This window comes from Orcinus orca, chromosome 11 (assembly GCF_937001465.1).
Source record: "Orcinus orca chromosome 11, mOrcOrc1.1, whole genome shotgun sequence".
Classification (NCBI taxonomy): Eukaryota; Metazoa; Chordata; class Mammalia; order Artiodactyla; family Delphinidae; genus Orcinus; species Orcinus orca.
In genome coordinates, this window is record NC_064569.1 from 4,424,035 (window position 1) to 4,568,213 (window position 144,179).

At 47.6% G+C, this 144,179-nt stretch overlaps 2 long non-coding RNA genes across 3 annotated transcripts; one reads left to right on the forward strand and one right to left on the reverse strand.

The window, feature by feature from the left end:
- Window positions 1-51,382: 51,382 nt before the first annotated feature.
- Window positions 51,383-114,103, reverse strand: LOC125960522 (uncharacterized). 2 transcript variants are annotated; one of them, XR_007470264.1, is made up of 4 exons: window positions 113,832-114,103; window positions 112,787-112,862; window positions 99,086-99,189; window positions 51,383-51,880 (listed from the first exon to the last, which is right to left on the reverse strand). It is a non-coding gene; the product is annotated as an uncharacterized LOC125960522 (long non-coding RNA). The 2 variants fall into 2 exon arrangements; XR_007470265.1 differs by lacking the exon at window positions 51,383-51,880 and adding an exon at window positions 75,329-75,369.
- Window positions 114,104-116,160: 2,057 nt separating this feature from the next.
- Window positions 116,161-122,015, forward strand: LOC125960525 (uncharacterized). Its single transcript, XR_007470268.1, has 3 exons — window positions 116,161-116,344; window positions 117,801-117,866; window positions 121,815-122,015. It is a non-coding gene; the product is annotated as an uncharacterized LOC125960525 (long non-coding RNA).
- Window positions 122,016-144,179: the final 22,164 nt, after the last annotated feature.

Genomic DNA, 144,179 nt, shown 5'->3' on the forward strand with positions numbered 1-144,179 from the left:
AAAGCTTTGTGGATTCTTCCACCCAGCACCCTCAGTCCACAGCCAGGTTTATGATGGTTTCCTGGGGTCTCCTGCCCCACAGTGAGAATAAGAACATTGCAGAGTCACTCACAGAACCTGGATCAGTTCCTTGTTGGGAGCCTGGGTCCCACTTCCCTCATCCTACACCTTCTGGGTGAGTCAGACCCTGTCTTCGGACAGTTAGCCTGCTTCCACCATCCTTTGCGTGGACACTTAGCTTCTGTTACCCCAAAAGAGCCAGGCTCCTTTCTGCTGTGGCTTGCAAGGCCATGGCTTCATCCCTCCTCACTGATTTGAGTGATCCATAAGATATTTTTTCTTCTTTTTGAGTTTGGCGATATCTTTTTAGGCTTGTTTTTTCTTTTTATACTTTGTCTTTCATTGCTTTGTGCTTAGAGCACAGGGAATATGGAGAAATATGAGATGAAGGGGAGCCTACTTGACTGGAGGTCCATTTCATATCATCTGTTTCTTAAAAAGTAAAATATAAACTCCTTGGGCTGGCACTCAAGGCCTTTTGCAATCCAGGTGCAGCCCACTCCACTGCGGGCATCCTGGCCTCTCTCACTTGAAGCTAAGTGCTGCCCCCTGAACATAGCATGTGCTCTCATTCTTCCGTGTATTTATATGTGCTGTTTCTTCTGTCAGGATGGCCATTCTGCCACACGTGTAATCTCCAAGACTTTGATCAAAAACTTTTCGCCTGGGAAGTTAGCTTCAGATCCTCTAGGGTTAAGTTATTTCTTCTCCATACAATGCACTCAACACATGTGTACTGAGTGAATGGACGAATGAACGAATCAATCATATGGTGTAAAAGATTGAGCAGACACAAGTACATGTGGTTTACAGCCATAACGTTACCTCCATGGTCAATTGTTTATCTAAAGGTCTGCTCTGATCAACTGTAGTGTATCATATCGATCAAGTGCATTTAGAAATAAGGGGAAAAGAGTGGAGACAGTTTTTCCATGAAGCTTGTCTTATATCATGGCCATTATGCTAACTCTGCATGAAGCTGGTTAAGATAACCCATATCCCTTTTGTAAAAGTGTGACTTTTACAACTATTAAGGCAACGCGATTAGGGACCAACTGTCTCATTTCCTTCCTCAATAACAGGGTATCCTTTTAAAGAACAGATGTTACCCTGAGCTCTATTTTTTTATTTTTAGAAAAGTTTAAAATATGATGGAAAAAGCTTAATGACTTCAAGCTCTAGTATGCTTAACTGTTGTAACATTATAAAAACCCGATTATATCTTTCTATTCATTATGATTTCATCTCAGGAGAAGGGTTCCTTTTTTTTTTGCTCCCTTTTTGACAGGGGAAAGAATTTATCAAGGAAAGTGGCACCAAATGGCATGTTTTTTGAGGAAAAATATTTACCTAATTGTCCAGCTTTTCGGGAATCCTTCAGGATACTATTTCTTCCTCAGGAACAGAATGAAGGCTCTGTGACATGCGAGCAACAAAAAGGGTTTCAGTCTGGTGGGAGTTCCTCGCGCTTTCTTTTCCTCCAGCTTGGTTGCACAGCTACAGCAAAAACAGAAGATTCAAAAATGAGTAACAGGGCTTCCCCGGTGGCGCAGTGGTTGAGAGTCCGCCTGCCGATGCAGGGGACACGGGTTCGTGCCCCGGTCCGGGAAGATCCCACATGCCGCGGAGCGGCTGGAAAAAAGCACACAAATGACAGCAATTCAAAGTAAGAAGCAATCGCCACAGTAGATATTAAAACAACTCTGAATGTTTAGAGGAGAAATAAATTACCATGTTTGGAAAATCAGACAATCTTCAAGAACAGGGGCTGTTTGAATTGGGCTTTGAAGCACTGAATAGATTTATAGGCATCTTGATAGAAAATGTAGGTGAATATTCCTGGTGGAAAATCTAACATGATCAAAGTTATGAAGAGTGGAGAACATATAAAATGAACAGTATATACTAAATTAGCTTGTCAGTTACTGGTAAAGATTCAATGAATAACAGAAGTTAAAAAAAAATGAGTAACATTTTTGTTCTAAAAACATCTAAAATTCATCTCAAACCTGTACCTCTTCTGGGCAAAGAAATGCAATCCATTCTAACAAGTAATTAAACAAACAAACAAACAAATGCCTAAAACCACAGTCTCCTCTGGCACCTGTCTACACCTGCTTCTTGCCTGTACCTCTTCCCCCAAATCCCAGCTACGGTGATCCCCTCTCCCACAAGCCCACCTTCCCCTGGTCCAGCACCCTCACGGCAGGGCTCCTGTGTCTGGCCCAGGCACGTGTTGGGTAAAACTACATATGCAAAACATGGGGAAGAGAATTCGGAAGCGAAGGTGAACTTATCATTCCATTTAACTCCAGAACTTTGCTCCCTGTTGCCAGGAGTCGTCACAGACTTCTGAAAACCTGAAATTTAATTTATGTGAGATTTTCTTCTTCTTCCTAGTGATTCAGAAAAAAAAGAAACGCTAAATTTTTCCCCAGATTGCTATTTCCTCTGCATTCCTAATCTGACCTCAAAGCTTTATTCATTTAACGTTATTTAACAGAAGACGGTTAACTACTTACTCTGCTCCTTGCACTATTTCTCATAGATACTTTGAAGCCGTCGTGGGGCTTCAAAGGGAAGGATTTGGAGTTTTGACAACTGAGAATTCTGAATCGATTTCAACGTCTACAGAAAGGATCGAAATTCGATAAACTGTCTTTTCTCCTTGTATAACCAGCCATCTCACTGTACTTGAGAGGTCGTAGTCCCTCCCAGAGAAGGGGATGAGGGGGTGGGACGTGGGGATTTTTTCCATTTAAAGAAAAAATATCTGGAAATATCTTTTTGCTTATTGGCTTGATCTTCTGTGCTAAGCAACTATGATTTTTTTTTTTTTTTTTTTGCGGTACGCGGACCTCTCGCTGTCGTGGCCTCTCCCGTTGCGGAGCACAGGCTCCGGACGCGCAGGCCCAGCAGCCACGACTCACGGGCCCAGCTGCTCCGCGGCATGCGGGATCCTCCCGGACCGGGGCACGAACCTGCATCCCCTGCATCGGCAGGCGGACTCTCAACCACTGCGCCACCAGGGAAGCCCGCAACTATGAATTTTTGAAGAGGAGAACAAAATTCACAATATCTGACGTCCAACCATTATGTTGTGCACCTTCAACTTACACAGTGATGCATGTCAATTATATCTCAATAAAACTCTGGGGGAGAAAAGGACAGAGGAGAGCAAACAATAGCCACGAAGAAAAAGCAGCACTGTCTAAAGAGGACGCAGCAGTCAGCTCTGAGCCAGGTAACTGTGGTACATTTCATTTCAAATCACATTTACGGGCATCTGCTAAGTGCCAGGAGCTGAGCTGAGTTCTAGACCCGTGCCGTCCAATAGAGATATAACGCAAGCCACGTATGTAATTTGGAAGTTTCTAGTAGCCACATTAAAATGATTAAAAGGAAATAAGTTTTGCAAATTTTCAAATATTGGAAAAAATATAAAGATTAAAAAAGGGCTTCCCTTGGTGGCGCAGTGGTTGAGAGTCTGCCTGCCGACGCAGGGGACACGGGTTTGTGCCCTGGTCCGGGAGGATCCCACATGCCGTGGAGTGGCTGGGCCCGTGAGCCATGGCCGCTGAGCCTGTGCTCTGCAACGGGAGAGGCCGCAACAGTGAGAGGCCCGCGTGACGCAAAAAAAAAAAAAAAAAAGATTAAAAAATAACATTTCAAACTTTGGAAAGATTTATTAAAAAAAAAAAGAAATAGGTGAATGTGGTCTGGCCCTGCTGCCCTCCCCCCCAGCCCACTGCTCCCAGCCCCTTTCCTGAACTTCGGCCTTCCTGGCCTTCCAGGGCCTCCCACAAACCAGTCTTTTCCCCTGGGATCTTCTACAGCTCAGGTCTCTCCTGGTGTCCCCTCCCCATCTCTGCCACTGCTTCTTGTCGTTTGGTAAAGAGAATCCAGTGATAGATGGCCGACAGGAGCTGACGGGTACCCAGTATCTGGGGGTGTTCACACTTGATGAAGTGGGGAACGATGCTTTCATCCAGGTACGTAGAATGGATCCTCGTGATGGGATTTTGGACTCCATGACGATAGGAGTTTCATTTACGATTGTGTAGATTGTTGTTGACGTAGAACTTGAAGCTGAGGGGTGAGTGAGACGGTAACCCCATCTGCACTCTGCTCACCAAGCCACGCCCCCTGGCACAGAGCCGTGTCCTCCTGAAGGAAGGGCCGACTTTTCTCCTTTTCACAAAGCCACTGACCTAGCCAGGGGCAGCTTTGTGCTGAAGGGGGATTTGGGGGCTGGGGAGAGGTCTTGCCAGCCCCTCTTAAGATGCGTCTCACAAGTGGCCCCCCTGCACTGTCTTTGTGTAAGTTCTGTGGAGTTGAGGAGATACATATTTGTGTATTTGTGATCGTTCATGGGTCTTGACCTTGAGATTCTCTCAGGGAGAAACAGAAAAGTCAATCATTTCAATAAATCTTATTTTGGGCCCAACATGAATCATCTCTCCTCAAGACTCTGGTTCCCTGGAATCCAGATGGGGTTTCCATGACAACAGGGGACATGAGAGTCTCAGACTCTCTCAGAGGGAGTATTACTAAGAATTAGGGGAGGACAGAGTCCCATCCAGATGAAGGAGGCCTTCTGGAGAAAGGTCCGAGGGACATAGCCATTGGATATCACTGTCCTGATGGTATAAAACCTCCCCTACGATATCATACCCACTGTAGGTATAAACTCACCCACTGTATGTATCATACCCACTGGTGTATAAACGCACACCATTCATTTAAAAACCGCTACCCGTTTAAGCAACATTAGAAAATTTCCAAAACATCCCCTTCCCTTCTTCCTTCTTCACATCTGCCGGTAATCAACCATTAAAAAAAAAAAAAAAAAATTAGTGCCTGCTACGTGCCAGCAGGTACAAGGGGCCACGGTCAGTCTCTGGTCTCATAGATCTAAACAGAAGTTTCCGAGGTGGTTTCTCCAAACAGAAGATTTTAGGTCTGAGATGATCTTTAGGAATTTGATGCTCCGATTTCCAGAATCCCCGGATCCCCCTTCACGCTGTTAATGTGTTGCCAAATGCTGAAGGCACTTAGTTCTAAGTCGCTAATTACGTGTCAAGGAGAACAAGGTGCCCAGCCCCTCCCCAAAAAGGATGAAGCTACTTCTTCCCTGGGCTCGCTCACCACTTGGGAAGTGCATGCAGATTTCCCAAACGCCAAGTCGGTGACACTGGCCTCCAGGACAGGACTCCTCTCCAGGCCTCGGTTTTCTTCACTCACTCTCCTTCATCGAAGCGTTTAGGCCACCTGTAGCCTCCTATTTATTGCTTTAATGTCAGACGTTGGTTGAGCTTCTGTGTTAATTTTGCAATAAGTTTGGATAAAGAACAAAAATGATAAGACACAATCCCTACCACGTTTGAACTCATGGGCCAGTTGGGGAGGAAGAAAGTATGTAAACCATTTCAGTTCAGGGTGATAAAAGCCACAGCAAATCCTACAGAAAGACAGAAACATAGCTCTTAACTTTAGCTGATGAAACTGGGGAGGCTTCGTGGAGCGGTCATTTTGAGCTGAATCTTAGAGTACAAATAGGAATTAACCAGGCCGGGAGGTGAGGGAAGACAAGTCTAGGCAGAGGGAACAGTGTGTGCAAAGTGCCAAGGAGGTTGTGCTGGACGGTCCAAGGAGACACACCCTCCCTCCAGGGCAGTCTTCTCTATCTGAGCACCCGGGAACTAACGAGACAAGTTACCTGCCCTCTCCCCTACACCCAACACACAGTGGTGGGACGGGCATGGAATAACCACTAGAGACACTCCCATTCAAAAAGGGGGGAAACAGGAGACATACAGGAGTCCCTGGTCTAAAGCAACTCTGAAATCTGATGGGAACGTGTGGTCTGTTCCCTGATTAGAGACCAAGCCCTGGAAATTACCTGCTGCGGTCTTGGTTCTGTCCCAAAGCCATTCTTCCTTTTCCTGAAAAGGTAACCTATACTTGCAGCTGAGACATTTTCTCAGACTATTTTCAGCCTGTAAAAGTTTGGGGGTCCAAAGACCTTTTTCTTTTTCTTTTTTTTGGTATGTTCTCTGTCTCTTTCAGCCCAAGCTAGTGGTGTTTCTGCTTGTACAATTTTCTTAAAACCTTTGGAAACCTCCTATGAATCTTACTGCGGTTCATGCCATTAGAAAAATAAAAAGTCACATCCACAAACCTCTTGGGGATAAATCATTCTCTCCCTTTGGCTTCTGCCAAAGCTACCAAGGATTCTTAAAAGTCCTGGATTTTGTTTTTGTTTTCGTTTTTGGTTTTGAATGAACAAAGTGCTCTGAGGCATTACATTAAACTTTTCCAAGGGCTTATCAAAGGACTTTACAGTCATACTCTCAATTTTGTCATTACACCATGTTTTTCTGCCCATTCCCTGAATTTTATTTTTTTCCGGAAGCTATTCTTGATTTCACATTGATTTCCATCTGGAGAAGCAGGAGACCTTCCAAACTGCTGTGCAGAGTCTGTGTCCTTTATATTTAACTTTTTTGTTCCCTTGAGCTTCTCTCTCTCCTCTCAAATTTTACAGCAAGAAGACGTCAGGGTGACCTTTAACCCTGCCTGGAAATCTTAGCTATAGATCACCCAACTCAAAGGGTGCGCTTTCTGTTCTCCCCATTACTGCAGACAAGAGTGTTGCTCAACTTTCCGCCTCTGCATAATGGATCCTCTTCTGTCTAGTTGCCAATAACAGTTCCCTCATTTTTCTTTAATCCTGATGGCTAGCTTTCTCGAGGGACACCAGGCTTCTGCGAACAGCCTCTTTGAGACCCTTTAGATTTGTACTAATACTGTCCTCAAGGTCTTTCCAGCTGCCGTCCTCCACTGTCCCAAAGCCACTCTCATATTTTTAGGTGTTTGGTGACAGCAGCCACTCCACTTGTCTCTCACCTTCTGCACACTGACTTTGGACTCCCTTGTCTATTTCCACCTCCGGCTGCCGCCCATGAAGCCTGCTTCCAATCCCCCTCCATGCAGTGGGTAGACAATTTTCTTCCAGAACTTCGACTCCTTCTGAAGGTCCTGGGAAATCCTTCCAACATATCCTTCCAAAGATCGGTTCCCCAGAGGAGCTGTCTTGGGAAAAAGCTGAAAGACAGGCTTAGTCAAAGTTTTTATTGGAGGCTGTCTTCAAAAAACAAACAAACAAATACCTTTTCAGGGTACCAAATATTTCATCTGGAGAAAAGCATCAAAATTCTGTGGGAAACATTTTTAATTCTCTGTTTGAAAGCAAAACCCAGACAGTGAGATCCATTTCTAACATCTCAGGAGAGAGAAAGAAAAAATGTGGGCTTAAATTTATGTTAGGCTAAGGTAGGTTGTTATTGGTTTACTTTTATTTTCAAACATTAGCTTGACAGTAGAAGCAGTGCATGGCCAAGTGGGGAAGGCTGAGGACTCATGCAGACCTGGGCAAGTTTCCTAAGGCCACAAACCTCAGTTTCTCCATCTTTAAAGTGGAATTATAGTTACACTTACCTCCAAAGGTTGATGTGAGGGTTAGAGGAGATACAAAGTATGTGAAGTAGCAGAGCAGAACATCCAGCAGCTGATCACTCACCTCCTCTGCCCTCGTTAATAGGAGACTACAAAAGTGACTCCTCATGGCTCCTCTGAAACCTCCACTGGTCGTTCCTGAAGCTTCCGGAATCAGGAGTCTATGTTTCCACTCCCCGGGGAGGATGCTTTGCTGGGGAGGAGTTGAGGGAAGGCAGTTTCCCTCTTGCCCTCTTAGGAATTAGGATCTCTCCCATACTAAAAAAAAATCCCAAGTTTAGGACTATGGAATGTGGACATCTCCATGGACCACATTGAATCTGTTCCCAAAGGACTATTTCAGGGAAGAAACAAGACCCATTTAGTTTTATGTCTGCCTTAAATCCACCCTTGATGTCATCTTTCTGGGTTTCTCTCCTCCACAGCCCAAATCTCCTCCATGCTGCTTCCCAGGAGAAGCCTTCAACTCTGTCTCTCAAGCAGCCCTGAAGCAAGAGGCTGGAAGCCAGTCTAGCCCCTGCGACCAGCAGCAGGTCCCGGCTCCCACTGTGGCAGCAAGCTGGGAAAAGCATGGGATTGGGAAAAGGAGAGAATGACAAAGGTGAAAATGAGATTCAGAGAAGGAATTTTAGGAGAGCAGAGAGGAAACATTGTTTGGAAGCACGATGATGTACCCAGGTGGGAGGAAGTTCTTGGGGGGAGATGTGAACAAAAGCAGAGACACAGGAGAGGAATCTGAAGGGGAGGAGTATGAAGTACACTCGAGGGAAAAGCTGCGGAAGGCGGGAGTTGGACGGGGGGTTAGTTAGACTGGCTGGGATTCTGACAGGTTCCTCTCCCTGCTTCTCCCCACCTTCCTCTGGGTGGTTCCACCTTTTTAGACACTCTGTCTTCTTTGCCCCCTTCTGGCTTTAGCTCAGCTCAGGTTGTCTCTCTCTGCAGATGACGCAGCCTCTTGGCCAACTGGTCCCTCCCCACGCCCCGGCCCCTACCCATGCAGCTCACAGCCCCAGTGGCCTCTCTTTAGTCTGATCTAGTCCCTTTGGTGGATCCCGCACCTCCAGGATCGGAGGTGGATCCCACACCCTCAGGATCAGGGCCGAGCCCCTCATCATGGTACATCAGTCTTTTGTAAACTGACCTCCCAGCCTCACCTCTCTCCATCGTCTGCTCCAGCCTCTCTGGGGAGTCCATCACCCAGAGCCTGCCTGGCCCCCCTCCCCTGTCCTGCATTGGTTCTGCCTCTCACTCTGTCCTTTCTCTCTCTCTGGCCAACTTACATGCATTTGAGCACACGGGGCGTTTCCCCTTCATGTCAGATCCATTTGCCCTGCTTCCCCAGCGAGTTCCCGTTTGGTTTTCACGTTTCGGCTCAGACACCCTCTTCTCCTTGACGCCTTCCGTGCTGGTACCACCCCTTACCCCCGCCAAAGCTGACCCAGGCACACCCACGCTGGCTTGTTTTCCTGCTTGCTTGGAACTAGCTTGCCTCTGATGCTTCCGGACGGAGACGCTGCCTTATTCTCATCTAGAATGGTTTCTGGAAGGAGTCCCACACTAACAGAGTGAACGGATGGATGGACGCTCACCTGGTGGCAAAGAGGAGGTGGTCGGTGGGGAAAGAAAAGGTGGTGGGGGGAGCCAGTGAAGGAAGGAGGTTTGGTGAGGAGGAAGGTGAGAGGAAATACAGAGAAGAAAACAAAGGGTTTGGGCAAAAGCAACACATGTATTTTTGCGGGGGCTGGTAACGCCTATTTTAGGGGAGAAAAGTCCTGCATCCAAACGGCACCTTGGGCTATTTCTGCTGCTTCTAAATGAAGGATGAGGCTGGGAGGGGGTCCCAGACCCTAGAACCAGCACCACTTAGGAATCACTTGCCTCCCCCTTCAGGCCTCACTTCCTGGGCCTCCAGGTGCCTGACTTCCTTCCCTTGGTACTAACGCTGTCCCTGCCCTGCCCTTCACTGCACCCCCAAACCATCACACCCCACCAGGGACAAACCCCCCAGTCTTCTCTCTTACTCAGGGTCCCCACCTTCCTCCTCTACTTCCTCCTGACTTACTTCCCACGCTGATCCCTCCCCCAGTTCATCTCCCTTTTCCACACCCTAGGAGCGCACGTCATTCATCCATTGGTCCGAATCCCCAACCAAAGGCGTGCTGCCTCAACTGCTCAGTTTCTTAAAAGCCCCCCAAGTTCTGTTAAGAGAATAGGAACATTTAGGGACAGTCATTTTTTAAAACCTCCAAGGCACTCCATTGCCTCTGCTCAAGATACCACTTGACTCAATGTCTTGGACGTTGCAGGGCCTGGCCCGTGGCTGAAGATTAATGTCTCTGCACATCCAGGGTCAATGGCTCGTGGGGTTTTATCAGCGTCGGCAGAGTGGGAAAGGTAATGGAGAACCAGTTCAAGGGACCCCACTCCCCCGACGTCCGACCCTCATTCCTTTGGTGCAAACGCTGTCTACAGAGCCTGTGCACCACGGTTTATTTTTATCTGTTGATTTTGCAATTAACAAAGAGAAGTTGCCTCTTTCTGATGCGCTGGTTCAGGGGTTCAAAGCGTCTAGCTACCTTGACCTCCTTACCAGCCTCCGACGTCGCGGTGTGGCTGCCCAACTGGGAAAGATTTATACTTATTTTTCTATAATGGAAAACTCATTGCCGGACATCGAGTTACTCACTTTGATTTGTTTTCTTTGGAAGAAGCGGCCGGCGGCGGCGGCAGCAGTACCCCAAGCTGGGTCATTAATATGGCAGCAACAGCAACAAAGACCTTTACAGCCGCTGCCTGTAAACCGTGGATAAAGTTCAAGCATTTATTCTGTCTGAGGCCTCCCAGTGTCTATAAAAGCCCAGCACGATTATATGATCAGTGTCAAGACCCACTTTCCTTCTTTGTGCTCCGGGGTGCTTTTCCTTGCCCTGTCCCTCCGTGTTGCCACCGCAGCTGCTCTGGTGCTAATAGCAACCCAAGGCACAGACGACTGGAGTGTTCCTTGGGCTTTGTTTTAAACATGGTGTTTGCTTGTGTTAACTACCGCCTGGCTCTCTGACACCCGTGAATGGAGCTATGCGGAGCTGTCAATCAACAACAATAATAATGCCATCTGGGTTTGAATAATACTAACGAGAAGAAGAAGAAGACGGATACTGTGTATTAACACAGTACCTTTGTCCCAGAAGCTCAGAGGGCGTTTGGGATAATAATTCTTTCATGCTCGGAGCACTGCTTGGCGGTAGATATTATGATCCCACCACGGGGGACTGAGACACAGAGAGGGCAAGTGGCTGGCCCCGAGGTCACACAGTAAGTCAGGGGTGGCATAGGACTTAGCTGCTGCGAGTCCCCCAGAGCACGGGCCCTGCGGGATCACACTGATCGACGCCTCTGTGCCTCTGGTTTTAAGCTCTAGTTATACGAGGAGCTATAAGACTTGGTTTTTGCATCCCTTATGGGATGAAGGAAAGGAAGAAGTGAAAAGAATGTTCTAGGGTGGAGGACGCCTCAAAGACCCTCAGCGTTTTAAGAGAGCCCATCCAAGCCAGGGGCAAGGAGGGGAGGGTGACCGGATGTAGGGGTACCACGCCGAGAGACATCTAGGATTTCCGAAGGGGTGGGAGGATGGTGGAAGGATGTTAAAGTGAGATGGATAAAGAGAAAGAGAGATTTCCCAAGTAGGGGAAAAGGTGAGCTCAGCACAGAGCCAGAAAGCTCTCAGAGAGCCAAACAAGGAGCAATAACCGGCCAGAGGGAAGGATAAGGCTGGAGATGCCGAGAATTTCCTGGTTTGGTCTAAAATCCCATTCTGCACTTTGCAGGTCCCACCGAGGTCCCTCCCTTCCCAAACCCCTTAGCACCCACGGGGTTCAAACCTGTCACTTTAAATCAGTAGATTCTCTCCTAACTTCTCTGTGCCTCAGTTTCCACCTCTGTAAAACCGGTTAATAACATTGTCCCATTGGGTTGCCTAGCACAACGCAATAACTTCCAAATCAATTTCTCCGACTCCAACCTCTCTCCGATCCCTGTCATCGGGTCGTGATGAGGATGCAATAAGCTAATATATAAAATGCGGAGGACAGTGCGTGACACATAGTGGTGTCTTATAAACGTCAGCTGCTCTTATCACAAGCGGTAATAGGACTGTGACTGTCACCATAATCATCTTCCTCTGGTCTGCTGGCCTCTTCCTCCTGGACAGCTAAGGAATGGAAAAAGCACCATGGAGAAAGTGTCCAGCCATATAAGGCCATATGATGAAAGCGTCCGGGGCCTCCTCCCTCGGCTGTGCTCTGTCGCTTTCAGGAACAACACTCTGCAGACCGGCACTGCGCTATCCTCACGCGCCGTGTGCTTTAATCCTGTCTCCTCTGATAGACTCTGAACCACGCACGGTAACACATCTAATTCTCCTCCATTCCCCAGGGCACCCAACGCCGGTTGACAGGCAGCCTTTGCTTGGAAGACACATGTCACTTTTCCATGATTTCTTGACCACCTGCCATGCGCCGGCCTCCGAGCGGATGTACTAGGGAGGCTCTTCCCCCGGGAGATCAACTTCCTTGGTAGAAGAGATAAGCCATATAAGGAATAATTCACAAACCTTAGGGGCCTCAGAATTCCTTGGACGGCTTGTTAAAAAGAATCTCAAGTGACTTCGAATGCATCGAAATGTTATTTTTATTCTTTTTCAGTGGAACTTGTGAAAGTTTGTAACAAAAGAAATGACGAGATCAAAGAGATAGCCCAGAAAATCAACCTTGCAATGCTGTAGAGCGTGGATGAGACCAAGGAGAGATTGAAGCTGGGGAAATCGATTCGGGAGTAGCTGTCGTATTCTAGGGAGGTGCGAAACGTGCCGAAGAAATAACGAACTGATGGGTTGGTTTCGAAGCCTTCTTAAACCGCTCATCAAATCCTTACTCTCCTGGTTCCCTCTCCCTTGCAGAGCTGGAGCTGACACCTTCTGCCCTATAAGTTCGTTATTTATGGTCTCGTCTGTCCTTTGCTTTTGTCCCTGACCCAGTTTAGAGACGCTTTACCACTGGGACTGCCTCTGCGGCCCTCTAGTTTCCAAGGCAAGCATTCTTGGCAATCAATAAACAGATTTACAATTCCTCCCCAGACTTTCCAGGCAGAAAGCCCCTGTGTCACATGTCTCCAGGGCGGAGGCAAGTCCTCCTCCCTCTTCTCCATCCCTCACGCCATGTGAGGACTTTGACCTTGAGTGGATTTGGGCTCCCGTTTTCTCTTTTCCTCTAGACTCTGAGCTCCTTGAGGACAGACCCCAACCTCTATCCTGCATTCCTTTTCAGTGTAGCGGCTGCCATAGTGTAGGTGCTGGAGAAATCTGTCTTGAAAATAATTAAGGACACATTTTATTAAAACTATCTGTCACTTTTTGTGTATTAGATATGGAATGCCACATCCCCTGTAGATATCCTTGTGAAAGCATATGGCTTACGGGATTTCTGTTTCAGACAGAATTTGTTAGATCCACACAAGAAGGCAGTGTCTGTGAGGACGGACTTCAAGAACAAGAAATCACCTCCGTAACAGAGGAGTCTTCACAAAAATATATGACTTCTTCCCTCCTTCCCTCCATCCTTCCCTCTCTCCCTTCCCTCTTCCCTCCCTCCCTCCCTTCCATCCTTCCTCCCTCCCTCCCTTCCTTCCTTCCTTCCAGCAACACACGGTGACTGTGTGAGCTTCTTACACAAGGCACTGTGGGAGGCTGGTTCCTGCCCTTAAGAAGTTCAAAATCCAATGAAACACACACACCCACTCATCTTTTTATTGGATAAACTGAATTTTATTTTAAACCAAGGCACAAACCACACGGGTCCGCCTGTGCAGGAAGGAGAAACAGGATCGCGGTGCTGGAGCTAGAATCTGGGGCGCCAGCTGCACTGCTGGGCTGCTTCTCCACAGAGGAGCTGTAGGCACAGCCTGGTGGGGTGCGGCCCAGGGAGCCAGAACCGCAGCGATGATGTGGCAGGTGAGCTGCGAGGGGATGGAGAAAGATATTGATGGACCTAAATGAGCCGCAGTGAGGACACGGGGTCCTACTCACAGGCAAGGACAGGGATGGAAGCTTTGGGAACAGTGACACGGACCCCAAGTCCAATAGCGCTGGCCCTGGTGGTCAGCCGGCCTTGGCCCTGTGTCTTGAGGCTGCGGTGCTTTCTACACTTTCCCCCGCGGCTGCAGGACACGCTGGACACTCCCCTCTGGGGCCTGGGCCGGGGATTCATCTGGCCTGGGGCTGGAACTGTCTGTCCTTGGAGCGTTTTTCTTGAGAACCTTCACTCCCTTCCCTCTCCTCAACCAGGCCATGGTCTTGACCTTCAGCCTGAGACGGTGCTCTCAAGATGAAGCTCTCAGTCTTTGAAGCTCTGTGCTCCCCCCAGGAGATAGACCACCACGATGGGCAAAGGGCCCCCGGGCGCCGGCCCCCTGCTCTGGCCGCCCAGCCTTCACCACGTCACGGATTTTCCTGGAGGGAAACAGAGGAACCCACACGCTCCCGGCTTGAAAAGATTCCATATGCCGTCTGCACAAACAGAGCCTAGCGTCTCCCGGAACTGCCCTGCTCTCACCTCACCCCCAGAAAGGCTCCCTTCCCAGCCCTCGCAGGCAGGCTGTGAACTGCGGCTCTGATTGCTACACACTGATGTACTATGGGGCTGAGGCTTGGGGTTTCTGCCTTAAAAAAAATAATAAATCTCTGCATTTCCTCTCTGCATTGGTCATGCTTGTCTCTGAGGACCTTTGCTTCCCAGGCAGCCCTGAGCAGCACAGACAAGGGGATTCTTGGGAGGGGCCTGACCTCACTGCAGGCACCAGGCATCGCTGTGTGGTCTGCAAGCATGGTCAGCCGACGTCCACCAGAGCCGCAAACACGGTGAATGTCCGATGCTTTTAGCTTTAAGGGCGCTCATACTGGTCACATTGGGAAGACCTCCCCGCCTCCCACGTAGAAAGAGCCTGGCTTCGCCCTTCACTGTGCTCTTTGGAGGTGCCTCGGTGACAGTGCTGAGGAAGCTGATTTATGGCTGTCTGTTTAGAGATCACTTCCCCAGCTAGACTATGAGCTACCCGGGCGAGGCCCTCAGGAGACAGTTGTACAGGTTGTGCACTGTTCAACCCTCTGGGGTGCCACTCCCATTGCAGTCTAAGTATATCCTGCGCAGTTCTAAGCAGCATCTGGGCTCGCTGGATCGTATTGTTAACAGGTCCTGGCACACAACAAAAGTTTCCTTATTCAACCTAACGTAAGGCCTCTGCTCAGATTTTTTTTTTTCTTTTTTTTTTTTTTGCGGTACGCGGGCCTCTCACCGCTGTGGCCTCTCCCGTCACGGAACACAGGCTCCGGACGCGCAGGCTCAGCGGCCATGGCTCACGGTCCCAGCCGCTCCGTGGCACGTGGGATCCTCCCGGACCGGGGCACGATCCCGCGTCCCCTGCATCGGCAGGCGGACTCTCAACCACTGCGCCACCAGGGAAGCCCTCTGCTCAGATTTTTACTCCTCCTGCCCTGGTCCCATAAAAGATGAAAGAAACCCGAGTTAGCCAATAGCCTCACAGTGAGAAAATGTCCAGTTCCCCTTGGAGACAGAACATTAGTTATAGATCTAGGAAGATACTCAAGACCTCAATAAGGCCTTCAAACAGCTAATGGCTGGTCCAGGGGTATCAAAGGGGGTTTCAGCTCATGGGCCAAATGCGATTAGGAGACAGTGACTCCCTAAAGCATTAAACTGACAAGTCTGCTGAGTCAGCATCCAGGCTCAGTGGGCAGGAAGGCCCCGTGGATTTGTGAAGTCTGTCCTGGAGGAGGGATGGGAAATGCGGGCTTGTGTGCCACGTGGCTGCCCCCCTTCCCAGTCTGGTCCTGGACGAGTGACAGTGAGAAGTCAGACAGTATAACGGGAGTCACTGTCCTGTCCTGCCCTGATGTGCTCAGGGTCCTATGACTGCTACATGAATCTTTGTCCCAGTGCCTCAGTTTCCCATTTATGTAATGAGATATCCTTCTTTTAGGGTTTTGGAGGGTCAAAGGGTAGCTTCTAATCCCGTCCCCGCCTCCAGTAAAAGAAAAAGACTCTATGGGATACAGAGAGGCCCAGAACACCTTTCAGCTCATCAGGCAATATGGGATCCGCCCCCATCCTCACTCTGACACCCATTTATTTTCTGGGCGGCCCCCCCTACCCCTGTATCCTGAGATTACGAGAAAATGAAGATGGGAGGGTAGGAAAGGCAGTTATAATATTAACAACGATTCTCACTACTTGAAATGCAGTAGACAGACATCAGTGGCTAGGGCAAGGGTTCTGGTTCGCCCTCTATCACTGAAGGAAGGGCCAGAGGGTCGTGATCAGGACCCCAGGCTCCGGGACCCCCTCGCCTGGGCTCAGCTCCGGGTCCTGATACTAGTCAGCGATGTGACGCTGAGCAGTTTGCTTCACTTGACACTCCAGTTTCCTTGGCTGTGAAAGGAGGCTGACGTCGCACGTAGCTCACAGGGTCGTGAGGATTAAGTGACCTGAGAAACATGTGGTGCTTAGAGCAGAGCCTGGTTCACGGTGAGTTTCCAGCGTTACTGTTACTTTTGCGGTTGCTGTTACCATACGGTGCTGCCCTCCCAGCCCAACGAGGAAGGGGCCATGGACATAGACAACGTGACAGGAGCACTTGAGGATGGACCGGGGGCCACCCAGTAGACCAGCAATGACCCACTCCCACTGCTTCCACCCCACCTCCGCCCCCATTATCATTCTAGCTTTCACGGCCTCAGCTCAAGCTGTCCTCACCTCCCACCGCATCCTTTTCTCAGGTGGTCTGTGCATGAGCGAACGACCACCTGCCCCCAGCGTGCTCAGCTCCCTGCCAGGAATGTCAGAGCTCAGACACTGTCTTGAGTGCCAACCATTTAACAAAAGACCCTATGGACACTGGTACCTACAGGGTTTGCAAATGCCCTGGACCATGCTGTGGCTTGCTCCACTACTTCTAAGCTCATTCGTTTATTTATTATTCTCTTATTATATGCTAAGTTGACTATGAGAGCCAGATCTTGGAGGAAACAAGAGGGATGCTTGCCCAGCCCTGGTGCATTTCCTGTGGGTCAGGGTGTAGAATGCCCGGGCCTCCCCTGTCTACCTGGCAAACGCTTCTCCATCCTCTCACGCTCAGCACAACCACGACCTCCTCTGGGAAGGCTTCCTGATCATCCCCTAACCTCTGAGCAGACCTGGTAGCTCTTCTGTGAATTCTTTTTGCCTATAATTTATAAGAGACGTTCTGACGTTATGCTTCAATTGCTTATTACATCCTGAGAGTCCTGTAGGCAGGAAAATCCTAATTTACCTCTGACTGCCTGGCGCCTGACAGGGCCTGGTGCACTGGAGGAGCTCACCATGTTTGTAGTGACACCTCTGCCCACAAAACCTCGCTGGGGCCACGCATTTTCAAAGTTTAAGGCTTGCTTTCAGGTATGACTCCCAGGCTGCCAGAAGGATTCAAAGCAAATATGAGGGAAGATATGTTGACAGTTATGGTCATAAAACTCCAGAAAAACTTACCAGAAATTCTGGAATCTTTTTCTTGGGCTTTCCAAATGAGGGAGGATAATTTGGTCCTGATCCTGTTTGGTGGTGGGGACAGACCTGGTTCTCCACTGGCCTTCAGCTCCAGGAGTCTTTAAGATGGCTTCTGGGCATATGTGGGTGCCCGTGGGCAAGAGGCTCACCCACTTCCACCTCTCCCTCGCCCTGTCACACTGTGTAGGGTGCCCAGCCCTGCCTTTCTGCCCAAGTTACAGCCTTCTTTCCAGTCAGGTCAAGGCCCACCTTCCCTGCAAAGCCTCTTCTCATCAGCGCCATCCGAAGGGAACTCCTTCCTCTGGGCTCTGGGCAGCATGACACTGACCAGGCCTCCGGTTGGTTCAGAGATGTCACATGGGAAACTTCTCTGAAAGAAAACATTATTTCTCTTAGGCCTCTGTTTCGCTCCTCAGCGCTGAGCACAGTTTGGGATCCTGGTGTGTGTGTGTGCGTGTGCCTGTGTGTGTGTGTGCGTGTGTGCGTGCGTGTGCGCGTGTGTGTGTGTGTGTGTTGGCATGGCAACATAATATGTATAATCCGATTCGGAGATCCTGGTGTCACATCTGGAACAAAACAAACGCATTTCTAACATCTTGCAGGGTGCATGATGTCTCTGCCACACTAAGGTCTCAGAGAAACAAAGCAGCCCCCAAACAGGGTGGAGAGCTGACATTCCTTCCCTGTCTGCTGGCCTGCCCTCCCCCTGCCCACCACCCCAGATACAGAATGGAAACTTTCAGGGGAAAAGAATTCTGAACAGCTGTGCGAGAGACCACACAGACTCCCCACATCTGCTAGCATCCAGGCGGTGAGCTCATTTCCCCGGGGGCTGCCGTCTGAGTCTGTGGGGTCCACGTCAGTCTACCTCGGGAGGGGCTGCGGAGGAAGGAGGAAGTGGCTCCAGGTGGAAGGAGACCTTTCTCACGTCAGAAAGCTCTGGAGACAGGCTGAAGGGCGAGGGGGCCCACGGACGCCTGCCTTGACGAAGAGAGTCTGCTTTCGAGAAAGTCCCTTTGTCCGTTATGGTTGAAAGGAGGTATTATCAAATGTACAATGGATTTTTTTTTTTTTTTGCGGTACGCGGGACTCTCACTGCTGTGGCCTCTCCCGTTGCGGAGCACAGGCTCCGGATGCGCAGGCTCAGCGGCCATGGCTCACGGGCCCAGCCGCTCCGCGGCATGTGGGATCCTCCCGGACCAGGGCACGAACCCGCGTCCCCTGCATCGGCAGGCGGACTCTCAACCGCTGCACCACCAGGGAAGCCCTACACAATGGATTTTAAAAAGAAACTTCACTCCCATCAGTCCTCCTTCTCCCTCCCCAAAGTCAAAGTCAAGAAGCGACTGCTGGTTAGAAAATATCCTACAAAGGAACATGGTCCTGGACCACGACAGCTTTCTAGGGTTAAAAATGATGTTTTCACGTGTACACGCCCTATAGTCCACAAAGAGCTTTCACCGTTTCCCTTGTGGCCTCTGACCCCCAGGTGGCCGTCTGGGAGGGGTGGGCAGATGGCGCTGACCTCGTGTTGGTACCAGGATAGGTACTGATGTGGATACTGATGTGGATACTGACGTGGGCAGAGCGTCCACCCTGATTCTCTAACGTGGAAGCTGAGACTTACAGAGGCTTCCTGGATCGCCCAAGCTCACAAACCAGCACAGAGGACTCGGGCTCTTGCGTGTGACTTGTAAACCCACGTACTTTTCCTTTTGCAAAACCGTGCCGTGTTCTCTCAAGCTGGCTTTTCCTTCTTGCCCCACTTCTCGAGGCCCCTGTCTCACAAACCCGGCCAAGCCCTGGGATTCTCGGGTAGGACACAGTCTCTTCGCAAGTTGGGTCTGGGGTCCACGCCCCAGCAGGGCGGCGGAGGGGGGTTTCAGCCACACTCTCCGACCCCTTTGGAAGCCCACCGTGATCCTCTGGTTGCGTGGCTATGGCCCCAACGCGTGGGGAACCAGGCTTGTGGGAGATCTGGGTACCCAGGCAGCCTGGCATCTCCTGTCCAGCTGTAGGGCCTCACCTAGCCTGGGCCTGGCCGTTGTCACCTGTAAATTAAGCGGGCGGGGCCAGTGATTTCCAGAGACACTCCCAGCTCCCCGGCTTCCAGGGTTCCATGATGGACAGGGGACAAGGGTGGAGAATTTCCCTGGAGGGAGCCTGTGCCTCTGAGACCCTTCCCTCCAAGCTTGTCCTGCTGTCAGCCTGGAGCTGGGCCGGCCCTGCCTGGCTTGGGGACCCCTTTGTGCAGCATCGGTTGAAGGCTGGGTGAGGGCGGGCTGGGGCCAGCAGGGGGGAGACCCACTGGGGTATTTTTTTCAGATGCATATGTCCCCTCTCAGGCAGCCCTTTCAGCGCTTGGGACAATGTGCTCTTTTTGTCCCCAGCTCTTTCAGCCGCCTGTTCATTCTCTTTGCATCTGCTGTCACACAGGACATCCCGGCTGGCAGGCGACCATGGGGACACATTGTGCTCCCTTAATGAAGCATGGGGCTGGGGATATGGGGGTGGTTGGGGGCCTGTGAGGGCTAGGGGTGAGCCAGGGGCACCCCATCTTTCCACTCCAGGCTCCTCTAGAGGAAAAGGACCCTCAGCCCCTCTTTTACCTCTCACTGCCCAGATGGATGTGACTAGTTCCACATCAGAGGCTTTGGAGATGGGATGCTTGGTTTCGGGGGGTGGATGTGAGCCGGAAGACAGAGGGTGCCGCTTCCCCTCAAGGAAACTGAGGCACAGCTGGGCAGGTAGGAGGGAGGTCCTGGGAGAAGGGGGGTTCCACCAGGAGCACGGGGCCTCCATCCTTCCCACAAAGAGATTCCCTGCGCCATCCAACATCCGAGCAGGCAAGACAGGACGCTGGGCGCCCTCTTTCATTCTTTCAACCCACCTGGGGTTAGTTTCCGAGGGGTAAGCTTTGAAGCCAGGGTGGTCAGGGGGATGCTCTCTTGGGGTCCCCTCAGGCCCTCGTGTGTTAGAGTTGGAGGGCTTCTCCATCCAGGTGAAGAAGGAAAAGCGGGATGGCTACAGAGTTTGCAGGAAGTGGCCAAGGGCCGTACAACGTACAGTAGCACACAAGTGGGCAGCTGGGGGAGATGGCAAGGTCGTGCATGGGCCTTCCCCTCACCCCCAATGTTCTTTCAGAAGGTCCTGTCATCGTGCTCCGCACCCCCCAACAGTAAAGAAAAATGAAATCGCTGGAACCCTGGGGGAAGACAGGCTTTTCTCCCTTTGTGGCTTGTAGACACACATCTGTGATCTCTGCACCAGAGATGATGATGCTACCAGAGCCTGCGGCTGTCTGCACGGTGGGCGTGGCCAAGGCACCTCCCCGTCTCCCATCCTGGTGCCAGTGGGCAAGGCAGCCCCGACGTTTCCAGACAGGGCTGCCCTTGGTCGTCTGTGGCTCTCCGGGCCAGCAGAAGTCCCTTTCCCCAAAAGGGAGCCCCTCACTCCAGGCCCTGCCCTACTTGCTAGAGTCACCTTGCGTACGCCAGGCTTCGCTACGACGTTCTGGCCTGTGCAGATGGCTTCCGGAGGGTTCCTGCAACTTCAGAGTTGGTCTTTCTGGTGTGTTTCCCGCCCCAGTCCACCCCTCACTCCTCCTGGCCTGCTTCCCCGCCGCCCACCACCCTAAAGAAAAAAGCCTGGGCCTTGTCCAACAAGGCCCCCTGTCCCCTTTAACAAGCAGAGTGTGCTGGCATTGCGATTGGTGGTCTTCTCCCTGAAGGTCGTTAATTGGTACAGAATGTAGACTTCAGTTGTCTTGCCAGCCCCGATGAAAACGCAGCTGGCAGGTAGCCGAGACAGAGGAATTTGTCATAGGTTAGATCAGCCCAAGCTCTAAGAACCAAGTGTACGGCTTATGCAAATAGTTTTGCTTAGCATGGATCCTGTGTTCCTCTCCCCCTTCGCTCCCCCCGGCAACGTTTTTCCAACCGAGGGTGGGAGGGGTACAGGGGAAGGAGCAGAGCAAGGACTTACTTGCCAGATCTCATTCTACATCAGAAAGGAGCAAATTGCTTTCCCTAAAAAAAGAAAAAGGCAGGGGGAAAAGAAGACAAAACACCCATCCTTTGGGCTAATGTACAGAGCCGTTTGAAAGCTGAATGGCTCAGTAAGAAGGGCCAGCAGTGGGTGTATTTGGAGAGAGACTATTATCCCCCATCAAAACCCATTCACGCTCTCTGGGAGGCCTGCAGAGCACCTGGGTGGGGACTTGGAACATGGGGACCTCTTCTTCCCTTGGCCACGATGATGTCACCTCCTCAACCCAGATGCTGACGCCAGCCTCATTTGGCCAGAGCATCTGGGCACCTGCAAATCCCAGCAGAGAGAAGGGTTGCAGTGGCTACTCTCAGCATGTGTATCCAGCAGATAAGCCAATTCCAAGCTGTGTGATTTGGGATACATCACTTAACCTCTCTGAGCTTCAGCTTTCCCATCTGCAAATACAGGGGTAGATCCCTTCCCACATATTGAAGTACTACACCTGGCACATAGTAAGGGCTCAGTTAATATCTAATGAGAATGAATAAAGCAAGATAACAAGAGGAAGTAATGAGCTCGCTGTCCTATAAGCCATAAACAGTAAAATGTTGGCTGAATCGTGACTGGCTCCTAAGGCTGGTGAAAAGACCAAAAAATAATCAAGAGAAAAGTTGAATTTCAAGGCATCAAGTTGGTTCAACCCTGGTTGTATTGAAGATGGGGGCGTGGGGTGTGATTGGGGAAGAAAACTGCGAGGTTAATCTAGGACAGGGCTTCCCAGCCTCAGCTACTGACATCTGGGGCTGCATGGTTCTTTGTTAAGGGGGGGTGCTATCTTGTGCCATTAGGATGGTTAGTGTTCTCTACCACCTAGAAGCCTGTAGCAGCTTCCCCGGTTGTAACAACCAAAAGGGTCTCCAGACATTTCTAAACGTTCCCTGGAGGACAAAATCTCTGTCGGTTGAGAACTACCACTGGTCTAAGAGAATCTCCCCCAGGCAAGCAGATTAGTGACCTGGGGAGCCCCTCGGACGTGGCCATGTGATGCTTACACTTCTGCTGCTACCTGACACTACAGCAGAGAGAGCAGTTCCTTGGTTAAGGACCACCATGAAGGTCAAGGAGGGTGTGAACTGGATTTCTGTGCCTGCCAAGGATGGAGAGGGTATCGTCGACTCCCAGTATCTAGTCTGTCCTGGAAAGAGCTTGGAAGTCGTCACTCCATCCTGCCAACAAGTGGAAAGCTGAACAAACTGAACAACGAACAAATCTTAGATCCATCAGAGAGGTGAAGTCAGAAGGCAAAGCACTGCCCCCCAAACTGGAGAGACAGACAAGTGAGTACAGAAGAGCACAACTTAGAGGACTAGAAACGCTCCAGCCAGGGCAGGAAAACCTAAACTGTAACTGACGGATGCCAGAGCCTCAGGATGGACAAGTCTGAGACTCCGGGGGGAGCCCCTCCCCATTTTTGTCAGTTCTACCTCCAGGATCTCTACCAGGTTCTCACGGTGATTATTGAGGTAGGGGGGAGGGAAAAGGAAGAGTGTTCTGCTCTTCTTAACAAGGCCTGGACTCAAGAGAAACTAGTTTACTGGAATCTGTCCTACTGGGGTCTGATCACAGCCCAACAAGTGGGGGAAGGGAAATACCTACAGCCCACTCTAGACATCGTATCCCCCCTAAACCATGGAGGTAGAGGACTGAGAGGTGCTTGTGGAGCTCACATTCCAGGGACACAAGCTCACTAAAGGACTCAGACCTATTAGAGGACCATAGAAGGCTTCCTCTCCCCCTAGCCTCACCACTACATCCCTAAAGTCTTTGCACCCAGGATATCATGTCCACTCAGCCAGAACAAATTACAAGGCACACTAAAAGGCAAAGACAAAGTTTGAAGAGGTGGAGTAAGCATCAGAACCAGACTGGTATGTGGCAGGGATGTTAGAACGATCAGACTAGGAATTTAAAACAACCACGATTAATAACCTAAGGGCTCTAATGGATAACATAGATGGGCAATGTAAGCAGAGAGGTGGAAATTCTAAGAAAGAATCTAAAAGAAAGGCTAGAGATAGAAAGCACTGTCACAGAAATGAAGGATGCCTTTGATGGGCACATTAGATCACATACAGCTGAGGAAAGGATCTCTCAATAAGCAACAAGGTCCCAGCACAACAAGGTATAGGATGGGGAGCTGTATTCAATACCTTGTAATAACTTACAATGGAAAAGAATTGGAAAAAGAATCTCTATCTTTCTCTATATATCTCAACTTGAGGATATTTCAATAGAAATTTCAAAACTGAAAAACAAGGAGAGAAAAAGACAGAGGAAGAAGAAGAAGAAGGAGAAGGAGAAGGAGGGGGAAGGGAGAGGGGGGGAGGAGGAGGGGGAGAGGAGGGGGAGGGGGAGGGGGAAGAAAAGTGGCTAAGACCTGTGCGACAACTACAAAAGGTGTAATGCCTGTGTAATGGGAATACCAGAAGGAGAAGAAAGAAAGAAAGAACAGAAGAAATATTTGAAGTAATAATGACTGAGAATTTCCCCAAATTAATATCAGACACTAAATCACAGATGCAGGAATCTCAGAGAATATCAAGCAGGATAAATGCCACAAAACTATACCTACACAGACCATATTCAAACTGCAGAACATCAAAAATAAAGAAAAAATCTGGAAAGAAGCCAGAGGGGGGCAAAAAAAAAACCCCTCATCTATTCTATAAAGAAACAAGGATAAGAATTACATCCAGGGCTTCCCTGGTGGCGCAGTGGTTGAGAGTCCGCCTGCCGATGCAGGGGACACGGGTTCGTGCCCTGGTCCGGGAAGATCCCACATGCCGCGGAGTGGCTGGGCCCGTGAGCCATGGCCGCTGAGCCTGCGCGTCCGGAGCCTGTGCTCCGCAGCGGGAGAGGCCACAACGGTGAGAGGGCCCGCGTACCGCAAAAAAAAAAAAAAAAAAAAAAAAAAAAGAATTACATCCAACTTCTCAAAAAAACATGCTAGCAAGAAGACAGTGGAGTAAAAGCATTTCAAGTGTTGAGGAAAAAACTCACTAACTTAGAATTCTGTATCCATCAAAATTATCCTTCAAAAGTGAAGGATAAATAAAAACTTTCTCAGACAAACATTAAGGGAATTCATTGCCAGCGTCTCTGCCTTGGAAGAAATGTTAGAAGAAGTTCTTCAGAGAGAAGAAAAACAATATCAGTCAGAAACTCGGATCTGCATAAAAAGAGGAAGAGCATTAAAGAAGGAATAAGTGTTCTTAATTCATCTAAAAGATAACAGTTCGTTCGAATTAATAGCAAGAATATATTCTATTATGTATGCTTATATATATATATATATATATGCTTATATATAAGTGAAATGAAGGACAGCAAAGATACAAGGTATGGGAGGGAGGAATTAGGATTATTTTGTTAGTATAAAGTACTTATACATGAAGCACTACAGTGTTATTTGAAAGTGGACTTGGATCAGTTGTAAATATATATTGCAAACTCTAGGGCAACCAATAGACGAGTTTTTTAAAAAAGAAGTATTACTGATACACTAAAAAACTATAGAAAATAGAATCATTGTAAAATGCTCAATTAAGCCCACAAAGGCAGTGGATATTACACTGAGATCACAGGAAATAAAAGCAAAAACTGAGAAACAGAACTACATCAAACTTCAGCAGAACAAAGGGGCTCATTAGCAGAATTCAAAGGCAATCTATAGGATGGGAGAAAATATTTGCAAACCATATATATGATAAGGTATTAATATCCCCCAAAAAAAGAAACTCCTAAAACTCAGTAGCAAAAAAAAATTTTTTTACCTGATTTAAAAATGGGCAAAAGACTTCCATAAGCATTTTTTCAAAGAAAGCATGAAAATGGTGAATAAGTACATGAAAAGATGCACCACGTCCCTTATCGCCAGGGAAATGCAAATCAAAAACCACAGTGAGAACACCTCACACCCATTAGGATGGCTACTAGTTTTAAAAAACACGCACAGAAAGTAACAAGTGTGGTGCCGAAGGTAAAGGAATGGTAACCCTTGTGCACTGTTGGTGGGAATCGAAAATGGTGCAACTGCTATTGAAAACGGTATGGAGGTTCCTCAAAAAATAAGAATAGAACTCCCGTATGATCCAGTGACCCTACTTCTGGATATTTACCCAAAGGAATTGAAGGCACAGTCTTCTCTTTCTTTTTTTTTTAATTGGAGTACAACTGCTTTACAATGTTGTGTTAGTTTCTGCTGTACAATGAAGTGAATCAGCTATCTGTACACATATATCTCCTCCCTCTTGAACCTCCCTCCCACCCACCCCCGTCCCACTCACTTAGGTGATCACAGAGCACAGAGCTGAGCTTCCGGTACTTTATAGCAGGTTCCCACTAGCTATCTATTTTACACATGGTATTGTATAAGTCTTGAAGAAGTATCTGCACTCCCACGTTCACTGCAGCACTATTCAGAATAGGTCAGAGGAGGAGACAGTTTAAGCAGCCACCAACAGACGAAGAGACAGAGAAAATGTGGTATATACGCACAGCATAATATCAGCCTCAGAAAAGAGACTCCTGTCGTAAGCTACGACATGAATGAACTCTGAGACGTTATGCATGGTGGAAAAAGCCAATCACAGAAGAACAAATACGGCACGATCCCGTGTAGATGAGGTGTCTCAATTAGTCAAACGCACAGAAGCAGAGAGTAGAAGAGTGGTAGCCAGGGGCTGGAGGGAGGCAGATACAAGGAGCTGTTGGTCAATAAGTATAAGCTTTCAGTCATGCAAGATGAAAAAGTTCCAGAACAGTTTGCATACAGTTAACACTTTCGTACTGTACACTTAAAATGGCTAGGATGGTAAACTTTATGTTATGTATTTTTTACCACAGTAAGACACACACATTCACACACCATAAAAGAGAGTGGAAAACAAAAATAGGAACAAAGAATAAAGACAAGGGATAGAAAACAGTAACATATATGGTAGGTTTTTTTTTGTTTTTTTGTTTTTTTTTGGGTTCACGGGCTCTCACTGTTGTGGCCTCTCCTGCTGCGGAGCACAGGCTCCGCGGCCATGGCTCACGGGCCCAGCTGCTCCGTGGCATGTGGGATCTTCCCGGACTGGGGCACGAACCCGTGTCCCCTGCATCGGCAGGCGGACTCTCAACCACTGCGCCACCAGGGAAGCCATATGGTAGATATTAATCCAACTATATCTATAAGCACTTTAAATGTCAGTGGTCTAAATATACCAATTAAAGACAGAGATTGTCAGAGAGGATAAAAAAGAAGACCCAACTATACGTTATCTACAAGAAAACCATTTTAGGGGCTTCCCTGGTGGCGCAGTGGTTGAGAGTCCGCCTGCTGATGCAGGGGACACGGGTTCGTGCCCCGCTCCGGGAAGATCCCACATGCCGCGGAGTGGCTGGGCCCGTAAGCCATGGCCGCTGAGCCTGTGCGTCCGGAGCCTGTGCTCTGCAACGGGAGAGGCCACAACAGTGAGAGGCCCGCGTACCGCAAAAAAAAAGAAAACCATTTTAAATACAAAGACACATATAGATTAAAAGTAAAGGGATAGAGAAAGATATACCATGCTAACAGTAATCAAAAGAAAGTGGTGCAGCTATATTAATTTCAGACAGAGCAGATTTCAGAGCAAGATAGGTTATCAGGGATAAGGAGGGGCATTACATAATGATAAAGGGGCCAGTCCTTCAAGACGACATAACAATCCTAAATGTCTATGCACCTAACAACAGAGCGTCATACTGTGAGGCAAAAGATTGAAAGAACGGCAAGGAGAAGTAGATGAGTCCACTACTATAGCTGGAAACGTCAACACCCCTCTATCGGAAATGGGTTGATTGAGCAGAAAGAAAATTAGCAAGGACAAATTGAAATCAATGGCACCATCAATCAACTGACTATGATTGATATCTATCAACTATTTATCCAACAGTAGCAGAAGGCATATTCTTCTCAAGCTCACAGGCAGTGCTCACGAAGATTACCACATCCTGGGCCATAAAACACGTACTAACGTATCTTAAAATCCAATGTCTGCTCTCAGACCACAGTGGAATTAAACTAGAAATCTGTAACAGAAAGGTAGGTGGAAAATCCCCAAATACTTAGAGAGCAAACAACACAGTTCTAAATAACAGAAGGATCAAAGAAGAAATCTCAAGGGAAATTTAAAAAAAAATTTTTAACTAAATGAAAATGAAAATACAACTTGTCAAAATTTGTGAGATGCAACAAAAACCATGCTTAGAGGGAAATTTATAGCAGCAGATACATATATTAGAAAAAAAAAGATCTAAAATCAGTCATCTAAACTTCCATCTTAAGAAACTAGAAAAAGAAGAGCAAATTACCACCACCCCCCAAAAAAAACAGAATAAAAGAAACAAGAAAAATTAGAGCCTAAATCAATACAATTGAAAACAGGAGATCAATAGATAAAAACTTGTAAGCCTACAGGCAAAGCAACTGCACATAAGCACCGTACTCCAGCTGATAAAGTTATTTCCTATGGGGGTATGAGTAAACAATATGATTCTACTATAACTGTGTCCTGGAAATGGACAATTAAGTAAATGGAAGGTGGGGAGTGGGGGCCAATTGTTCATTGTTGGAGTGAGAGATTACAGATAAGCAAGGGGTGGAGGCTAGAATAAACCATGTGGTAATGGATTAGAGTTGAAGACGTTAGCATGAACTCATGTTCCCACATGGTTACACCTAGAAATCTTTACTGATATGTGTACATACGTGAGATAGTGTACACACATTTATCGCCTTGCTTTGCCAGCTGAAAGAGCCTGAAAGCAATGGCACTCCAGTAGCAATGAGCACAGCTAGTACCCAGATCTTGGTTTCTAACACCAGCCTCCAGTGAAAGGGACCAGGCTTCTCAAAGAAATAGCTGATTCAAAGACTGGGTCAGGAAATACACAAAACAAGTCTGGAGCACCTTGCATTTCCAGAAAGTAAGGAAGTCCTCAAAAAGTAAAGTGAGTGAGAATTAAAGTGAGATAATATATATGAAAGCAGTTTATACAGCATTATGGCTTTTAAGAATTGTATGTCAGTAAGAACAAATGGATCTGAGTAAGGTCTGTGAGTTGCAGTGCATGGGCAGTATGATATCTGCTTTGACTGCTCTGAAGGTTTCCTGGTTCTAGGATGTTGAAGTTGTAGAATAGGCAAGTCTGAATAGAAGAGATATCACTGTATTTAGAGAACAGGTCCTTGTTTTTGTAAATATCTTAGTACACAAATTATCCCATTCCCAGTTCACATAGAGATAAATAGCTGCTTCTCTTACATGTGCATGTTTTAGATTTATCAGGGCTGTGAAGCCTGAATCGTAAACTCTAAAAAGCCTGGAACCTTCAGCAAATATCTAAGAGGGGCGTCCTGCATTCTAAGCACCGTGGTATTTTCTTTCTTGACAAGGAAGCCAATTCATTGCCCTCAGTGTCCCCCATCTAATCCTGCTCCACAAAGATCGACATGAAAAGGTACATTCTGTTTTCTTGTCTAAAACGCTATACAGTAAGCCCCCTACATACAAACGAGCTCCCTTCCGAGAGCGTGTTCGTAAGTCCAATTTGTTCACAAGTCCAACAAAGTTAGCCTAGGTGCCCAACTAACACAATCGGCTATATAGTACCGTACTGTAATAGGTTTATAATATTTTTCACACAAATAATACATAAAGAAACACAAAAAGAAAACTTTTAATCTTACAGTACAGTCCCTTGGAAAGTACAGCAGTACGGTACAACAGCTGGCACACAGGGGCTGGCATCGAGGGAAAAGCCAAGAAGAGTTACTGCCTGGAGGAGGGAGAGGAGGTGGGCGATGGTAGAGCTGAAGGGTCGCCAGCAACAGGAGATGGAGAACAAGCTGCAGTTTCACTCACGCCTGACATTGATGGCGCGGGTTCTGGTTCCTTGCTGGATTCGCCCTTGGAATTTATCTACCCTCTTGAAAAAACGATCCAGTGATGTCTGGGTAGTAGCTCTTTTTTTCTCATCATAGATGACGCGGTAGCCCTGGATTGCATTCTGAATGGCTGCTGCAACCTTCGTGCACCGTTCTACGTTCGGGTCCTGTGCCTCAAAACCTAACAGTGTCTCCTCAAATAAAGAAAATCCCCTTGCCATTTCCTGCATCATGAATCTCTTCAGTTCTTCAGTTACTTCTTGTTCCTCTTGTCTCTCTTCGTCCTTTTCTCTGGGCCTCCAATTCCATCAGGTCTTCGTTACTCAGCTCCTCGTGTTGCATGGCAAGGAGTTCAATGAAGTCCTCCTCCTGCAGATCTAGCTTGAAATAAAGACACTGTACTACGGTACTCTACACAGTACTGTACAGTAAAGTACACAAAAGCACAACCACTTGTAGAGGATGCACGCACGTGACAATGTACGTCAGACACGTGAACTAACTTACGTGATTGGACATGCGAACGCACGTTTGCATGTTTGAAAGTTCGAAACTTGAAGGTTCGTATGTAGGGGACTTACTGTAATGGCTCCTTGTGGTCAAAAGAAGTGCTTTTCTAGACATTCCTTTGAACAGCAGCACAGTTTTTCCACATGAAATATTCACTAACCCATTAAATATAATGAGTAACAGCTGGAAACAACCTGACCCACCACCCCCTTGATACTAGTAACTGCTCTTAAGGTACCTCCAAAGGATCACTGGCTTCACATGATAGACCTTGAGAAACAATGGGCTAACAGACAAGATGCCAACTCCTTAGCATGACACAGAATGCCCTTCACAATCTGGCCCCAAGATTTCCAGCCTTCTACTGTGCTACATCTCATACCCTCCCTCCACACATGTGAGCATCTGTGTTTCCTCATCATTAAAATGGGGATGATAAAACTCAAATGGCTGTTGGGAGACTCAGTTCAGTTCCTACACTTAAAGTGATCAGACAGTGCTTGGTACTTAGTAAGCACTCAATAAATATTAGTCTCTATTAATTTTTTACATTAACCTTTGACACAGCCCTACAGAACTTCTTATTGTCTCCAAACAAATAGTGTTTTTTTAGAGCATCTGTATTTTGCATATGTATTCCTCTACCTAAAACCTCTTGTCTCCTTTCTTTCCTTTACGGCCTAGCAAACTCTTACTCATCCTTCAAAACCCATCCCAAATATTTCATTTGGGATGCTCTTCTAGTTTTCAAGGCAAGAGTCAAGTTGTCATCTTTTGTTCTCCATAGCACCCAATACATACCTCCACCATGGCCTTGCCACACAGTACTGAGGGTCAATCCAGGCCAGGAGTGACATATGCATCCACTAACCATGAGTTCTGACATCCAGCAATCATGCAAGAAACTTTTACTGGGGAGAAATGCAGTGATAAAGGCAAAATGGGGCTTCCCTAGTGGCGCAATGGTTAAGAATCCGCCTGCCAATGCAGGGCACACGGTTTCGAGCCCTGGTTTGGGAAGATCCCACATGCCACGTAGCAACTAAGCCCATGAGCCACAACTACTGAGCCTGTGCTCTAGAGCTTACGACCCACAACTACTGAGCCCATGTGCCACAACTACTGAAGCCCGTGCACTGCAACAAGAGAAACCACCACAAGGAGAAGCCTGTGCACCGCAACAAAGAGTAGCCCCCGCTCACCACAACTAGAGAAAGCCCGCGTGAAGCAACAAAGACCCAACACAGCCAAAAATAAATAAATAAATAAATTAATTAAAAAAAAATAAATAAAAGCAAAATGGCCTGGTCACAAACTGGGAAAGGATTAACTTTAGATTTTATTGTAAAAATATGCCCACAAGAGGGCAAGAGGTGCTTAAGAATGATTTTTTTAAAAGCAGCTTTGAGGACTTCCCTGGTGGCACAGTGGTTGAGAGTCCGCCTGCCGATGCAGGGGATGCGGGTTCGTGCCCCGGTCCGGGAAGATCCCACATGCCGCGGAGCGGCTGGGCCCGTGAGCCATGGCCGCTGGGTCTGTGCGTCCGGAGCCTGTGCTCCACAACGGGAGAGGCCACAGTAGTGAGAGGCCCGCGTACCGCAAAAAAAAAAAGCGGCTTTGAGGGCTTAGCTAAAAGGGCAAAACTGAATGTTTTAGCGCTGGAATTATGACCCAATGGCAGCTTAGCAAGGATGCTACTCCCACTGGCTCAGAAAAGCCCTCAAATCAGTAATTTGGGGTCCACTGCCTTCCCTCCTGGAATGTCTCTCAGCTGTTTGGATGACCTTGGACACCCAATGCCCACATTCCACTGCGTGCTCATGGAACCCTCTGCTCGAGACCTACCTCCTCAATAATGCTCTGACTTGGACCCTTCTCTGTCTGCTACTCATCAAAACTTGTTGTCTGATACCCCATCTATTCAGAGACTTTGAAAGATCTAACCGTAGTTTTTTTTTAAACAACGTTACTGAGATAACTCTGGCATATAAAAATTGCATATGTTTAAAGTGTACAACTTGATGTCTTGATATATGTGTTCACATCCACAGAAAAGTTTAAGAGGAGGAGGGTGTGGAGCAGGTAGACAGGACCACGGGCAGCCCTTTGCCGGCACGGGCTCCTCTTGTGCTCTTCTGTCCGTGTACTGGCCTCACCCATCCTGCAGGACACCCTACTTCAGGAAAGCTTAGAAAGACTGCATGACAGTGGCTTCTCCATATCCCCACTCCTAAGCTAAGATGTGACTAAGCACTCAGATGCTGACCATCTTGCTGTTAGTAGCCTAGTCAGTCCCGGCCAGGATCTGACCACCAGTTCTGGTCAGACACGTCTTACTTACATGTCCATTGATGGAAAACCGTATTGGACCCCAGAACGGCAGGGCCTGTGGACTCATTCGCATCCTCAAAGACTTCTCAATCTTCTGTTCTCTTCTCTGAGTACTTCTGGTGTCTTTCTTCCCAAATCCCATGTTCTGCCATTTGGTCATTTCCAGAGCTTTCTTCTAGATCTTTACACCCTCACCCTTGCATGTAGTTGCCACCCCTTCCACTGCCTTAGGACAAGCATTCCATCCATTCATCACCACACTGCCTACTGCCCCCTCTCGGCTCCTCTGCTGATAACCTATCGAAATCATCAACAGAAGTTTAACATCTTTATTAGAGTATAATTGCTTTACAGTTGTGTGTTAGTTTCTGCTGTATAACAAAGAAGTAGGTTATCCACTCTGGGAATCTGTTTTCTTTGACTCTAATCACCCTGGTTGACTTCTCCTTCTCTGACACTACAAGACTTTCTCCTTTCTCTCACAGCCATCAATCGATTTGCCATCACTGATGCAGAATAATTCTTCTATGAGTCTAGACAGAACGTGCATGCACACAGACAATTCTTGCCAACATGACACTTAATAATAATAATAATGACAACAACATCACCAAATGGTGCCGCCTGGACTTTTTTTTTGTGGTAGGCGGGCCTCTCACTGTTGTGGCCTCTCCTGTTGCGGAGCACAGGCTCCAGACGCGCAGGCTCAGCGGCCATGGCTCACGGGCCCAGCCGCTCCGTGGCATGTGGGATCTTCCTGGACCGGGGCATGAACCTGCGTCCCCTGCATGGGCAGGCGGACTCTCAACCACTGCGCCACCAGGGCAGCCCTGGACTTCTTTTTTATGAGGAGGGAGAGACAAAAGTAAGCAGCTGATATCATAGAGTATTTAGAGTAGACAGAGGGCTTTTATCTATTTCAGTAGAAGCCTTCTGTGAGCGCTCACTCCGTAGTCTGTCTGCTCCCAAAGTAAAACGGTTCTGTGTATTCCAGTGCCTGAGAGAGGGCCTCGAGGCAGATGATTTAAGACGACAGAGCCAGACCCAAAGGTGCCGGAGCAGGAACTGGTTCCCCTTATGCTGTCTCTCTTCCTTGGGGGAGAAGCTGACAGTGGCTGACCCTAGTTGCGACCCAGGAAGAAAGGCTGAGCAGAGGAAGTGTTGCTTCCTCTCGAGGTCTCCTTCCTTGGACCAGATGGAGCAGATTCCTTTGCCTGTTGTTTTCCCTTGGAGCCCCGCAGAAAGAACACCCCAAGTGTGAATGCTTGGGTAGGAGGGACCCAGGCCTATTGTGGAAAGTCTGTGGGTGTGGGGAGATGGGGGGGGCGTTGAGGTAGAGGATGGGGTGGGGAGAAGCAGGGTGGAGATTCAGTGGAGATCAAGTGTACAACCACTGCATGGGGTGGTTAGAGAGGAAGTGAAAGGCTCTTTGCCCCAAAATATGGCTTCCCCAAGCCTGAGAAAATAGCTGGAATGCCCTCATTACACACTCTGCTTCTTTAATACAGTAAGAGTTTCTGATAAAATGCAAAGATTTAATCGAAAAGAAGTAGCATCTTTTAAGGCTGAGCCAAGCATAAGGAAGTGAGACAGCAGACAGGTAAGTTCTGACAAGGCAGGAAGGATGGTTCAGGAGAGATGCCCAGCGTGAGGAATTGCCCAAGTGATGGATGCAATGTGATAATAACATGAGCCCAAGTGGGGGGAGATGGTGGCTTTAGGAGAGGTGGAGGGACACCTATGCCAAGACTCACCCATTCCCCTACTTTGCTTCAGCCATCCCAAGCCCGATGTGAATTTCACTGTGCATGTCAGTTACTCAGGGGGACCCCGAGCATGCATCTGGGTCAGGTTCTCCACGCTCACCTATGTTCGGGCACTCATCTCAGACTGTGGCCACACACTCAGTAGGGAGAATGTTGACTAATGTCTCTCTCCCCTGCTGGCCTGTGGCCTCAGGAGAGTTTGGAGGGGGTAGGGGGTGGTCTGGTGTCACTCCTCACTTCATTATCAACATCTGGCATGGGGCTTCCTGCACTGCGATTGAATGAAAGAATAAACAAATATGCCAAAAAAGAACACACAACATGGAGAAGCAATTGCCAAGTGAGAGAAAAGGTAAAACAGCATAGGAATCTGGAAAGGGGAAAATATCTGGAACACTCATACTGTTGTGAAATCATAGAATTACAGAGCTGAAAGCGCCTTGGAGATTGAATGTGCAGCTCAGTATATAACTTATTACGACAAACGCTAGCCCTGTCCATTGTCAGAGAACGTTAATCTTTGGAAACATCCTTCTCAAATTGAGCCAAAGATTGCCCCTTTACTTCTACTTGTTGGTCCCACTTCTACCTTCTGGAGTTAGCCATTTAATAGTAATAGCTAAATGTATTAAAGTTTATGTGTGAGACCTTGTCTTAAGAATTTTGTACACATTACGTCAGTTAGCCTGCAAAATAATCCTATTATTACCTACATATTACAGGTGAGAAACTAAGGCTCAGAGAGGTTAAGTACCACATGCAAGGTCACACAGCTAAGTAAGTGGTAGAGCCAAGATCCAAACCCAAGTCTGACCGATTAGGTCTCTCTCTTACCTTCAACACCTCATTCTGTAAGAGTGATTTCTTTATGTGGCATCCCAAATGTGTGTTGGCAGTTGTGATATCTGTCCTATGACAATTCTAACTATGTCGTCGTTGCTCCATTGTTCACATGTCAGAATAATAACAACAACTTATTTTTGTATTTAATCACATGTCAGGCATTGTAATAAGTTCTTTAATATATTATCTCACAACAAACTGTAGAATAGATATTCTTCTTCTTCTTTCACAGATGAGGCTAAGAGACACAGAGCGATTTACCCAACATGAGACAGATAGTAAATGATAGATTCAGGATTGAAACGTGACTCTCTCTCACACCAAAGGGAAGGTTTTCATTTATTTTTTTAATGTTTCTCCAGTTACCATCTTGACTTGGCCAAAAACTGAGATCCTCTAGGGAACAAATTTTTTAAAACCATAAACTTAATTGATAGACAAGAAATATGATTACTGAAAAGAACAATAAAATAAATATTTTCCAACTATGTTAAAGAAAACTATATTAAATATTTCTAGAAACTTAAGAATGAGAAAAGAAACATAACAAAAGATATACTGATATTTTTTAATTGCGAAAGAATACCATATATAATTTTGTAACAACTTTAACTTAGATGAAATAAATGATTTTCTAGGAGACTTATTCAAAAGATGTAGAAAACCTGACTTAGAGCAATAATGACAGCAAAACTGAAAAGGTAATGAGAGATGTAACTCTTAAAATGGCATCAGGAAATGCTCTAACCTTTTTACTTTCAGTAATGGAAGCTTGTTCCAGCCTGTTTTAGACCAAAGCTGTCCCTGAGAACAAGTAGAAGAGCTGGATTAAAAGTTAAATAAATAAAGAAATAATCTATTCAAGGCACTGGAGAGCCACCAGGGCAGCAAATATTTGTAAGAACAAGATCCCAGAGGGAAGTCCAGATTGGTGAGTTCAACACTCGATGTGGCTCTTCCCTTAGCGACATTTGATCAAAAATTGTGGCTGTGAAGCTGAGAGCACTTTCACCACCTGTCAAGGTTTGGGGAACAAAGTTTGAAGATCAGAACCCCCACAAGAGGAAAAACCTGGTTAGCCTCCCTGGTTTTCCACTGAGATCCCAAAAGACCATACCTTAGGGGTAAGGGTGAACCAGAACCATACTGACCCCCACCAACACGAAAGCCCACTTCAAATCTCTAGTTGGATTATTGATCAGCCCTAATCTAACTGTCTACAGAAACAACAACAACAAAATTCTATGGAAGAGGACACTACATAGAAAATCAAATTAGCTCTCCAATATTTTATATAAAATATCTAGACAAAAAAATATACAATGAAAACACTAACCCAAACAAAACTTGCAGCTGTATTAATATCAGACAAAGTAGATTTTAAAGCAAGAAATATGTCTTTAGTAGAGACGAGGAAGGTATTTTAATATGGTAAAGGAAGTCATTTCACCAGGAAGACATACAACTTGTAAATTCGTATTTACCAAAAACAAAAAAACCAAAAAACCACATACCTTCAAAATGCATAAACAAATATTGACAAAACTTAAAGGTGAAATGGACAAATTCACAACCACAGTGAGAGATATTTAGTGAAATTCTTATCAAAATATAGCATATACAGAAAAGTACAAAAATTGTAAGTGTAATGCTTTATAGTGGGAGATTATAATATGTTTCTTAGGAACTATAGAATAAGCAGACAGAAGTCAGTAAGATTATAAAAGATTTAAACAACATAATTAACAAACTGGACTTAATTTACATATACAATGTATGATACCCAACAAATGCAGAATTCAAGTGCATATAGGCTTGACAAAATATATTTACCAGAACTGACTATATGCTAGTTCGTAAAGCAAGTCTCAAAACATTTCAGATTATGCAGAATATGTCCTCTGATCACGGTAGGTTAAACTAGAAATCAATAATACAAAGATGGCGCTTCCCTGGTGGCGCAGTGGTTGAGAGTCCGCCTGCCGATGCAGGGGACGGGTTCGTGCCCTGGTCCGGGAAGATCCCACATGCCGCGGAGCGGCTGCGCCCGTGAGCCATGGCCGCTGAGCCTGCGCGTCCGGAGTCTGTGCTCCGCAACGGGAGAGGCCACAGCAGTGAGAAGCCCGCGCACCGCAAAAAAAAAAAAAAAAATACAAAGATAACGAGAAAATCTCGATGTAGTTGGAAATTAAGCAACATGCTTCTAAATAACCTGTAGGACAAAGAAGAAATAGTAGATATTTAAAAATTAAATTATTATGAAAATATGACAAATCAAAATATATGGGATACAGCTAATATAGTACTTACAGGGTAAAGTGTATAGTCTTAAGTGCATATATTTGGAGAGCTAAGTTTTTAATCTAGAACTCAATGATCCTACACATAAGGAAAAGACAACTAAGTGGGGAAAAAAATAGGTAAACATCCCAAATAGGCATTCACAAAAGACGATATCCAAATTGCCAAAACATGTAAGAAGATGTGCTCAACTCAGTTATCAGGAGCAGCAAATTTAAACCCACTGAAATACAACTGAACACAGACCACAGTGGCTAAAATAAAATTTAAAAAAAGACTCAATCAAGTGTTGGTAAGGATACTGAGCAACTAAAGTTCTCAGGCGCTACTTCTGGGAATATGAATCTATACACCCACTTTGGAAAGCAGTTGGTGGAACCTAGTAACGGTCGACATATGCACATTCACTGACCCTATTTTTCCACTCCCAGTAGAAATGTGTGAGTGAATGCCGCAAAGACATGTGCAAAAATGTTCAGAGCGGGGTTACTCATAACGCCCTAAAACCGGAAATCATGCAAATGCCCCTCAACAGCAGAATGAATAGATAAATTGTGGCATATTTTATACAGTGAAATACTAGACAACTAAAATGAACGGACTCTTGCTTCACACCGCAGAAGAACACAAGAGTATATACACTGTATGATTCCATTTATATAAAATGCAAAATCAGGCAAAACTCATCCAAGGTGATAGAAGTCAGGGCAGCGATGATGTCTGGGGAGGAAAGTGGGGGGCAGAGGCTGGGAGGAGGCAGGAAGGGGCTTCTTGGGTGTAAGTCATGCTCTATTTCTTGGGTCTAAGTCATGCTCTATTTCTTGGGTCTAAGCCATGCTCTATTTCTTGGGTCTAAGCCATGCTCTATTTCTTGGGTCTAAGTCATGCTCTATTTCTTGGCCTGGGTGGTGGTCCTAGGAGAACGTTAACTCTGGAATAATTCATCAAGCCAAAACTTATGAATTGAGTGCTTATCTCTGTGTATGACATACTTCAATTAGAATGTTTTTAAAAAAATTTAAAGTCACTAGACCCAGATGTATCCATGGATAAACTCTACCTGACCCTAAAAGTTGCAGATAATCTTTGTGATATATAAATTGTTCCAGAGCAGAGAAAAAAGGTGAAGGACACAAAACTCATTTAAAAAGTTTAATGCAATCTCAAAGACAAAGTCTGACAAAGAAATTATAAGCCAGCCTTACATAGATGCAAAAAACCTAAACAAAATATAGGCAAATCAAATTCAGCCATATAATATAAGGATAATAGCTCATGACCAAGTAAGATTTATTTCAGGAATGCAAAGCTGGTTCAACACTAGCGGCATAATTTATATATTAACATCATAAGAAAAAAAATCCCATTTTCAAACTAGGAATACAAGGAAATTTTCTTCAGTGTGTGTGGGTTATCTACCAGGAATGGTGAAAACAGAAGCCTACCCGTCAAAATGAGGGACAAAAAAAGCATACCTCGATTACTGCTGTTACTCAACATTTTACTGGAGATCCAGACAAATTCTGTACACACAAAAATATACACAGAAATAATAAAAAAGACAAAACTGTTATTGTATGCAGACTGCATGGTCATCTACCTTGAAAATCCAAGATTATATATATATATATATATATATATATATATATATATATATATATATATGTAAAATTATCCCTGGAAGTCCAGTGGTTAACACTCTGTACTCCCAATGCAGAGGGCACGGGTTCAATCCCTGGTCGGGGAACTAAGATCCCACATGCCGCGAAGCACGGCCAAAAAAAAAAAAAAATGGAATCAATAGATGTCAGATAGTGCTAAAAATATACAAGAACTAATTGCTTTCCTATAAATCTAATAAATAATAAATCTAATAATAATTAATAATAAATCTAATAGCGTTTACTATAGCAACAAAGTCCTAAAAATAGGCACATACTTAATAAGAAACATATAAGATCTATAAAGTGAAACTATGACACTTTCTTTACTGAACAACATAAAAAAGATTTGAGTAAAAGGAAGCTTCTGTGCCACAGTAAAAATGTTCTATATTATAAAGTTAATTTCCCCAAATTAATTCATGAATTAAAAAAAATCCCAATGAAAATTGCAACAGATTTTTTTAACGTTATCTTGACAAATTAATTGTAAAATTAATCTAGCAGAGAAAATAAACAAATAAAGGCAGGACTTTTTTGATATAGAACAATTTTACAATAAAGGTGTCAATGAATTTTTTAAAAAATAAATTTATTTATTTATTTTTGGCTGTGTTGGGTCTTCGTCGTTGGACCTTCGTTGCTGCACATGGGCTTTCTCTAGTTGCGCGAGCAGGGGCTACTCTTCGTTGTGGTGCGTGGGCCTCTCACTGCAGTGGCTTCTCTTGTTTCAGAGCACAGGCTCTAGGCGCGTGGGCTTAAGTACTTGTGGCTCGCGGGCTCTAGAGCGCAGGCTCAGCAGTTGTGGCGCACAGGCTTAGTTGCTCCGTGGCATGTGGGAGCTTCCCGGACCAGGGATCGAACCCACGTCCCCTGCATCGGCAGTCGGATTCTTAACCACTGCGCCACCAGGGAAGTCCCCCGTCTATGAATTTTAATTAGGCCTGTTAACTGGTTGGTTAATAGTTTTATCGCTTATAGTTTATTGAATCCCCTAATAATTAAATAATGTGGTTTACAATAACAAATACAATTGGCATTCCTAGGTTTGGGAATGGAACTGACTGGTAAGGATACAGTTCAATGGGCAGGAGCTGAATGATTCAGGTGTCCTAGACACCTAAATTCAGTGAGTATTCAGTGTATCACATACTTAGTATACTTAACAGAATGGAAAGGGCAGGTTAATCAGGTAAGTGATCACTTCCTTTAGTGAACTCCTACTGTTCAAAATAATGGTGTTTAAAACACTATGGGACCTCCCCACCCCTTAGGTATGGGCTATGCATAGTAACTGTTTCCAAAGAGATCAATATGGAAAGAGCGGAGAAAAGAGTAAGTTTACAATGAAGAAACCAGAGAAACACTGTTACAGCCAGGTGATCCAGGCCAACGTCAGCAGTTACAGGTAATGTTGATAATATGCACATTGATATGATGTGAGGAAACCGGCACTTTACTTCTGTGATCTTCCTCCCCAAATTTACAACCCCAGCTAAATCATGAGAGAAACATCAAACAAATCCCAATCAAGGGACATTCTACAATATACCTGACTATAGACCCCCCACAAAACTGCCAAGGTCATCAAAAACAAGGGAAGTCTGAGAAATTGTCACAGTCGAGAAAAGCCTGTGTGACATGATGACTAGATGTAACGAGGCTTCCTGGATAGGATCCTGGGGAAAGGACGTTAGGTAAAAAATAAGGACATCTAAATAAACTGTGGACTTTAGTCAACAATGTATCAGTATGGGTTCATTAATTTCAACAAATGTACCACACTAATGTAAGGTGTTAATAATAGGGGAAGTCGGGTAAGGTAGTATATGTGAACTCTCTTTACTATCTTCTCAATTTTTCTGTAAATCTAAAACTGTTCTAAAAGGTAGTCTATTTTAAAAACAAATAAGCAAAAAACAGTATAAACGATATTATTACAAATGACCAGAAACCTCTCCCTGGGTGATGGACTTAAAGAGAAGGTTCAAAAAGCTCTTCTTTGTGTTTTCTGCATATTTAAAAGTTTCCACAATTAACATGCATTACTTTTGTGCATAAAAAATACAATTTAAAGCCAAAGCAAAGCAAACTAGTATCCTTTTGTCTCCTTCCTCCTCGGCTCCCTCATCTCCTCTCAGTTCTTTGCATATTCAGCCTCATCCTAGGCTTTGAATCTGTACCAAACCCCAGCAGAGGGGCCTCGAGTGAGGCAGTAAAAGGGAAAGCTTGGCTGGAGCAGAGGGTTTATCTTACAAAGAAATTGTGCAAACAATGCCCTTCCTTGCATGCTCCTCACAGTGCAATTCACAGTAGCCAAAAGGGGGAAATAACCTAATGCCCACCAATAGATGAACAGATAAACAAAATGTTGTCTATCTATACCATGGAATACTACTAAGCCATGAAAAGGAATGAAGTTCTGATCCATGCTACCGTAAGGATGAACCTCAAAAACATCATGCTCAGTGAAAAAACCAGACACTCTAGGTCACACAGTATAGGATTCCATTTACGTGAGATACCCAGAACAAGTAAATCCACAGCGTCAGAGCAGACTGCTGGTCGCTAGGGGCTGGAGGGAGGGGGAAAGGAGGACTAACTGCTTAATGGGTACTAGTTTCCTTTCTGGGGTGATGCAAATATTTTGGAAGTAGATAGATGTGGTGGTTATACAACACTGTGAAGATACCAAATGTCACTGAATCGTTCACTTTAAAGTTGTTAATTTTATGTTATGTAAATTTCCAGCAAACATTTAAAATTCTCTATAAAATTTTAAAAGAAGTTGTGGAGATGAGCCTCTCTGGGCCCTTTGTTTCCCTGGGGAAGTGGTACCTATTCCGGTTTTGGAAATCCTGGATGCCTCTCTAGGGAATGTGCGTGAAAGGCAGAACTTCTGACTCAGTCTAAGGACTTCACAACCTACCCAGGAGGGAAAGGTGAGTGAATGTAGTGGATGGAGTCGGAACAGCGGGGATGCAGGCCCGTAAAGAGAAGGCTGCAGAGAAGGCTGAGCTAGCTGGAGGGAAGGAGGGTCAGTCCCTGGTAAAAGCATGGGCTCCAGGTTCAGAAAAATCTGTGTTTGTGTCCCAGCCCTGCTCCCAGCTATAGGAATCTCTTTACCTCTCTGAGCAACAGTAACTTAAGAATACTGATATACCACAATCTCTCATCCACAGTCCCCGAATCCCAACAGGAAGGTCTACTGTAAGTTCGGTGCAAACTCATTTGGTTGCAAAACCGGGCTTGACCAGAAGTAAAGCTATTTATAGGCTTTATTTATTCCACTTAATATGAATATTCATACATTTCATTTTAGACATATTAATGCATTTGATTAAAGAATGCTCCCCCCGACCCAGCTGAGGGTGTCTTATTCATGTACAGTGCAGGTACCTCATTACCTTTCTTATATCTGCAAAATTAATTAATAAATTAATTCCAAAACTCATCTGGCCCTGAGGGTTTTGGATAAGCACTGAGGACCTGTAAACGATCAGATGTATTACGTGTTTGTTACATGCTAGTTCAGTGCCTCAGGCTTTGCATAGGTTTTCTCATTTTTTTTTTTTTTAACATCTTTATTGGGGTATAATTACTTTACAATGGTGTGTTAGTTTCTGCTTTATAACAAAGTGAATCAGTTATACATATACATATGTTCCCATATCTCCTCCCTCTTGCGTCTCCCTCCCTCCCACCCTCCCTATCCCACCCCTCCAGGCTGTCACAAAGCACCGAGCCAATATCCCTGTGCCATGCGGCTGCTTCCCACTAGCTATCTACCTTACTACGTTTGTTAGTGTGTATATGTCCATGACTCTCTCTCGCCCCGTCACAGCTCACCCTTCCCCCTCCCCATAACCTCAAGTCCGTTCTCTAGGAGGTCTGCGTCTTTATTCCTGCCTTACCCCTAGGTTCTTCATGACATTTTTTTTTCTTAAATTCCATATATATGTGTTAGCATACTGTATTTGTCTTTTTCTTTCTGACTTACTTCACTGTGTATGACAGACTCTAGGTCTATCCACCTCATTACAAATAGCTCAATTTCGTTTCTTTTTATGGCTGAGTAATATTCCATTGTATATATGTGCCACATCTTCTTTATCCATTCATCCGATGATGGGCACTTAGGTTGTTTCCATCTCCGGGCTATTGTAAATAGAGCTGCGATGAACATTTTGGTACATGACTCTTTTTGAATTTCGGTTTTCTCAGGGTATATGCCCAGTAGTGGGATTGCTGGGTCATATGGTAGTTCTATTTGTAGTTTTTTAAGGAACCTCCATACTGTTCTCCATAGTGGCTGAACCAATTCACATTCCCACCAGCAGTGCAAGAGGGTTCCCTTTTCTCCACACCCTCTCCAGCATTTATTGTTTCTAGATTTTTTGATGATGGCCATTCTGACTGGTGTGAGATGATATCTCATTGTAGTTTTGATTTGCATTTCTCTAATGATTAATGATGTTGAGCATTCTTTCATGTGTTTGTTGGCAGTCTGTATATCTTCCTTGGAGAAATGTCTATTTAGGTCCTCTGCCCATTTTTGGATTGGGTTGTTTGCTTTTTTGTTGTTGAGCTGCATGAGCTGCTTGTAAATTTTGGAGATTAATCCTTTGTCGGTTGCTTCATTTGCAAATATTTTCTCCCATTCTGAGGGTTGTCTTTTGGTCTTGTTTATGGTTTCCTTTGCTGTGCAAAAGCTTTGAAGTTTCATTAGGTCCCATTTGTTTATTTTTGTTTTTATTTCCATTACTCTAGGGGGTGGGTCAGAAAGAATCTTGCTGTGATTTATGTCATAGAGTGTTCTGCCTATGTTTTCCTCTAATAGTTTGATAGTTTCTGGCCTTATATTTAGGTCTTTAATCCATTTTGAGCTTATTTTTGTGTATGGTGTTAGGGAGTGTTCTAATTTCATTCTTTTACATGTACCTGTCCAGTTTTCCCAGCACCACTTATTGAAGAGGCTGTCCTTTTTCCACTGTACATTCCTGCCACCTTTATCAAAGATAAGGTGTCCATATGTGCATGGGTTTATCTCTGGGCTTTCTATCCTGTTCCATTGATCTATCTTTCTGTTTTTGTGCCAGTACCATACCATCTTGATAACTGTAGCTTTGTAGTATAGTCTGAAGTCAGGGAGCCTGATTCCTCCAGTTCCTTTTTTTGTTCTCAAGATTGCTTTGGCTATTCGGGGTCTTTTGTGTTTCCATACAAATTGCGAAATTTTTTGTTCTAGTTCTGTGAAAAATGCCAGTGGTAGTTTGATAGGGATTGCATTGAATCTATAGATTGCTTTGGGTAGTAGAGTCATTTTCACAATGTTGAAGGTTTTCTCATTTGATGCAACAAGTTGGAACTCAATAAATATGAGCTGCTCTTATGCAGTGGCACCAACATGGGAAATCTCCGTAGAAAAAGTGAACTTTAAGGATTTAAAGGTGGCGAGTTGGGAGGGGAATGGTGGATAGCGTGGGAAAGGCTTCTACAAAAGGTGGGAAGAGGGGCTATTTCCATTCTCATTTTTCTCTCATCTCAACCACTGAGAAAACAAAACAGCTGGAGACAGTCAGGAACCCATGGCAAGGAGTTTGTATTTGCTAAGGAAAGGTGGGAGGGTCTGAGGAGGAATGACCATGTATTACGGATTTCATAGTCCAGCTGGAAACTGGATTTCCTTCATTTCCCCTCACTCTAGTGCTTCCACATAAAATCAAATGAAGATAAAATGTAGACACTACCAGGATGTTTTGTGGATGGAGGAAAAACATATGTGGGTAGTTCTTTAAGGATATTGAATTCAACGGCCACGTTCGTGTAAGACGTGTTGCAGAAGGTGTCCTTCCTAAAAACCTGAAAATATTTATACCTTAGCGCTTGACGGAATATCCGTCAAGGTATTCCTGGATAATTGAGCGAGGGCACAAAGAAAAGCAAAATCGGAGTCAAGATTGAGGACCACAGATTCAATTTCCAGCCCAAGGTCACAGGTCTGCCTAGAATAAGGCCAGGGAGGGGACTCAAATATCCTTCCTTTCAACAACAGGTGTATTCACTGCTCTAGGGTGCACTTAGAAATGGTTGAATCAAGGACAGTTCTGGGAAGGATTCATCAGAGAAGCCCCACTCTTAACACCAATCCCTAGCAGCTGTTCTAAGTGTCTTCTTTTGTCATAGGTTACATTATCCAAGTTTAAACCAGACAATGAAAGATCCAGAAAGATCTCAAAGGAGAGCCCACAGAATGATTGGCAATGAAAAGCAAAATGGTTTTGCCTGTCTCCCTGGATTTATGGCATGCGGCAGAGGTAGTGCCCAGCCTAACCCCACCACCAGCCCCTTGGATGTCCTCGGGCAAGACCGCTACCATCAAACAAGAGGATTTAACAACTAATCGCCAAGACCTCTTTCAAAAGTTCTTAAAATGTAACTTCAGATATATAGAAAAGTTGTGAAAACAATACAAAGAATCCATCTACACTCTTCATCCAGATTCCTCAAAGATTAACATCTCACTCTGGTTTATCCTCTTCTGTGTGTGTGTGTGTGTGTGTGTGTGTGTGTGTGTGTGTGTGTGCACTGTGTGAGATTAAATCGCAGACATGAAGCCCCTTTACCCCTATTTACTTCAGACTGTCTTTCCTAAAAGTAAGACATACTCTAATACTACCATAATACAACTCTATAAATCAAGAAATTAGCATTGATAACAATACTACTATCTGAATTACAGACTTGACAAAGATTTCACCAATTGTCCCAATAACGCCCTTTTATTGAAAAAGAAAATCCAGACTCGTACTGTGTTCATTTATCATGTCTCTAATTTAGTCTCCCTTAACCTGGAACAGTTCCTCAGTCTGTCTTTGTGTTTTCATGCTGTAGACATTTTTGAAGAGTAGAGCTCAACTTGTTTGTAAACTGTCCTTCAAATTGGGTTTGTCTAATGTTTCCTGGTGATTAGATTCTACCCATTTGGCAGGAACTCTGTTTCAGACAGCACATAGTCAATGTGTCCCATTATTGCTGACGTTAATTTTGATCACTCATTTAAGGGGGTGTCTGCCAGGTTTCTCCACTGCAAAATGACTATTTCCCCCCTTGTAATTAGTAAGTGTATGATGGGTAGACATTGAGAGTATATAAAATTTGAATAGTCCTCAAACTTTTACCGATCGGTTTTAGCATCCATTGATGTTTCTTGCCTAAATCAATTATTATGATGGTTGCCAAATGGTGATTTTCTAATTCCGTCATTTCTTCTACATTTATTAGTTGGCTTTCCATGATAAGGAAGAGCTTTTCTTTCTTTCTGTTTCTTTCTTTCTTTCTTTCTTTCTCTTTCTTTCTTTCTTTCTTTCTCTCTCTCTCTCTCTCTCTTTCTTTCTTTCTAGTGTAGATTCATGGATTCTTAATTATTCCTTTAGTATTATTATTCATTTTGATGTTCAAGTTGTTCTAGATTCTCTAAGACCTTCTTTAATATTCTATAAGAAGAGAAGGATGAACATTATGTGTTTGTAAACACTCAGTTATTTTTAAGGGTGATGTTTAAATTATAAACCAAATGTTGAACCACAGCCTAAAGTTCACCAAGGAAAGAGATGCCATGGTTGAGTACCCAAGCCTTAAAAAAAAGGATTGAATGCTTTGAACCTAAGTGTTTGTGTGGGGCTGGGAGAGAACAGCTATGGGAAGGGGGCCCTTGAGTACAGTTAAGTCCGTGAACTGTGGAAACCTCTCTGATACAATGGGAGGTTTGAGTTTCCCGTTTCACTCAGGTCATAGCTGAAGGTTATTTACTTAAGCTTTTCCAGGAGCTGAGTCTGATGGGCCATGCAACCCATCCACTCTTGTATTTATTCTGACTGTATCCAGTTGGCTTAATTTCCTCCCACTTCTTCCTCCACACCTGCCCACAACTAGCAGGAAATAGAGCCTCTGGCCATCACCGTGATGCTGAATGAATTATTTGGAAATGGTTTCTTCAAGCACTTGGAATGGCATTTGTAACTTCTGGGTTTGGTTCATGTGAAAAATACGAAAAAACTCACTGGGTAGGAGAACCCAAAGGTAATCTACAGGGCTACAAACTGTGTGCCCCTTGTGTTGGTCAGAACTTGAAAGTGTCATTCACGGTCCACCCTCATCCCACCCCAACTTTAGATAAATCTACATATACGTTGGTTCAGGCTGGAAGGGAACGGTTCTCTTCTCAAACTGGGCTCCACTAGGAAATAACGGCATGCCTGAAAATCACTTGGAAAAAATAAATACCTCTGCCAAAACCCAGTCATCTAAACTGGTTTAACATCTTTGGGCCGGGGCAGAGGATGACTAGTCGTAGGCGCCTAGGTAACCTGCATTTTCTGGACTCTCTGGACAGGATAAAGAGGTGGGGTGCGTGGGTGGGGGCAGCCTCATTCCCTCTTGGTCACCCAGCTTAGTGGCCAGGCAGCACAGGACTCTGCACACGTGCTTTCAGGAGACCAAGGAGCCTGTGCTTCAGTGGTGGCATTTAGATGTTCCTCTGAAATGCTAATAAAGACTCAATTTGGGGATTGCTGACAAAGTTCTCAGACTTGTTAATGGATCACTCCCTCTGAAGGTCAGAGACAGCAGCGTTAAACAAATGGCTCAAAGTACGCAGAAAGGAATTATTGCCTCAGCTGAAAGACTTCCAGGGAAAGACACTTCCTGGTTTTCATGACGGCACGTTCTGCTCACTCAGTTTTCTGGCCGCCAGTATGTTGGCTGCATCTACCCTCCATCTCTCCAGCTGATTTGAACCTAATTCCCAGCTCATCACCCTTCTAAAGAAATATCCAAATGCTCTCTCTCCTTTCATGCTATCTCCCTCTTCTCAGATTAAGGAGAAAAGGAAATTGAGGGGCAGGAAGGACATGGAAACTGAGACAGAGTGCTGCTAGGGTCCGGCTGTTGAGCGGTTCTTGCATTTAATCCTCACAACCAATGAGGTAAAGCTAAGGAAACTGAGACTTGGAGAAAATATGTGATTTGCCAAGAGCTCTGAGATCCAACCCTCTTTCCGGGTGCTGAGCTATGTCTGATGAGTCAGAGGACTAGTCTATGGTCATAGCTTGGCTACAGGTTTTCTGTACAACTTTAAGCAAATCATATAATTTCTCTGAACCTGTTTTCTCAACAATAAAATAGGGATTTGTTTGTATGTATACAAATGTATATATAGAGATAGATATGACTATCCAAATGGATATCCATACATATCTCCACATATATTTGTGTAAATATATCTATATATCTATCTCTCTCTATATCTCTATCTATCCATCCATCCATTCATCCATCCATCCATCCACCCATCATCTATCTATCTAACCATCATCTATCTATCCATTCATCCACCCATCATCTAACCATCCATCCAGCTATCATCTATCCATCCACCCATCCATTATCTACCTATCTATCCATCCATCCATCATCTATCCATCCATCCATCCATCATCTATCTATCTGTCCATGCATCCATCATCTATCCATCCATTATCTATGTGTCCATCCATCATCTATCTATCCATCCATCCATTATCTATCTATTTATCTATCCATCCATCCATCATCTATCCATCCATCCATCCATCATCTATCTATCTGTCCATGCATCCATCATCTATCCATCCATTATCTATGTGTCCATCCATCATCTATCTATCCATCCATCCATTATCTATCTATTTATCTATCCATCCATCCATCATCTATCCATCCATCCATCCATCATCTATCTATCCATCCATTATATATCTATCTGTCCATCCATCCATCATCTATCTATATATCTATCTATCCATCCATCCATCATCTATCTATCCATCCATTATATATCTATCTGTCCATCCATCCCTCATCTATCCATCCATCATCTATCTATCCATCCATTATATATCTATCTGTCCATCCATCCATCATCTATCTATATATCTATCTATCCATCCATCCATCCATCTCTCTATCTCCCTCCTAGAAAGGATCTGCAGAGCCTCCATCTCCTTATCTCCTACTGCCTAATCAACCCACTCCAATTTGCCTTCCTATCCCATCACTCCAGGAAACAGCTTTCTTTAAAGTCATCAGTGACCTCCAGGTTGCTAGTTTCAATGGATATTTACAGTCCTTAGTTTTTCATTATATTAGTTTCATACAACACAATGATTTGATATTTGTGTATACTGAAAAATAATCACCACAAAAAGTCTAGTTAACATCCATCACCGCACACAGTTACAAATATTTTCCCCTGTGGTGAGAACTTTTAAGATTTACTTCCTTAGCAACTTAGCAACAAAATATATAATATGGTATTAACTATAGTCACCATGCTGTACATTACAGCCCCAGGACTTATTTATATCATAACTGGAAGTTTGTGCCTTTTGACACTTTCATCCCTTTTGCCCACCCCCACCCACCACCTCTGACAATTACCGATCTGTTCTCTGTATGTATGGTTTCCGGTTTTTAGGTTTTGTTTGGTTTTTTGGGGTTTTTTTAGATTCCACATATAACTGAGATCATATGGTATTTGTTTTGTCTGTCTCACTTACTTCACTTAGCATAACGCCCTCAAGGTCCATCCATGCTGTCACAAATGGCAAGATTTTCTTCTTTTTTTACAGCTAAATAATATTCTGTTGAATACATATACCACATCTTCTCTAACCATTCATCTGTCAGTGAATACTTAGGTTGCTTTCATGTCTTGGCTATTATAAATAATGTTACAATGAATGTAGGGGGTACATATATCTTTTCAAGTTAGTGTTTTCATTTCCTTTGAATAAATACCCAGTGATGGAATTGTTAAATCATATATGGTAGTTCTATTTCTAATTTTTTGAGGAAGCTCCATACTGTTTTCCGTAGTGGCTTCACCAATGTGCATTCCCAACAACAGTGTACAAGGGTTCCCTTTTCTCCACATCCTTGCCAACACTCGTTATTTCTTGTCTTTTTGAGGATAGCCATTCTAATAGTTGTGAGATGATATCCAACTGTGATTTTGATTTGCATTTTACTGAAGATTATGATGTTGAGCATCTTTTCCTGTGCCTCATGGCCATCTGTATGTCTTCTTTGGAAAAATGTCTATTAAGATACTCTGCCCGTTTTTAAATTTTTTGGTTTTTGTTTTTTGTTTTTTGGATATCAACTCTCTATAAGATATACAATTTGTAAATACTTTTCTCCCACTCAGTAAGTTGCCTTCTCATTCTATTGATGTTTTCTTTTGCTGTACAGAAGCTCTTTAATTTGATGTGGTCCCACTTGTTTATTCTTGCTTTTGTTTTCAAATCCAAAAAATCATTACCAAAACCAATGTCTAGGAGCTTACTGCTTATGTTTTCTTCTAGAAGTTTTATAATTTCAGGTCCTACACTCAAGTCCTTAAGCCATTTTGAGTTAATTTTTGTGAATGGTGTAACATAATGGTCCAGTATGATTCTCTTGCATGTCACTGTCCTGTTTTCCCAACACCATTTGTTGAAGAGACTCTCCTTTCCCCATTGTATATTCTTGGTTCCTTGTCAAAAAAAAATTGATCATATATGCATGGATTTATTTCTGGGCTCTCTATTCTATCCCATTGATTTATATGTCTGTTTTTATGCCAATACCATACTGCTTTGATTACTATAGGCTTGTAATATAGTTTCAATGAATAGTTCAATGAATAGAAACAACATCCACCCCGTTTTACAAGTCAGAAATTAGGTGTCATCCTTGATCAGTCATCACCCTCCCTTCATATCTAATCTATCACCAAGTTCTAAGTATCCTCTTCATGTCCATCATCACAACCCAAGTACACTAACAGCACCTCTTCCCTGGACTACTGCTGATTTTCCAAACCACTCTTGTTCCCCTCCAGTCTGTTCTCCACACTGCGGCCAGAGTGATCTTTATGAACTGGAATCTGATAATGTCATATTTCTTGCTTAAAATCTTTGGTAGCTTTCCTCGCTCCCATTGCAAAACCCATAATCCTTAATATGACCCATAAAGCTTGCCAGGTCTTTCCCTCCTGACTTCTCTGTGCTTCACACCCCACGATTCTCATTCTGTACGCTCCAGCTACACCACCTTCTTTCACGTCTCTGAATCTGCTGTAAACCCATCCTTCCACAGGACCTTTGCACATGCTCTTCCTACAGCCCTGATCGTTCCTCTCTCTTCACCTAGACAACCCCTACCTTTATTTTTATTTTTTTAAGCACTCATCTCAGTCATAACTTCCTCAGGGAGGACTTCTATGACCTCCTTGGCCCAAAGGGAGTTGAATCTCCCTGTTATGTGTTCTCATAGCATTAATAACAGTAGAAATTCATTTAACCAACCTCCCCTTAACTGACTTTCCAGATTCACTAACACTTTCCACCTCTCTGTGTTTGGTACCCATGATACTCTGAATGCTGGAAGCTGGTAGGCCACTCTTTAACGTGATTGAATATTTCTGCTTCTCTCTTGTTTAGAGTTTGCTTATCAAGGGTCATTGGTATTTGTTCCCAAATTGGTTCACGCTAGCTGTGCACGCTATTGTAATTTATGTAACTGAATTAAATATTATGTAAGCCAATGAAATGTGAGTATAAAAAGTATTCATCTGTATGAGAATTCAATTGAATCATTTGGGAAGACTTGATAAAGGTAAGGCACCAAAACTTGCTTAGCAGTGAGTGAAACAACTGTAAAAAATTGGGGAGGGCATTATCAAACTACAGAAGAATTCTGCAGATTTCTTTTCAAGTCTGTCTTTAACTTCTCCCTCCCCTTTCAAGAAATGAAAACAGGAAATCATGGACGATGCATTAAGGGTGTGTTTTATACAAGAAAGATGACAGAAAAGCCATTAGCTCTGAATCAAAAGATTCATGCAGATGTGTGTGTGTGTATGTACACACATATATCTTTCATGTTAAAATACATATTCGTGGTATATATCTTTTCTTAGAATTCCTTCCTCCAGATCAAACCTTCATACAGGTAGTAACACTGGAACATCCCCATCAGGACTCATCATAGAATTCAGAGCCCAGTGTAAATGGAAATATGGGCTCCTCATTCAAAGTGTATTAGGTATTTCAAGATGGTGACAGCACAGCCTTCAACCAAGTGTGGCGCCCTGTGATTCAGCAAAGGTCACATCCCCATGAAATAGGCTCTGGTTCCCATCTCCTAGCACAGAATTTGGCATGTGATAAGTGATTCTTTCACTCAGTAGGTATTTATCGAGGGCCTTCAATGTGCCAGGCACTGCTCTAGACTCTGAAAATATAGTACAGAACAACAGAGAATCAGTGATGTTTGAGCTACAAATTTGGCTCTGAGCTTCCTGGTAACCAAAGCAAAACATGAGATACCATCAATCACATCATTCTTATTATCAGAAAGGAGGAAGCAAACCAACGTCCCAGGGATAAAAAGAGATAGCAGTCTACCTCTTACTCCCTGACAGAACCAAATGAGATGGCAGCTGTGAAAATAACCTGAAGAAACAGAAGGTGCTATGATACACAGGGAGGTATTCGCATTAGAATTCTTTCTTTCTATTTATTTATTTATTTTTGGCTGCGTTGGGTCTTTGCTGCTGCACACGGGCTTTCTCTAGTTGTGGCGAGCGGGGGCTACTCTTTGTTGCAGTGTGCAGGCTTCTCATTGCACTGGCTTCTCTTGTTGCGGAGCATGGGCTCTAGGCACACGGGCTTCAGCAACTGTGGCACGTGGGCTCAGTAGTTGTGGCTCACGGGCTCTAGAGCACAGGCTCAGTAGTTGTGACACATGGGCTTAGTTGCTCTGCAGCATGTGGGATCTTCCTGGACCAGGGCTCGAACCCATATCCCCTGCATTGGCAGGCGGATTCTTAACCGCTGCACCACCAGGGAAGCCCCTAGAATTCTTTCACAGGATGAAAGGGAAAACTTTTCATTGTGACATCTCTGTTTTTCCTGGAAGGGTGCTCGGTAAATTCATCTTCGTAGGCAAAGAAACTTTCAAGTCGGCTAACGTTTTAATGTTGGAATCCAACCATCACTTCAGCCTACAAAAATTTCAACCAGTCTGTACAAGTTTCACCAGTCTCCCTTCCTGACCCTTACAAGAGGAAGAAGGCTGCCCAGTGCCAGGCGGGCAGACATTAAAGATGCCCTGGGTCTCAGTCCTCCCCTCCCCTCCCCCTCCCCCACTCCAGGAGGATGGAGGCTGGAGATGCTGGAGTCTTTTCCTGCTGCTCAACCCTCATAACCCCAAGGCCCCAGTGGGTCCATCCTCAGTGACATAGACAGGACTTGTGAACAGACAGACATGGAGCCAAGACAATGTTGCTAAGGGTAGAGAAAAGGAACCTCTGCCGTCCTCACCTTCCTGCCATTTCACTTCTCTCTTCCTCTCCTCCTGGCTTGCTACCCATTTCTTGGTGTTTCTGTGCTCTCTTCTCACCACCATCACCACCATCATTGACTTAGAGGAAGTCCTATGTAGTCTACATTTCACAGAGACAGACAGTTCGGCAGGACAGACATAGGCAGGCTGGCTTTGCCTTTCTTTGTGGTTGTTACCCTGTGTCTGTGTATCTCTCTCCCACACACAGACAAACCAAATAAAGACCTGTGTGTACTTCAGAGAGAGAGAGAGTTTGATGGGAAACCAATAAATAAAAAATACCAGCTATCTTGACTAATAGACTATCTTTTATCTAGATGGAAAAAAAACAAAACCAAAAACCTCATTAGGTCAGAAACACCTTAGGACCCTAAATGGGGCTCAGAGAAGTTCATTTCGTGACTATTTGAAACGTTAAACAATGAGCCTACAGATTCCCTCAGCCACCTGTTTTAGGCTTTTCAATACCAAACGTCAACCCATAGAGACCAGCTACAGCCAGAGAGAAAAAGATCTGAGCATTTCCACCAAAGATGTCACCAGACTATGAATCTACTGCCCTTTGAAGTCCCCCATAAAATGTGAAAGAGAGAGCATCCTCACCAGCCACTGGTGTCAACAATTGACACGGGCCCCTTCAATGGGTACCCACTCAGGTATCAAAGAGACACCTTTAATGAGAGAAGAGCTTGCTGCGGGATTTCTATTTTAGGTCTCGTGCTAGTAAATATAATTCTGTTTACACAGTCTTGGGTCTGGGACCAGCTCGAGCTGCAAAATGACTGTTTGAAGTGCACCTTAAGTGTGGTCTTTGAAGCTCTGAGCTGTGGTACATGTGGTCGTGTCTCTTTCTTTTTCTCCACCGTGGCAGAATTGTCAACTGTTCTTCAGTGGCTTATATAACATCCATGTGAACAAGGCGAGGACCTGGGGGCTGGGGGCCCAGCCCACTGGAATTGTGGGTGGCTGTCCTTGGCATTGGAAGAGAGCAGCACCCCTGGTCTCCACCCACTAGATGCTTGTAGATCTGCCCATAGTCGTGACAAACGAAGACGTCTCCAGGCGTTGCCAAATGTCCCCGTGAGGAGCAAAACTGTCCCCAGTTGAGGACCACTGCTCACAGCACTTCTTCACGACATCCCTCAAACTTTATGAAGTAGGATTTTAAGTTTTGTTCTAAGGCTCACAGATCTCGAAATCAAACTTACGGTTACCAAAGGGAAAATGTGGGGGAAATGATAAATTAGGAGATTGGGATTAATATATATACACTACTATATATAAAATAGATAACCAATAAGCCCCTACTGTATAGCACAGGGAACTCTACTTAATATTCTCTAATAACCTATATGGAAAAAGAATCTTAAAAAGAATCGAGATATATAGATATAGATATATAGATATATCTGATTCACTTCGCTGTACACCTGAATGAACACAACATTGTAAATCAACTATACTCCAATAAAAATTTAAAAATATATATAAATAATAGATTTTGTTCTAAATATTTGTTCATTGATATTATGCTTTTTTCTTTAACCTATGAATCAATTCGAAAGGTTTTAAATTCTAAACATATCTTGCTTTTTTTTTAGTTACCTTTTGTTGTTCATTTATAACCTAATTAGACTGGGTCGGGAAGGTGGGCTCTACAATCCTTATTCTTTTGCATTTGTGGAGACTTGCTTTGTGGCTGAGTACCTTGTCGGTTTCTGTAACCATCTCTTCTGTGTTTGAAAAATGTGCATTCTTCAACTGTTGGGTACATGATTCTATACAGGTCTGTTAGATCAACTTGTTCATTGTGTTATTCAAACCTTAGACAGTCTTGTCAATTTTTATGCCTCCTGACTTATCAATAACCAGAAAGGTGTATTTTAAAATCTCCTGTAACGATTTGTCAGTTCCTCCCTGAAATTTGGTCAAATTTTTGCTTTTGTACATTTTGAGGGTCTAAAATAGGTAAATACAAATTTGGATGTGTTATACCCTCCTGATGAATTATTCCTTTTATCACTATACAATGACCTTCTTTTTGCCTTAAAGACATTTACTCTGCTGCAGCCTTCTAGTTAGTTTTGTTTTGATTAGTATTTGCCTAGTATACCTCTTTTTATCATTTACTTTCAATTGTTTTGAATCCTTCTGTTTTAGGTATCAATATGTATTTTGAAAGCGGCATAAGTAAGTTTTCTTTCTATTTTTTTCACATCAAACCTGACAACGGTCTTTCAACTCGTGAGTATAATCCACTTAGATTTATTGTGTTTCTTAATATATTTAGATTTATTTCCACCGTTTCTTGCGGGACTTTCTATTTACTCTGCTTTTTAATGCCTTTTCTTCCTCTTTTTCTGTCTTCTTTTGGATCGATCAAGGTTTCCATATTTCTCTCTTTCCCTCAATTAATTTAGAAATTACATGTTCTGTTTCTACTCTTTCAGGGGTTATCCTGAAACTTTTGTCAAGCCAGTTGGACCTAAATTCTAAAGTTACTATTACTACCCTCTTCCTAAATAATATAAGGAATTTAGAATATTTTAACCCATCTTACATATTATTGCTATCCAACATTTTAGATAGTTCCACTTTAGTTTTATACCCTAAGTGTTATTATTTTCATTATTGTTGGCTTTGAGCAAATTAATGCATTTTTTGGCTTTGCCTAGATGTTTATCAGCATCTTTAATAACCATCCCTTCTTGCCTCTGAATCTTTCCCTCTGACTTCAATTTCTTCTTTCCTAAAACACATACTCTAGAAGTCTTTTCCATGAGTGTCCTTGAATCATACATTTTTTTGGTCATTGCTTTAGAATATCTTTATTTCCTTTTTTTTTTCTTTTTTTTTTTTGCGGTACACGGGCCTCTAACTGTTGTGGCCTCTCCCGTTGCGGAGCACAGGCTCTGGACACACAGGCTCAGCGGCCATGGCTCACGGGCCCAGCCACTCCGTGGCATGTGGGATCCCCCTGGACCGGGGCAGGAACCTGTGTCCCCTGCATCGGCAGGCAGACTCTCAACCACTGCGCCACCAGGGAAGCCCCTTTCCTTTTGTTTTTAAATGATAGTTGAAGACGGTAGAAATGAAGACTGACCATTTTTTTTCTCTCAGCACCTTAAAAATATTATTTCATCGACTTCTGGCTCCACTGTTGCTTTTGAGAAGTCAGTTATAAGTCCAATTATGATTTCTTGGTGAGAATCCATATTTCTCTCTTGCCGCTTTTAAGATCTATTTCTTTTTGGTTTTCAAAAGTTTTTCTCTGATGTTATGGGTACAAGTTTCATTCGATCTTTCTTAGGACTCATTTCCTGCCTCTGAAGATTTGTTTCTATCATAGGTTCTGGAAAATTCTCAGCCTTTTTCTCTTTGGTTGTTTTCTTTCCTCCTTCTCTTAATGTTCTCTACCTGAAGTTCTATTACTCATACGTTTCCCCTCTCTCTATCCTCCATGTCTCTTAATCTTGCTTTTATATTTTCTATTTATGTATCTATGCTGCATTTGGGGCAGTTTTCTGAAATCTGCCAGTTCTTAAACTCTTACTTCAGCTATGTGCAACCCATGTCATTTACTGCACTTTGTTTTTCTAGGTTCTATTTGTTTCTTCAAATCTGTCTGGGTTTCTTTTGGTAGTGTCTTAATGATTTTTTTCCCTTTATATATATCTTTAATGATTTAAAGAAAACACTAATTTCTAGTCTGTCTCCAGTAGCTCTATTTTCTGAATGAAGATTCTTGGTGGTCTACACCTATTGTTTGTTGTATATGCCAATGTTTGCCCATGGGGGTTGTGAGACTATAACTTCAGAGTTGAGAATTCACTGCGGTGGGAATGAGAATTCTGAAGGGGCTGCACTGAGCGTGTGTCCTGCAAGGGCCATCTGTGTACAGTTCTCCATGGGATCCCAGCAGCACTGGCCAAAAGATGGCTTCTCGTTATTTTGTTGATTTGAGGGTTCTTGGACCACTCAAGTAATGTCACGTGTAACCCCTGCTCCACATGAAGGTCAGCGTGTAATTATGAGATTACAGGGGACACTTGTTTTCCTTCCACTCATAGCCCAGGCTCAACAGACAAGCTTATACGGCATCTCCCTTTGTAGCTGAGCAGAATGTTTCCTTATAAACCTCTTCCTCGCGTTACGTGAAAGCCTTCATTCCAACTCTCCGTCTGGCACAGACCCAAGGCCTCATATTCAAATTTCTGTGGACCTAAAAACCCAAACTAAATTAGAAAATTTAAAGTCCTAAAAGCCCACAAACCCAATCCTCCCCATACCTGCCCCAGCATGCAGGGTCGCCCCGCATCCGTTCACTCGTTTTCAATTCCTGCTTGTTTTCTCCTGGGGGATCTTTCTTACTTTCTGTGAGCTCATCTTTGCGTGTAGAAAAAACAATTTTTCTATATATATATTTTGTTCAGCATTTCTAGGAGTTTTGAGATAGGAGAGTTTTCAGGTCATCTAATGTACCATATTGTAGAAAATAAGGATCCCCCCCAGACATAACAGTCAAAAGCACTAATCTGATGATTCCCCATTACCCAAACAGTAACTACCCAGCTCATTAGCATGACCTGGAGAAAACAGTCTGGCTCATACGTGCTTCTCCTGTTCCGTTTTCCATCTCTCTCTTCTTTTTAAAAAATTCTTTTTTATTTCTACATAATTTTTAAAGTTTATTTTCCATTTATGGTTACTACAAAATATTGGCTATACTCCCGTGTTGTAGAATACATCCTTGAGCCTGTCTGACACTCAATAGTTTGTATGTCTAAATTCCCCACCCCGATATTGCCCACCACCCCTCCCCACTGGTAACCACTAGTTTGTTCTCTATATCTGTGAGTCTGCTTCTTTTATGTTATAGTCACTAGTTTGTTGTATTTTTTTAGATTCCACATATAAGCGATATCATATGGTGTTTGTCTTTCTCTGTCTGGCTTAGTTCACTTAGCATAATGCCTTCCAAGTCCATCCATGTTGCTGCAAATGGCAAGATTTCGTTCTTTTTTATGTGTAAGTAGTCTACTTCTTTATCCATTCATCCGTTGATGGACACTTAGGTGTCTCCATGTTTTTGCTTATTGTAAATAACACTGCTATGAACAATGGGGTGCATGTATCTTTTTGAATTAGTGTTTTGGTTTTTTTTTTTTTTTTTCCGGATATATACCCAGGTCCATCTCTTCTTAATGCCCTACATTCTAGCCACACAGACAGCTCATGGTTCTACCAACTTCCACACACCTACAACTGCCAGACTTAGGCTCTGCCGCATCCTTCTCTCATTTCACAAACTGCTGTTTTCTGGCTAGAGCAAACCCCAAATATTGGCTCCAACACCCCAAAACATAATTAATCAAGCCCTCCCCGATGCTCCCACTACGTACGTACCTTGTTTAGAATCCTTATCACATAGAACAAAGCATTTTTACATCTTTAGCTAGATTCAGATCTTTTATGGGGCCAAAGCAAGATTTTATCCATCGCCCCCGACATGTAGCACAATACCTGGCACATGGTGGACACGCTAAGATGCTCTAGCAATTGTCTTGAATTATGAGGCTAGAGATATATAACTTGCAATTAGGGTACCTTTGTGTGTCATAAGCAGCCTTATTTTTGAAAATTTCTGCAAAACTGCTAATTGTCACTGGTGCTAGGTTAGTCACAATACAGGGCAGATAGGCTCAGTCTAGCCTCTGCCCATAATCTTTATTAGATATTAGTCCTGACTCATGACGAAATTCCATTTCGATAGCTGAGTGAGGGGTCACTTAGAATCTAGGACAGACAGTACAGCTGCAAGACATGAAAACAACAATACAAAAACAGAACCAGGCTGTCTTACTCACTGTTGTAACCCCACAGCACAGTCACTGACATGGAGCAAGTGTTCAATGAACACACGAATAAACACGAATGAGTGGGCAAGAGATTATGTGATAAAAAAAGAGAAACTTTAGCCAAGTGGCAGACAGAGGAAGTTAGAAGGTATGTCTGACCACTGGACTTATGGCTTGGATCGCATCTTATTCGTCACGGTATGCGTCTCGCATGTACAACACACTGAGTTGAGTGTGGACCGAGCCAACACTTCGTTTGCTTGGGTGGATGAATGAATGAGAAACTTAATTATGTGCAAACTGAATGAATGAGAAACTCCCAGATCTGGAGTTATGGAGAGAGGGAAACCAAAAGGTCAACATGTTGGTTAAGAAGGAAAAAAATAATTTTCATAAACCTTTTGGGTTTGGCCTCATCCACGCATGCTAGCCTTACCTGCTTGACCCTCCTGTCCACCCATCCATCTATCCATCCATCCACTTATCCATTCACTCAAGAAACATTTTCTAAGCACCTACTGTACACCAAGCACCGTGCTTGGGGTTTACAGATTCCAGTTTTGTATTGAGAAAAACTTGCTGATTCTCTAGCAGTAAAATGGTCCCACCGGCATGCTGGGAGCTGATAATTCTCAAAATTTTCATTCATTCCTCCTTCATTCATTCATCCAGCAAAAATCTTTGAGCACATCCTCTCTGCCAGACACTGTGAGGCACCAGGGATTCACTCCTTATTTTATGTATTTATTCATTCAATAAACAATGTGTGAGCGTCTAATGAGTGCCAGCCATAGATGGGGTCTCTGCTTTCAAAGAGCTTAATGTTAATAGTATGAAGACTCAGGCAAGAGACAAGTAAACAAATAAATCAACTAGTTGAGATAATGATAAGGCAAAATAATAATGAATCAGGATGTGCTAGAGAGTGATGGTGTCATATGCATAGGATATAAAATCACTGTGGCCCCTGCCCTCAGAGGCAGAGACTTCTAAGGAAGCAGAGCGCTCACCAGATGCTCTGGGTGCCGCCTACCTGGATCCTGCGGACAGGCAACCCTGATGTGAGCACACGGCGGTGTGACCTGGCCTGGGGGCAGAGAAGCGGGGTCTTGGAGAGAATGGACCACAAGGACGAGCCCCGGTAGAGGCCTCTCTGCCTGCACGGCGTGTCACCAGAGACACAGCTCCTCGCCCCGTGGCCCTGGCCGACCTGCCTGCGCCGTCTTCTGAGAGCATGAACATCTGCCTTCAACCCATTCAAATGAACCACCACGGCCTCCTTGGTCAGGAACTTTGACTCCCGGTGCACCTGGTTTAGAACTAGTGGGTCTGGAGGTGAATGACACCATATCTTGTTACTAATTCCCTATGGCCACCACTTCTTCCTGCCAACCCCTAGCAGGAGGGCTGGGCGGGGACGGGCACAGAAGTTCAGCCAGGGGTCCTGGGCGTATCAGTCCACCCAGCTCCGGCCCCTGCCATCTGGCCTCCTGCTTCCCCCCTCCCCCGGCCCCAGTGCTTTAGCCTGGCCTGACCGCACAGGTTTTGGAAGAGGCCAAGGTCACCGCGGGCCGACCTCCCCAGATGGATGCAGCCCGACACCGCAGCTGTGGTCCAGCCTGACCACGGATGCTCGGGGGCACTTACGCCAGATGAGGGCTGGGCCTCCACCAGTGAGGCTCTGATTAGACCCAGAGACCACGGCTTGATTCCCCTCCTCACACACACCCCCAGTTCCTTCCGGACCCCAATCTCCTTACTTCCCAGCCCTGCTCCTTTTCCTGCCCCTCAAGACACCATCAGCCCTTCTCTGAGGTTGGTGTTCAAGGCAGAGGCCCTCCACCCAGGAACCATCATTGGGCACCATTCCGGGGGATCAGCAAGTGGTCCCCTCAGTTCAAGGGGCCATGGAGGAGCCCGGCCCTCCTGGACTGCAGGCTGGCCAGTCTCCTCCAAGGGGCCAGGCTGCAACGGCTGGAGGCTGAGTCGGGTGGTGGTCTGGACCCCAGAAGCATCAATTCTTGTTCTAATGGGCATATTTGCTCTGTGCTTTGACTGCACCCATACAGCTTGGCCTAAAATACATTCCTTTTTGTAGGGGCTTATGATCCAGGGAAATGGAGGTGCTTCGTCTTTTCTAAAAATTACAGCCTTGACCATCACCCTTTGAATACGTCTGTAAGCGCATGTATCACATTGCACTGAGATATTCCCCTTGTACATCCATTTCCTCCACTAGACCGTGGACTCCTCAAATACGAGGACCCCTTCTTATTGGTCCTTGGCCCTCTCTTTGGTGACTGTGGAAGGAAATGGTGAGGATGACAGCTGCGTCACTAGCCCAGAGCGAATCCAACTTTCATTCCAGGTCTCTTTGGATTTACCTTGGAGTTTATTTCAACTATGGTCATATCCAATGGTTCAGACACTAAAAACAATCTGGCATGAAACAATTAAAATCAACATTTGCTGGAAAGATAGATTAGGGTGTGGTGTCTTAGTTTACAACAAATTAATAAAATGGTGAGACGAACACTGTGTGATATCACTTGCATGTGGAATCTCAAAAATACAACAAACTAGTGAATTTAACAAAAAATAAGCAGACTCACAGATACAGAGAACAAACTATGGTTACCACTGAGGAGAGGGAATGGGAGAGGGGCAACATAGGGGTAGGGGATTCAGAGGCACAAACTACTAGGTATAAAATAAGCTACAAGGATATGTTGTACAACACAGGGAACACAGCCAATATTTTATAGTAACTATAAATGGAACATACCCTTTAAAACTGGTGAGTCACTATGTTGTACACCTGTAACTTCTATAAAATTGTACAGCAACTATACTTCAATTAAAAAATAAAAAATAGGGCTTCCCTGGTGGCGCAGTGGTTGGGAGTCCGCCTGCCGATGCGGGGGACGCGGGTTCGTGCCCCGGTCCGGGAAGATCCCACGTGCCGCAGAGCGGCTGGGCCCGTGAGCCATGGCCACTGAGCCTGCGCGTCCGGAGCCTGTGCTCCGCAACGGGAGAGGCCACAACAGTGAGAGGCCCGCGTACCGCAAAAAAAAAAAGAACGAAAAATAAAGAAAACTATTCTATCAATAACTACACATTTTGTCTGGGAATAAAGATTATCTTTTTTTCAAAAAATAAAATAAAAAATTAAATTGCAGTGAAAAAATAAAATAAAATAAAATGGTGAGCTTCAAAACTGTGTATGATTCTGTTCAGATAAAGTTAACTGTGAGTGAGATTTTCTTCTAAGATGCTCTTCTCCTAAGATGCTCTGCTTCGGATTCCCTTCTACTAAGGTTTCTCTTAGAAATCGGGTCTTTTCTAAACTGAGAGGGGGCATCAAGGCTCCATTGGTATCCCTTTTCTATCTGGTCCCTGGATTTAGAGCGAGAACCACAGCTGGAGAAACAACACGTGACTTCAAAAAAGGGGGCCTCCTGGGGGCCTCTAACCAACCATTTCTCTTTACCTGCCAAGGGCAGATAACCAACCACTGAGTAGGCTGAGTGACGTGGGCTGATCCCACAGCCCTGCTGAGCCAGGGCAAGCCGTCTGCCCCGAGAGGCAGCTTGTGTCTGGGCTGGTGGCAAAGCTGTCCGCTTCTACACCCTCCTAGTGTGGGAGCCGGAATCTAGAAAGGGACTCTGACCGGAGGAGCTTGAGTCAGAACAGCTTCCTTCGACTGGAAGCTTCTGTAAGTCCAGAGATCATCTCCATGCTTATGGACAGGCTATGGCCCTGGTGGCTGGTTGTCTGCTGAGCTGGAGAGCGGATGTTCCTCCCGTGAGTTCGGCTCTAGCTGCTGCTCCCCGCTGCCCTGAGGAAGGATCGTCCTCACCTTCTCCTTACCAGGCACAGTGACTCAGGGGGAGGCTTGGAACCAGACCCCAGGACACCGATTCCCAGCACACAGTCTCACTGGCAGAGGGACCTTGGAGTTTGCTGTGAAAGGCATGGACTTTGGCGTCAGGCAGACCTAGATTCACATCCCAGTTTTGCCGGTTACTGGCTGTGTGACTTTGGGATAGCTATTTGATCCTCTCTGTGCTTTGGTTTACTCATCTGTAAAATGGGCATAATAACAGCTACCTCGTGAGATTGTTGTGAGAATTAGGGATACAATGTTTCTAAAACACTGAATGAGACACCAGAAACACAGTAAATGCTAAATAAATGCTCACTAAGTAATTCCGTGGTGCCGTCTAGCTCCCTGGAGTCCTGAGATCTTTCCCAGGAGTTTAAGAGCCCCTTGGATGGGAAAGGGGGCAGGGAGGAGAGAACAAGTGAGCTGGTTATCAGCCCCCCTTTTGCTAAAGCAAATGCTCTGTTTCTGTTGTCTCTGTCTGTTCCACGTCTAAGTCTGATGCGTCTACTCTAATCCAATCCCCTCACATGGCAGATGAAGAAGCAGAGGCCCAGGGACCGTAGGGATGTCCCTTGGCTGGTCCAACATGAGGCTGGGAAGCAACATCCTGTGGTGTCTAAGAGCACAGGTTCTGCAATGATGCTGCCTGGGTCAGGTGTCTGTTCTATCACTGCCTATCTTTGTAATCTCGAGCTTGTTTTGTGCCTCAATTTCCTCATCTTTAAAATGCCTGCTTCTATGTGGTATACACACACACACGCGCACACACACACACACAACGGAATACTACTCAGCCATAAAAAAAGAGTGAAATAATGTCATCTGCAGCAACATGGATGGACCTAGAGATTATCATACTAAGTGAAGCAAGTCAGACAGAGACAAATATATGATATCACTTACATGGCATCTAAAATATGACACAAATGTACTTATCCACAAAACAGAAACAGACTCACAGACATAGAGAACAGACTTGTGGTTGCCAAGGGGGAGGGGGGTGAGGGAGGGAAGGACTGGGAATTTGGCATGAGCAGATGCAAGCTATTATATGTAGAACGGATGAACAACAAGGTCCTATTGTATAGCACAGGGAACTATATTCAATAGCCTATAATAAACCATAATGCAAAAGAAAAAAAACTGTAAAATGCCTGCTGCTAAGGGTTTTTGTGAAGATTAAGTAAAATTTCATATCTAAAATGCCCAGAATGTCATCTGACATAGTGTTAAGCCTTAGTGATTATTTTTAGAACACCTGACCCTTCTTCACGGTCTAGGAAAATTTAACTGTGAGTCAGATACTGACTTTAATGTGTGCTCATCCTTCATGGCAAACAGGATGCTTCCTGAGGTGAAGAGAGCTTCAGCAGGCTGTGACCAACACAGAGGAGTGTCATGTCTCCTCCAGCCCTGAAGGTTACTGACTTGGGTCAGACACTTTTGCTCAGAGAGTGAGTGGACAGATTTAGTTTAATGAAGAAGGAAAGCCCGCGGAGGGCAAAAAAAGGAGCGGCTGGAAGGACAGAGGCTCTATTCTAAGCAATTTCTTGCTCCACCGTTATCTCTGGGCATAGGTTTGTGAAGTAGGGGCATGTGGGACCATTTCGGTGCTATTTTGACCACTAGAGATCCGTGGCATGTTTGCTATCCTGAGAGGGTGGATTCCCAAGGAGAGGTAATGGCCACAGCAAGATTAGCCATGGTACCACCACCCCCGTTCCCTTGCTGGACCTGGGTTTGGTCTGTTTTCCAGGAATCCAAGTCATCCACTTCTGTTCCCTGGTTCCTTCTGTGACCGGGTAGCATTGGCAAGGCACAGACAGCTCTGGGCCAAGGATGGAGAGAGGCTTTTCTCCTTTAAAGCAGGCTTCCCAAATGTTCAAGACCATAGGTGCCCACATTTTCTAACCAATACAGTCCAAACTCTTCAAAGGCCTCCCGAGGCTGCCTTCCCTGAATTCCATCCTCCCATCCCCAACGTCACATCACTCGATCCTCTCTGCCCACCTTCACTCTTTCTCTGCTCTCTCCTTCCGCATCACACACCCATCCTCAAGATTCTCACCCGTTTTCCAACGCCTGCACTGAACCCCATAATTGGATGAGCTCCATACCGGGTATCCTATAACACACTGTCCCTCTCCTATACCATTTACCACGTACTGCGAGCGAGGAGGTCGGAAATTTAGCCAAGGAGCTTTCTAAGCCAATGTAGAAGCAGCAGCTTGATTCCTCCTGACTCTCTACAGCAAAGAGTGAGGAGAGAGAGAACACGAAGAGAGGATTGTAAGCCAGGAAAAACCCAAAAAACAAAACACAGAACCTGGAAGTCTGGGAGATTCCCAGCCTGTCCATACTGCAAAAAATAAAGTTTGTTCTGAGGAGAACACTGAAGGCGTGGCTGGGCGATGACGCGACAAGGAGATGGTGAGCGTGACTCACAGATTCACCCAGCCTGCTCAGGAGAGGCAGCATCAGAGGTGGGATCATGCCAGCAGATACTCCAGTATGAACCAGAGGGGGCAGAGGAAGAGGCACGGGGTAAACGAAGGCTGTTAGACGTCCTGGATGCTACAGGTTGGGACCATAGAGCTATCTGGCTACACATGTGTGCTATCCTTCCAGAAAAGGGAGGAGGGACCCCAAAGGCAATTCAGAGATGACCAGGGCTGCCACTCCCACCACAAGGCCCAGAGAGCACAGGCCAGGGGCCTGAGGGGAAAGGGGAGGGAGAGGCTATCTCCCCCTCCGTGTCAGAGGAGAGGCCTGTGGCCCTCAGCAGAGACCCACAGTGTGGGCTGTCCCCCCATCCCCCAGACAGCCACCTTACGGACGGGGCCCCACCCGGAGCCCCTGCACCGTTGTGGGGATGATGTTGTCACCGTGATGGGGCTGGAGGGCAGAGCATTGAGTCAAAGAGGATTATTCTTGAAGCCTCGGATCTCATGGAATTTGCCCTGCTAGGTCTGGGACTTGCTTGGGACCCATCACCCCTTCCATCTTTCCTACTTCTCTCTTTGGGAGGGAAGATATCTGTCCTATGCTTGTCCCATCACTGTAGTTTGAAATCACATGTCTTGTGTGGTTTCACAGGTTCACGGCTAGAGAGGAATTTTGCCTCAGGATAAATAACACCTCAAATGTTGTTCATATCTGATTTAGAGGATATTTAGATGAGACTGAACTTGAGACATAGGAGCTGATGGTGGAATGAGCTAAGAATTTAGGGGCTGTCAGGATGGAATGTATGTATTTTGCATGCAAGAAGGACATGATTTGGGGAAAGGGAGCAGAAATCTATGGACTGAATTGTGGTCCCCCATTCATGTGCTGAAGTCCTAACCCCCAAAATGATACTATTTGGAAATGGGGCCTCTGGAAGGTATGAGGTCATGAGGGTGAAGCCCTCATGATGGGATTAGTGTCCTCATGAACGGAGGAAGAGATCAGGGCTCGCTCATGATCTCTCTTGCTCTCTCTCTCTCTCTCTGCCATGTGTGGACCCAGCAAGACTCCGCAACTGTGAGAAGTAAATGTTTGTTGTTTCAGCCATGCCATTGATGACATTTCATTAGAGCAGCCCAAGCACATGAATACAACAGCCAAAAAGGTTTTGCTGGGACCCTCACAAAGAGAACCATGGGCTACAGAACTTACAGTAGAGAAATCAACAAATGACATTCATGGGCGGAAATTCAAGAAAACACATGGAACTTGGAAGAGAAATCAGAAACACAAGTCATGATCTTTATAGGGGTCAGAGATAACCAAGGTATTTCGGTTTTGAAAAAGGGGGGTTAAGTGCCAAGGGATTAGGCATCTCCGATGTTTTTCAAAATCACTTCCTTTGGGAAGTCTTCCCTGGTCTCCTGCTGGTTTCTCCATGAAAGTTTAGCAACTCCTTCCACAGAGATTTCCAGGACAGCATCATCCACCCAGCCCTGTCTGCGCAGAGTGAATGGATGCATATCCTTTTTCGGTCCCCACCGAGTGCCAGGGAGAGCGAAAGCAAGATGCTCCTGTTCACTCATCCGGGGATGCTGTGTCGGCAGCAATAACTGTGAAGTGCTCTTCACAGTTTTTATGACACTTTTTATTATCTTCATCGATCCTCATAACAAACCCTGGAAGGTGGTTGGTGTCATCATCCCATCTCACAGATAAGAAAACTGAGGCTCAGAAAGGTGAAGTAACTTGCCCGAGGTCATTCCATTCATAAATGGAAGAAATGGGTTCCTAGCCCAAAGCATCTGACTCTAGAGATCACACACTCATCACTATGCAGGACCGTCTCTCAGGCATGTGTGTGTGTGTGTGTGTGTGTGTGTGTGTGTGTGTGTGTGTGTACACAGGCACACAAGTGAAAGAAAGGCATGTGGTGGAAGGACACGGGAGTCATTTATTTCTGTCCTTTCAGACTCTTTGTGTGAGAGCTCCACACTTAAGGGGTAGATTGCAATTGCTTATTAATAAAATAAGTTTTATTAATACATGTGTTTATAAAATACTTTTTATTTTGAAAAACTCTTTCTTCCAGAAATGAGGACTGGGGAAGGGGTGTGACACAGAGGCAGCTGGGGTGGTCATGGCCATTCATTCATTCAGAAAATGCTCAGTAAGTCCCTTTCCTGAGCTAAATTCAGTGCAGGTGGCGGAGGCCTCTCTGGACATCAGGCCCTGTCTCTGCTCTGGCCCACTGTGCTCCAGGCCCCGCACTAGGGTCCTCTTCCCGTGATGCTGACTGGTGGTCAGCCTCGGTGGGGTTGCTGGTACCTGTGCAGACAGCCTCTGATGGAGACTCTGCCCAGGCATTCAGCGGCGACAAGGAAGGAATGTGCTTTCATTCTTCGCAGGCTCTACCTGGGTGCGCTGGGGCTGCTGTCACCAGGAGGCTTCTGTAAGTAAAGCTGCCTAATCTCCTTAGCCGGATGGTGGTGTCAGCCGGCGAGAGCCGGCAGGAAAGCAGCATCGTGCCTCGGATTCCCCAAATTGTTGGGAGCGGTGGGTGATCCCACACAATCAGAGGGGCCTGCACTGGCTTGTCCGAGGGAGGGGAGCTGGGTTCAGGGTTTTCTCTCAGTCTGCTGCTCCGGGCATGCTCCGTGGGGCGTCTTCGCCAGCCCAGAGGGGCTGGGCAAATTCCCTGGACGTCAGGCAGCTGGGTGGTTTCCAGAAGCACTAGCACTGCCGCTTCCTCCCACTGGCGAGCTCCCCAGGGGCTTACACGAGAAACCCCAGCTCCCCAGCCCAGCCCTTGAGGCTCATCACCCTATAAAGTACCCAGAGCTATGCATCTGTGGGTCCCTGAGGCTTTTGCAATTTGTGAGGCCCTCTTTAAGAAAAGGGACACCGACCAGATAGCTGGAGCCTCACCAGGTTTGGGGAGGGGTCCACGGCAGCCAGGAGGCCTGAAGCTCCGCTTCATTAGAACCATGGAAAGACCCCCACTGCCCACACTTGCCTTTTCAGCCTCTCTCTCTCGACTCCTCGTGGACCCCTCCCACCCAGCTGACACCTGTGCTCAGCGGGCATCTTCCATATTCTGTCCGGCATCCTCACTCGCGCTTCTGTGAGATGAGTCGACATGTAAACGCCACTTAGCTCCTCGAGATACTAGATTAACGACAATTACGATCAGAGTAACTATGCTTCTGGGTGCGTCGACTTTGCGCTAGATGCTTACATCCCACAAGGCAGGGAGAGATTACAGGCCACTCTGTTCCCAGGAGGCGCCACACCTCAGAGATGTTAAGTCACTTGCCATGGGCCCTATGGCTAGTAAGTAGCCCAAAAAAGGTGTAAGTTAAAAACCCCATCTTTCCGACTTCAAAGTCTAGGCTGTTTTATGCACACCAAACTGCCTTTATTCTGGTCCGTGTTCTCTGTAACGTCCTCCGTGAAGCCCAGTGCCGGACACACAGTAGTATTTTCCAAATCACTTACACCTGGATGAGAATGTTCCTTAGAGGGAAACAGGGCCACATATTTGCAATTGGGTCCCAGAAAAATTCAAGTCTTGGTGTTACCACGATACTAGACTCCTAAGTGTTGACTATTTGATGCTTATTCACTGGCTTTTCCATCAGGTGCCCCATTTCTGCTTTTCACATGCAGACCTCGCCTACATGTACTGAGCAGCTATATCACAATAATGCCGGGGGGGGGGTGGGGAGAATCCCCTGAAATTCAACAGTGTGCAGCTCTAAGCATCTGCTTCTTGCTCTCGCCTCCGTGGCTCAGCTGGGCCTGGCTTGATTTCTGGTCGGCTCCATGTGTCTCTCGTCCTCCTTGGGCCAGTGGTTTCCCAGGGTCAATGCATCTCAGGGCAAAGAAAGGCACACAGAGGACCAGCCCCATCGCTAAAGCACATTCAAGCCTTTGCTCGTGCTACAACCTGTTGACCAAAGACAGTCATATGGCCAAGATCAAGGTCCAGGACAGGGAAGTCCACCCTGCCTACCGTGAGAACACACAAGGGCAGAGATGCCTGACATCACTGCAGGGAGACCAGTGATCAAGGACCTCAGCGCAAAGTCTAAGAGAGAGATGCCCCCAGCTAACCTTCAAGCTGTCAAAATAGGTTTCCAGTCCATTCAAAGGGTGTCAGGATAATTCCTTTCAAAATTCTCCAAATCACTTTAACTTCAAGTGCCAACAGATCTATGCTATGAAGTATTTTGAGAGAAGAGTAGGAAGAAAATGGCAAGCACTGAAAACTCAAAAATGCTGGGTGACCCAGCTTCCAAGAGAGAGCAGCCCACAGAAGTTGAAAACTACCTTTTAGTAGGACTCAAAAGGCACATAACCGGGGAGTAACTCAAGCTCATTTCCAAGTCTCTGGGTCTCGAGTAGGTGGGACCATAGTTAAAGGAGAGCCCCCCACCTCTCCACCTATAAAAGTTTCTGCTGAGGAACTCTTTCAGTCATTTGATATCAAGAAGGGAGGCAATTTTCATTCTTTCCCTGCACCGGGCCGTGATTAAAAGTTTGGTGTCCTACCTGTATTTGAACTAGCAATCTGTCTGTTTAGTTGGACTAACTCTAGCCCGGGGGGGATGGCAGGTAAACAGAGGAAAGCAACTGGAATTCACTCACAATAAAACAAAGGAACAAAAGGTAAAAAAAAGCACTTTGGAATTCGCCAAGAAGAACCCCACACTTAAGTTGTCAGGGACGCATTCTCCTTTCAAACTGTTCTGTCATTGTTCCTGGAAATCAGTGCCAGTGATTACTTTTTAAAAGTAGAGAGGGATAAATTAGGAGGTTGGGATTAACGTACACACACTACTATATATAAAATAGACAACCAACAAGGACCTGCTGTATAGCACAGGGAACTCTGCTCAGTATTCTGAAATAACCGATATGGGAAAACAGTCTGAAAAAGAATACATATATGTATATGTGTAACTGAATCACTGTGCTGTACACCTGAAACTAATACAACATTGTAAATCCACTACAGTTCAATAAAAGAAATAAATAAATAAAATATCTTTTGAGAAATATGTGTAGTAATTATGCATCTTTTAATGCAGAAACAGATGCAGCAAAAATAGTCAGGGGGTTATTTCTATGCATGGAATCATTAAAATAAACATTTATTTATGTAATATATGATGTTATTTCTCCTTTATTTTCTGTTTCTTCTCTATTAGCCATGTGTTAATTATATACTAAAAAGAGGAAAAGGTTAAAATAAGAAAAGGAACAAGCTTACAATTTTTCTTCTTTTGGAAATGGCAAGTCATGGAGAAAATGTGTTTATAATGTGTCCCAAAGTGTGTCCTGCAGACACTGGTTCTTCATGCATTAATGAAGGTCCTTGATAATTAATGGGGTCCTTGATAATTAACTTTGGAAAGATCTGTCTTAGACCAAATTAAAACCTTTAAAAACTGCAAGAGGGAATAGCCAACAAGAGGGCAGAGTAAGCAGCATTCCCAACCCTACCAGACCAATGATCCTTTTTCATCAAGAAGCAGCCCTCCAGAGTAGTGCATCTTGGGAATTACTATTTGAGGCCATCAGTGCCGAAGCATCAGTTCTGGTGTAGAGACAACAAACCATTTAGCAGGACTGGTGGACTGGACCGCTGCTAGCCACGATGCCAAGCAGGTCTGTGTTGCCCTCTCCTGGGTTTAGTGGACCCTACCCTACCCCGCCCCAATCCCATCTCCCGTCTTCTCCATCCTGCACACGCTGCCCTCTGCCCCGCAAAGCTTCAGTATCAGAGCCAGGATGGGAGAGTGGACACGTGAGAACTCTTCCGTCGAGGCGAGATGCCGTCGCTCTGCGCTATCATGGCAACTTGGGCTGTGCTTTTCCATAATGATAATACACCTCATTCAGCCTTTCAACCCCAGTGTTCATTCAAAACCATGGGCTTTACATGAGCAAGATGCTGCACTAGACACTAGGGATGCAGCGGTAAGAAAAACAAACACTCTCTTTACCTTCCTGGAGCTTAAGTTCTGTCGAAGAGAATGAATAAGCAACAAAAGAATCTGTAAGATTGGTCCTGAGTTAATAATTGTTAAAACTGGGTGGTGGATACACAGAGTTATTTTTACTATCCTCTCTACTTCTGTATATGTGTGAAATTTTCCATAAAAAATGTTTTTGAACATAAATAACAGAATCACACAACTAAATGCAAAATTCCATTGGTGACAAGTATTCTGAAGGATGGAGACAGATGGTATGATATGAGCACTTCAGGGAGAGAATCACGGTAGGTGGGGAAGGTTTTCTCAGAGGAAGCAATGAGTGAGCTGATTTCTCTGGAAACCGGGTCACCAAATAGCTACAGGACGGGGGAGGAGACCTCCAGCAGAGGGGACAGCAAGAGCACAGGGCTTGAGTAGAGAGCATCACACACATGGGACCCAAGGAAGCCGAGTGGCTGGAATCCTGGGGTAGAGAGGATGCTGGCGGAGAAGCCAGAGAAGTGGGAGTGGCCTGGCCAGGGCTAGTCTGGGACCACCCAGGAAAGCAATAAGTTCTGCTCATCTCTAGCCCTGCGTAGCCTCTGTGTCTGTGGAACAAGTCTGCAAACGAATAAATAAAGCATGAGTGAAATGACCAGGGTTAGACAGAGGAGGGGCCAGGGCCAGGTGCAGCCGGGTAGTCGAGGTCCCCAGATGTTCTGCCCTTTAGGGACCCACTACCCTGGTCCATCCATTCCCGCCTCTGAGATGAGCCGTGGGTGGAGGAGAGTATCTTCCCGCTCTGACGCTTCCTTCCACCTGGAGCTGTCACTGGCCTCCCTGACACCCCGCCTCTCCACCTCCCCACACCCACTCTGTCCCAGGGAGGTGGAGGGTGTATTTCATTGGCAAATTTGGAAGGAGAAGCTGGGCAGCCCTTTCCTCTCTTCTTCTTTTGGAAGCCGGCTGCCCACACAAGCCTGCGTCCTGCCCGCTACTCTGTGCTCTCAGTTTTCCCAGAGGCCTGGCCCCAGAGAAGGCAGCACAGCCCTGCCGCGGCTGAGCGGACAGTCTGCCCAATGCCGGTGTTTCATAGCGTGAGCCCTCTCGCCCATAGACATAAATCGCTTTCTCCAATTTGTCAATAATGAAAAGGACAGTTCAGCTCCCATCACTTCCTCCTTCGCCTTATTCCCCTGATGGCTCTGAATCAGGATGGGACGGAGGAATGTTATTTACTGAATCAAGGCTCCCACTTTGTCTCCTAAAGAAAGCCACCCCGGGGGGCTCCCGGCATTGGGGGCCACCTGTCCAGGACCCCCAGGCCACAGTCCTTGCTCTCCTGAAGCTTCTGCTTACGCTTCCTGTTTCTTTGCTTGTAGTCCTTGCTGGAAGATCTGACTCTCATTCTTTTATTCATTTATTAAGTAAAGTGGAGAAGGTTCCTTCTCCCATGGGGCTTACAGTCTACTGAGAATCCACAGAAAGAAACGCAATAAAAAGCCAACATAGGGGATTCCCTGGCTGACCAGTGGTTAGGACTTGGTGCTTTCACTGCTGAGGGTCCGGGTTCGATCCCTGGTCGGGGAACTAAGAACCCACAAGCTGCGCGTCATGGCCAAAAGAAAAAAAAAAAAGCCAAGATAATTTCAGAGAGTAACAACCACTATAAAAACAATCTAAGGCAACATGATAGAGTATCTGTGGGCAACTTTAGATCATGTAGCAGGAAGTGGTATTTAAGTGTAAAAGCAAATGACAAGAAGGAAGTAGCCATGCAAACTTCTGGGCAGAGGGAACAGCATCTGCAGATGCCCTGAGGTGGGAATGAGCTTCATGTGTCTGAGGAAGAGAAATAATGATGTTACGGCGCAGGAAAGATGGGGGCAGGATGCAGGCTGAAGGCGGGTTGGCAGGAGCAAGCCACATGGGGTCTCGTGCGCTTTTTTTATAACATATCAGGAAGTACCCTGGGCCTTTCCCACAATTGTCACTGTGTCCATGATGGGTCATCCCTCTTATTCAGTAGAAAATTTAGATTATAAATGAATAAGAGCTCGAAGTCTGAAGCGCCGCCCTTTCAGTCATATCCATGGTTGCTTGTTGGGTTTTTGTTTGTGTTTGTTTTGACTTTTAAGAATTACAGTAAAGGGTCAATGCTTCACCCAAATAAGTGAGTCACTAATAGTAGAATTTCAGGCAGTTCTGGGGAAAAACTTGGAGATTCCTTCAAGTCTCCAGACTAGGGTCATAGGCAGGGACAAACTAGGACTGAAAAAATGCAGTAACAGGGGGAGGAAAAAGCAAAACAGAGTGCCAATTATTTCAGTGAAAAAGTAAAGACACGAGCAGTGCATCCCCCAAAGAGAGAAGCACGTGGTGACACCTCTGGGGAAGTCCCCTCCGTCACCTGCTGAGCGCTTGGAGAAGTACACCTGAAGAGCAGAGGGGAGGGTACCTGTGTAAGCTGCCTTTTGGGGTTCATTGTTCAGAGCCGGTGCTGTTGGGGAAGATGGGCGTGGGGAAGATTCTCACGCTCAGGATGGAAAATATCCCACCCGAACTAAAAGCGCCGTTTTTCTCACTCTGCCCTGCCAAGAACCAATCTCCAGGCGCTGCAGACACACAGGAGAGGGGCGCCCACAGGCAAGCCCCCAACCCTCCAAGCAGCCAGAAAGCAGCCTTGCACCCAGCTAACCTGACGGGCTGTGGAGTCTTCAGACTCACCTGTCACTTCCTGCAGGTGCGGATGAGGTTTTGTTTCTAGTAACCAAGTCTCCCCACCGGGAGAAGCCTTCCGAGGTCACGGTCTGTCTCTATCACAGGACAGTTGGGATTTCCCCCGATCTTAAAAAGTCCCAGCATCCCGGGGGTCTCTAATTCCTACATCTGCAGAGACCTTCAGCGAGGTGCCCTGTACTCTTCTCTGAGCTGCAAACCTGCTAGATTCCCACACTCCCCAAATAGGCAGAAGTTCCCAGCGTGCTTTGGAGCACTCCGTCCTTTGATCTGGGTGCGGCTGTGCTCTCAGGAGCAGAAATCAGGAAGAAGCGCTCTGCTTTGCCACACAGCCAAATGAACGAGCACGAACTCCCCTGGACGGCCCCCTTGGCTTGCGGTGCTGGGGGCGCTGATTAGCAGGGAGCGCAGGAGAGCAGCCTGTTAGCCTGTCTTCTTCCCTCCTTGGTCTCTATCTACAGATTGAAGCCTGAAACCTGCCCTACAGAGAGGGAGAGCGAGCTCACGGGGGAGACCCGCATCAGGCGGGAACCAGCGCCATCAAAAGCGAACAAATCTATTCCGAAAAGCCAGGGCGGCGGCACGCAGGGCTGTCCCCCACTGTTTGAGTTTAGTTCCTCTCTGAGCGTGAGGCCGGAAGGGCTTTCTGAAAACAACCCCCCGCCTCCTTTCCAAGTTCAGTTCATTTCCATCCAGCAAACTTCCACTGAACGTCTGTAATGTTCCAAGCTGACTCTGATACGCTCTCCCCTCCGGGAGCTCCTGGGGAGGTGGAAGGGGCAGCTAGAGTGAGGTTTGCAAACTGGTGCTTCCCGGGCCAACGTGGTCCAAGGCCTGGTTTTACAGGACCCGCCAGCTTCTTACTTGGTTTTGTAAAAATCAAAAGAGGAATTGTATGTGGGGGCATGTGGAAATTGGATGAAATTCAGATCTCAGCGTCCACAGGTAAAGTTTTATTGGGACACAGCCCTGCCCTTGGTTTCCCTGTGGTCCATGGGTGCTTCGGCCCTAAGGTGGCTGCAGTGAGTAGTTGCGACAGAGGCTGCATGGCCTACAAAGCCCAGAGTGGCTGCTCTCTGGCCCTTTACCGAGCCTTTAAGTTTGCTGACCCTTGGGCTAGAGTTCTGTCTCCAGCAGTAATAACGTAAGGTCATTTCCAAAGATAAGAAAATTCCCATGCCGTCGAAGCCTTCTTGGGTCTCTTATTATTTATAACAAATGACTTGATGACTTGGTGAACTGCTGCTCTGCTATGTGAACGTGGGGTTTCTAATAGTCTGGGGGGAAAGGACTCAGCCTCTCCAAAGAAGGTTCTGAAGTGAGATTACAGTAAGTACTGGAGAGGGAAGAGTGTCCTGGGTGACACTCAGAGTCAGACCTCCTGGGCGCCAATCTGAGCCCCACCACTGGCCAGAGGAACCTTGGCCAAGATGCTTAACTTGGCTGCTTCAGTTTCTTGACCTATAAATTGGGCATAAGAAAAGTATTTACCTACTAGGGCTTTCCTAAAGATTAATTAAAAGATATAAAGCATTTAAAAGATTGCCCATGATTATTAGTGAGAAATGTCACAACTCTTGCATTTCTTTAAAGCTTACGTGCTCGTACACTGTCATTTAGTGACTAGTGAAGCTGGCTAACATCTGCTATGCTCTTCTAAGGAAGTTGGTTTGCTTGTTTGTTTTGAAACAATCTTTGGCTGGAGAAAAGGGGCTCCTCGTGCGTCGTTGGTAGTACTGTAAATTGGAACAGCCGCTATGGAAAACACTATGGAGCTTCCTCCAAAAATTAAAAATAAAACTGCCGTATGATCCAGCAATTTCATTTCTGGGTATTTATCCAAAGAAAATGAAAACACATATTTGAAAAGATATATCCACACAAGTGTTCACTGCAGCATTAGATACGGTAGCCAAGATACAGAAGCAACTTAAGCGTCCATTGATAGATGAGTGGATAAAGAAGGTGTGGTGTGTGTGTGCGTGTGTGCGTGTGTGTGTGTAAAGGAAATACTACTCAGCCATACAAAAATGAGCTCTTACCATTTGTGACAATGTGGATGAATCTAGAAGGTGTTACGCTAAGCGAACTGAGAAAGACAAATACAGTAGGATCTCACCTGTGAAATCTCAAAAACAAAACAAACAAAAAAACAAAATGAAAACAGTCTCACAGATACAGAGAAACATCAGTAGTTGCCAGACGGAAGGGGGAAATGGGAGGGCAAAGAAGGTGAAGACGTACAGACCTCTAGAGAGAAAATACACGAGGCACAGGGATGTAATATACCACATAAAGAATACGCTCAATAATATTGTAATACTTTCTATGGGGACGGATGGTTACTACATGTATCGCGGTGACCATTTCATAATGTATGCAAATGTCCAGTCACTATAGTACACCTGAAACTAGCATCATATTGCCAACTATGTTTCAATTAAATAAAAGAATGTAAACAACCTTTAGCAGTAAGTTAAGGGAAGTTAACCAGTTGTACAATGAAGCTGAAAAGTCTCTAGAGAAAAACCGTCACAAAGGAATGACGTAATTTCATTCACTGTAGAGAATAGGGGTCAGCTGAGTGCTAAACCCAGCGCGATAAGCAGGATGTGTTTTTCTGTTGAACATTAAGAGAAGTTTCTTGTGGCAGCAAACTACAGAGCAGAGGGTTACAAGAGGTAAAGACTCATTATCCCTGATAACCAACCACAACAGAACAGAGAAGAGCTAGTTCGTAGCTGTTAAAAATAAATCCGAACGCCCCACTTAGTGAAAACTGTATTCAGAACTGTGTGATGAATGTGAAGTTAGACATATACACACTACTATATATAAAATACATAACGAATAAGGACCTACTGTACAGCACAGGGAACTCTACACTGTGCTCTGTAATGACCTATATGGGAAAAGAATCTGAGAAAGAGTGGATACATATAGATGTATAACATTCACTTTGCTGTAAAAACTGAAACTAACAAACATTATAAATCAACTGCATTCCAATAAAAAATGTTTTAAATGTGAAGTTAACTACAGATACACTTAACGTTTTTCTGTGTGTTGTATCATTTTTGAGCTTTGATCTAATTGGCACAAGCAGACATTAGGGAGTGATTTCAATGGGTGTTAAGACTTTCATAAAGAATGACATTTTTGTAGAAAATTCAAGAACTTTTTAAAGTTATCTTCGACTGTAGGCAAATCTTGAGGCCCAGAGACCCCCAGCAGGCATCATTGTCCTTTGAGGTGGTAACTCCCCCAAGGGCACAGGGACTGCTAGGAAGAACGCACCGCGTCTCCAAGGCTTGCTTCGTGACCCTCAACCTTTTGAGTCACGGTCAATATCCCAGTGTGACAAAGAGGGTAGTGATTCTGGTGAAGGAGCCACGAACATCAGCCCCGTGACCTTCAACAACCCGGTTACCTCTCTGACCTCAGTCTTCTCATCTGACAAAAGCGGGCAGCCGACGGGTTGAACTTTAGGTTTCCTCTGAGTTATTAGCAGCCATGACCTTTAAGTTGCAAACTGGCAGCACGACTTTTGTCATCTCTGCTACTGTATTTGGTCAACGTTGGAGGGTCTATAGCAGGGGCAGGTATGGGGGAAGGGAACGGGTAAAACGATGATTTACAGATATTCTAACACTTATTTTCTCTTTCTGTGAAAGAAACTCGAAAGAAACCGAGAGGGTTGGTTTCAATTTGAACTTTCTGCCTTCTGTTAAACATCTGATGTGGGCTGATCTGAACATGACACAGTCCCTGATGGGAGAATTGCTTATCACCGTGTCCACGTATTTCTGGATTAATTCATAGCAGGATGGCGAGGAAGGAACCAGGAAGAACCTGGGTAATCCCATGAATGCATCCCTTTAGTTAGATAATCTATAGTATTTATGAAATGGGGGAACCACAACTTGGCATGCCCCGTTTCTTTTCCCAGCCTCATCTCTTCCTACTCACCCTCCTGCCTCTTAACTTCAGTCAGGGGAATCTGCTCCTTTCCTTTGCCTCTACTGAGGTCAGACTATTTTCTATAAATCAGGGTATGACACTCAGCCCCGAGGGCAAGAGGGATGACCTTAGCCACCCGCTGCAATGACACTGCTTAAAAAATTTAGGTGTGCCTGGGCCACTTCTGCTACAGTCCTGTTAGAGCTGCACTGCTCAGACTTGGGGGGTCTATAACACACTTACTTTGAAACCAAAAAAAGAAAGTTCAGTGCTTTGGGCGAGTGTCTTAAGTCAGTTCTTCAACAGGCACCCGGAGATGGAGGTTGACAGGGGAGTGACTGTAGGAAAAATACTTATGGGGAAGTAGGACAGTCCCAACAGCCCCAGATGCTCCCACGGGGAATTCTGGAGAATAATTGAGATGCCTTCTAAGAGTTGTCCTGCCCTGAGGAAAGGGGGCCAGGCCTCCATATACCCCCATCCACCTGTCATCGGATGTGGGCTGCCCCTTTGGAGTACATGACCCTGGGTCAGGTGGCTGTCTTCAGCAGAGGGCAATTCCCAGAGATGCACCAGCCCACTACACTTCCAGCATCTGGGAGAATGAGCGCTTCATCCGGAAGGTGGATTCAGGGCAGTTTGTCACCCACACCACAGTGTGCTTTCACTGTGAGTTTGGAGGAGGGAGGGGAGATTTTCGTCACTTGGGTACCACACACAGGAGGTGGCTGCTTGTTTCGCCCTGGGTTCCTCAGTGGCAGCCACGGAAACCAAGGCAGGATCCCTTCATCTACTGATGGGACCAAAAGCATAGGAACCTGCAGAACTAGGTGTGGACGCAGAGGAGAAACCAGGGCTAGCATCACCACAGCTTCTGGAGTCCTCATCCGGCTACCGGCCCGGGAATTAACACCCTCCGGTCTTTGTGGCGATGGTGTTGGTTCATCCTTCCAGCTCTCGGCTCAAGACCTCAAGGACTGGCAAAGAGTCTGATTGGCTTAGTTTAGTTCACGTACCACCACTTAGCTAGGGGCGCACAAAGGATGGTCTCCCCCAAACTGCACACAATGGGGGTGGGATGCCACGAGGAAGGGGATATATATGCTGACACACACACACACACACACACACACACACACACACACACACACACATTCACATATGTACACACAAACCCATAAACGTTTAAAAGTGGCCCATAATTAGCCAGGAGGACGCATCCCTTTTCCCATCCATCCTCAAAAAGGTATGAACAATCATTGTGGCTCAGACATCATTCTGGCACAAAGAGGATGCAGGACACCTTGGTGAGAGTGACATCACACCCCCAGGTCCCCAAAGGAAACGGCATTTCAAAATGAGCAAGATGAAGTTCTAATCATCGAAACAGGTTTCTTTCTTAAAGAAGAAAAACAAAGGCAATGTCTTCTCACTGGGAAGTTTCCCATCAGAATTTTCTAGAGACCGAAACAGCAAAACAGTCTTCAGTAGAGTCAGAAATTAACAGTGGACTTGCCCTGCAGTTGTTTTGCTGCCCTTTCCCCCCTTTATCGCAGGGAGGTTAAGACTAAGGCAGGTGACGCCCAGGAGATGGAGTTTCTATTCACTGCCCGCGGTGCCAGGTGGGCCAAGGTTCACAAAGGGTATCTTTAGGTCACTTCTTGCATGTTGTAAGTTATACAACAGGCAGCTGTTTCCCCGGGGAAACAGGGAGACCTCTTCACTAAGTGTTGCACGGTGCAGGCTCTCAATGTGTGTTGGAAGGAAGGAAGGGAAGGAGGGAGGGAGGGAGGGAAGGGAGGGAGGGAGGGAGGGAGGGAGGGAGGGAAGGGAGGGAGGGAGGGAAACAGAAAGGGGCAAGGAAGCCTACCCTTGACTCATCAGCATCTAGATCACAGGTGGATCACACATCCTACTCAGGCATGACCGTTTCTGACTAGATCCCCTGTGCAGAGATCTAGGATTATTGAGGAACCTCCCCCTCACTAACAAAAGAGTATGGGTTTAAGTCAGGGATAGGAAAGAGGTGTCCTGGAGTTCTGCTGATTGGTGATTTATCTGAAGAACTAATGATGGAGAGGCTAACAGTTCTATAATAGAAATGTGTAAACCCTTCTAATCCAACCGTCTTATTTTACAAATGAAGACACCAAGGGCTAGAGAAATAATGTGGGACTTCTGCTTCCAGCCAAAACGGAGCAGCATTTTGGACCTTATTTATCATGTGACTTAGACCAAAAAAAAAAAAAAAATCTCTCTGGATCTGCATGTCTTTCTTTTCTCTGAAAACCAACTGAGGACCGGAGAGCAGGGCTGGGACTAAGGTGAGGCAAGTGAGGCATTCCTGCCCAGCTCTGAGGGCGAGGGCCACCTCAGTCTGCCCGCTGGGCACTTTGCTTGCCTCCAGGGACAATCGTGTGCGACTGAGGTGAGGGTCCAGGGAAAGGTCTCGGCTGGGAGCTGCATTTCCTGCCTCCTCTTTCATGTGGCTTTGGCTTGGACTCTACCTTTCATAAAGACGTTCACTCCCATCAGCCTCCCTGCCACCTCCACCAAAGCCTCGCCCCACCTGACCCGCCTCCACTCGGCTGCCGGTGGCTTGGGGGGGGTGGTGCCCCAGTGTGGCTGTTGCCTTGAGCCCCGCCCACTGTGCTTGCGGTCACCTCCCCTCCCCCCCCCACCCCCACCCCCCCGAGAGGTCCCTGGAGCACCGGCCACTTGGCGCTTCCTTGGACCTGTCCTGCTCTTTCTCCCCAGCTTTGCGTGTTGTGCTCCTGGCCTGGGTCAGGCCTGGGCAACAGGGACTCCAAGTGGAGAGGAACTCTGAGCAGATTGGACTGGACCAGCCTTGTCCCTTCTTCGGAGACACTGATGCGGGGTGACAGGTGGAGTTTGGGGAGGTGTGGACGGGGGGGAGGATGCCAACAGGCCAGCTGAGTGCCCCTGTCGCTAGAAGGCTCTGTTTCTAGCAGTCGTGGGACAGCGGGCCTGCCCCCTCTCTCTAGAAGTCAAAACAGAACTTGCAAAACCGAGTGCAAACAGCCTTCCCGCATCTCCCAAGGCCCCCGCTGATCTGCTTGGAGCTCGAGCCCTCCACAGATAGCAGTTTCTAGCCGGCACCCTGGGTCACTCCCTACGTGATGGAGGGAGGGGGAGGGAGGATGGATGCTTTCCCTTACCAAAGCCAAGGTCAGCAGTGATAAGAGAATCTTGGGCTGAAAAAGCCCCCTTAAGGGTCATCTCTCGCACCCCCCTCCAGCTAAGGCTTTCCGTCCTCTGCAGATAGACCCCTGGCTGCGGGCCTCCCCTGAACCAGCGCCTGCTTTCACACTCCAGCGACGGGCAGCTCCATGACCATGGCACAGACAGGGAACGACACCTTTTTGCGATCTGGGTTAGATGTCACCTGCTCTAACACAAGACCAGCCCCTCCTGTCTTATCTCTTGCGGAGAAGGGAACAGAGCAGCAGCGCGCTGGAGGAGGAGGGATTGAAGTCAAAACCTAGGCAGCCGAGTCCAAGGCTGAGGACGCTAGGCTCCGTCTAAACCCTGGCTCCTCAGATTGTGGTCCACGGCCCAGGAGCATCTGCTTCCCCTGGGAGCCAAGGAGAAATGCAGAATCTCGGGTCCCACCCCACACCTACTGATTTCGCTTCTGCAATTTTATCAAGATCTCCCAGTGACTCATTTGTCCGTAAAAGTTTGAGAAGCGCTGGGCTAGGGCTCAGTCTTGGGGCAGGAGCCTCGACCCAGAGCCAGATTCCTACACCACACCCTTCCCTGAGCTCCCGAGGGCAGCGGGCTCGGCTCCAAAATCATCCCAGCCATCTACCCCGAGCCGGGTGGGTGCGGTCCTCCAGGCGACGGGTCCCTCCATCGCTGTTCCTACTGGAGAAGCCCGAGCTTCACGCCCAGCTGGGGTCCTGCTGGCTGCAGCCCCACGTCGCCCCGCTTTGGAGCTGTTTTTGCACGCGGTACAGGGCACTCGGTTTTGTGGGGTGGTGAGGGTTTTTTTTCTGTATGTGTGTGTGATTCACTTGGCTTGTTTTTTTTTTTGTTTTGAACAAGGGGTGGGTTTTCTGTCTCTGAATGACACCCTTGTGGCCTGTGTCCCCGCCGGCCTGCTTCGAGGCGAGGCCTCTGTTTTTAAGCATCAGGGCTCTGCCACCCAGACCTGGGGAGGCATACTTAAAGCTGTTTAAATTGACAGACCAGGCAAACAGGATTAACTCTGTGGGCCCAGAAGGGGAGGCAGGGGCCAGAGGGGGCCACAGCACGGCCTACATGGATGAGCAGGGCAGCCAGCCGGGCCGGGCCGAGCCGGCCAAGAATGCTCGATCTGGGAGGTAGGCAGAGAGCTTGCAATCTGCCGCTGATTGGATTAGACATGGTGTGAAATTCGGAGCAGGGCCCCACGGCTGGGGCTGGGGCCCAGGCTGCTGTGCAGCCCCAGACCGCGTGGGGATGCCTGGCCTGCCCCAGCAGGCCTTGGAGACGGCTTGGATGTCACGGCCCTCACAGGCTCCCCAGCGCCTGGCCCGGCATCTTCCCGCCCCACTGAATCTCCCCTGCGTTCTCAGGGAACATGGGGCCCCGGGCCCCTGCTCAGAGCGACCCTCACTCAGCCGTGCTCTCAGCAGAGGCCCAGCTGCCGAGGAGGGAGAGGCCCCATCTATCAGGCCTCTCTCCTGCTACCCTCCCTTTGCCTTTTGCTTTGTCTCTTTTCTGTCTCCCTCCTGCATGGTCTAGTCCGTTCAGAGGGTTCTGCTCCATCTGGATCTGTTCAAGACGCCACTTCGACTTGTGTTTTCCACTTTCTCAGGGGTTGGGAAGTTCTGATGGACACATCTCAGGATTCTGCAACTCCTTCCCGAAGCCTGATCAGGCTGGGGGAGCCGGAGGGGGCGTGGGATTTCTCATCGCTGAGAAGTTGACAAGGTTTAAGCCTTTTTGGCAAAGGCGAGAACACCAGGTGGAGAAAGGGAAAAGAGGGACCAGAGGAGGAGGTTGAGTGGGTGGAACTGGCTTTTAATGGGCATTCCCAGACCCCAGCCAGACCCCAGCTGGGAAAGGGGCTGTTTTAGCCAGAAGAGTCAGCCTCTGGCTGGCGTCGGTGATGCAAGCCAGTGGTCAGAGTATGGACGCCTGGATCCCAGGCAGAGGGCTGACGCCCGTCATCTCCTGCCCTCCCTCTAACTCTTGTCCTAAAAGGCAAATTAAAAAAAAAAATCTCTAAGCCATCCTGCCACGCGGAGAAGTCTCTGATTCTAAGTCTGCCCCTTAGCTGCGGCCCAAGTACAGCGTTGGCCAAAAGTCCTTCCTTATCTGTTTCACTGCGTCTGAAGCAAGAAGGTCAGGGATCACACCCCCTTCATCTGCTTTGAAAAGTCGCCCATCTCTTGCTATAAGAAAGACCTCCACGGTTCAGCTAGTTCTAGAACCACAGCATGTCAGAGCTGGAACAGGGCACAGAAACAAGCTCCCTTACTTTACAGACGATGACACTGAGTCCCTGGGGCCCCGGCGTCACATCAGAGTGTCCAGACATCTCTCCAGCTCCCCTGTTAATGACCAGCCCTGTCACTAGTCAGGGGAGAGCATGCCATGCCCAAGGTCTCCTGCCCCTGGTGCCTCACTTTCCTCTCCTGCTGGCGCCATGACTCCACCTCCAAGGACGCCTGAGCATGGTTCCCAACAAACCACAGGAGGTGTGTTCCCCTGTGGTACCTGGGAAACACCTGTCAGGAGGGCATCTTCCTCCCTCCCCCTGACCTCTCCCCACCCCAGCAGCAGCTAGACTTTCTTTCTTACTTGGGGATTGGGAGTGCCTCTTCAGTGCCTTTCAGAGAGGACAGCCTATATTAGTGTATAGATTTCGAGGCATGCTACACTTCTGATCTGTCTACACTGTCTACCTAGGTTGTGTGTTAACAAGAATCCCAAGGTTTGCTAGGAAGAGTGGTCCGAATGTCTGCTATGGGTGAGGGGGAGAATGGTGACTCAGACTGCAGCCCCTGAATTCGGCATAGAAACAGGCAAGCCAGTGCACCCGGGAAGAACACACGCCCCCAAGCCTGCAGGGCTCCACCCTTAACTCCAAAGACGTGCCCTCCCTTTCTCCAGCCCACGGCAAGCGTGCTCGGGGCTCCCCAGCCCTTGCTTGGCCATCGAGACGAGTGATTTTCCAGTGGAGAGAAAAAGCTTTTTGAACCTTCCAATCCCCAGTATACAAAGAGAAACCAAATTACAGAGACACCAAGAGCCCCCGGGTCTTATTCAAAATGTCCCCCAATTCTGCAGGCTCCTCCTACCTGCAGTTTTCTGTCCACTATTTGTGGATGCCAGTTTCCAGCACCGCCCCCCCAAAACTCTCCCCACCCTGTGCTCGTAGGCATTTCTCCCTGGTGGGGAGATGAAGTCTCTTTCCTTTCCTCTTGATCTGGGCTGGCCTGTGACTGGCTTTGACCTACAGAATTTGCCTAAAGTAACCTGGGACTTCCAAGCCCTGATTTTCAGAGGACTGGGAGCTCCTGCTTCCTCTCTCTTTGGAAGCCAGCAGGGATGGAAAATGCCAGAGAGCCCAAGCCCATGTGCTATGGGGAAGCCCAAGGCAGCCAGAGGAGAAGCCGTGTGCAGGACCCCCAAGGCCCCAGACACAGGACTGAGATCTTGGTTTCCCACCAGCTCAGTGCCAGCAGAATGCAGCCAATGAATGACCCCAGATGCCTCCTCATGGCCAGAACTGCCTGGCCGAGTCCTGCCCAACTTCCTGACCCACAGAATTGTCGCTTTAAGATACTAAGTTTTGGGGTGGTTTGTTACACAGCAGTAAACACACTGAAACACTCTGTGATCGTGTTTGTGGCCCGACACCAGTGAAGCCATGACTTCTTTCGGCCATGTTTCAAAGTCAGTCTACCACTGACTGCTGCATGGGCTGCAAACCACCCATAGGACTGCCTCACTCCTCAGAACGGAAGGAATCACCCACGCATCTTGACACTGTGTAGACAGGACCAGGAGCGCGTTGGAATGCTCTGGTGCAGCTTTGGAAAGGACAAGTGGGTCTCCTACATTTCTTTTAAGTCTGACGGTGTTCCATTCCATCCTCGTTTCTTTGGCCCCTTCACTGCCTGGGCTCCTGTGCCCATCCAAGGACTATACAGTTTCAATTCCCTGCAGGTGATTTGTAGCACATCCCAGGGTCATTGTCTCCATCCATCCGCCCAGAAAGTCCCATCATTCTTCTCCTCGGAGTTCTGGAGTAAAAGTTCTCTTTACCGAGCCAGGTGCCAAGTACGAGCAGACCTTGTCCGAAGGTGTGGCGTTCTGCCCACGGCCATGGAGAGCTTGGTCCCGCAGTCTGCTCTCCTGGGGACATTCGCAGAGCTCTTAGTGTGCAGTTGGCACTCAGAAGTGAGTCCCCAGGCAGTAAACCTCCAATGGTTCAGTAACACTATTTCAAACCGTATTAGATAGTGAAAAGGGTGGGGAGAAGAAGGGAGCAGAAACAGTGTACTAAGATGAGCTCAAACGTACTTATTCTTTAAAAAAAAACCCTCGTTCCCATCAATAGGAGACTGGTTATATAGACCACAATATTCTCACACAATGGAACATTAACAGCTATAAAAAGAATGAGGAAGTTTTAAAAATATATTGATATGGAAAGTTATCCAATGTACACTGTTCTGCAAAAAAAAGTTTCAAAATGTGTACAAAGGGTGCTTCCTTTTTGTCTAGTGGGGAAGGGCAACAATAATGTATATTTACACGTGTTTGCATTTGCATAAAGAAACACGGAGAGAATACACATGAAATTAACAACAATGGTTTCTCCTGGCAGAGGACAGAGGAAAGAGGGACATGAGGGTAGGTGGATGACACAGTGAACTGAAATTTACCATAAGCTTCTTTATTGTTTTGATTTTGGGCCATGTGAATTGCATTACCTAATCCAAAAAAATGTTAGGGGGAAAAAGGAAACGTACTTTGCCTAATTTGATTAAAGAAAAGCACAAAAAGCAAAGCCAGGATCAGAAGCTTTGGATGGAACCATGCCTATTTAAGTTGCCCAGGAAAACCCCAGGATTTACAAAGAGCTTGAAAATCTTAGGAAGGAGGAGAGGCAAAGGCAGCGCTTCATCATGGTTTCCAAGAATCTGAAGCCACACTGGGGTCTGCAGGGCGAAGCGGGAGAAACAGGCTCCCGCACCTGAAGGAGGTGTTAGACTCTGAGAATCGTTAGGAGGGGTTTCCATCTGGACTTAGGAACCTCACACTCTGCTTTGGCTGAGTCTTGAATGAGCTTCCAGACCCACGATTCCAAGATTAATTATTCCAGTCCAGATGTTCCCTGACAGTGAGAAAGAGTTCCTTTCTCCAGCTGTATCCTAATGGCAGGTGAAAACTGGCAGGTCTGAACCTGAGCTCCACGGGTCAGGGGGCTTGTGCCTTGGGTACTAAACCTGGACAAGGTGAAATGACTTGCATTCATTAAATCAGCATTCCTTTCCTCCGTTTAGAAATAGAAGATTATAACTTCCTTGAGAGCAGGGACACACACGCCCTTCCCATTTCTGTTACTACTTGTGGAATGAATGAACGAATGCACTGTCTAAAACCTATGAAATACAGTTTGTTTGCAAGTTGCGTGGAAAATCATGCAATAAGCCATCAAATTATTTTCTGAAGCAACAAAGGTTCCAGGCGGTTTCTAACACTGGGAGAAAGTGATGGCTTTGCCAGTAGAGGGCAGTGGTGACTTGTCAATTAATACGAGAGAGAGAGAGAGAGAGAGAGAGAGAGAGAGAGAGAGAGAGAGAGAGAGAGAGGGAGAGAGAGAGAGAGAGAGTGTGTGTGTGTGTGTGTGTGTGTGTGTGTGAGTGTGAGTGTGTGTGTGAGTGTGTGTGTGTGTCTCTATGAGTGTGTGTGTGTGTCTACGAACTGCCCACACTCTTCTCTATTCCTTCTCTCCAGAGTCAGCTTCTCCTGCTGTTTCTGTCAAGACAGAATGACCTGCCTTCGGTCAATACATACACTTCAGTGATGGACAGTTGAGGTCATAGTCCTTGACCCACAAAACCCCCTTGGCTGGACTTGGCAAACCCACTCTGTGCTGGAATGAACTTGAATTCTACATTAATACCTTCTTAATAACATTCAGAGACCGTGGGGATTGTTTTCTGGGAAAAGAAGATGCCGCCTCCTTCCCTCTTCCCCTGGGGCCTCTGACCCCTCTTTATCTCCTGACAGGCACCATATCTAATCACAGGAATGAGGGGCAGCCCAGCAAGACCTGCGCGCTTTCCGGGTGGAGGGAGCCGGCAGTGACAAGCTCTCAGCCAGGATCCCAGGATCGCAGGCTGCTCAAATATTTAAGGGTACAAAGAAGCAGCTGTCAAGCACTTGTGCATTCGGGAGGGAGAGGGAGTCGGGGCATAATTAGCCTGCACTGGTTCCCCGAAAGGACTTCTCCTCCCCTGGGGCCCCTTGAGCCCAACCGACTGCATGCAAATCAGCACCAGAGGAGGTTGTTTCCCTGCATTCCTTTCCTGCAAAACTCTGGGAAAGAAGACTTTCTCCTCCAGGGTAATAAACGAGTACTCCGCCACAGACCTGGCGGATGTCCTTCACCCCCGACTTTTTCTGGACCTCAGTTATTTCATCTGATAAATGGGAGAACTGAATTCACCAACTCGCCACTTCCAAACTGAGGAGCCACGCGGTACCCAGCAGAATGCAAACAGTGACCCTCTGGGACAAAACTAACTGCAGAAAGTGAGGTGTGTGCAGGCTCAGGCCAGGCCTCACGGGGCTGAGCCTGGTGTGCACTGGAAGCCCTAAGGGCGGGGGTGGGGGAGGGGGGAGGCAGGTGTCATACAGGAAGGGAAAACAATGACAGCCAAGTAATCATCCTTCGATCTGTGTAACTGCTTACAAAGCCCGCTTCCATGCCCGGCACCTCCCTGAAACCTCAGAGCAGGGACGGCCCCATGTTAAAGATGAGACTGGAGCAAACACAGGGTGCGCACCCTCCCCTTGGTTCTCTGGTGAGCTGATGTCACAGCCAGCTCTCCTGTAACAGATGGGTAGAAGGCACTGGTGGAAACAAACAAGGTGCCCGGCTTCCACACAGAGGTGGCAGGAAGCTCAGGATGGGGGATTCGGGCAAGACCTTCTGGGGTGGGAGCTTCCCCGTAGGTAACCCCAAACCACCCCAAACATTGTGGGTGGGAGGGGGCTCACTGGCTGTAAGCTGCTGGGCTTACAGAGCTGCAAGGAAGAGCAAAAAAGGAAGACGCCGTCAGTCTTGGTTTTCAGAGGTACAGACTATAAAGGCTGGTTGGTGCTCAGGGTTGACTTGACTCCAACATGGCAAAAAAATAAAACCCTCTGTGTGCTTAGCCTGAAAGGGGCTACGTCAAGGGATGGATGGCACTGAGTGGTCCAGTGTCCAACTCTCCCCAGCAACGAAGAACGACAGTCTTTATGGGGAGCCTTTAGGGTCATGGCTGGAAGCACGGGTTTGCCTGTGACCTGGGAGAGGGGGAGGGGGAGGTGTGGCCAGGGGCAGAAGCCCTGGTAAATGTAGGTGGAGTCAAGACCCAAAGTTGCGCGTGGCTGGTGCCCATCTCTGTCCTACAGATGTTTTAGAAACACCGTAGGGCACAGTTAGCTGGGTACCTCACTCTTCTCAGGTAGGAAATCACTGAAAATGATCGTAACGATCATTGTCATATTACTATGCCTTGATATAGGTATCACGTTTCCTAGTCTCCGTACACATATTATCTCACTTGATCCCCCCAAACCGGGAACACGTACAAGGCAGGAACCATTACTGTTCTTTTACAGAGGAGGAAGCCGAATCCCAGGAATTGAAATGATTCGGTCAAGGTTACACAGCTGGAACATCACTGAGCTGAAGCTCAAACACAAAACTCCTGACTCCATCTTCCAAGTTGGGAAGAGGAAGAGAGCCAGACCTGGCAGCCTGGCCTCCCAGCCCTTTCCGAGGGCCTTGCTGGGTGCAGCTCCGAGTAAAGGCAGTACAGAGCTATGTGTGCAGTTCCCGTGACCTCAGGAAGCTTGAGTGGCCTTTCCCCACTGGATCAGGAGGAAGAGGGAAGGAAGGATGGGGTGAGGGTGCAGCATAGGAGTGCGGAGGGAAATGAGAGAAAAAGCAATGGACTGGGAATCCACGGCCTTTTTTTTTTTCAATTGAAGTATAACTGACGTACAGTATTATATTAGTTTCAGGTGAACCACATAGTAATTCAATATTTTTATACGTTCCAAAATGGTCACCACGATAAGTCTAGTTACCATCTGTCTCCGTACAAAGTTACTACTACATTATTGGCTATATTCGCTATGCTGTACATTACATCTCTGTGACATTTACATTTTATAACCGGGACTTTGTACCTCATAATCCCTTTGCCTATTTTGCGCATCCCCCCTTCCCTTCCCTCTGGCAATCACCCATTTGTTCTCTGTATCTATGAGTCTGTTTCTGCCTTTCTGTGTGTGTTTGCTCCTTTGGTCTCTTTCTCTTAGGTCCCACATATAAGTGAAATCGCACGGTATTTGCCTTTCTCCGACTTATTTCTCTCAGCACAGTGCCCTCTAGGTCCACGCATGTTGTCGCAAATGGCAAGATGTCATTCTTTTTTGTGGTTGAGTGATATTCCACTGTATAAACATATACCACATCTTCTTTATTCATCTATGGATGGACACTTTGGTGTCCATATCTTTGGTCCACGTCTTCGCTATTGTAAATAGCGCTGCAGTGAACATAGGGGTGCGTGTATCTTTTCAAATTAGTGTTTTCATTTTCTTTGGATAAATACTCAGAAACGGAATTGCTGGATCATATAGTAGTTCTATTTTTAATTTTTTGAGGAACCTCCATACTGTCTTCCACACTGGCTGCACCACTTCACGCCCACCGACAGTGTAGGAGGGCTCCCTTTTCTCTGCACCCTCACCAACACTTGTTATTTCTTGTCTTCTTGATAACAGGCATTCTGACAGGTGGGAGGTGGCATCTCACTGCGGGTTTGATTTGCATTTCCCTGATGATTAGTGGTGCTGACCATCTTTTCAAGTGTCTCTTTGCCATTTGTATATCTTCTTTGGAAAAATGTCTGTTCAGATCCTCTGCCCGTTTTGTAATTAGATTTTTTTTTTGATATTGAGTTGAGTACTTATAAATAACTTTGGATATTAACCCCTTATTGGTTATATTGTTTGCAAATACCTTCTCCCATTCAGTAGGTTGTTAATGATTTCCTTCACTGTACAGAAGATTTTTATTTTTGCTTTTGCTGCCCTTGCCTGAGAGGACAAATTGAAGAAATATACTGCTAAGACTGATGTCAAAGAGCTTACTGCCTATGTTTTCTTCTAGGAGTCTTATGGTTTCGGGTCTAAGACTCTGTGGTCTCGGAGTTTAGTCTGACTGTGCTTTTAGCTGCAACTTGGGGAAGGTCACTGCATCAATCTGAGTCCCAGGCCCACCCTGCGCAAAATAAGATGCTGGAACAAATGATTCTAAAGTCCCTTCTGGCTCTAAAACATTAGGATTAAATATTCATCTGTGTACACACGGACACACACACACACGGACCACTGCACCCAGATTATGAATGTTAACCCTAAATTCATTCATTCATTCATTCAGTAGTTGCTTGTTATATGCAAAGCAATGTTAGTGCTCAGTTATGACTTAGAGATGAGCATAAGCTAGTTGTATATTTGAATTTCAAAGTAAACCAAACTATTTACGCTGGTATTTCAGCCTGTCTGTACCAAGAAGAAGGTTGGAAATTTAGGATGCGTTATCAGTGACTTGAGCTTTGCGGGAGATGATGGGTCCCCACGTTCAAGCTAGCTACGAGTAAGCTCAGAGAGTGTATCTTGCTTAGGAACCGAACCACGTATCCAGCACACAGTGAAGCCGAACGCACAGACTTGATGCACTATTTCACGTGCCAGGTTCCCCAACAAGAGCTGAAATTGCCCTTAAGACACAGATCATCCTAAGAGGTACCACGTCCTGTGGACTTTTTCCCACATTAGTATAGTGAAATAACTGCAGATGGGAAGGGGTTAACCAATGGTGGTATTTTGCTGGGAGAGAGGATGTTATGAGCCCTGGCAGGGTGATCATCTCTCCTGCCCACTTGTGCCTAGTGCCACCGTGGAATGAAACACTTCCTTCTACTTTCCAATTGCATCTGCCCCCCTAAGCTCACCAAGAGGCCGGGGCTGAGGGTGGAAGCCAGGAAGGAGAGACAGCCAGTTCACCAAGACACAGAGAGGTTGAGCCAGTGGTCTCAGCCCACACAGGAAATCAGATGCAGGGGCCCTGGCGCAGCCCTGGAATTCATAAGCTCCAGGCTTCGCTTCTAGACAGATGCTTGTGTTTCCTCCGATGTTTGTTTAATGTCAGAAACATTTCAGTGGAAACCAGAGACCTGGCTTCTCTGAGGCTCACCTGTTGCTTTGGAATGTATTTATTTGTACACGGGGCCCCGTCTCGGCAGACTGTTCCCTTCCTCCAGCCAGAAGGCTGATGTACTAACGTCACGGTCTCCACGGCAACGGACCCTGATATTACAGACGGCAGATTGTGCCTCCAGGTAGATAGAAAGTGACCCCGGCAGGTAAAGTGGGCCAAACAAACTTCCTGGTTCCGGGCAAAGGTCTCAAAGACGAACAGTAAAATGTGCCCTCACTCCCCACGCCTGGACACGCTCTACTCCGGGGCAACAAACACCTCACGGTTTGAGGTCTAGTTTTTTCTCCCATTATTCTTGCGAAGAGAGGCAAAAGCATTTCTGCTTTCCTTACTGATCACCGCCCCTCCCTCAACCCCTCTGCCTCCAGGTACTCATAAAACTAAAGACAAAGACGAAAGAGCCAGCTCCCCTGGGTATGGTCGTGTCTGAGCGCGGACCCTGGGCATGGAGGTGTGCGTCCCAGGCATGGCGGTGGTGAATCTTCATGGGTCTGTGCTGATTCATCCTCGAAAGGAAAGGGAAGGAGAGAAGGGAGGAGAAGAAAAAATAACAGAACACTGGAACTATGGGAAGCCACTCCTCCCGCGGCCAGCACATCTATGTACCACGAAGCCCCGAGCGCCAGGGGTCCCCCTCATGGTTTGCCTGCAGTGTCCCCGACAGCCTGACCATCAGTTCCTACGGCCTCCAGGGCCAGGGGACCTGGCCCTCTTACGGCCTCTCCCAGGCACTTATCTGCTTTGGTGTTTCCCGTGTCCCTAAGCTTGGACACCAGTCCTACACCAGACCATGGTTCTAGGGCCCTGGAGATGGAATGATGGGCTCGGGGGAGGCCCGGCTCCCAGCCCCCTCAAGACCACCTCCCTAGGCTTCTCCTAAGGCCCGCCTCTGAGGCCTGGCCACAGCTGGCGGGGCCATCTCAATCCAAGCCTCCAGTCCTGAGGAGCTCGAGGAACTGAGCTGAGATGGCAGTCGAAGTGTATCTACCTCAGAAACCAAGGGCTGGCCTGGCCCTTCCTCTTTCAGCTTTGGACCATAACGACATCCCCAAGCCACCTGCATCTTATACAGAACACACTCCTGCCCGCAGCGAACAGCTACGGTATCCACAGCCTTGGGAGGGGCTGGTTAGTCATCACACTGCCAGGAAGTGGACATCTTACCAGTGGTCTGGAGAAAGGCAGACCCGGGAGAAGGCACTCTCTGTCCCCACCGGGCCTGCACGTCCAAACCTGACCCACCCTGCAAGACTGCAGACAAAACCCACTCCCAACAAAGCTTCCCTGAAACACGCCTGGCAGGGACCTCCTCATGCTCTGCACGCCCACAGCACCTGATCCAGCCCCTGCCCAGGTGTGTATCACTGTATCTCGTGTTCACAGGTAAGCTACATCCTACCTTCCCTACCAGGCTTCATAAGCTGCATGTGGACAGGGTCTGTGTCTGATCATTGTGTCCTCTTTTGCCTTGAACTTAATAGCTGCTTAATAAACCAGAGTAAACGCATAAATGACTATAATGCAATGGGCCGTGTATGACTTCACTGTCTGGGCTACTTCCACCCACCTCCTCCTTCCACTCCTAAGGGCTCTTACCCCTGCCCCCCTGCCGGCCACACAAAGATGCTACTTCACACCCAGCTGTGGACGTATGTGCTGTAAGGCTCCCCTCCTCGCCTTCCCAATCCTAAGTGCGACACATAGGTTAACGTTACCTAGTCAGCTCCTTTGGGGCAGTGACCTTCCCAAAAAGGCATTTCTTTTTATTTTCCAATCAATAAAAACAGAGCTCCCCTTTTGAAATTTTTCTTTAAGGTTCTAGACCCTGGCCTTGAGCTGTAGGCAAGAGACCACCTCTTCCAAGATGACGAGATCCTTTCTTCTACGCAAATTAAACTATAAGCTTTCCTAATGGAGCAGATCTCTAGAACTGGCTATTTCTTCCAAATGAACCACGTACTGTCTTCTTGGTACAATTAGTTTTAGCTTTGACTGCAAGTGACAGAAATAGTATTGGCTTAAACAAGATGGAAAGTTATTTCTCCCTCCAATAGAAGTCTGGAGGCATTAGTGCAGGGGTGCCAGGGAGGCTTCCTAAGGTCATCAGGGACCTAGGATCCTTCTATGTGGTCTGTTATTCTCAGAGCTTGGCTGCTACCTCATGGCTCAGAATGACTGCTGAGCTCCAGCTCTCAGGCCGGCAGCCCACCTGCCGAGACAAGGAAGCAGTGAAGAGGGACGCACTTCTTCCCTTTAAAGACACTTCCAGGAACTTGCCCACTACACTTCCCCTAAACTCTACTGGCCACAAGGGAAGTCGATAAATGTCATCCTTCTGTTTAGGTTACAGATTGCGATTCTAAGGAAGAAGCAGGTAATAGCTACTAGAGACACTAGCAGACCTAGCTCTACTTTGTCCTGAATAATTATTTTTCCATCTTTGAGAGACCAGTTTTCTCATTCCTCAATGGCCAGGACTGGCAGAATCTCTAGGTCCACCTCTGCTTTTTTTTTTAAACCACTGAATTATACACTTTATTTATTTTTAAATTTTTTTTGGCTGCACCATCGCACAGCATGTGGGATCTTAGCTCCCCGACCAGGGATCGAGCGCGTGCCCCCTGCAGTGGAAGCGAGGAGCTTAACCACTGGATCGCCAGGGAGTCCCCACCTTTGCTTTTCATAAGCCAGGTGTTTAGATGGAGCTGGGGGATCCAAGGTACAGCAGGTCAGGTGGTTTTCTCAAAACACGCAGCCAACTAAAGCCGAGACGGGAGGGACACACGGCGGTCCCGACCCCCGGGCTCACTAGAGGCACAGCTTCAGGAGGCTCAGCTGGGTCTGAGTCAGGAGAGGAGGCTGTCACTGCACAAAGCCCTGGGTGCCGAGGAATGCCAGGACCGGGGGAGACATCGAGGCCTGGCTGAGAGCAACCTCCGGAAGCTGTGGATAAGAAATCTGTGCCCGGAGGCGCCGGGTGCCAGGGGCACAGGGACTGCGGCTCCCTGGTACCATCTTGGCCCTCAGCGCCCCACTCTCCTCCCAGGGCAAGACCTGCAGCGCCTGCTCCAGCAGGGGCAGTCTCCTACCACCTGGCCGGGAGCTTGGGACCCCGAGGGGCAAACCCCACAGCTGCAGCCATTCTTGGGGGCACCGAGTTTCCAGGTGAACACATCCCTGCCTGGGCTGGTAGCTACGTGCAGACTTTCCTGTTATTGTCCTGAATCTGGCCCGGCCCCTCCAGCCCCTGCCTCCCTGAGTGGCACGTGCCGTCCCACTGATGGGTTCTCCTCCCCAGGGCCTCCTCGGGAAAGGTATTTGGGCTCGCGGTTTGCCTGCCCCTTCTCCCTGGGTGCCAGGCCCTCTGAACATCCCACAGACTGTGGGAAGGATGGTTTTGAAAGATCGTAGACACGTAGGCTTACAGTGTCCTACAAGGTGGGGATGTGCCAGGTCCGGACTAGCTTGGGCTGGAAGGCAGGATGCCCGGCTTCTATTCAGGGTTAAGTGGACCCACAAGGGAAGAAAGACACTGTCCTGCTCGAAGTTCCTTTCAGGGGAGAGCAGGGGGGAGCCCATTCAAATGGGGAAATGGAAGCTCTCCAGGCATCCATCCTTCGGAAGTGCAGCCTCCCTGCCTGGGACGGAAGATCACCTCCGACTTCAGGTGAGTAAGTTATTCTCACTCCCCTTTCACAGGGGGAGAACACTGAGGCCCAACCATTAGGATGGGGTATAATTTCCCACTTCATCTGTATCTTGCACAGCTCACAGCCCCTCTCTAAAGAGGTGCCAGGCCACCATCCAGGCATGCCCTCGTGCTGGATCTGCAATGGTGAATCCTCTTTTTTTGAAAACCCCAGTGTAGGAGAGTTAACTCTTTTTTTTTTTTTTTTGCGGTACACGCGCGCGGGCCTCTCACTGTTGTGGCCTCTCCCGTTGCGGAGCACAGGCTCCGGACGCGCAGGCTCAGCGGCCATGGCTCACGGGCCCAGCCGCTCTGCGGCATGTGGGTTCTTCCCGGATGGGGGCACGAACCCGTGTCCCCTGCAACAGCAGGCGGACTCTCAACCACGGCGCCACCAGGGAAGCCCCCTGAGCTCTACTCTTGCATGGTTAGAATTAAGAATTTTCTATGTCCTGTGTTGTCTTCATATGAAATATGAAAGGAGAATAGATCTTATGCCTCCTTGAGACTTCTAAGTTTAAAAGATTCCCATTTTGGAAGGAAGGAGCTAGGAAGGAAAGTAGCAACAGGCATTGGAAACACTGGTCTTCAAATCCACCAACTGTGGTCTTCGGGCAGGTTGTGTTTTTTGCTTTTTTTGTTAATTGGTTGTTTTTTTAACATCTCCAGTTCCTTACCTATCTACTTAATTTTTTCCAGTTTTAATACTGTTTTACTGAAGTATAGTTGACCTACGTGTTAATTTCTGCTGTATAGCAAAGTGATTCAGTTATACATATATATATATTATTTTGTATATTCTTTTCCATTATGGTTTATCATAGGATATTGAATACAGTTCTCTGTGCTATACCATAGGACCTTGTTGTTTATCCCCCATCTACTTTAAAGTAATTAAACGGATCTGAGGATTAAATGAGATGACACTTACAAAAGGAGCTAGTTTGAGACCTGGCACATGATGGGTATTTGGTAAACAGTGCTTTCATAACCAGTCTCACTTTCTTTGAGAGGCATGGTCTTGCCCCAATTAGTTTAATCCAGTGGACATCATGTATTTTTTAAAAAATGAAATTTGGGACTTCCCTGGCGGTCCAGTGGTTAAGACTTCGCCTTCCAATGCAGGGGGTGTGGGTTCGATCCCTGGTCAGGGAGCTAAGATCCCACATGCCTTGGGGCCCAAAAACCAAAACATAAAACAGAAGCAGTATTGTGACAAATTCAATAAAGACTTAAAAAAAATGGTCCACATCAAAAATTCTTTAAAAAATAAAAATAAAAAAAGTGAAATTCTTTCCACACGTCCAGGTTTGTGGACTGTCGACATAACCCCCAATCTTAGTGGCAGGCTGGAAGGTTTTAAAAAAATGTATGTGACAGTGGTCCATTGAGCAAGCACCGAAAATGAAGTGGACAGCTGAGGCGATTTTCTAGATAATCCCCACCCCAAATCGGGGATGCCTGGGGCTGAGTGATCAGCCAGTTGCGCCAGTCCCTGCCCTGTCCTGCCCGGTACAGACTGCTTGTTTCACTGGTCCTTTCCTTAATATATTTATTTAAAAATACAATGTTGATTCACTATTTCAAACTGTATGCAAAGGTTCTTCGGAGGAAACTAAGAGGGTTGTGTCTCTTAGCACCTTAAGTGCTAGTTTTTAACAGACATTAAATCTGGATTAATAATCATCATAGCCTGACTTGCTGTTGCTTTTGGAAAAGCCAGAAACCCAGCCTTGTCTGTTGCCTCGTTGTTTTTTTTTTTAATTAAACTACAGTTGATTTACACTATTGTGTTAGTTTCAGGTGTACAGCTGCAGATTCTTTCCCATTATAGGTTATTAGAAGATATGGAATATAGTTCCCTGTGCTCTACAGTGAATCCTTGTTGTCTACCTAGCCTCCTTTGTTTCCACCATGTCTCCATAAAGGGCCCAAGGTGTCTATGAACACTGCCAATTTGCAAAGAGAAAAGTGAAACTCGGAGAGGTTATGGGACTGGTCCATGGTCACACAGGGAGGCTATGATCACATCTGAACAACAGTCCAAGTCTCCAGATTTCAGGTACATTTGAGAACATTTGAGAAGCCTCCTCCCATCCTGTGGGGAGGGTCCAGCTTCACAAGAGAGAGCTGATGCCCTGACAGCCTGATGCAATTTAAGGAATGCTGGAGGACCAACCAGTCTTCCTCCCTCTCTACCCTCTACACCCAAAAGCATTCCTCCCACTTAGATGCCTGAAGTGATTCATTCCTTGGAGGATTCCCAATCACTGGTCCAAAGATGATCTGGGGCTGGTTGCGCACTGACGCAGTATGCCGGGGGTGGAGAGCAGGGATTCACATTTGTTAAATGCTCCCCTGGTGACCCACAGCCAGGTTTTAGTTCACTTTGATTTGAGTCTTGCTTTCCCAGCTGTCCTAATTTGAAAAGGAAGGACACCTCAGAGGAATGAGCCCAAAGGGCTGGGACCTTAATGCAAAATTATCCTGGTCCTGAGAGATGGCCCTCGATAAAGGGTCTCCCTGATCAAATATGCGTGGCAACGCTAATCACACTTTTTGCTTTCTTGCAGATTTGCTGTTAATATTAGCGTGGTAAAGGCTCTCGAAATTCTTGATAAAACTTGGTCAGCACAGCGTTTCCCAAATGCAGTTGACCCAGAAGCCTCCCCCATTCTTTCCCTAACACCTGTTAGTGTTCCACAGGACACACTTTGGGAAACGCTGACTTTGTGTAAACCACTTCTGCAGCTTTCTCTCTGGATAATCCAGAAAAGTAAAGGGAGATTAACGGGAGCTGGAAAAGTTCCAAAAGGTTAAAAACATGACCAGGTGGGGCTTCCCTGGTGGCGCAGTGGTTAAGAGTCCGCCTGCCAATGCAGGGGACACGGGTTCGAGCCCTGGTCCAGGAAGATCCCACATGCGGCGGAGCAACTAAGCCCGTGTGCCACAACTACTGAGCCTGCACTCTAGAGCCCGCTAGCCACAACTACTGAGCCCACGTGCCACAACTACTGAAGCCCGCGTGCCTAGAGCCTGTGCACCGTAACAAGAGAAGCCCCTGCTCGCCACAACTAGAAATAGCCCGCGCACAGCAACGAAGACCCAACATAGCCAAAAATAAATAAATTTATATATTAAAAAAACCATGACCAAGTAAAAATTTCATGTGTTTCATAGTCGTGCTTGAGACCAGCTCGATTTTAAGGTCTCATGCACATACCGTGCAGGAGATTCCCACAGACTTGGGTGTGAGCTTTCTATATTTTCCCTATGAAGTGAGTTTTTGTACATCAAAATTGTTTTCTACAAATATTGATATTATTTGTAGGTGGTTTTAGAGTTGATGAAGTCCTCAATATGCTGATATAATATATATGACTTGGAGGTGAATATTAATATCTAATTTTACGACAAGAATATTGACATTCTGTAAGCGTAAGCAACTCATTTGAGAGCTGGAAGCGCTCAAAAATAATTTAGTCCAATGTTCCTAAGCCTGATTCCACATCAGAAATACTTAGTGCCTTTGTTAAAATCATGGGCCCTGGAAGTTCTGCTGCAGTACTTCTTGTGTAGGACCCAGGAAGCTGTCCCTTTCATTAACCCAGGTGATGCTGATGCTGTCTGCCTGTGGACCCATGTTTGGGTTTAATCCTCTCTTTTTTTATTAAGAAAACTTAGGGACTTCCCTGGTGGTCCAGTGGCTAAGACTCCATGCTCCCAATGCAGGGGGCGGGGCTTCGATCCTTGGTCAGGGAACTAGAGCCCACACGCTGCAACTAAAGATCCCACATGCAGCAATGGAGATCCCGCGTGCCACAACTAAGACCCGGCACAGCTAGCTCAATAAATTAATTAATTTAAAAAAAAAAAAAAAGAAAACTTAGACCCAGAAAGATAAAGGGAAGGACCCCAAATCACAAAGCCAGGGCTCAAACATGGATTTTTCCTCTTCCAAGTGTACTGTTGTTGCCCCCGAATGCCTGCTGCCTTACCTTGGAGCAGAAGGTGTCAGGGTGGACCGTGGTGGGTGGACCGTGGTGGGTGGATCGTGGTGGGTGAATCGTGGTGGTTCATGTAAGATATTCAATTAGCACATCTGGAGGCAAGAGGGAAAGGCACTTTGGGGGGGTCAGCTAATCTTTATAGGAGTCGTACCTGTGCAAAATCGTTTTCTTAAATGAATAAAATAAGATTTTCACATTCGACATTTAATTATTTTCCCTTTAAAAGTGACTCAGCAAGGATGTAGAGAACAGATTGGTGGTTGCCAAGGGGGCAGGGGCTTGGGGGAGGGATGGAGTGGGAGCAGATGTAGGCTTTTATATACAAAACAGATCAACAACAATGTCCAACTGTACAGCACAGGGAACTGTATTCAATATCCTATGATAAACCATAATGGAAAAGAATATTAAAAGATTTATATATATGTATAACTGGATCATTTTGCTGTAGAGCAGAAATGAATACATCTTATACTTCAATTAAAAAAAATACTAAAACAAAAAAATAAAGAAATACAAGTGATTCAGCCTCTCAAAATCTGTCTCCACACTTCCATCTTTCAGAAATCCTTCCTAGAATTATCCAACCCACAGCCCAGGCTTTGATCTCACCCCTCGTCAGCAGCTGGACATCCTACTACCCTTGAAGATGGACTTCTGCTGATCTGTTGAATGTAAATATTCCTGAGACCTTTTCCTGACCTGCGTCCAGCCAGAGGTGAAATCTCCGTCTTTCCTCACTCTGGGTCCCCGCTGGGTCTATACCAAGTTAAGGAACATCGTCAGCCAGCCGTGGCAGAAAATATAGCTGAGGGTCAGGAAGACTGGGTTGTCATCCCAGTTCTGCCACTAACTGGCTGGTGGCCCTCAGGCAATTCCTTCCTCACCCTGTGCTTCCATTTACCAGGACACGTGGGTCTCTACCGCAGGACGCCTCAGAGCCTTGACCATTCCTCATGCATCTCCACGGTGGGGGAGGGGTGGGATGGGGGGAGGGGGATGGATTGTACAGAACTCTTGCTGGGGAGGCATCCTGCTAGGTTAATGCTCTACTTGGCCAGAGTCTGGGCAGGACTAGCTCCAGGGTCCCTTCCAGGATGAACAGATATGAACAATGGACTAAGAAGTGGGCCAGAAGCCAGGAGACGGGGGTTCAAACCTCCCCACTTACAAGTCGTGTGACGGCCGCTGTCTGAGTCTGTTTCCTCAAGCACACCTCAGAGGGCTGTGCTGAGGTTGTGCACCGCACCTAACACCTGCCTGGCCATGAAACAAATGCTGCAATTCTACTAGGACGTGGCTTTCTCACCGGCTGGCGTTCGAAGTCTGACCTCCCACCCAGGTCTTCGTCAACTGCTCCACTGGATTTCCTTTCTGAAATCGTCTGTGCATCGACCCTAAAACTGCCTCTTTTATTTTATTCTTTTAAATTAATTTTTATTGGAGTATAGTTGCTTTACAATGTTGTGTTAGTTTCTACTGTACAGCAAAATGAATCAGCTATACATATATATATATATATATATCCCCTCTTTTTTGGATTTTCTTCCCATTTAGGTCACCACAGACCACTGAGTAGAGTTCCCTGAGCTACACAGTAGGTTCTCATTAGTTATCTATTTTATACATAGTATCAATAGTGTATATATGCCAATCCCAATCTCCCACCCCAAACTGCCTATTTTAAAGAAGAGTTTGCGATGGTCCTGACCACTGACTCAACCTGCCCCTGGGCATGAGCTCCCTTTCCTTCTCCTGTTCTCTGGAAGGGGGATCCTACAACCAGACCTGGCACTGAACACAGCCAGGTATGCGTTCCAACTCCAGGCTTGAGAATGTGTGCGCCAAGGCCCCTGAAGCTCTTCTAACCGAGCCAGATGGCCTTGGGGAGTTTGCTGGGATGCCCGGCCACCTGATGAAGGGGTCCTAGGCAGTGAGCAGACAGGATTGCTGCTGACACATAGTGTAGCCCACTCAGGCCTCAGGAATGCTGTCACCTGGCCTCCCCGGAAGGCAGGTGTTTGTCTAGGCTGACCCAGGGTCAGCCCGTCTTTCCCCTGGGCTGAGCCTCCACATTCTGACCCGGTCGGGGTCAGGGGTCACAGGAGATAAAGGTCAGGAGGCGCTGATGGTGGTGGGGAGTGGATGTCCAGTGCATCTTGCATTCAGGGAAGACCCAGAAAAAGTTTCTCCATTAACAGGTATATCAGCGTGGCTTGTTGGGAAGCAGGACCTCAGTAACTTAGGATCGAAAGGTGCTGTTCTCAACGCCGATGCTTCCATCAGGGCAGGCGAGCACTGCCGGGCACCGTTCTAAGAGCCTTCCACCTGCTCAGTCCTTCAACCCTCCGCATGCTAGGAGGCACGTTCTATTCTTTTCCTCCTTTGCATATGCACAGAGAGGTTAAGTAACCTGCTTAAGTTTCCACAGCCATTTAGTGGTGAATCTAGGAAGTGGGTTCTAGAACCTGAGATCCCACCCACCTTGCTAGCCTGCCTCTTGAAACTTAACGAGGGGCTCACTCTTTGAAGCCCAAAATGGGGCTGTAAAAAGGCAGGTTTGTTCAAGCTAGTATTTCACAGAGCAAGGCACCGTGACCTTACAAACAGGGCAGGCCAGGAAACCAGAAAATGGGACCCAAGGGTTAGCACCCACGTGAATTCCATTCCGCTAAACTGTCCGCCCATTACTTTACTTCCTGGACTTCCCTCCCCTGGGGCACTGCACCCTCATCCTGCCTGCACCGTCATCACAGGCGGTCAAAATAGGTATTGAAAGCGCTTTAAACTTTGCCTCCTTTCTCCTGGAAATAACTTGGAGAGGTGAGAAGGCCAGCACAGGCGACATGGCCATTTATTTCTTCATTGAGTCAACAGTATTTATAGACACTCAACCAATGCAAGAAAAATGAGATCAGGATCATTCCTGTTAACAGCTCCCAGACTCGTAAAGGGAGAAAACAACGACGCAAGCATGGGACTACAAAACAGAGTCTTAAGTGTCCCAAAAAAAGCTCTACAGGACTTGGGAAGGGAGCACCTGGCTGGGCAATCCCAGAAGGCTTCCTGGAGGAAGTGAGATTGGAACTTCTGCCATCACCAAGCAGCTGTTCTAAGCTCCAGAGCCAGTCACCAGCCCTCCTGGAATTCCTTGCGGGATGCGTCACAAAGTTCCGGCTCCCAGCTGAGAAAGTGCAGCCCCCGGCTGAGGCAGCCCAGAGCCCCACCAGCCACAGGCCCCGTCACAACTCTGAGGGGCCTGTCGGAACTTCCTGAAGAAACAGCTGCTTTAAAGCAGGGGATGAGAAAGAGCTTTGCCAGTTAATCCACCAGCGTTTTGCCCGCCTCTCCTCTGTGTTGCCAGGCCCCGTCCCTAGGAGAGCCTAACTGTGCAGGAAGGCAGAGTGGATGCTGCCTGGAGACAGGACAGCAGAGAGGGAGATCAAGGTGCTCTCTTCGGCCTCACTGTCCTGCGATGACTTGTCCAGTTCACGTCTCCCCCGTCAACCTCTTCTCTTCCCTTCCCTCAACTCTGCTTGCTCTAAAGGCCCCAGAAGGATAGGTGATCATGTTCATAGGAGACTGGCCTGGGAGGCTGCTGAAGGCCTATGTCCCAGGCTGTGTTCGCCTTCTAGCTCTCCTGTAAGATGCGGAGATTGGGGACTGTGGCGCTTCACGCCTCAGATTGGGGGGCAGGCAGGTGGAGGAAGAGAAGGTAAGAGGCATCGCAAAGACCGTACGGCAAGCTGGTACCCAGACCCCTGAAAAGTACCCAAGCCCCAGCAGCTCATATAAGCACTGTTCCCATCGCCGATAGCTAATCTGTCACTCATCCATTTCTCCACCCCATAGAAATATACCCAACACCTAACAAAATACAGATGCTACAACCTAATTACGCTCTGTCAGCGGCTGGAGCTCTTTCTCAAATGTTCATCTCCCTAAAAACTAACCCAACATAAAATAGGAAAGTCTTGCTACTTTTTAAGGCCCAATTCAATTGTTTCAGGGCATGGTTTCCATGTGCCTGGTTCAACTCCTTGCGAGACAGTGACACTTCAGAATCAATGAACTGATTCATTCCCTGAGGACAGATGCCCACATATATTTGCTGCCATTAGCAATGCATTTATTCAGTCATTCCTTTGGGAAACATTTTTCACGTGTTGTGTTTCATGCTGCTGCTGGGGAGGAGGACAGACACGAGGCTCCAAAACAGGGAATTCCTATCTTTTCGTTGTTGTTCGCACTTGACATCTGCCCTCTGTGCAGCTCCCCGCTAGCCCTAGGAAGGGGTGCTGCAGGTCCCTCTGTGCAGCTCCCCGCTAGCCCTAGGAAGGGGTGCTGCAGGTCCCCTGGTGCAGCTTGGAGAGTTTGGGTAACTGCGCCAGGGACCCAGAGCAGCAAGTAAGTCACGGGCACAGAGAAGAGACTCCCACGTGGGCAGGCACGGGAGGCACACGTGGAGGAAGCAAAGACCGCTGCCTTCCTACTGGGCTGCCATTCAAGGCCCTTGGAGAGAAAGGCAGGAAGCGATCTGACCCGAGGAAGGAAGATCAAGATGACGTAGCCCTTCACAAAGGTGTGCGCCTGACCCCTCCATGGCTTTGTTCATCATCCCTAGAGGGAGATTTGCACAAACACTCAGGGTGGGGAGAGGAAGAAGGTAACCAGAGGCTGTACAGTTTGCTGACTCAGATGGACACCAGACTTGCCCCATCATTCTCCACTGTGTAATAAAAGCAGAGTGGAGGAGGAAAGCCTTTGGAATAACTTTCATAAATGACTCAGACCAAGGCATTTAGGTGAAGGGGGTGGGAGACTCATGGGGGGGTGTGTAGCAGCAGAGAGGATAAAGAGGAAATGGCCCCCTGGCCTTGGCCTGCCCAGCTCCAGCAACCTCAAGGTCATCCCAGGGGCATGTCCAGGGCCACAGACAGACAAGGCTCCCATTACTCATTAGCCAGCCGGGGCACTGGTCCCCTTGTCCCTGTCCTTGGCCACAAACAGAGATGAAAGCCGAGCCGCCAGCTCGGGGAGCGGGGGCCTGATAGCTCAGTGGCTGCCTCGGCCACCGGCATTATCAGAGCCTGGGACAGCCAAGAGCAAGGGGGACGCTGGGCTTCCACACTGCGCCCTTCACACCTCCGCCTCACTCAAACAAACGTGGGCAAAAAAGCCATCATTAGGGCTTCCCCGGTGGCGCAGTGGTTGAGAGTCCGCCTGCCGATGCAGGGGACACGGGTTCGTGCCCCGGTCCGGGAGGATCCCACATGCCGCGGAGCGGCTGGGCCTGTGAGCCATGGCCACTGAGCCTGTGCGTCGGGAGCCTGTGCTCCGCAACGGGAGAGGCCACAACAGTGAGAGGCCCACGTACCACAAAAAAAAAAAAAAAAAAAAGCCATCATTAGTGGAGAGCAGATTTTAACAGCAGCTCCCAGGGCAGATTCCTCGAGCCAGCTTTGCGAGGACACGCCAGGATGTGCTGATGAGAGGGAAGGAATCCTTCCCAAACCCTTTCCCCAGACCCACGGGATGGATGTCTCTACTCTCCCCTCACGGCTGAGAAGAAAGCCCCCTGGGTCAGGTGCAGCCACACAGTCCCGGCCTCGGTCCTGCCCAGCCTCTGCTCCCCACCGCGCCCCTCACCAGAGGGGTGTGGGTAGGTACCCTCGCTTTTCCAAGCTTCTCCCACCCATCCCTCACCACCTGAGATCACGGGAGTCTAGAAAGCAGCAGGTCCTTCCCATGACCTTGTCTGAGTGACGCAGGTGGCCTCCTAAGTCCCCGATGCCCCACGCAGAACCGGGCCTGGCACCAGCCACGTCTCAGGGCTGCTGTCTTGGCCCCAGGCCTCTGCCCACGACCCTATCAATGGAAACTTGAGGCTGATATTCTAGGCAGAGAAAACGAAGCCGAGGACAGGAAGGGGCTGGTGTTCAGAGCCTCCGGAGGGCCTGGTTCTTGACTCTCAAGCTCTTTCTTGACTAACAGCCAACAGGGGCTAAACGATCAGGGTGGCAACAGGAAAACCTCATCCATCCCACTTTCTCAGCATTCGAGAGACATCTGAAGAGTGACTGTAATGTGTCCAGTGTCAACTGGGGTACATACGAAGATCTGCTCCCTGATCTCGAGGAGGTCCTGACCTTGGAAGAGAATAGGGTAAACAGACCACACTTATAACCATGAGAGCTGCCATCGACTGAGCCCCTAGGAAGTGCTCTGCCTCTCCAGCCATCATGTAAGATGCCACACTCATGCCCTGTTTCCTTTTACAAATTAGGACGCTGACGCTCAGAGTACAGGCCAGGGGGAAGGGTTGGCAGTCACGCCCCAATCTGGTATGTGAGTCTCAAGCAGCGACAAGACAGAGTTGACTGAGGCAGCCACCTGGGAATTTACTTTCTCCCCTCCCACTGCTTCTTTTCCATCTCCTTTGCGTCTCACCTTTGCCCTCTGACCTTTGATTCTAGATTTGATCCCCGCCTCTCTTGTCTTCTGTTACCCCTGTTGCTTAAATCCATTCCTAGGGTTTCAGGCATCACCTTTTTTTTTTTTTCTAATTTTATTTTATTTTATTTCTATTTTTATTTTTTGGCTGCATTGGGTTTTTGTTGCTGTGCACGGGCTTTTTCTAGTTCCGGGGAGCGGGGGCTACTCTTTGCGGTGCAGGGGCTTCTCATTGCGGTGGCTTCTCTCGTTGCGGAGCACAGACTCTAGGCCCACGGGCTCAGCAGTTGTGGCTTGTGGGCTCTCAAGCGCAGGCTCAGTAATTGTGGCGCACGGGCTTAGCTGCTCCACGGCATGTGGGATCTTCTCAGATCAGGGCTTGAACCCGTGTCCCCTGCATTGGCAGGCGGATTCTTAACCACTGCGCCACCAGGGAGTCCCAAGCATCACCTTTTAAGTTACAATCTCCAAACGTGTAGCTCCGGCTCACACCTCACCTCGTGCTCCAGGCCCCCATTTCATCCCCAAATCATTTCAGATACTTAACACCATCTTGCCATTCGCAGGCTACTTTTTTCCAGATCTCTTTGCCCCTTGCTGGGATTTCAGTAACCTGAATCTCCTGTGTCATTTTATTCTCTCCCCATCCCAAGACTCTTTACCTATGTCTTCTTGAGTTCTCACATCACTAGCTTACTCAAATTTTTTCCATGTTCCCTGAACACCTACAGAACATGGCCAGATGCCTACAGACACCTCTGTGCTCTGGTGCCAACCTACTCCCTACTCTCTTCTCCTCAGATCCTAGACTCCAGGACTGTAACCTACGGGGGCTTCCCGGGGCAGACCTCTCTCCCATATCCTCTGCTTTAGCTCCTCTCTGAAGGACTTAGATAATATTGGGTTGGCCAAAAAGTTTGTTCGGGTTTTTCTGCAAGATGTTACGAAAAGCCCAAAGGAACTTTTTGGCCAACCTGATAGTACCTGATGCACATGTCCCAAGTTGATCTACCGATGTGAAACCGCCCCCGCCCCCCATCAAATGGGAGAAGCTAACTACTTGATGACCATGAGTACATAGACCCCAGGACTCCTGGAGCCTAAGGATTGATGTGAACCCCTGTGACATCACCCTGTTACCTCACCATCAGCCAGTTAGAGAATTGTGCATGAGCTAATCACATACCCCGGGACACCCCTCCCTTACTTGGCCTTTAAAAATGCTTTGCTGAAAGCCTTTGGGGAGTTCGGGTGTTTGGAGCACGAGCTGTCCCCGACTCCTTGCTTGGCACCTGCAATAAACGCTGCCCTTTCCCTCCCTACAACCTGGGGTCAGTAGATCGGCTTTACTGTGCCCGGCCGAGCAGCCCCACGTTTGGTTCGGTAACGGGATGACTCACTATTTCTCTGGTGCACCTCGGTGCTTCTGCTCCCTGCGTCCTCCTGGGCGTCCCTCTCCAGAGATGCCCGCCCCCCTTGGAGGCCCCTCCTGTTCCCAGAGCGAGGTGGGGGTGCTCCCTCCCTGGACTCCCCCGCACATGGCTATTTTACACCCTTTGGTACTTGGGCTGAGCCTCGTCTTGCACTTTGGTGCTGGGGAAGGAGCATGGGCCACGAACTTCGAATGGGTGTAAACTCTGGCTCAGCAACTTCCTAGCCGTGTGATCTTGGAGCCTTTACTAGGAGCCTTTCTTCCCCCATCTGTAAGACTGGCACCAGAATATAAACTTGCTGTGAAAGTTAGAAACAGTGCATGTAAACACCCCGCACGAGCAAGTGATCGATGGGCAGTCATTATTAATAATATGGTGCATTTATGGATTTCCCACTAGAACATAAATACTTGGAGTTTTAGGGGCACCAGCTTCTTTTTGTTTTGTTTTGTTTTTTGCATCAACCTTAGTCACCAGCACAGAGCCAGGAACACACTTCCCAGCAATGCTAGCTGAATCCTGACAGAACTGGAGGAATCAAGATTTCCTCTTGTCTCCTTCGCTGCTGCCCTGGATGGGCCGGCTGGCGCCCTGGAGTCAGAAGCCTCCAGGATCACGCCCCGCCCAGCTCCCCTCGCCCCCGGAAGTGCCTCTGTCTCCCCAGCCCAAGTGCCTCAATACCCACCCCCGCACCACACATATGAGATGTTCTGTAGGGTCGCTGCATGGAAGGACTCGGCTGTAGGTGGAAACGGAGGTCGAGAGCTTCTCAAAGGAACAGGAGTCATAAATCACTCTGAAGTTGTGATGCAACCCCAGGAAGCCCTGCCATGCAAACCACAATTCCTAAACCTCTGTAAGAAGTGGCCTCGAACCCCCTGGAGACCTGGCAGGAGATCCCTTTCTCTCAGTTGCTTGGCACTTGGCCGTTCTAATTCTGGCTGAACCCCAGAAGCCCAGAGGCAGAGAAAAACTAAAAGCCGGAACACCCCTGCCCTGGGAAATACTGGCTGACTAGCCTTCTTTATCCCATCCTCGTGGCTTTTCCTAGAACCGAGGCCGGAGACGGTTCACATGGCAGGTGGGTGTCCCGGCTAGAGGTGACACAGTGAAGCCCAGTCCCTGGCCTCCGCAATTGTGCTGCGGAATGCTGGAGGCCAGGTCTTGGAGCCTGGGAGGAGAGAACACTGGTTGCAGATGCGAGCTTGCAAGAAGCTTTCATGTTCCGAGCAAGGCTGGGAGGCGGGGGAAGTGAGACTTCTGTTCTCCGGAGCTCCTACAGGCAAAGCCGCCCAAGAGCCTATAAGCCCCAGCATAGCCTAAAGGTGCCGGCCTGACTCTCTTGGCCCAGAGTAAATCGGGGCCAGAACCAGAGTATGCTCTGGAGTCAAAGTGGAAAATGAGACTGTGCGGGAGAAAGCGCTCCTCTCCAAAATATATAGGCATCAGAGTACCCCTGTCTAGCTGGGACAGGAGCCATCAAAATGCAAATGTGGGTTTTGAGAATGCTAATGTTGGAATTGGAGAACAATGACGAGACAGACTTCTCGGGGCCGGGGAGAGGGCCCCAGGGCAGGATGTGGGAGCCGAGTGGGGGGCAGGGATGAAAGGGGCAAAGGAAGTGAGGGAGCCCGAGAGGAGAAAACAGCAGGAGTCAATTGAGGTTGAAAGACTGCTGGGCCGGCCGGGAGAAGGGGAGTGCTAGAGGGGACGGGTCAGAGAACCTGACCGCTGACCGCTGACCTGAGGCTGTGCGCCCAGGAAAGGGGAGGGGGGAGCTCAGCCCAGGGGGCGGGGCGGCAGGACGCGCCTGGAGTCTGGGCTTGGACTTGAGGTCAAGGCCTGCGGAAAGAGACAGAGGGACCCGTGTTTCTGAAAGGCCGGTGATGCCAGGAGACGTGCTCTGCTTGGGTGCAGCTGGCCTGAGAGGCTGAGAGCAAGGGGGCCTGGGAAGGGGGCCTGAGAGCCGGCGCGGGCCAAAGTCAGGCTTCGTTTGGCAGCTGCTTTCCAGGGTTTCCATTCGGCTCTTGCCCCTGTGGACGGGTTGCTCCCTCCCTGGGCCTCACTTTCTTATCTGTAAAACCAAGACCATGGGTGCTGGGAGGACCAAATAAGTCAAAACCAAGCCTGGCACAGGGAAACGGCTTGTGATGTTGGCTGTCATTGTCGTAGATTAAGAAACCGAGGCTCACGAAGGCTTGAGAACACGTGCAAGTCAGACAGCAGGGGACTGACAGAAACTGGATCCAACTCCACTGTCAGACCTGCGCCTGTCCCCGTGCAGAAAGCAGACCCCCGACGTGGGCCGTGGGACCCCAGGGAGGCCGTGGAATACGTGAAGCCTGGAGCCAGTGCAGAGGCAGCAGGAGAGGGGCTCCTCCTGAGGGTGGAGTCCTCCTCTGCAGCAGGGTCACCTCCAGCCCTGGCCTACAGTTACAGCCTGGGCAATCGCTCTGCCACAGCTGACTCTCCACCCAGACGGCGACTTCCAGAAGACGAGGACGGTGTCCTGTACCCGCCTTGGGTCCCCCAGGGCCGTGCATGGCACGGGGTGAATGGTCGCCAAATGGGTTCATTCACGGAACACGCTCTGTGCTCAGAGGCGGGAATACACAGATGCAGACGATGTGACCCTGCCTTTGGGTAACTCCTCTTAGGCTGGTGAGCGGATGAAGGAAAGAATGAATGGAACCTGGGAAGGGCCAGTCAGGAGAAAGCGTAATACTATATAACAATCTAAAATGATTTTTTAAAACCCCATTGTGTGGTGATGGAAATGTTCTGTATGGGTATATACAACTGTTAAAACTCATGGAACTGTACTCTGAATGTAGTTCATTTTACATAAGTCGTTTCTCAATAAAGTTGAAAAGTTCCACCCCTACCACAAAAAAAAAAGCCTTCTGTACACTGCTTTCTCATCAGAGTCAAACCCATCAGGCACCCCGCTTTCTCTCCAGCACAGACCCGAGCCAGACCCACTCGCTGGCTGTTGCTAAGTGGACGCTGTCAAAGTCTCAGAACTCCGAACAAGTGCTGCCTTTATAGAAAAGGGGATGCTCACCCTCCTACACACACCGCAGTCGGGAGGGCCCGGAGCTATTCGCATCGCTCACCTAGACTCTCTTGGGACAGGGACTGCCGGGGGCCCTGGGTGGCAAGAGGCCAGGGGAGCTGGGATGATGCTCTCTGGTATGGAGCTCCCTGTCCCCGAGGCAGTGCACTGGGTCCTCACTGGGATCCCCACCCCAGGGAGCCGGCCAGTGGAGTTCAGGGCTTGGCTACCCAAAGATCTACCTTTTCAGGTGGAGTGAGCAGAAGGCTTCCATGAAGACGGTGGTTAGAGGGCAGCTTTGTGAAACGCTCAAGGAAACACATGTGCGCACATTTTCGCATTTAGACAAGACTCATTTCGTGCGGAGCAGGTGATGTGTTCCCTCTTGGGTGGAAACACCACAGCCTGAGGCTGTGTGGATGTGTGTGTGTGTGTGTGTGTGTGTGTGTGTGAGTTTGAGAGAGAGAGGGAGAGACAGAGACAGAGACAGAGAGAGGCTGGGGAACTGAAAGTGAGTCAGGCAAGGGGCCTTGCTGGGGCTCACAGCAAGGATGAACAGAGGGCCAAGACGGGCCCAAGAAGGGAAAGGCTGACTCCAGTGAATCAGGTCTATACAAGGGCCCTAGGGTGAACGTGGAAAATGGCCTGCTCGCCACACCCTTCCCCATCGGCTCTGCCCACAAGGAGTCCACACTGCAGGCTCTCACCCTCCCCGACGTTACCCACAACAGAAGTCAAAGCATCAGAAGCAATACTTGCTCTGGAAGTCAGTTCAAGGGAAAGGCAGACATCCCCTCCCAAAGCGCCCACAGAGGCGACGATGTGTGGGGACTTGTTCACAGCCAGGGGGACAGTGAGAGAAGATACACATATATTTTTGTAGACTCTCAGCTCTGGGATCCACGTTGGGTGTCCAGAATCCACAGTAAATGGGAACCAGTACAAGCACATATAGACCAAGTCTGGTGCAGTGTCAGGTATGGAAAGGGCTGAGTTTTACAGTCTCGCATGCACTTTTTACTGGGAGAAAATGGAAAAAAAATGAGAAACTGGGCTCTGAAGATAGACCAGTGTTGATGCACTCTCTCCAGTTTAGACAGCTTCTTGCTCTTCCCCTCCGTCATCACCTCTTGCCCTCCGTCATCGCCTCTCCCCCTCCATCATCAACTCTTCCCCACCAACATCGCCTCTCCCCCTCCATCATCACCTCTTCCCCTCCATCATCGCCTCTTCCCCTCCATCATCGCCTCTCCCCCTCCATCATCAACTCTTCCCCACCAACATCGCCTCTTCCCCTCCATCATCACCTCTTCCCCTCCATCATCGCCTCTTCCCCTCTATCATCACCTCTTCCCCTCCATCATCGCCTCTTCCCCTCCATCATCGCCTCTTCCCCGCCATCATCACCTCTCCCCCTCCATCATCACCTCTCCCCCTCCGTCATCACCTCTTCCCCTCCATCATCGCCTCTTCCCCACCGTCATCACCTCTTCCCCTCCATCATCGCCTCTTCCCCTCCGTCATCGTCTCTTCCCCTCCATCATCACCTCTTCACCATCATCTTTTCCCCACCATCACCACTTCTTCCCCATCACTATCATATCCTCCCCACCATCATCATCCTAATTCAAGTTCCCAACATCTCTCACCTCCCAACCTGTCTTCTCACTTCCACTCTGTTAACTCATGCCCCATACCTCAGCTGGAAATATTTTAAAACAAAAACTGGAACATCGAATCCTCCTCTTAAAACCCTCCCATGGTTCCCCATCGCCCTCAGGATCAAGACTGAAGTCCCCAACATGTCCTTCAAGGTCCTGCACCACTCGGGCCCTCCTATCCTTCCAGCTCTCTTCCAGCCACGCTGGATTCCCCTGGTTCCTTCAGTGTGCAGGAGGCTTCCTGCCTCAGGGTTGGTGCACACGCCAATGTGATCACCCGGCGGCACTCAGTTCAATTTGTAATTCACGTGTATGGTGATTGTTTGATCAGTGACTATTTAATTGATGGTTGTATCTGCCACTGGAGCGTAAGCTCTCTGAGAACAGAGACCATAGTTAGTTTTATTCTCAATTGTAGTCCCAGTGCTGGACAGAGTGCCTGGCCTATAGGAGATGATTAATAAATGTTGCTGAATAAGTACAGGAATAAAGTAATGAAGCCAGTTCATTTTACAGATGCTTCATAGCTGGAAAGCACTGGGGCCAGATAAGGAGCCTGGGGCTTGGAAGGGCAGAGACTTGCCAGAGATCACATGGCTTGGCTATATGGGGGAGCTGGGACTTGGTCTGAGTATCATCTCCCTTCCCTTTTATGTCATTTTGACTCAGCCATTTGGTGGTGGCACTGGCAGTGGTGCTGGTGGTGTGTGTGTGTCCTTGGTGCAGCTGACAGCACAGCCAGCTTCTAGATCACAGCTGAGGGAATGGTACCCAGAAAAGCCTCTTGCCATGTGTACCTTTCCCTGCTGTAGCATCTTTCTCCTTTAGAAATAACCATGATTGGTTCCCAGACAACACTGCTAATCCAAAGAAACAGTAGGTTAAACTTAAAAATATATTCCAGCTTTGGGAATGCATTTTTTTAGTCCAGTTAAAAATACAGGTTAAGCCTACTACATACCAGAACAGACACTGAAATCAACAAAACATCAGAATAGATGACCCAATTTTTTTACTAAATGGACAGAGTAGATTCTGCTCTTTGGTAGACAAGGCTATATCTTGTGGTCTGAAAGTTCACACTTACCAGTAAGTTCTGGAAGGGAACTCTCCTGTTTAACCTTGGGCTGCTGGGCTCATCATAATCGATGCTCCATAAGTATCTGTAGAATGAATAAGTGAATGGAACTTTCAATGGGCTGGAAAAAGTCCTGGATAGCAGAAGGAAAACCACAGCACCCAAAATGCTACAACCGTCTGTTCTAGTATTTATTTGCTACCTCTTGGAAGGCCTATGATCTCCTAATACAATTGCCTAACAGAAACCGAAGACCAGAGATAAGTTTGGTCACCTTTTGACCATTTGAATGTAGGTAAGTTACTTAACCTGTCTGAGCTTCCACAGCCTCATCTGTTAAATGGGTACAATGATTCTTTACTCTCCTGAAGATAATTTTTTAATGAATTCAACCTAATATTTACCGAGTGGCAGGCACTGTGGTAGACACTGGGGATGTGGTACAAAAAAAAAAAAAAAAAAAACAGAACTGGCCTCTGTCCTTTCTAGTGGAGGAGACATTAAGCCAATAAACACAAATAAACTTATAAAATTACAGTTTAGGGTGTGTGCTATGATGGAAAACCACAGGGTGCCATAAGAGGGAATGGCAGTGGGACCAATTCAGATCAGGGTGACCTTTATGCTGAGACCTGGAGGAGTTAGGAGTTGGCCAAGGGAGAGGCTGGGGTGGGGATGAAGGGAACAGCAAGTGCAAAGGCCCTCGAGGGAGGAAAGAGGTGGGGGTGGGGGAAAGGGACAAGTGTGGCGGGGGGGGGGGGGGGGGGGGGGCGGGGCGGGCGGGGGGGGGCTACTTGATTCCATTCATGTGTTAAGAAAAGCCCTTGGGCTGCCGGGTGGAAAGTGGTTTGGCCTGAGAAGGAGAAGCAGACCTCAATGTTCCTCTAGGTGTTGAGATAAGAACCAGAATCTTAGAGGTGACAGGGGCCCAGACCTCTCATTCTAAAGATGAGAAAAATCGAGAACCATAGTTGTGAAGAGACTCAGCCAGGCTCACACGTGTATTTATCTGGGAACACAGAGAGACCTCGGACGTTTGATATCTTTCCAGCACCTTCTGCACTCTTGATGGGTCTGCGCCTCTTCTTGCCTTCCACAACTGGAGGAGAAAAGACTGACGGGTTGTGGAGCTCTGGGGCAGCCTGGAGCTGGACTGTCAGCGGCTCCCAAGGATGGATTCCCAGGGATGCGCCCCGCGCCGGCGCCGGAGTCCCTGGCAGCTCGCGTCAGCTCACGTGCCGCAGTGGGACCTTGCGGCTCAAGGCCCTGAGGCAGCCTCCCTCCCTTGTAGGCGGCTCAGCCCTCACTCTTCACTTCCCTCCGGGGCCCTACCTGCCTAAACACACAGCCGGAGCCTCCCGCTCCGCCCCCGCCCGCGGGACAGAAAACAAGCAGGAACCGCCTTCCGCCGCGCCTCCCTAGGACCCGGGACCCGGATAGCAACCGGCTAGGCGGCGCTGCGATTGGCTGGCCCGACTAAGAGGCGCTGCGGTTGGCTGCGCCGGGCTAAGCGGCGCCACGATTGGCTGGCCCGGCTACGCGGAGCCGCGATTGGCTGGCCCGGCTTAGCAGCGCGGCGCTCGTCCAATCGCGGGCCGGGCCGGGCTGGGCCGGGCCGGGCAGCTGCGGGGCCTGGCGGCGGGGCCGTGGGGAGCGGGGTTTGACATGCCTGTGGTATTTGCTCAGAGGGGCATGACCACTTTGGGCAAGTCTTTAAATGTGAGTCAGCTTTCGGCCGATCCCTGGGAAAAATTCCTTCGGTGTTGTCAGGCAGGGTTCGCTCGCTGCAGCTTTTTTTTAAAAAAAACAATTCAAAAGGCATAATCCCACTGAATGGGAAAAGGCCTTCGGACCCGGTCCCCAGCTTCCCGAACAGGGGCCGCGGGCGGTGCTGGGAGACCAGGCACCCCAACCTGGGCGGGCGCCCCCGACATGCCGGGCCCAGGGGCTGATTGTCAGCAGGATCGGGGCACCTTCCTCCCCACCCTGCGCCCCCATCCCGGTCTCCAGCGGGGCACATACTGGCGGGGCGGTACGAACAGCGTCCCCTGGAGTTGTTCAGGCGTCTCCCGCCGCGTGGGAAATGGCTGGCCAACCCCTTCCCCGTCTCCCTTCGCTGCCGCTCCCATCGCACTGTGGGTCCAGTACTGAAGCCCGCACTTTGTAGCTCTGGGATCATGGCTGATCTCTTCAACTCTCTAAGCTTCAGTTTCCTCATCCGCAGAGTCAGAGGCAGCGGTCCAGAAAGTGAACTAGTCCGGGAGAGGGGCCACTTAGGGTGCTCTCCTAGCTTGGGTTCCCCAATTGCAAGGGCAAGTCGTTCTGCACTCCGGGCCTCATTTTCCACATCTGTAAGATGAGGGAGTTGTTCTAGAAGAGTCCTTAAGGGGCGTTCCAGATCTATGAGGGTAGTTGCGTCAGGCCACCCCTGTAACCCCCTCGGGGAGCCTGTGCGCTTCGGGCGGACGCGGCCCTGGGGCTCGCCCATCGGCTCCAGCGCGACTCCAGGATGCTCCCCTAGACGGCCCAGCTCTCCCTGCCCGTGTGTCATCTCAGAGACTCGCAGCAGACAGGGTTGGGAGCAGAGAGGGGAAAAAAGACCAAAAAAGGCCAAGGGCTGAGGGAAATGAGCAGAAACTGGAGGGATTTATGTGCAATTTGATTTTAAATGAACATCTTGTGCAAAAGAAGAGGCAGCTTGGCACGAGTTACTGGTGAGTTCATAGCTTAGGCACTCTTGGTCATAGGGATATGATACTGTGAAGATCAGCTTAGCTCATGTGGCAGCAAATTTTAAGAAGGTTGACCAGAGTGAGGCTGTAGAGTCTCTGCCTGGGAATCTGTCAAAGGTCTGGGAGGCACCACACTGCTTCCTTGAGGGGCTTTGAAATGCAGGCCGTGTAAAACTGTGAGAGCCCTCTGAACCCACGGGAACAGGGGAGCTCTGGGCACCCGTGTGTGTGAAGCAGGTTTGATAGAAGAGCATCCCACTCAGCTGCTAACTCAGGGATGTGACCTCGGCCAAGTCACTTGCCTGCCTTTTGACTTGCTGTGGGAGGAGGGATAAGGCTAATTGACCTCTGAAATTTCCCTCCAGCTCTGACACCCCATAGTGAAATGGAATAATGTGTGGATAATTGCTCTGAAAACAACAGAGCACTGCGGGGTCTTTCGGTTAAACTCTGCGAGACTAGTTGTAAATCAGGGCCTCTATCAGGGCCTCTACTGCCTACCATCTTAGGCGGCCACAGGGCCTTTGTTTGGCATCCGGGTTTGCTGCAGCCCGTGAATCAGTATTTATTCCGTTCCTCACGTCAGCGCCTTCGCCAGTGTTCTCACTCTGCCTTGGTTTCTCCACCTCCCCTTGCCTCTTCCAACCTCCTGTGACTCGGATAGATTGCATTGTGCCTCTACCAAGCTTGGACTCCCTGTCAGTCTGGAGGAAGAGACACTAGAACCAGATTGGTTCGCCACCACTAATTTTGACCACATGCCTCTTCCTCCTGAGCTGACCTTCCCATTCTCCTGGTGCTTCTGAGCATCGTGGAGACGGTGGTGGGGCGAGAGGTAGGTTGAAGATAAAGAAGGAGGAAGACAAGGGCCAATCGTAAAGGAAAGAAAAGACCCAAAGTGGTATTTTTTTCTTTTAAAGTTATTTCTACCAATTCAAAAATAGAAAAGGCCAGCTCAGCTATGACAAGGAGGGTCAGATGATCACTAAATGCTAAGCAAAAAGGGAATTCCTCAAGACCGTGGGAATCTAGTGGAGAGTTTAGCTCTGCTTGGGCAGGTCAAGGTAGTCTTCAGAGGAGGTGACATCTGGGATAGTTCTTAAGGATGGAGAGGAGTTTTCCCTGCAGCGAGAAACACATCTATGCTGAGGGTAGGGCCCAGGCAAGGCAGAGAGATGGGAGAGTGCACAGTGGGCTTGAGGCACCTAGGAGAGGCAGGTGCCAGGTGTGTTGGGAGCATAGGGTGCTTAGGTGAAGATGGCAGAACTGAAATGGAAGATAGAGACCATTTAAATGGTCTTATCTGTCGTGTTAAAGAATTTGGGCTTTATTTGGGAGGAAATGGAGAGGAATTGCAGGCTTTTGAATCGGTAGGCAAGATCAATGCTGAAGAACATAGTTCAAAGGTCAGGTTATACAGTGAAATTCAGGTCATGAACAACTTAACAATGGAATGGATAAGTATAGAATGAAATAGAAAATATCAAAGAACATGCATGTAGTAAGTACTGGTTCATGAAGTACATGTCTTTGTGTGTATGATTGTGTGTGTGTCCTGGGTCACGATATAAAAGGTACTTATTACTGTCAGTCATGATCTTAAAAGTCTGAACTCCATTGCATTTGCAGCCCCTCCAGGGGGGTGGGCTGGAGGGCGGAGACACAGGAAGTTCTTGCAAACAACAGGCGACCTGCATTCTCTCCCACTTCAAGTTCCTGAGAAGGAAGTTGCTTAACTTTTGAAGACAGTTAGCTGATCTCTTCCAAGGCCTCCTCTGCAGAGGAAAGGTGATTACACTTGCCCTGCATGACGGAGGGGACTATTGAAGTATTTGGTAGCCTGCTGCATTGGCAGGACACCTGCCTGACAGGGCACATAACACGGCCAGGAGCTGGAATTCAGTTCCTTCCAATCTCTGCCCCAGACCCTCATGATCCTGGTACAAATCATCATGCTGTGATTAAAACCATGGTGTTTTTCCATTCTTCCAATGAAACATGATGCACTTACTGCAGCCATCAGTGGGGGCCAGTAGATGTGTATTGTTCCCTGATATGGTGTGATTGGTATCTGGGTACCAGTTCAGTGAAGATGGGAGACAGACGTCATCCCCCACTCGTGAGTAATGGACTTATGTTTAAAGCACTGAAGAAGATGACATCATAATGTCTGTGGTCAGTAATACCAGTGTCTTAACAGACCTGAGTGTACGGAAGCCCTGTGGGGATAATGTATGTCAACTGAACAAAATGCACAACCTAAAAGTTGAGAATTATGTTTTATTTGGCAGACAAAACTGAGGACTTAAGCCCGGGCCACAGCATCTCAAGTCACACCGAGGGACTGCTCTGAAGAGGTAAGGGAAGAACCGGGATCTATACGGGTTTTTGCAACAAAGACTGGGTAGCCGGAACATCAAAAGATTATTGTTAATTAAAGAAAAACCAGACATCTCAAGTTAAGGAATTTAGCGCTTTTCTATGCAAAACTCTGGGCTCACTGGAGTCCTTCCTTTGATATGCACTTCAGCTATCTGGGGCTGGTATCCTGTGCTTTCCCACCGTGAGTCCTCTCAGAGTGCACCATGGGGGGTGGCTGCAGGGGCTGATGGCTTGATGGTGGGCATCCTGTTTCCGTCCTGAGTTTCATCAGCGCTCACCGTCGGGGCAGCTGTAATGTGTTGGCTTGGTGGCTGCAACATCCTTGGTTCACTGATACGACGGCACCGTTTTTCATTCACATGTAGTTTCCCATTTATGCAGTCATAGGACATCTCCCTTCTGCTGGCCTCACAAGAACCAGAGCTGCTGCCACCATAGGCCCTAGGACATACTCATTGCTTTAAGACTGGTTCTCAGGGTCTATGTTTGTCCTAACTCGGACAGCCTTACGTGCAACAGGGTTTTGTTGCTTTCCAGAGTTCAGCCACGTGGAGAATGTTGCTCCCTTGTTGTAATGCAACATGGTCCAGTCTGTTTCATTATAAGGTGACTGACACTGCCTGTGATGACACACTGTGCACACCCACGCCCTCCTCTCCCTACCCCAACCAAACCCTGTGGTACAGATACCAGCCCATTTATGTAGCTCCAGACATACAGCTTCCTGGTTACAACTTCAGGGCAAACATATCCACGCCTCTCTTGGACTCCATAAATCTGCATATCCTTCCTATCCGAGCTGGGATTTTTCCAGTTCCTTTGTCCCTTGTTCCTGACTGGTACCAGATTTGCAATAGCAAGACCAACCAATCGTGGTCTGAACGCCACTCTGTGCCACACCCTATACTGGACACTTTATATATTCAGCAAAGTTCCAGGAGGTATTATTATCTCTCTTTTCCAGATGGAGACACCAAAACTTGGACACTGTTAAACGTTTCACATCTAGCGAATGATCAAGCTGTCTCAAAACCAAGTTTCTCGAGATAGTAACCCATGCTTTGACCCCTGAGATGTGCTGCATCTCCTGATTCCTCTCAAAACCATCCTTCCCCAAGAGCTGGGAATACCTTCTCTCTCTTGGCCCATTCTATCTTAGAAAAAGCAGGAAAACTCACTTACCTCCTTAAGATAGAAGGTCTAAGTGGAAGTTATTCTTGCACTGGGACTCATACAGAGGAAGAATTTCCAAAAGTTGTATGTTCAGACTTCTGCCTTTTGATGGAGTTCCCTGGTTGTGAAACAAAGGATTGTTCTCAGCGTCAGATAGAAGAGAGGAAAGGAAAGTGGCCCAAATTACACAGCTCCTGATCTAAATAAGCTTGAACTCTGAGCCAACCTATCCCCGTTTCTTCAGCACTTATTCACAGCTTTGCCCTCCATCTCTGCCTTCCTCTGGACATCACTATTGTGTCAGAAACACCGACCAGTCATTCCAAAAATATTGGAGTGAGTCTATACTAGCCATCTTTGATGTGCATAACCCTACTCTTGGCATAGAAGTAATTATTCAAGGCTTAAGCACCAGCGGCTCGACGCGCAGAAAAAAGATCAGAGGTGGCTAGATGCATAAAGAGCATGTGATGTAGGAAAGGTGTCACAACGGCCAGGTTGGAAAACAGACCATCCTTCTCACCAGCCTGACATAACAATGCTTTCCCTTTTGTCCCTTTGCTTGGAACAGAGAATAATAGAATTTCCTGAGTTGGAAAGGTTCTTGTGGGTCACCGAATCCAGCCCTTCCCACCTGATGCAGGAATCTGCACTGTCACTTCCCTTCTATCGCTCAGCCGACCTCTCCTGGAACACTAACTGCTAACTGCTGTTTGACATGGACTCCTGACTCCGTCTGGGGGAAGCTTTCACGTTTGGAAATTGCAGTCATTCTCTAGCGAGCTTGATCTGATTCCCCAATTCTGCCACTCATGAGTCCTCTTTCTACACCCTGGGGTGATAAAAGTCCTAATCGTAAGAGTCCTTCAAATATTTGAAGGCAGGGATGGTGGCATTCTTAGTCTTCTCTTCCTCACGCCCAGTCTGTGCCAGTTTTGCAGTGGTGTTGCTACTCTCCGTAATGTCAATTTCACGTGTGGGGCAGATTCTAGTAAGTGTGTGAATCCTGAGCTTTGACCGTGTGCCAACTCCCTTCAAAGACATGATCTCATTCAATGCTGCATCCAGCCTCTGAGATAAGAACACTTTACCTTTTATAGAGGAGGGAATTGTAGCTCATGAGGTTAGGGGTTTAGGCCAAGGCCATATAGTTAGAAATTGACAGAACTGTCCCATTAACCTGAGCCTTTTGCCAAACACATGTGCATTAATTTTTTTCCTTGATATACGAGTTTCACCAGGGCAAGGGTGGTACAAGACATCCAAGATACAGGCCTTCTTATCCTTAGCTAAATATAAATACTGAGAGGAGGTGATGTCTTTCTGAAATCTCAAGTCTGACTCAGTAGAGCCCTTTTCTCCCTCTCCTTCTCTCCCACCTGACTCTGACTGTGGACTGTAACAAGATATGCGGCCGCCTCTCCATTTTGGCAGATAGAGGAACGGAGCAGAGAGGTTGATACTTTCTGTCCATATTGACTCACGGACCCTGTCGAAATCAGAATTGAATCTCCAAGTCTCAAAGACAGTTTTCTGTACGCATACACAGAAAGGGCTAATTTCACGTGTGTATGCTCAGAGTGGAAAATATTGGAGACATTTGCCACTTTTCCATAATATTTTTGGAATACAGGAGCCCTCTGGTGGCCAAAATAGCAGGATGGTGTCCTTGGGAAAGGCTGTCCGAGATTTCCTGCCAGGACTCCCCTAAGTCATCTCTGGCTTCATTTTGAGGTCACTCCTTTGCCATTTAGCCCTTTTTCTTCCTATGTTCATGGAGGGTCCTTTGCTTTCTTTGCACATTCTCCTTTCTCTTTTCCCCGTCGAGTTCCTCTCCGCACCTTCCCCTCCAGCCCCAGCTGTCGCCCCCGATCCCCCTGGAATCTCTCCTTCCTGCGGTCTTTGGCCTCAGAGGACCCTTTCTGAAATCTGGCCAGTTCCCCTGTGGCAGGTGCCGATCGACAGCTGCTGCCTCTGCTGCTGCTTCAGTCGTGTGGAATTCAAATCCCTTGTGGGTGGTTAGAGCCTGCAGATGGATTAACTAATGATGCCTGTTCATCAACGAACATTTGCAGCATCCCGTTAAGCTCACGGGGGAATGCTGCTCATCACCCAGGACCCAGCTTTCTTAGAAGAGCAGATGACTTTCCTCTCCCTTAAGCCCGAGGAGCTGACCGCACATCACCTGGTCCCTGCGGTGGGCCAACCACCCAAAGCTCGGCCATTCCAAGTTTCTGCGTTCAGCTCTCTGTGGCGCAGAAGCCTGCTTTCCTCTTATAGTTTGCACTGAACGGCCTGGCTTCTGGAAGTCCTTGCCGCGCTGATACCAACCAGGGTCCTTGGCCTTCTCCAATCAATAGAAATTGACTAGAGGCCAGACAAGAAATTCAGGCAAGGCTTTATTGGGGTCCCTGCTGCAGCAGGGGGGAGCAAAAAGAAGTAACAAGTTCCCTTGCTCACTCCCCAGGGTGGGGATGCAGCAGGCTGGTTCCTTCTATGGGTGAGGGTGTCGGGCCAGAGGGGTGGATTAGGGAGGGGGCTTGCTCACCTCTCCGGTAGCGTTGTGCTCAGGGGGCATGCGCAGTACCCTGCTTTGGCTCCCAATACCTTGTGTTTGCTCCCAACTCTTCAGAAGTGGCAGTTGGGTTTTTTTGGTCTCTTTGTGTCTTGTTGTCCATAATTTGGCCCAACTGCACATGCACGCAGTTATTTTTAGTCCCTCATGGTTTCTTTGTATTTTGTTGCTCCAGGAGACGTTTATCCAGGTGCAAGCACTGCAGCAAAGGGTCCCAGGTCCCAGGTCCCAGGTCCCAGGTCCCAGCCTTAGGACTGTGTCTGAACACATCAGCAAATAAAAACCCACAAAATAGCCATTCTATGTGTGGATAATTGAGAATCGACCATCAACCCAGAGGCAGATAGGGGTGGCTTCAGTGGACCACAATGAACCACATAAGGGGAAAGGACGCTAAGATAGGACGAGGCAGAGATTTGGGTTAAGATTTTCAACACTGTCTTGCTGGCTTTTCGTGTAATAAGGGGATGGGGCGGTATAACACTTAGGAAGCACATTGGACTCGGGGAAAAAGAGCTCCTTTAAAATGAGCGGGTGACTATTACTTTACGATGCTCAACTATTAGTGGCTTAATCATAGGGCTGTGATATTGGCCAGTTCATGACCCTCACTCTGGAGACAGTCAGAAAAGCCCTCCAGAGGATCCAGAGTCTGCCACGGGAGGGTGGCCGGGGTTGGATGTAGAAGGAGTTTTTCTGGGCTTGTATGACGGTGAAGCAAGAGGAGGGATCTGGTAGGATCATGAAGTTTGGAAAGCTGCAGCTCTCTATAATCTGCAGAGGAAATGGCTAGAGAGGGTGGAGAGGGATACAGAGGGCATAGTTAATATGGTCCAGCTCAGTGAGGGATGGTGCGGTAGCGCCAAAATGCAGCTAAGTTTCTGCTTCTCCTCCCTCCAAGGCAAGCAGGAGTGGCCATTGGATGAAGCACGCTGAATCGAGGCTCCCGGGGATGAGGGTTAGGGCGGCATTGGAGAGTGCTTCCTGCGGGCTGCAGAATTCTCTTCTCTCTCGATTTTAAGACAGTGTAGATAAGTCTTTTTAAAAGCCTGCAGGTGTATATGGGTGGAGACCTTCCTCCAGGAGGGATGGGCTGGCCTCTGGGGGTGCTCTAGAATGCTCTCCAAACCCGGCATTCTAGAACCTCCTGAGGCTTCCCGTTTCCTGGCATTTTATGGACGTTTAAAGTGCATGATGTCTAGGGGTTGGGGGTGAAAGGGTGATGCTGAAGCGTGTGCAAAGTCTGTCATCTGGACCCAGCGTCTCTCAGTAGGCTGCCTCCTTGCCTCTATCCCCGCCCAGCAAACCATAGCTACTCTCCCGTCTCTCCGTTCTGACACGACTTACAGGATTTGCTAGAATGTCATCATTCCACCAAGAACCCTTGCAGCAAATCACCTTGAAGGGCACCTACAGCTCTGAAATCTTCTGCTTTCGCAGGGGTACCCCGCTCCAGAAGACTGTAAGCTCCTCAGGGGCAGGGGAGAACCTCACCTACAGGGTTCCTGGCATGACCAGCCCTTGAAGGTGGTGGTGGAGGGGTGGGAGATAGATCCCGCCCACCCAGTCACCTTCCAGGAGGAAGCCAATGATGCTTTAGGAGCAAGAGGCACTAGGAGAGGCTGGGGGGACTGCCACCTCTTGTTCGCATGCCTACCGTGCACCCCGTTCTTAAACTCCCTCCATCAGGAGATGCTGAGAGCCAAACACCAGGCCGGATCTGGAAGAGTAGGTCAGCCCATGCACCTCACACTCCAAACTGGAAGTTGGGGCTGAGCTGTAGAAAAATGCTCCCCACCCCACTAGGCATTGGGAGAACTCTGCTTTCTCATGACAGGACGAGATTTAGGCTTTTCTATGAAAATGTTAATGTGAATGGAAAGAATAGGCGAGAAAGTTCGGGCATGGAGCCTAGGCTTTCGTAAAGGGTAAGATTCCTCAGCTGTCATAAATAGCAGTGGGAGGGGGAACAGGTGGTGAATCCCTGCTTTCCTTACATAAATATTTTAAGTGCATCATAAACCCCCTCTGTTCTCCCAACCAGTGAGTCCTCGCAATGTTTTCGTGCTCGCAGCTTAGAATGCCAGGAATTTTTTTCCCCAGATCAAGCTGGTGCATCCCTCTGCTAGTGACTGCTGGTGTTTGGGGTAAATAGACTTTGGTTCTAGGAGGAGGGCTTGGGTCCTAATTCCCTCACTTTGATAACTGATGAAGAGGCTGGCCCGACCTCCTGGGCTTGATGGACTTATGGGCTGTCGGTGGAAACGTGTCCTGTTTCCTTTCCGATACCCGAGCCCTAGCACACAGGAGTTATGTTTGCCAGACAGGCGAGGTGGGAAGTCGTGGCAGCAGCTCTGGGCGAAACCAGGAGGACCTGATGGGGCCAATTGAGAGAGGGCGTCGCTGGTTTCTGATGAGGGGGTGCGTGTCAGGGGAGCAGAACCTGGGGGAAGCCTTTTCCTGGAGAGGCAAATGAGATCCAAAGGGGGATCCCACGACCTCTTCAGAGGAAGGAAATGCTCTGAGAAGTAAAAAGAGGTGTAAAGCGAGGAGACATTATCTGAGGGTCTTTTGAAGTCATCAGATCTTGCCGAGAGAGAGGCAGGTGGTAAAGCTCATTATGTGAGCATGAGATGATTCTCCTCGCACCAAGGCAGAGGGGAGAGAAAATCTAGAACTTAAAACTGCAATGTCTCTTAGAGGTCTCCGGGTACTTTATTTTATCCATAGTAGCTTGTATCTACTACAAACTACTCTGTATAAAATTTTAAAAAGCAACAAGGATATATTGTACACCACAGGGAAATATAGCCTTTATTTTGTAATAACTTTAGAGTATCATCTATAAAATATTGAATCACTGTGCTGTACACCTAAAACTAATATAATATTGTCAATCAACTATACTTCAATAGAAAAATATTTCTTGCATTTTTGAAAAAAAAGTTCTCTCGGGCCAGTGCCTTCATTTTACAGGTGAAGAAACCAGGGCTTATTCCAGGAGTAACTGAGAGGACTTTTTCTAGGACAGGGCATGTTTAGTACAGACTTGAGTGGGAATACCAGCAACCTCAGATACTAACTGTGACCTTGGAGGATGAGAATGCCTACGTCTTGGGGCTCTTGAGAGAACTGAATAAGGATGTACTTGAAAGCCCCCAAAACTTGGTGTGTGCCTAACAGACCCCACCTGACGGATCGTCACAGCTCCTTCGTTGTGACTGTGACCCTCTTGACTGAGAGACTGCATTATCTCGAGAGTCAGTGAACAAAGGGTAACCGAGCTGCTGCTGTCTGCCAGGCGCACTGCTGTTCTATTATAGGCATTTCATTAATTACTGGGATCATATTAGTCTAATGAATCTTTGTGAAACCATTAGCCATCGTGCTGATAAACAAATAATAACAGCCGTGGTGGTAGCAGTGGTGACAATGACTGCTCTAGATATTGCACGTGAAATGAGGCCAGGAAGAAGGAGAAGTGCTTTGGGGACCTAGCCCTCGAGTTGGCTCCAGTTTTTTGTTTTTGTTTTTTTTGGCGGTACGCGGGCCTCTCACTGTTGTGGCCTCTCCGGTTGCAGAGCACAGGCTCCGGACACGCAGGCTCAGCGGCCATGGCTCACGGGCCCAGCCGCTCCGCGGCATGTGGGATCTTCCCGGACCGGGGCACGAACCCGTGTCCCCTGCATCGGCAGGCGGACTCTTAACCACTGCGCCACCAGGGAAGCCCTGGTTTTGGTTTTAAAAAAATATTTATTTATTTATTTGGCTGTGCCAGGTCTTCGTTGCGGCATGCAGGATCTTTAGTTGCGGCATGCAGGCTCTTAGTTGTGGCATGCGGGATCTAGTTCCCTGACCAGGGATCAAACCCAGGCCCCCTGCATTGGGAGTGGGGACTCTTTTTTTTTTTAAATTAATTAATTAATTTAGTTAGTTTTGGCTGCGTTGGGTCTTCATTGCTGTGTGCAGGCTTTTCTCTAGTTGCGGTGAGCGGGGGCTACTCTTTGTGGCGGTGCATGGGCTTCTCCTTGTGGTGGCTTCTCTCGTTGCGGAGCACAGGCTCTAGGCGCGCAGGCTTCAGTACTTGTAGCACATGGGCTCAGTAGTTGTGGCTCACAGACTCTAGAGCACAGGCTCAGTAGTTGTTGTGCACGGGCTTAGTTGCTCCGCGGCATGTAGGATCTTCCCGGGCCAGGGCTCGAACCCGTGTCCCCTGCATTGGCAGGTGGATTCTTAACTACTGTGCCACCAGGGAAGCCCAGGAGTGGGGAGTCTTAACCACTGGACCACCAGAGAAGTTCCGACTCCAGTTTTTAGTTGCAAGTGATCTGAGGAGTGGGAACTCTCCGTGTCACTCATTCACTGGGCAAACATTTATTGAGCACCTACTATGTGCCAGTCGCTTTCCTAAGAACTGGTGACATAGTGGTCAACAAAAGCAAGATTCTTTCCTGAAGTGGAGATTACGTTCTGGCGGAGGCAATAAGCAGAGAAGGAAATAGATCTGTTGTGAGGTAGGGGTAAGAAGTAGGAGCATAAATGGATCAGGGCCAGGGGACAGAATAGTCGGAGGGATTGCTGCCTAGTGAGGGACTCTCTCTTGGAGGAGGTGTAGATGCCTGGATGGGGAGGGAGATGGTCACGTGATCACCATGGCATGGGGGCAGGGGTGGATTCCAGGCCAAGGGAGGTGCTCTGAGGTGGAACCACAAGGAGGCCACGTGTCTGGAATGCGGCTTGATCCCTGGCTAAAGGTGAATGCTCTGTTCCTGCCTGGTTGCAGGAAAATGAGTGATTCACTGCTGAGAGGCTCTTCTCTGGAGAACTTAGGGACAGGCCCGGGGCAGGGCAAGGCCCACAGTGGAGATGCAGGCCAGAGGGACCACGCATCTTGGAACTTTCCAAGAGATGAGAAGAGGCCATGAGGACTGCCCGTGACTTAGCAGGGAGTCTGAGAAATGGCCTTGTGCGTCAGAACACAGAGCCGCGTGGTTCTGGCTCAGTCCGGGGTCTGTCACCGTCCAGTGTCCAAGGCAGTTTTGGTGGAGGAAAGGCAAAGCCAGTATCAGCTTCAGAGGACTGGGAAGCTTTCCCCAACTCCCCACTTTTCCACTAAACTATTTGGGATCATGAGATATGACTTCCCAGTTGCCTTTAAAGATTTTTATTTTTCCCAATAGCATCATCTCTTAAAGTAGACCCATGAGGGCAGGGGCCCCGTCCAATCATAGAATTCCCCTGGGAACAAAGCACTAGCACAGAGGTGACACACAGTGGGGCTGGGTGACCCCGCTATTTCTTTTTTTTTTTTTTTAAATTTTATTTATTTATTTATTTTTGGCTACCTTGGGTCTTCATTGCTGTGCACGACCTCTCTCTAGCTGCGGAGAGCGGGGGCCACTCCTCGCTACGGTGCACGGGCCCCTCACCATGGTGGCCTCTCCCGCTGCGGAGCCTGGGCTCCAGGCACACAGGCCTCAGCAGCTGCGGCTCGCAGGCTCTAGAGCTCAGGCTCAGCAGCTGTGGGACACGGGCCTAGCCACTCCGCGGCATGTGGGATCCTCCCGGACTAGGGTTCAAACCCGTGTCCTCCACATCGGCAGGCAGATCCCCAACCACTGCGCCACCAGGGAAGCCCTGCTATTTCTTATCTAATTAAGTTCCACAAGCTTACTTCCCGCTCACCTCATAAAAGTCCCGTCTTCTTGTTTGTTCCCCATTTTATCTCATTCAAGCTTCAACAGTTACCCTGGAAGGTAACCTATAGGTTTGTGAAGGCAGAATATTTTCACCAGATCTGGTCCTTTGGGGCTTCGCAAACTTGTCTCTATTCGCAGCCTTCTCTCTACCACTGATGGATCCTTCCAGATCCGTGGCACAGTGACAAGAGCACAGGGCCGGGGGCACCATTTCTAACCTTTACTAGCCGTGCACCCTTGGAAGCCAACCTCTGGGAGCGCAGGTTTCATGCCTGCATTTTATAGGGTGCTGTCCTAGATGTTAGGAAGACCCAGTCAGTCTTATACCCATTCTGTAAACCCTAAAGTGTACACTGAGGCTGCAGTCACACCAGTGACGTTCTCCCACCACCCTCCTCCCGATCGTTGGAACTGCCCCTTCCTGAACTTCCCGGCTGTGGAATTTTAACTTTTTTTTTTTTTTTTTCCGGTACGCGGTCCTCTCACTGTTGTGGCCTCTCCCGTTGCGGAGCACAGGCTCTGGACGCGCAGGCTCAGCGGCCATGGCTCACGGGCCCAGCCGCTCCGCAGCATGTGGGATCTTCCCGGACCGGGGCACGAACCCATGTCCCCTGCATCGGCAGGCGGACTCTCAACCACTGCGCCACCAGGGAAGCCCCTGGCTGTGGAATTTTAATTTTTTTAAATGGACAAGTGAACACTGGATTTGTCCAAAGGATAAATATTTTCCCCCTTGATTCTGACCTTACCTCTCCTCCTCTCCTCCCTTCCCTTTGGGAATCCCTGGAGCCCACTGGATCGACGGCTTCAGGGAATAATCTATAATGATCTTAAGTTTTTCCCAAGGACATAAATATTCAGAGCCCATTTCCCGGTCATTCAAATAATTTCAACTCGGTACACGTGGCGTGAGCTTCCAGTCTGGGTTGTGTGTTATAACTGGAGGCTGTGAGGAGTTGAAGGTGAGTAAGGGGACATCACAGAGCGCGGGTCGAACGGGAGTGATGGGTGCACGCGTCACGGGGAGACCTTGCACAGTAAAGCAGGTGAAACTCCACCAGAGCAAAGTGCTGGGGGACCCGGAGGCCTGAGGGGATGAGGGTCCCCTCCTCAAGGCGGCCACTCCTCTTGCTGGGCCATTGCCTGTGTCTCTTCTGTACTCATCTGCAGCCTGATAAAGGCTGACGGAACAGGGCAGGGGCCTTTCTTACCCTATGGGGAGAGGGTTCTATGGGGAAAGGGTACCCCATCCTGAGAGCAAGAGCCCCTGAGCCAGTGGATGGAAGACCAGGCGGGAGGGGCGGGGAGGTCGGATCAGGGCTTGGAGAAAGAAAGGAACTTGGCCTGGCAGGGATCTGCCCTGTCCCAGGACCGCTTGGGGTTTTACTCCAGGGCCTGGACTGTGCCACTCTGCTTACACCAGCCCTGGCAGGAGGCTCCAACGCGCCGTGAGTGAAAGGAGCCCGCACCCGTCATTAAGACTGTCCAGCCGGGCTCTCTGTCCTTTGTCAGGCCCGGGAGGCTCCGTATCATTACTCCAGAGCACTGGCCCCCCTCTGCCTCATTACGCAGTACATTAGCTGTGGGAACTAAACCCATTACAGAAAGGAGGGGGGAGTATTGGCACACGGGGAAAGAAGCCTTCTCAGATCCAGCTAACAACTTGCGCCTATTAACTAAAGAAGATCATTAGAAAACTCCCATCTCCTGCTCTCCTCTCCCCTGCGTCCCCCCAACTCCCCGTCACTTGCCACGTCAGACATGGAGGGGGAGGGGAAGAGAGCGAGAGAGAGAGAGAGGGAGAAAGCAAGGCTCACACTCAAAGATGGTGCTTTTTGGCTTGGTGGAGACACTGCCCAAGATAAATTAAGTCCCACTACATGACTACTCTCTATCCCCTGCCATAACAAAACAGACCGGAGGTATGCCTTTCTATTTTCTTTCCTTGTGATGAGAACTTTTTTTTTTTTTTTTTTTTTTGCCACACCACATGCGTGGTTCTAGTTCCCTGACCAGGGATCAAACCCATGCCCCCTGCAGTGGAAGCCCGGAGTCCTAACCACTGGACCACCAGGGAAGTCCCGAGAACTTTTAATATTTACTGCCTCTAGCAACTTTCAAATTCACAATACAGTGTTATTACTCTAGTCACCACACTGTACATCGCATCCCCTTTGTGTTTAGTTTCTCTGTGGAGAGATAAGCTTCAGTAAGTAACAGCCCAATGTGCTTGTCCACAACAAAAGCGGATTTTAATTTAAGGAGAATTCTTTGGTTTTGTGTTTTGTTTTATGTGTTTTATTGAAGTTTAGTTGATTCACAATATTGTGTTAGTTTCAGGTGTACAGCAAAATGGTTCAGTTATACATAGATGTATCTATCTAGTCGTTTTCAGGTTCTTTTCCCTTATAGGTTATTACAGAATATTAAGTATAGTTCCCTGTGCTCTACAGTAGGTCCTTGTTGGTGGAATGCTTTTATTTCTACTATTCGGTAATGTAAATACCAGGGCTGGAAAGTCATTTTGAGATTCATCAATTTAAACCTGTTTCTGCAGATGAGGACACCAGAGCACAGAGAGAGTAAGTGATGTGTCCCATCCCTTACGAGAGCTGCGCATGAGTTGTTTGCAAACCTGGGGTTCTTTCCTTTCCGACAAGCTTCCTCCTGTTTGCTCACCTTCTCTTTCAATTTTCCTCCCTCCTTCCCAGCTAGGGGTTTGAGAATATCCTCCAAGAAATCCAGTAAAGCACCGTGGATATCAGGCCACAAGGGATTCGGAGCACCAGCTGTGGCCTTGCCACTTACTCTTCCTCTCCCCCATGTTAAAAAACAAAACAAAAGACCAACAACAAACCCTCCACGTAATACGGTTCGTGCCGCTGGTCTCAGGGCAAAGGTCCGCCTGAGCTTTCTCTGTGTTTCCCAACCGAAGCAGAAGCGAGCTCACGGCCCCATTGCTACCTGGACACCTCCTCTGGCGCCCTTTCTAGTTCCCGCGGCAGCCCCTAGCCAGACATGGAGCTGATGAATGTGCCTTCGAGTGTACGTGCACTTTTCCCCCTCCGAATGTTCCAGCTCAGTCTGAAACCGCTCAATGAAAGAGGGGACTGTGGAGAGGACAAGCCATGCGTGGCTGTCCCCTGGCCTCCTTGGATCACTGGAGGAAAAGCGTATCAGGAGAATGTCAGAAACCCCAGCATCCTAGCAATGTGGGATACTGAGAAAAGATATTTTTCTCCTTAAACCAGAGCCCTTTTTAATTTGTGTGCATGTGCGTGCGTGTGTGCATGCGTGTGTGTGTGTGTTCACTGTACTCTGCAAAATGGTCTGATTAGCATTTCCTTTTCAGTTGGTCCTTCTCTATCCCAGCTGCACCAATTGTGGTCAAGAAAACAGAATTGGTGCAGCAGCCATTCAGGAAAGCAGCTGAAAGGGAAAGAGTGGGGATGGGGAAAAGACAAGGGGTGAGTTTTCTTACAGCTTGAAGAAACTCTTCCAATAAAAAAGACAGAGAAGAGATGAAATGAGATATTTGGAGGGAGTAGACAAAACGATGCCAAAGACTCAGGAACCTGAATTAAATGATACGAGTGGGGAAAGGTGACTACAACTACCTATGGGGGAAAAAAAAAACGTAGAAAAATGCAAAAGAAATTTCTTTTTTTTCGGAACAATGGGACAGAAGAGGCTGGTGTTTTGAGAAATGAAAAAATAGAGATGGAAATTTGCTTATTTCCTTTCTCTGTTTTTTTTTTAAATTAATGCTTCTTTTAACATATCCTTTTCTGATAGAGGGAAATGAAATTGTCTGGCCTTCAGCCCCAAGAGAGGCGGCTTCTTGCCTTTGAGTGACTCAGTGCAGCAGAGTTATAGCTGATCTAACCAGCCTTGCTTTGGGACGGGATCTGGCTTCTTGTTTCCTAAGTTTCCCCCTTGATCTCGAGCCACTTCCTTCTGCTCAGTTGCCTTCTTCTTCCCTCTGACATTATTGGGATGTTGGGAGAAGTAACCTGAGATCAGCAGAGTGAAGGCTCTGGAGAAAGTGTAAACCATGTTCATAATGATGATTCTTGGGATCCTTTTTTTTTTTTTTTGCGGTACGCGGGCCTCTCACTGTTGCGGCCTCTCCCGTTGCGGAGCACAGGCTCCGGACGCGCAGGCTCAGCGGCCATGGCTCACGGGCCCAGCCGCTCCGCGGCATGTGGGATCTTCCCGGACCGGGGCACAAACCCGCATCCCCTGCACCGGCAGGCAGACTCTCAACCACTGCGCCACCAGGGAAGCCCAGCTGTAAGTTTTAAAAGCTTTCCAGGTGATCCTGACACCACGCCAGGGCTGACAGGAGAACAACACAGTCCCAGAGGATTCATTAAGTGTGGACCCCTAGACAGGGAACTGAGATTCCTGGCTTCTGCCCCTAAGGAGCTGCCTGGCACTGGCAACGACACCTCTTGGCTGGGTGAGAATCCCTGTCCGGGAGGTATTATTCATCCCTCCAGTTCATCTCTTAAATGCTTTTCTCAAGCTGATGGGCTCTCAGTGACCCTCTGGGTCTTCCCACCACACCCCTCCTAGGTCACTGCATGGATTCTGCTAGTTCATTCCCAGGCTGATGGGGCTCTACCTGGCACCACGGAAAGAGGCCACATGGGAAGGCAGTGTGCGGGGACCTGGGTGACGATCCAGTGACCGGCTCTCTGAGCGACTTGGAACTCGGTAACTGTGTAGCTCGGGGCTCCTGATAACAGTAATGGCTCACACTTACTGAGCATTTACAATGTGCCAAGCACTGTCCTAAGAGCTTTAACTCTATTGTATGGTGTAATCCTCACACAATAGCGGGGTGATGTTCTTCCCATTTGATAGCTGTAGATGTGGACTCTAAGGTTTAAAGAGATTAAATAATTTACCCAGGATCACAGAACCCGTATGTGGGGCAAGCAGGGCCACGCCTCAGTCTCCCGGGCTCCAGCATCAAGGCTTTCCTCTGCCGGACCACGGGACCTCTAGGAAACAAGTCGCAGTCATTTCTCTGTGCCATTGAGCGGATCACACAAGAGAGTGCAGCTCTCTTCCCATATAAGGCAGCGCATTTGTTACCTCGGGTCTCTGGAAGCCATTTACCCCTTCACCTGCCCCGAGGAACCTTCCCCAACCTGCCGCAGCTAACCTCCCCCGTCTTGGCACCCTGCGACCACCGGGGTTTGCTCGAACTGAGAGTGTGCTATAAGTGTGAAGCACGCACCAGATTTTAAAGACTTAGTATTAAGAAAAGGTCTAATAGCACATTCATAATTTGTATGTTGATGACATGTTGAAATGATTATATTTTAGAAGTTTGGGTTAAATAAAATATTATTAAAATCAATTTCACCTCTTATTCCTTTTCACGTTTCATGTGGCAACTAGACTATTTAAAGTTACGTACGTGGCTGCCATCTGTAGCTCACATGATATTTCTAGGGTCTGGAATGAAACCACCAGCGTCTGAGACTCCGCTCTGCCACATCCTCCCAGTGTGACCTTGGGCAAGTTCCTGAATCCCTGTGGGCTTCCATTTCCCCATCTGGGAAATGGGGATAAGAATAAGCCCGACCTCCTAAGGTTATTGTGAGCATTTAATGACTTAAATTTCCTCTGTTGGAAGGCGTTCCACTTCCCCTCCACCTCTTCGGGATCTGCATCTTCCAAAACAGCGTGGTTTCTTGGAACTCCTGGGACTTTAGATGGTCCTTGACTTTCTTGCCTTATTAGCTGACGATTTCAGTGCTCATGCCTGAAGTAGCGTTTGAAGTGGTCCGCGAGTTCCTTGAAATCAGGTCCTATGCTTTTATCTTTGTATCTCCCTTCCTGTCAAGTCTCCCGTGGACCTAACCTAGGGCCTGGTCAAAGCAGTGTTGCATAAATGCTTATGAACGGACCAGTTGATTAATATGCGTGCCCTGCCCCCACGCCAGGAAGTTGGCAGTGCTTAAAAGGAAGTGATCGCCTTTCCCCTGGTCCTTCTCAAGCATCTCTCCTGGTTGTTTTCTCCAGCACGGAGCAACCCCACCTCTTTCATTCCAATTGCGCTGCCACTTCTTAGGCTTTCAGAGTGGACGGTGGCTTTTTTTTTCAGCATGTGACTATTAAGGCTTGAAGGAAGTGGCTGTGGGTTCATTAAGTTCGAATTGCGCTGATGGGTAGGCAAGATAGTTGCTTTAATTAAGGAAGCCCTCCCTTGGCTACTTCTATGGTTCTGGTGGTGGTGGAGAGGGATGCTGAGAGCGATGATTACTGATGTGGTGTTGAAGGGAGTTCAGAAGCACCAATGCTCACCACCCTCCGCAGCTCCGTCTTCACGTCTGCCGAGCATCGCAACTCTGTCACTACCCTTCCTGGGAACTTACCCAGGAGGGGAAACTTTCACTAGCTTTGGATCTCGCTCAAAGTTCAGGGAACATGTCTTCCGGGGAAATAAAATTCCCCCAAACAGCATACCTTTGAGGGAAAGGATTCTGGCTTTGATTTCTCTCTAACAATCTGGACTGATATGGAAATTGCACCACTAATGGCCTTTTCTTTTGAATTAAACATGGCATCCTTTGGAAACACCCTTAAAATGCTCCTTGACATTTAGGAGATGGCAACATAGTGAGTTCTGAGCCCTTAGTATGGAATCATACGGAGATATTGAAGCTCCGCGGTGCTAGAAGGAGAGGGGGATGTAAAAGATGCTGGAGAGGACCGTGAGGGGCACCATGGGAAGATTCTGCCAAGTTTTCCCAAGGCCAGTCCGAGAGTAGAATCTAGGTGAGCTATGAAGTGTCTGACAGGTGTAGGAGATGCCGCGTTGTACTGCTCAGATCTCCCTTCTGGACCAAAGGATTCACTCCCCTTCCCGGCAGGGACGCAGTGGCTCACAGCACTCAGCCCTCAGCTGTCTCCGGAATTGCCCTTGCTGAACAGAGGTGCCTCCTCCATGGACAGGTCCCCTTCCCAAGGCAGCCTGGGCAGTAAGGGTACAAAGACATGGCCCCATGACTCAGCCTGAGACACCTCTGGGGGCACGTCCCCTGTAACTGATGGACCAGCTGAGGCTTTTGGGACTGCATTGCAGCCCAGCCCACCCTCTGCTCCTACCTGCTTTCTTCTCTTCCCCCGAAGGTGGTGATCCAAAGAGCACTTCCCAATAAATGTCCTTCACACTAATCTTCATTTCAGAATCTGCTTCCTGGGAAGTCTGACCTACAACAGGTGGCTCCCCTCTCGGCAGCCAGGTGACTGCGTGTCGGCCTCTAACACGCTTACTACCCATCCACTGCAGAAGCTTTCAGAATCAGCCCCTTCTCTTGCTCTTGGCTGCCTGCGTGAGTAGCTCTGACATCACGTCTGCAGCTCCACACACTAACTTTGAGTTCAGTCTGCGTCGTAACAGATGAGCATGCACTGCTGGCATCTCCCGAGGTCTCTCACTCTGTGTCAGCTGGGACCCCCCCGAGGGAGAGAACTGCGTCTCCTATGCTCATCGTACCTCCGCACCAAACTCAGTTGCAGACTCATTCGTCTTTGGGGGAATAATTAGTGCCGCCTGTCAAGCCTGGCTTCCAGAAGCCTCTGGGACTTAATGGTGCCCTGAGCCCATCACCAAAGCGAAATGTCAGAGACTCTGGCCGTCAGTTTCTGAGGACGTTTCGTCCACTTCTCACTGGAGCAGGTGTCGTCCTAGGCATCCCTGAAGGTAATTATACTTCAGCTGGCTTTTTGATCAAGAACACTCAAGGTGTCAGCTCGACTCACTGCCAAGCAGGGGTCCTGAACCAAGCCTGGCACCTTAGCATCTGTCATGAATCCCAAACAGAGCAGCCTAGGAGGGCTGAGTCCACTGACAACAGCACTCAGGCAGCCAAACTGTAAGACGGAATTATAATAAAAGGCCAGACACAGTGTATTTTGGTTTGCTCAGTGACGCACGCTGAAAATGCACATCTAAATCCCACGTAGCCTCGCCAATGCGGAATGATCCTTCCCGGAGCCAGCTACAGCATCTTCTGCTTAAACCTACAAGCCCAGAGCAGTTATGCTTATTCTTTAGACTGAAAGAGTTTCTCCAGACTCCCTGGCCACCCCTCCTGGTGCCTTTCCACCCAGACAGACAGGTAGGAAGTTCCTTCAGTTCTCCGATCAAAATTCTCTTGGTTTCCACAACACCTGTCCTCCAGGAAGGGCAGGGAAGAGCGTGTCCTTCATTCCTCACAGACTTGCCCTCACTTGCCTGTCAGTCCTTCCAGGGAAATGGCTTCTCTGGTGGGTGCCTGTGTGTCCACAGCACCATTCCCCAGGGCCAAGTGCCAAGTGACGAAAGTGTCAGGGCTTTTGAAATTGTCAGAGAAACTGATTTCCTTGTCAAGTCTCGTCCTGTACAGTTGGAGGGCCAAATTCTACTTTCGTGTCAGCTGCCACGCAGATCAAAGGCTGCTGACAAGGAGCTGAAGCGTTGGTGCCTGGCCTGCTTCAACCTTTCCTCGACCCAGCATGGGGAATGCTCCTGGCTTTCGGCTTCCTTGAACTCTCTTATCAATCCTCCTTTGTGGGCCAACAGATGAAGGGCCTGGGAAATCGTTTTGAGGGACATAACTCAGAGAGAGCATTCTTAAATTGCAACACGAGGCCCTTTTCTGGTGCAGTGAACTCCATCAGATGGAAGTCCCAAATAGCCATCTTTTTTTAATTTGTAAGTCTCTCTGGAGGATTTTCTTTTCTTTTTTTAAAATTTTATTTATTTTTGGCTGCGTTGGGTCTTCATTGCTGGGCGCCGGCTTTCTCTAGAGGCGGTGGGCAGGGACTACTCTTTGTTGCCGTGAGTGGGCTTCTCATTGCGGTGGCTTCTCTTGTTGCAGAGCACGGGCTCTAGGCACGCGGGCTTCAGTAGTTGTGGCTCGCAGGCTCTAGAGCGCAGTCTCAGTAGTTGTGGCGCACGGGCTTAGTTGCTCCGTGGCATGTGGGATCTTCCCGGACCAGGGCTCAAACCCGTGTCGCCTGCATTGGCAGGCGGATTCTTAACCACTATGCCACCAGGGAAGTCCCTGGAGGATTCTCTTGGTAGATGCTTTAATAGTTACTAAATTCCCCAAAGGTTGGTTATTAAAAAACTGAAAGTCTCCAATATAGCTACCCTGCCATTCATTATTATTGTTGTCTTTGTTATTAGTTTAACAAAGTATTAATAAAATTTATGGTTGGAGTCAAGTGCAGAAAAAATTTGCAGAAGGAGGGAGGCCAGAGGAAAGAGGAGACAAAGATGGGGATGGGCAGAGTCAGCCATGCCTTGGGAAATGCAGGCGTATTAGGAGTCCAGAACTGGGGGCTGGGCTTCTGCAGCAGCATCTGAGGAGGTGAGATACCAGTCCTGGTGGAGAACCTCCACCCATGGATCCCACAGAGGAAGAGTGCGTTTTTCCTCTGCTCATTGTTGGGTGGGACACAAAAGAGGTGACTTCTGAAGCCCCTTCACGTTTATCCTAAGACCATGAAGTAAGTGAGTGATGGACAGGTTCACGTTACCAGTAACCGCAGATGTATCTGAAGATATATCAAAGTCAAGGTTAAGACAGGGGATGGGATGCAGATGAGCAGTTGTAGAAAGCATCCAAGTGCCCCAGGAAGGAGGCATGACAGTCAACTGAGAGTGTGGAGCGTGGTACCCAGAGCGTGTACTTCTGGACTCAACAGGACCACTGCTGGCTTCTTAACTCGAGCTTTCTCTTCAATCTTTTGGCCCATGCTAAGCAACATCCCTTGATTGCCCTTTCCTTTATACCTACTTCTCCTCCCAAATACCCGCAAATTGTCTGACTAGTCACTGGCCATCTGCAGGACTCAACTAAGCCAAACAGGGGAGATTCTCAGCCTTTTCTGTGAAACTACATTCAGGTGCTACTGGAGACACCAAAGTCTCAAAAATGAAAAAAGAAAATATCTCCAGCTGAGACTGAGCACAGCATTGACACACTTAGCCCACAAAGCTTCCTTTTTTAACCCAGCTTGGCTATTGGGAGCTGTCAGATCCCAAGACCAGGGAGCCTTACTCCTCTGGGTGGCCATTCCTTCCTGCCCATTCTCAACTCATTCTCCTCCACAGCACTTACAAGAGCGTACTTTCCCAGTCTGTTTAGGTCTTGAGTCTTAGCAAGAGGTTGGATGGTAAATTTGTGTAGAGAGGAGTCCCACATTGTCTTAATCTGTTTGGTTTCTGAATTTCAGGTAGCAAGCTGTGAGAATCCAGACAGCACGGTGTGATCCAAAAATTTATCTGAGTCTCTTAAGTTCTCGAGTTTAGGCAGCAAAGTTTACTTGTACCTTTATTTATTTCCATAAAAGTGTCTCTCCCTTGACAGTGGGTTTCTTGAGGGCAGACCACCAGATTTCTCTTTGTTTCTGCCTGGCCCATCATGTACTAAGTACTTGATAAATAAATCAAATTATACAAACAAAAGTAGAAAACACCGGTTAGACATTGGGATGGGTAAACTGGATCAGATAGGATGGGACACTGGAGTATGAAAAGCACATTGAAAAGATTCAGAATATGAAATGAAGTTCTCAATCCCGGTTGTCTATTAGAATCATCCAGAGAGCTTTTAAAACACACTCTTGGTTGGGCTCCATCCTGGACCAATGAAATCAGAATGGAGCTTTTGGAAATGGGAATCCAAGGTTGAGAACTACTGACTTAGCCTAATTTGCTGAGCCCCATGGTGTGCCTCTCCTACTGGCGCTAAGTTTACCCTCTACCAGTTGACACGTGTTAGGAAAATCTTTCCATTTACAGACATTTGTTTACTTGCATGGAGCCAGACAGGCAACACCCAAGTTTGGTGAAGCATTTGGGCCATTGAGAATGTCAATATCGCTTGATGACTGTGTCCATTTCATGAGAATTTACTAAGCCCAACAGAATGCTAGATGCAGGGAGGGTTATGAAAGGACCTAAGACAGGGTGCCTTGTTTCCAGGAGAGAAACTAGGCTAAGGTGGTACCTGTGAGCCTTTACAATGCAATGCATCAGCAGTCACGTGCCAAAGTGAATGATGGAGATCAAGATGGTGGTGGGAGTTCGGAGGACATGGCGAGTTACAGAGGGAGGTCAGTCTTGAGCTGGACCTCAAAGGAGCAGTAGGATTTGAAGAGGTGGAAGTGAGGGAAAAGAATACTTCCAGTTGCAAGCACTGGTAGTGTAGGGCTTGCCAATGATAAATTTCTCTGATCCACTCTGGCCCTTGAATGCATCTAGTTCTCAAGGGTCCCAGGTGAAAGTCCAACAAGGATGCAACATCTTTCAGACTCCTTTCCTTTGGTCCTCTCATCAGCTCCCTGATGCTCTCACTTCCTGGTCCTTCACATCTGGGCCAGAAACTCCCCCAGTTCCCTTGAGTCAATGATAGATCTAGACTCCTTGGTCTTATGGTCCAAAGCTTGGCTCTTCACTTTTTTGTCTTCAGCATCTCTGAGATCGTTAACTGAGAGACATTCTCTCCTATGAGTGGCTCCTGGACCTCTCTCCAGCTGGTCTAGTCCATCCTTCTCTCCTCCCCACCAGCTGTACCCCAGAATTCTAAGGCATTGTCTCCGCCAGAGCAATGAGGAAGGTAGCAGTCAATGTCCGAGCCTCTCAACCATTTTCACGTCATGGAACACATAGGAAAAATAATGATATCCACATAGTAAATGGAGCTCCCTGCTCTCTGCTATCTTGCAGAAGTGACTGGCCCTGAGGGCTGAGGGGATGGTTATCTCTCCCTGGAACTGGGTTGCTGGACGTCAGAAGGAAAGCCGTGTTCCAAGCAACTCTGCTGCTAGCTGATACCCTAACCTCTGCCAACCTCCAGACCAGTACAGCCATTCTCAGTTAGGTTTCCCCCATCTCTGGGAAAAAAAAAAAGAGGAAAACTTTAAAAGAGATACAGACATTAAGGCCAAAAATGAGATATTTTGGCTTCAAGACTAGACTTTGATCGCTTGGTAGGACTCAGAAAACTGGTTCAGACTTGAGCAAGAAAGTGCCTCTTGTCAAAGTTCCTGGAAAACATGAAAATCTTAAGGGTGCAGAGCAGTTGTGCTTCTCCCAATTGGGGAAGAACCCTCCTCTTGCTAAGGTGACATGTTGTCCAGTCATTTTCAGCTGGACCCTCTCAGCAGCCATGGAGGAACTGTGATCAGGAAGAAGATTCCCATGGCTTAGTGGGACCAAGATGGGATGGAGGCAAGGTCCCAGCGCTGCGGCTCAGAGGTTCCATCTGCAGGGCAAATCGGTGCTCAGGGGTACGTACAAAAGTCCACTGGGGTCCAGACAGGACGTGGATGACATGACATAGTAGACATAGTAGAATGTCCCAAGGATGGCCAGAATGTCCCAACAGGTGAGGGAGAAAGGCGGCAAGCAACTCTAGAAACTTAATGCCCAGGGAGGAAGGTGGATAGCCAACACAGCCAGACTCCTGAACCTCCAAGGCTAAGAATTAGCAAGGGCACCAAAACTACTTCCTCTCCCCTATGCTGCTGCCATGCTGGGGATGGCCCAACGGGAGGGAGTCCAAAGCCAAACTGGAGAATCCCATCGCCAGGGGGGTAGTCTGGATGGACCAGCCAGAGAGAGAGAGAGACAAGCCTGGAGCTGGAGAAGAGAGGAAAAGCTAAACTAGGGTACCACATGGGATTAGAAACAAAGCAAAGGAGCGGCCAAGAGTGATCGCTTCCAAGTTAGGAATCATGTCTTATGTATCTCTGTGTTCCTATATCTAGCACAGAGCTGCCATGAGGTTGAATTAATTTTTTTTTGTGGGGGGGCATCTTAGTTCCCCGACCAGGGATCAAACCCGTGCCCCCTGCAATAGAAGCGCGGAGTCTTAACCACGGGACCACCAGGGAAGTCCCGAATTAATTTTTTTTAATCAAGGGATCACTATAGAGCTGAGCCCGAAGTCATAAGGATCAAGTGTCTCGGCCACAGAATCAAGGGCTGCAAGGGCTGAGAAAGCAAGTCAGGCTGGCTTGCTGTGTGTTAGATGCCTGTGCAGGTTATCTGGTCCTGTGGCAAGGGGAGCTTCATACTCCAGAGAGAACCAAAACACAGGGCCAATACTAACAACATCACTGCCTTACAAGATCCCGAGATTCCGGAGTGCTTTCCGGTTCACAGGGGACACTCAGTAACTTATCCAGTGCATCTGATCTGCACAGACACCTGCTGAAGATATCCAAGAGTGGGTGAGACGCGCTCCCCTTCTTCTGACCGGGCTTTTCTTTCCTGACTGCCAATAAGATGGAGTGGACGCCAGCGGACTGTTTACCTACAACACGTGTGCAGTGGGAAACCGGGAGGCCCATAGGAGAGACCTTGTCTCCATCCGAAAGCCAGCTGTGCCGGGAGCCCCGGTGGACGAGAGACTGGGGAACCAGAATAAATATTGAACTTTCATTTTGAAGCGCTGTGCTGGTGCGGCTGTTGCCCTTGTGATGGGCCAGCCGTGAGGGCTAAATATTTACACTTTCTAATGGTTCCCACCAAACTGCTGGATGCCCTCACTCTACTGTAAGTTATCTATTTGTTCATTCATTCATTCATTCTTTACTTACTTTCTTATTTTTAAAATGTGTTTGTTATTTTGGGAAAGAGGTTGGGAGGGGGAGGTGTCACACAGACACAGATTCTCTTCCATCTCAGAGAAAGGAAATAAAACCACAGATGGAAAGTCAAGGTAGAGAAAGTGCTGACTGGCTTCTAGATCATTTACTCACAGCTGTATTTAAAAAAAAAAAACACAAAACTTTAATTTGGAATTATTTTACCAAAACGTTACAAAGACAGTAAAGAGAGTTCCTGTATATCTCTCAGCCAGCTTCTCCCGCTGTTAGCATCTCACTTAAGTGTGGTGCGTGTGCCAAAGCTAAGACAGTGACATTGGTGCCACACTATTAACTAAATGCCACAGTTTACTCAGGGTCACCAGTTCCCGCATTTCTGCCCTTTTTCTGTTCCAGGATCCAATCCAGGATCCCACATTTCATGTAATCGTCATAGCTCCTTAAGTATCCTTTGATAGATGTCAGTTTCTCAGTCTTTTTCTTGTTTTTTTATGACCTTGACAGCTTTAAAGGGTGATGGTCTGGTATTCTGTAGAATGTCTCTCAATTGGGGTTTATCTTATGTTGTCCCATGATTAGACCGAGGTTATGAGTTTGGGGGAAGAATACCATGAAAGCTTTGTGCCCTTCTCACTGCATCATAATGGGGAATACACACCGTCAACATGACCTATTACTGGTGATATTAACTTGATCACTAGTTTAAAGGGGTATGTTTCTATGGAGTTCCTATTTTTCTATAGAGTTGTTCTTTTTTCTCTTTCTTTATTCTATTCTTTGGAAGCAAGTCGCTAAGTCTAGCCCACACTCAAGGGGAGAAGAATTAAGCTTCACTTCTGGGAGAGGGGATTATCTAGACATACTGTTTGAAATTCCCCTGTAGGGGAAATTTGTTCCTTCTCTCTCCTTTGTTTGTTTAATGATTTACTTATATTAGTGTATCAGTTTCTCAGCACCACCATAACAAGTTACTGCAAATGGGCTTAAAAGAATAAAAATGCGTTCTTCCACAGTTCGGGAGGGTGGAGGTCTGAAATCAAGGTGTTGGCAGGGTTGGTTACTATTAGAGGGTCCAAGGGAGGACCAGCCCGTCTCAAGCCTCTCTCCTGGCTTCTGGTGGCTGCCGGCAATGCTTGCTGCTCCTTGGCCTTAAAGGCATCCCTCTGGTCTCTACCTCCATCTCTGTATCACCTTCTCCTCTTCCTATAAGGACACTCTAAATTCAGGATGATTTGTGCTCGAGTTCCTTAACTAATTATATCTGCACAGACACTGTTTCCAAACCAAGTCACATTGCGATATTCCAGTGGACATGAATTTTGAGGGGACACGATTCGATCCAATACAATCAATATGGACTCAGGAAGATTTATTGTGTTCTTTAGATTCAAATCTGTTTGTTTGTTTCCTCAAATGGTTCCAGCTTTGGCCCTGGGGAGCTCTTCCAGGTTAGCGTTTGTACCTTTTTCACACGTCCCCATCTTTCCTTCTCTTTTCTTCTCTTTTCCTTCCTTTTCTCTGTCTCTCTCTCTCTCTCTCTGTGTGTCTTCTTTACTTCCTGACACCAAAAGATGTTCCAGGCTCATCTTATATTTTCCCTGTCCTAGCCCTAGAATCAGCCATTTCTCCAGACAGCTCCGATTCCTTTTACTGGAGAATGTTATTTAGAAATAAGGATCCAAGCATTGGGTATGTTTGTTGCCAAGAGGGTGTGGCTGCTTCTGGGTCCTCTCTACAGACAGAGTTAGAAAATATATGTATATGTGCTAAGTCGTGTACACACACATATCTATATTCATTTCTGTATCTCTAGATCTATATACGTATTAAATAAGTTCTTACCACTCTCTCCAACTGCACGCTGGACTCTAGCCTTCCCTCCAGTGAAAATGTAACTTCTTTTTCTGGTGGTGAGAAATTTGGCTCTTTTATCCACAGTTTATTTACTTATTTGTTCAGCCCTGGTTTACACGTAAAGTAGTTTCAGAATTGCTAAACTGTACCTCTGTGAGAAACACATTTTCCAATGAGAAGACAGTGTTTTGTACAGTGCTTTCTGTCTGTAGCCTTACCGTTTCCAGTTAAAACACCATTTCCCACAGTTACTTAAGTCAGCTCCTTCCCCCTTTCCCGTCCCCCCCGACTCCCCTTCAGTGTGGTTAAGTCATACATTTGCGATACAGTTATTAGATCCATTTGTCAAAGTCTCCATGACACTCTAGGATCCCCCAACCTCCTGGTTGGTTTTTAAAAATAGCCTTTATTGTTGAGAGCAGTCTTAGGTTCACAGAAAAAATTGAGCAGAAGATACAGAGATTTCCCATACAGCCCCACCCCACACACGCACAGCCTCCATGTTTTATCAATGTCCCTCACCAGTGTGGTACATTTTTTATGATTGATGAACCTACACTGACAAGTCGTAATCACCCCAAGTCCATAGTTCAGCTTAGGGCCCACTTTGGGGTTTGGACTCATGTACAATGACATGTATCCATCATTATAGTATCATACAGAGTATTTTCACTGCCCTAAAAACCCTCTGTGCTTAGCCTTTTCATCCCTTCTCCCCCTCCTCCAGCCCCTAGTGGCCACTGATCTTTTTCCTGTCCCCAATTTTGCTTTTTCCATTATGTCATATTGTTGGAATCACAGTATGTAACCTTTTCGTAGCTTGATAGCTCATTTCTTCTTAGTGCTGAATAATAGTCCATTGTCTGGATGGACCACAGTTATCCATTCACCTACTGAAGGACATCTTGGTTGCTTCCAAGTTTTGGCAATTAGGAATAAAGCTGCTATGAACATCTGTGCAGAGATTTGTGTGGACATAAGTTTGCATCTCCTTTGGATAAATGCTTAATAGTGTGATGGCTGGATCCTATGGTAGTGTACGTTTAGTTTTGTGAGGAAAGTACCAAGCTGCCTTCCAAAGTGGCTGTACCATTTTGTATTCCCATCGTAGTGAATAAGAGAGTTCCTGTTGCTCCACACCCTTGTCAGCATTTGATGTTGTCTGTGTTCTGGCCATTCTAACTGCTGTGCAGTGGTATCTCCTTGTTGTTCAAGTTTGGATTACCCTTGATGACATATGATGTGGAGCATCTTTCCATGTGCTTATTTGCCATCTGAATGCCCTCTTTGGTGAGGTGTCTGTTAAGGTCTTCAGCCCATTTTTTAATCAGGATGTTTGATTTCCTATTATTGAGTTTTAA